The 144,179-nt window shown below is 44.3% G+C and overlaps 1 protein-coding gene across 1 annotated transcript; it reads right to left on the bottom strand.

Moving 5' to 3' along the window:
• Positions 1-27,100: 27,100 nt before the first annotated feature.
• FAM8A1 (family with sequence similarity 8 member A1) lies at positions 27,101-88,799 on the bottom strand. The gene is made up of 5 exons (XM_086965114.1): positions 88,441-88,799; positions 51,383-51,503; positions 34,183-34,306; positions 32,698-32,837; positions 27,101-29,075 (listed from the first exon to the last, which is right to left on the bottom strand). Exons 1-5 carry the CDS (start codon positions 88,730-88,732, stop codon positions 28,931-28,933), a joined length of 822 nt encoding a protein of 273 aa, XP_086821240.1. The 5' UTR covers positions 88,733-88,799; the 3' UTR covers positions 27,101-28,930.
• Positions 88,800-144,179: the final 55,380 nt, after the last annotated feature.

The following is a 144,179-nucleotide window of genomic DNA, read 5'->3' on the forward strand; positions in this document are numbered from 1 at the left end:
GAGTGTAGTGGGGAGTAGGACTTTAAAAAAAAAAAAAACAGGTTGTCACTGATATATGTGCACGCCATTGGACTGGGTCTTTATTTGAATTGTAGCTTCTTAAAGATGGGACAAAATAAATACTCTTTGCAAATTCACCAATTCAGAAACAAAACAGAACGGGCACAGTAAAAACACAGAACATCAAAGTAAAATAACTAAATCCAGCTACATCTGTGACACCTGGTGTAATCTCCATTCTCAAATACTAAAACTTAGCCCAAGGCAGTGTTTATAGGCTATTGCGGGGGTATAGCTACCACGAGGTTCGTTCTTACGGGCAACAAAAACCCCAAAAAAGGGAGCACCATCTGTTTGCAATTATCACCAACGCAATCATTGGAGACAGATAAGGTTGAGGCTTGTGCCCGAGGACCTTAGGCCATACAACAAACAAGGCGGGACAATCACCCACCTTGCACCAATTGCGTGCTGTTTTAAAAAAAACCACATGCATAAGCCAATTGCGGGCTCAGAAAAAAAACACACGCAAGAGCGTCTGTTTAGAGCTCAAAAGCCCTTACGTAATGCCCCACAGAGCAGCGCATGCGTGCTGGCAAGGCCTAAAACACCAAGGTGCGTGCCACATACTAGGTGATCCTTGATTTGATGACTGCCAATTAACTTTATCAAAGGAGTAAGCAGAAAGAGAGAATTCACAAATCTTATGGGCTGATTACGATGGTGGTAAGTCCGCCACCGCTGGGTCGGCGGTGGCGGACTTCCCACCATCACCCTTAGAATTCCCACCGCCAAATTAGGATAGTGGTGGGTAGGGGAAAAGTACCTCGGCGGACGGAAAGACCGTCCGCCATGGTCCCGCTAGGCGGGCCTTTTCCGCCCACCTTGCGGGACCAGGTACAATGGGTCTATGGAGGCGGTGTTTTGCAGGCACCGCCATGGGCATTATGATGCCTGTCTAAAGGCGGGATTCCGGTCACAAAAAGACAGGTGGAAAATGCCTTTGGGGCCTGTTGCATTTGCATGTACAAGGTGGCAGGCATCGCACATTGCCTGCCACGTTGTACATGCAAATGTAACACATGTATTTGTACATTGTGGGGGGTGCTGCCACCCGCCACAATGTAAACATACAGGATGTGCCCGCCAGTGTGGCGGGCCATCCTAATTCATTTTGGGGGACCTCCGCACCTATGGCGAGTGGTCCCTTTTCCAGCAGCGATGTCCGCCTGCCATCGTAATCGGCCCCTAAAATCGTCTACCTGCCGGATATGGCTCTTGAGATGAAAATATAAATGTAAAAATCTGTGATGCTTGTGGGCGTAGGTGTCCATGGAACCATATAAACGTGCGTGAATCGAGGTCACATTGATAAGGAAAGAATCACCAAAAGAGTTTACCTGCAAGTATTAACTTATACACCCCAGTCGATCAAGATTATCTAAATTGATCTATATCGTGAAAGAACTTCTGGGGTTAAAAAATGCATATGAACATATATCCACGTGCAGTAAGAACATGAGCGAACATGGACTAGTACCAATAATTGTACATAAAGTAGGCTATGGGAAGGCATTGGATTGTGCATGAATGTAAAAGATCAGAGGGCCAGAGGGTAGGCATAAAAGTATCCATAAAGAAGATAGAAGGAGAAAAATATACATTATGGCTACACACTGGTGATGGGATGTTTGTACAAAAATGGGAGTTGATCAAAAAGATGAACTTTGTGCATAAAATGTAAACATGGGGGAGCTACAGGAGTGTCTCTGCCAAATATGCATGGTCAATAGATGATGGCCCTGTGGGTCGGGTCATGAGTTCACATTCATTGTAATTTGAAGGTATGAATATTTACATAATTCGTTAAAGACAGGGCCAGGTCTGGTGTGTACACAAGAAGAGGGTGCATCTAAAAAAAAGCCACAGGAACTAATGTAGGTTATGAAAAACATAAAATGAATAGAGTGTAGATGGCAATGATTTTTACATTTTTTTGCTGTGCAGAAAGAGCATCCAGATTCTAGAGTTGGTTTCAGAGAAGTGAGATGCATGGTATGCAGATTTGTAGAGTGCACTATCACCCAGGAGGGTATCCTGGGGCTGAGCAGGTGAGTCTTGCCACAACTAGGGCCTAGTAGGACTACTCGAAAAGCCAGGTCTTCGGCTTCTTGTGGACTTCAAGAAGTGGGGAGGAGGCTCCTATGTGTAGAGGCAGGTCGTTCTACACTTTGAGTGATGAAGGAGAAGGTTTCAGCATCTTGGTTCATGCCATGTTCTACTGTCTGTAGCTCCATAATTCAAAAGATCTCTTGTTTCTGTACCAATAGTTCTCTGTCCTGGCCACATTTATTTTGCTTTATGTGTTACATACCAGGAAAGGTAAATGTGATGTTCTTCTGAAGCTGTTTGTAGTGGTCTGTTAAGCGATGTCCTGAATCCAATTTGTTTAGTGCTCTTTAGTGTTCCTGGATTCTTATCTTCGGATATCTTGTGTTACTTATTACATATGCTTGAGAACATGGACAGTACATGATGTACATTCTAAAAAGGGTTAAGTGCTTAGTCAAACATTTGATGTCATATTTATGTTTTCTGTGATCTTTAAATTGCATTCTATTGTTGAGACTTGATTTATAAATCGAGCATTGTAGGTAAGTATAAAACCCATAGTTGCACTACAATTTTTTGCCATCTGAAGATCTGGCCAGTTGTTTGAGATTTCTTGCTTTCTGTAAGTAATTGACGGTTAATACCCGAGGATTTGATTTAGCATAGGCTCGTATTGCAACAAATGCCAGTGTCTAGTAAGCATCTTGCAGACATCTCCAGGTGACAAATTGTAGGTTGTAATGAACATTATGATTATTTTCTGAGCCACGATTTCTCTTATTTTACTCAAAGAGTTCTTTTATCCATGATTTCAGTTTCTTTTAAGACTTTCTGAAGTGTGGCGGTCGAATACTCTCATGTTTGAAATCTTGAGATATATTCATGTACTTTGAAAATAGAAGCAGTGGCTCATTTGGAAAAACTTAGCCTGATAATTGAAATCATGATACCTACTGTCCTACACAATCAAATGATACTAACCACTTTTAATATGCAACCCTATCTTAAAAATGTTTTAAACACAGGTCACAGGTTTGTGCTCACACGCCTAAGATTGGATAAATTTCACATATTATGCACCTTTCCTGAAATGAATGATTGGTCACGAGACCTGGTAAATTGTCCATGTGATGGCATACTGCGCCAGAACACGATGCATTTGGTTGTATTGTATACATTTTATTCTAAGTATAGGAAGCGGTATTTTCTACCAATTATAAGGCACCTAAATGTTAAGCAATTTCGTCCAGCTTATTTGTACTTACAATCATTGCCAACACTAGAGATTTGCTGCAGTATGTCATCTTTCCTCTGGGCAGTGTTTTATGCTAGAAAGAAGCTGACAATAGGTGCCAGATAGAGTACAATAATGGGAACATATACCTATGAGACATGATCAGTAAGGTAACCGGGATTAATAAAAATGGGAAAGGGGAAATGAAGAACACTGTATAACATGCACTTTAACCATTTTAGGATTTGTAGAATTGAACTCTGTGTAGTGGCGGTTTTATATGTACTCTATTGAATCTAATGAATTGTCTTTTAACATTAGTTTTTATGATGAACTTGTCTTTTAACTTTTTTTAGAAATGTAGTGAAATGAATGTGATGTTTGTTGCTTTTAAGTGTGTCAATGCTTGTATAGATACTCTGTTATGGCTCCGAATAAAACTATATATAACTCTACTTTTTCTTGGAAAGCTGGTTGTTTACAGCAATTTATTTTGATTTGCCAACATTCTCATTTAGGGATATTTCTGATTTAAGGGCCAGGAGGTCCATTGGTGGCCTGTAAAACTGAATTCATAGCAGTTTCTTTTCTGTGTAGTCTTGATTGTAATGTACCATTTTATGACCTACAATTTTATAATTAATGGGTGACAAAATCTTGACTAATTCGACTGACTAGTTTAAGGTTGGAATTGTTTATTAGGTGAATATAGTCAATCAATTTGGATTTCTTGCCCCGGCACATCCTTATTTTATAGAGTTAATGATTACCAGGAGGATTATCTTAGGAAAAGTTAGTTCTTATACTCGCAATATCATAATCATACGTTGTAGCAGCTCCACTTTGCCAAGCTATAACTAGACTTCATTGTGGGCAGAGTTATCACCCTGAGTCCATATCTAGACATATCTATGAGATACAGCGCATTCCTGTCCTTTTCCCCTGTGCCTGCACACAATGGGCTGCTGTGTGCCAATGCAGGGACCTTTGCACCATGGTGCAAGGGTGCCTGCATTGAGGGGATGTTTGCTTATGTGCAGGAAGTAAACCTTCCTGCACAAAAAGTATCACAAGAGCCTTTTTCCTTTTTCTATGTGTGCTGCATTGCTTACGCCTCCCCTGAGGTCACCAGTTATTGTTCCATACTGGGGGTTCCGTACCAAATTCAAGTACCTCAGTTTCATCTGTATTTATTTTTAGGAAGTTTGAACTCCTCCAACTCATAATGTCCTTCATACATACATAGAAGCTTTTGGCCACTACTTCGGCTGGTTGAGAAACCGAGATTGTAAGCTGCGAGTCGTCAGCATACATAATCATGGGAAAGCCATGCTTTATAATTAGTGTAGCCAATGAGGACACGTAAATGTTGAAAAGAGTTGGTGACAAGGCAGATCCTTGAGGCACACCACATGGGAGTTGAAAGGTGTCAGACTGGAGATTCTCCCAGTAAATGCTTTGTTCCCTATTTTCTAGGAAGGAGGAAAGGAGGGCCAGAGCGGTATCCTCCACCCCTACGTCTCTCAGCCACTGTACCAGCATTGTGTGGTTCACGGTATCAAAAGCCGCCGAGCGATCCGATAGGATCAGGATCGCTCTGCCCCTCCATCTACTATCCTCTGAATCCCCTCTGTAGCTAGCACCAGGGCTGTCTCCGTAGAGTGACACGGTCTGAACCCGTGTTGAGTGGGGTCCAGCAGTACATTCGCTTTTAAGTAATGAATCAGCTCTTTGCTCATCGCTTTTTCCAATATTTTAGCTGCCAAGGGTAGCCTTGAAATTGGCCGATAATATTTCGGCTCTAGGGGGTCCAGAGTTGGCTTTTTTAGGATGGGCCTTATACAGGCTGTTTTCCACACACTGGGATATATACTGTGTCTATAACTTGATTCAGGAGAGGAGTAAAATGTGTGATGATGATATTAGCTACTAGCTGGTTTGTACCTGGTGGGCATGGGTCGGATGGCGAGCCTGTTTTTATAAATATCAGGAGGTCATAAACCTCCTCCATTGTCAAAATTTCACTTCAAAAAGTTGGTCTGTATATCCACCATGGCACTGTAGTCATGCACGCTTTGAAATTAAATATTAAACAGTGTGGAGCTCAGAGATGGGCCTTGGGGAATGCCACAGGTTATACTCTAAAATTTTGAGTTGACAAGTGGAGTGATTACTTCTGATTGCCCCCTGTGGGTATGACACAAGCCAGTCATGTGCATTGCCTCTGATACCTGCCTGCAATCAACAGGATGATAGAACTGTGTGCAACACAGTGTCAAATGCAGGTGGCATATCCAAGAAGATGAGGACAGCCACCCCCATCCATCCTGTACCACCCAGAGCTTATTCATTACAGATGCCAGTACTGTTTCTGTACAGTGGAAAGCTCAAAACTCTGCCTGCTCTTTTTCCAGGATGCCATTCACCTAATTGAATAGCTCACAAAAAGTGGCTGCAGTGGGAAACCTGCTGCTGTCCATGCTCTAGGAATAAACGAGTGGCTCAAAACATTATTTTGTATTATTGCCTTCTCCCTTCTTTACAATTACATATTTAAATTGCTCAGACTGTCAACATTATGTACTCTAAGACTGTTTTTACTGCGTTTAAAATGTCTCCTTTTTCTGTCTTATTGACTATATTACTGTAAAGTTGACTACACAAAATTGACAGTATCAGCGGTGGAAAGATTAGAGCTGGTATTGGAGGTAGAAAGATTTTCAGATACACTGAAACCACCATGATCCTCGCAATGAATAGAATGAGGAGTAGGTGAGATCTCAGACAAATTAACAGAGTTCTGTGCCAAATCCTTTTTGCCTCTGTAGATAGCAATTCTTTTAAGATTCCACACCTTACCATCACTTAAAAGAACAGCATTACGCAGAATCTTCTTAATCATCAGGGGTTCAGAAAATTGAGAATCTCCCTTGCGGACTTTCCAAGGTTTTTTCACTTTGACCCACATTCCAACATTTACATTGGCAGTACCAGTGCAACATTTCTTGTCAAAATTCCTCTTATACTCTAGATGTTTATCAATAACATTAGATCTAACTTTGCTCATACAAATATCTAAACAAGATTTTTTATGCAACCATTTGGGATTACACTTGGTTCTTGCAACACGACCTCTCATGATTTCGAAGGGTGACATTTTTAAGGCATCATGAATGTTGGTTCTGTAAGACCAGACTGCTTTGAAAACTGAAGTCTCCCAATCCTCACCATTTTGCATAGCTACTTGTATGGCATTCTTCAGAACTCTATTGAATCTTTCACAAAGTCCATTACCACTGGGGTTATATAGGGAGGTAGTTTTATGGACAATACCAACCCTGTCGAAATAAGACTGAGTTAATTTGGAAGTAAATTGAACACCATTATCACTAATGACCTGGTTGGGAAGACCTTCTTCAATAAAAACTTTATCAATAAAGTTTAAAACAGACAAAGAATCAACTTTGTCAACTATAGTGATACTGGGCCATCTTGAAAACACATCAATCACAGAGATTATAAATTTATGATCTTCCCCAATTGGTCCCATAATGTCGATGGCAACAGTATGCCAAGGACCATCTGGTACTAAAGGTTCACACATGTCAGGTTTGAGGGTGTTGAGTACTTTGTCTGAATTAGAACACGTGACACATTCCCGAACAATTCTCTCTGTAAGAACATCAATTCCTGGCCACCAATACCATTGTTTGACATTTTGCTTGGTTTTCACAATGCCACAATGATCTTTGTGACACAGTTCAATAATGCCATTTCTCAAAAGTGAAGGAGGAACAGCTCTGTCACCTCTAAAAATGGTGTCATCACATGCAGTAAGTTCATTTCTAACCTCCCAATACGGTTTAAAATCAGGTAACAGTTCCTTTTTTCCTGTCCAGCCTTCACGAATGAAAGAAATAACAGAATTTAAAATTTTATCTTTCAAATATTCTTCCTTCCACAACTTTTTCTCAATACAAAAAGGACTACTATCAAGAATATAAGCAACATGAAGGGAATCCCACTCATTCACCTCACATTCTTGTAGGTCAGTAGGCATCCGGGAAAGAAAATCGGCAATAACATTGCTTTTCCCAGGTAAATATTCAACTTTGATAATAAAATCCTGTAAACGCATGGACATTCTAGCTATCCTAGCTGTAGCATTATAAAGGCCTTCAGTAGTAAGAAGTTTGGTGAAGGGTTTGTGGTCAGATCTCACTACACATTCCTTTCCCCAAACAAAACTGCGAAAATGCTCAAGGGCCCAGACCACAGCCAAAGTTTCCTTTTCTATAACTGAGAACTTACTCTCTGGAACAGAAAGTGCTCTCGATGCAAATGCAACAATGCGTTCTTTACCTAAGCCATCAATTTGAGAAAGAACACTTCCCAAGCCTTTGTTGCTAGCATCAACAGTGATCACAGAGTTTAGTTCTAAATCAAAAGGGCATAAAACAGGAGCATTAATAATGTCTAACTTGATACTGTTGAATTCATTCTCGCAGGAGGGAGACCAATCAAATCTGACTTTGCTTTTCAAAAGTTGTCTAATATTGAAAACTTTGCTTGAAAAATTGTTAACAAATTTAGAATAAAATTCCACCATTCCCAGAAATGATCTTACATCATCTTTACAGGTAGGAGGTGGAGCTTCTTTTATGGCATCAACCAATTTAGGTTTGGTTGAAACACCATCACAACATAAAACATGGCCAAGGTAAGTCACAGATTTAACCGCAAAATTGCATTTTGAAAATTCAATGGTTAAACCCTTTTCCTCAAGGATACCTAAAACCTCTTCCAAGATAGCATTATGTTCATCTTTGTCTTTACCATAAACCAGAATATCATCCTGAAAGAACTTAACCTTAGGATATTTTCCAAATAGCTGGTGCATGATGCGCTGGAAGATGGCAGAAGCAGATGCTAAGCCAAATGGCATGCGTTTAAATTGGAAACACCCCATGGGAGTAATAAACGCAGTAAATTGCCTACTTTCAGTGTCAAGAGAAATCTGATGATATGCAGAAGATAAATCTATTGTGGAAAAGAACTTAGCACCATTAACCGAAGACAGCATTTCATTAATTTTAGGTAAGGGAAATTTATCTACGACAATATTTTCATTCAAATGACGAAGGTCAACACAAAGACGGATTTTGCCATTGGCACGCCTTGCGATAACAACTGGCGAAATCCAATTGGAAGATTCAATTGGTTCAATAATGTCTTCTCTGACAAGTTTTTCTAGTTCTTTTTCAACATCGCCTCGAACTAAAATAGGAATATTTCTGGCTTTAAAAGTTTTAGGGTTGGCATTATCTTTCAATACGATGTGGTGGGAAAATCCTTGAAAATTGCCTATTTTACCACTAAACACTTTAGGAAATTTTTTAAGCATAAAATCTCCAATCTCAGTTCCTTCATTGACAACTAAAACAGGATCTGGACTGTTAGGATTTAAAACAATATCTAAATCCCACTGATCTCTCCACCCTAGAACTGAAGGTCCAAGTTTTGCCACATACAATTTGCCCAAAGATTCCCTACCTTTGAACTTAAATTTTAAAGGTTTGTAACCAATCACATCAATCTTCCCGCAGGAAAACCCTTCAGCAGAAATGTCAGGTGAATAGAGATCGTTTCCTAGATAACGTACAAACTTAGAATTCCAAACATTTTCATTGATGATGGTATATGGGGAACCAGAGTCTGCATAAATATCAATAGGGACCCCACCAATAAGCATATTGCATATAGGTTTTTTAAGAACATTCCTTTTACCTGAGTCATTAATATTAAAAATGTAAACTTTCTCAATAGGTTTAGCAATGCAGTTATCATTCATAGAACAAGGTGTAATACTTTTTATACAATCATCATCAACATAACAATGCATAACTTTGTTAGTTAAATCTTCTTCGTCATCAGAAGATGAATCATAAACAACTTTAACTTTTTTACTTTTGAGTCTATTGCAAGCCCTGGAGTAATGCCCAATCAAACAGCAATTCGAGCATTTCTCCTTAATTGCAGGACAAAGCTTATAATTAGCTAAGTGCGAACTGCTGCCAGTATTTCTGACGTATCTGTAAGCGCAAAAGTGACACATTGCTGGAGTGTGTCACAAAAGTGACACAACTCCAGCAATGCATCCTTTCACAAGGGGGCTAGCCCCATGTGAAAGGGCCTGCATCAGTCTTATGCCTGCTGTGAGGCAGGCGCAAGATTTTGACGCAACGGCGTCACTTCTACGACCCTTCCTTGCGTCAATACGCCGACCCTTGCATACATTATACCTGGCGCAGGTATAATGTGACGCAGGGGTGTACAAAGTGACGCATCTATCTAGATGCGTCACTTTGTAAATATGGTGCAACAAGGTGCATTTTTTACGCCACTGGTGCGTCACAAAAAGTGACGCACCGGCGGCGTTAAAGTGATGCACGGTCTCATAAATGAGGCCCCCGTGCTCCAGTAACTCAGTTTACCCAGATGTATTGAATTTCCAGGAAAACTGGGCAGAAGTAAGCTGTTCATAAAAGCTTAAATGAACGCATCATCACAGCTTTGGTGGCCTTCAACTGGTCCTCTTTTCCATCTTTGTTTTGAAGTACACCACTCCACATTACCACTGAGGCCTAACAACCTTACCATTCCAGGTACCAGCCTGTGTTGGATCCTATCTTCCAAAAGACCTTACATAACAACACTTCCTCATTCTTCATCCATCACTATCACCTGGGAGGCTGGCATTCCACAATATTCTGCTACTAAACCTCTCCTGTTCAGCGCCTCCTCCATCATTCGAACCTCATGAGTCTCACTTGCAATCACTATGCAGGTAAAACCAAGTTCATCATAAAACTAGACAACTCCTTAGAATCGGACTGCTGTACTCTAAGCTACTGTTTTCAAGTAGAGAACCATTCATGATTGTGCATCCGCCTCAGGCTTATCATCAAAAACTAAGACCCTCACATGTGCAACCTGGATCAAGAACCAACCCACCATGGTCCCAAGGACTTCTACTGTGACGGACGCCCTTTGACTTAAGTGATTTCAAAGCACGAGCATATCACCCCCTTAAGGGTTTCAAGGCGCTGGGGGGCCGTCGAACAAGTTACTTACCTTCGGTAACGATATATCTGTAAGAAACATTAGTTAGTGTTCGATTCCTTACCTTAGAATATCCCCAGGCGTCAGTCTGGATCCGGAAACTTTTGCGTAGCAGTACCCCTGCGCGTCGGTAGGCGTCGTCTGCAGGCGTCCCCTGCGGCTCCGCGTCCGTCGTCGGCGTCGTGCGCCGTGATGACGTCGCTGGAGTACATAGACGCCGCCTCCGCGCGCTGACGTCAGTTCTTTGCACACAGCTTTTCCGCGCCAGGAGACGCAGAGCCATGAGAGAACCAACACTGGTGCCATGTAAAAACTAGGGCCCTGAAAGGGATGACCTTAACCCTAGGTATCAGTTCGCAGAACGGGGAGGATGGGTGGGTTCGGTAAGGAATCTAACACTAACTAATGTTTCTTACAGATATATCGTTACCGAAGGTAAGTAACTTGTTCATCTGAAAGAAACACGTTAGTGTTAGATTCCTTACCTTAGAATACATACCCCAGCAATACCAACCCCGGTGGTGGGTCTGCGAACCAATACAAAACTACACCAGAAAGTCCTGGAGGACAGAACGGCCAAAGAAGCCATCCCTCCGGACTTGACTGTCCAGGCAGTAGTGCCTCGCAAAGGTGTGCAGCGAGGCCCACGTAGCCGCCTGGCAAATGTCCTGCAAGGGGACTCCCCGGCCCAGGGCAGTAGTAGCCGCCGTGGCCCGAGTGGAATGGGCCCTCAGCCCAACAGGAGGCTCCTTCCGAGCCAAAGAGTAGCACGCTTTGATGCAGAGGACGACCCATCGAGAGATGGTTCGTTTACAAACCGCCCGTCCCTTCTTCGCACCCACGTAGCCAACAAACAGTTGGTCATCCACCCGGAACTGGCGTGTGCGATCCATGTAAAATGAAAGCGCACGTTTTGGGTCCAGACGATGGAGCCGCTCTTCATCCTTCGAAGGATGCGGAGGCGGGAAGAAAGAGGGGAGGGTGATGGACTGCCCGATGTGAAAGGCCGAAACAACCTTGGGCAGGAAAGAAGGTCTAGTCCTCAGAACCACCTTGTCAGGATGAATGGACAGGAAAGGAGGTTGGACAGAAAGAGCCTGGAGCTCACTCACCCTCCTGGCAGAGGTGATGGCAACCAGGAAAGCCGTCTTTAAAGTCAGGAGACGGAGAGGGCAAGAATGAAGGGGCTCAAAGGGAGCACACATCAGGAAAGTTAGAACCAGGTTCAAATCCCACTGAGGCATCACAAACGGAACAGGTGGAAACATGTGAGTGATGCCTTTCAAGAATCGAGTTACAATCGGGGATTTGAACAAAGAAGGCTGATCAGGAAGCCGCAAAAAGGCTGAAAGGGCAGAAAGGTAGCCCTTGATAGTGCCCAGAGCAGAGCCCTGCTGGGCAAGAGAAAGAAGAAACAGAAGAACCTCAGAAAGAGGGGCAGAGAGAGGATCCACAGCCTTTGCTGTGCACCATGCCACAAATCTGTTCCACCGACAGGCGTATACCGACTTAGTGGAGGGACGCCTGGCTGCCAGAATAACATCACAGACTTCAGGAGGCAAGTCAAATGGCCTCAACTGCCGCCGCTCAATCTCCAAGCATGGAGGTGGAGACTGGACAGGTTCGGGTGGAGGACCGTCCCCTGCTGCTGCGACAGAAGGTCCTCCTGAAGGGGCAGGCGGATCGGGGGACCGACTGACATGCTGAGTAGCTCGGGATACCAGTACCTTCGAGCCCAGTCCGGAGCCACAAGGATAACTTGGGCCCGGTCGCGCCTGATCTTCTTCAGCACTCTGGGCAGAAGTGGTATAGGCGGAAAGGCGTATAACAGACCGCAACTCCACTCGCGCCGAAAGGCGTCGCCGTGCGAGTGCCGTCTTGGAAACTCCAACGCGCAGAACTGATGACATTGCGCGTTCTCTTCTGTGGCGAATAGATCTAACCAAGGCTCTCCCCATCGCAGAAAGATGCCTTGCGCCACGTCCGAGTTCAGACGCCATTCGTGATCCATCGAGCACCGACGGCTGAGTTCGTCCGCCCTGGCGTTCAGAGAACCTGCCAGGTGTTGAACCGTCAGAGTCACGCCCTGACGTTCCAGCCATTGCCAGAGGCGCAGAGCCTCCTGGCAAAGGGTCCACGACCCCACTCCGCCCTGTTTGTTGCAGTACCACATGGCGGTGGTGTTGTCGGTGAACACCTGCACTACACTCCCGTTGACAAAGGGGAGGAATGCCTTCAGTGCCAGACGAATCGCCCGCAGCTCCAACAGATTGATATGGAGCCGGGACTCCGCCGGAGACCAGATGCCTCTGATCTCTGCCTCTCCCAAGTGGCCACCCCAGCCCTGGAGGGACGCGTCCGTCACGACAACGTGCTCCGGTTGGGGAAGGGAGAGGGACTTGCCCTTGACCCAATCGCGGTCCGTAAGCCACCACTGCAGTTGTCTCGCAGTGCCCTCCGAGATCAAGACGTGGTCGGACAAGTTGCCCTGATGCTGGGCCCACTGAAACTTCAGGTCCCACTGCAGAGCCCGCATCCGCCACCTGGCGTGATGCACCAGAAGGATGCAGGAAGCCATCAGTCCCAGCAGCCGCAGCGTCAACCTGACCGAGACTCGGGATAGCGGCTGAAAGATGGGAATCAAAGCCTGAATATCCCGAACCCGCCGTTCCGGAGGATAAACCCGAAACTGCGCCGAGTCCAGAACCGCTCCGATGAAAAGGAGCTTTTGAGAGGGACACAGGTGTGATTTCGGCACGTTGATGGAGAACCCCAGGTCGTGCAAGAGGTCTGCCGTCATCTGAAGGTGGTGGACGACTGTTTGGGGCGAGCCCGCCTTCAACAACCAATCGTCTAGGTAGGGGAAGACTGAAACCCCCAACCTGCGCAGATGGGCTGCGACCACCGCCATCACCTTCGTGAACACCCGTGGGGCGCTGGTAAGGCCGAAGGGGAGCACGATAAACTGAAAGTGCTCCAGGCCTACCGTGAACCGCAGGTAACGCCGGTGGGCCGGCAGGACGGGGATGTGAAAATAGGCGTCCTGCAAGTCCAACGCTACCATCCAGTCTTGTGGGTCTAGAGCAGCCAAGACCTGAGCTAACGTCAACATCTTGAACTTCTCCTTCCTGAGGAAGCAGTTGACGTTCCTTAGATCCAAGATAGGACGTAGGCCCCCCTTGTCCTTCTTGGGCACCAGAAAGTAGTGGGAATAGCAACCACGCCCTACTTCTGGCCCAGGAACGCGCTCGATGGCCCCCTTGGCCAAGAGGGCCGTAACTTCCTCCTGCAGAAGTGTCAAGTGGTCCCCCGACACACGGTGGTTCTGCGGTGGCATGGCTGGAGGAGAGGTCTCGAAGGGGAGGGAGTAGCCCCTTCGGACGATTTGCAGCACCCACCTGTCCGAAGTGATCGCGCGCCAGTGAGCGTGGTGATGGCGAACCCTGCCACCCACTGGCGTCACATGGGGCCGAAAGCACGGACTAGGAGGATTTTGAGGCAGATGCTGCGGGGGGAGGTGTGGTCTGACCCCGCCTTTGTCCCCGACCGCCACCACGGCGGTTTCCACGGCCGCCACCGCGTTGGAAGGATTGTTGCGGCGCGTGGCTGGCAGCACGTGTGGGGGCGCCCCTTCCTTGGCCACGAAAGGGACGAAACGAACCCGTTTGCTGACGCTGGGTCGAGAGACCCAAGGACTTGGCCGTGACCCTGGAGTCCTTGAAGCGTTCCAGCGCGTGGTCCGCCTTGTCACCGAACAGGTGACAGCCATCAAACGGCATGTCCATCAATGTATTCTGGACATCAGCCGAAAAATTGGCGGATCTCAGCCAGGCGTGGCGACGAATCGCCACCGTCGTTGACATAGCTCTGCCCAGCGAGTCGGTCGTATCAAGACCACACCGTATTGAATATTTCGCTGCATCCCGGCCCTCAGCCACAGCTTGACCGAGTTTTGCCCGCACCTCCATGGGGCATTCTGGCAGCAGTTCCGCGACCGTATCCCACACAGAGTGGGTGTAGCGGCCCAAGAGGCAAGCGGTGTTGCAAGACCGCAGGCCCAAACTAATGGACGAGAAGACCTTTTTGCCAAACTGGTCATACCTCTTGGATTCCCGGTCGGGCGGGGCCGACGGGAATGCGGACTGGGAGGTCGAGGCCTGGATCACCAGACTCTCAGGAGTGGGGTGGGTAGACAGGTACTTGGGGTCGTCCGGACAAGGACGGTGGCGCCTGGCCACGTTCCGATCAACAGGCGCACCTGAAGCGGGCCTGGACCACGTGCCCAACAGAACGTCTGACAAGGCTTCATTAAACGGCAGCAGTGGCTCCAGTGGGCATGACTGCGGTTTGAAGACCTCGGTGAGGATGTTAGGCCTCACGGCCGCGACGGGGAGCTCAAGGTGTAAGGCCTTGGCAGCCCTCATCAGCACCACAGAATAGGCAGCTCCCTCCACCGATGCCACGGTTGGAGGAGAGATCAAACCAGGGTTAGGGGAGTCGTCCAAACCACTGGCATCCCCCAAGTCACCTGTCCAGTCCGGGTCATACTGGCACTCGCGAGCCAGAGGGTCCTCGGACCCCTCCCAACCTTCACCGTACTCCTCATCCTCTCCGTATTCGGAGTCAACGATGAAGACCGGCTCCTCGGGGTTCATGGGCCCCATCGGCGCCGGGACCGGCGTCGAGCGACGCCCGTCCGGCGCCGCGTCGGAGAAGGTAAGGGGACGGCGTCGCCCGGAGCCGGCGCCGGAACCCCACCGCCGGCCGGAGCCGGCACTGGAGAACCGGCGCCGCGCGGGGGCGGCGTCGGGGGCAACCCCGATGGCAACGGCGCCGGGGAGGCCGGAAGACCAGCCGGCGCCGATCCCGAAGGCCCTTGCGGCGCGGGGGTCGGAGCCGTCGGCGGCGCCGGGGCCGGAGCACCCGACGGCGCCGAGGCAGGGACACCCGAACCGCCAGGGCCCCCAGACGGTAGCACTGGGCCCGAAGGCACCGTAGGCCCCGTCGGAGAAGCGAGCGCCCTCATGGCCATGAGGAACGCCTCTATCTCCTCAGGCGTCGCGCCATGCCCAGGGACCGGAGGGTATGAGGCAGGCCGCGCCGGCGACTCTCGCTGAGCCGCGGGGATGGGGTCACCCGAGCCCCCGGCCGCATCGCGCGAGCGTCGGGGGTACGATGACGACGCCCCGACTTCTTGTGCTTCCTACCTGACGAGCCTGACGAGTGGTGTCGACTTCCGGAACGCTCGGCGCGGCTCCGCGACCGCTCCCTCGAACGCTCTCTCGACCTCCGGCCGGACCGGGACCGCTCCCGGTCCCGACGTGGGGCCGACACCCGGAGCTCCAGTAGCTTGCGGGACCGCTCCCGCCTAGCCTTGTTGGTGAGGGCCCGGCAGTCGACACAGGAGTCCACGTCGTGGTCGGGCCCAGACACCGGAGACAGAGGCGGTGATGATCCGTGACCGACATCGTGCGCTCACAGTCATCGCAATTCTTGAACCCAGGCATCCTATCAGGCACAATAAGAGAAAAAACAATCGAAAACTTGGTCAAAGACCGGAGTACTGCTCTTCAGATCTGCGTCCACTGGCGCGGAAAAAAGAAGAACTGACGTCAGCGCGCGGAGGCGGCGTCTATGTACTCCAGCGACGTCATCACGGCGCACGACGCCGACGACGGACGCGGAGCCGCAGGGGACGCCTGCAGACGACGCCTACCGACGCGCAGGGGTACTGCTACGCAAAAGTTTCCGGATCCAGACTGACGCCTGGGGATATTCTAAGGTAAGGAATCTAACACTAACGTGTTTCTTTCAGATGGGGAGATTAAGTGAGCCATTGCACAAAGGCACATGATGCTGAACTGAGCTGCCGCCGGCTATTGAACTGTGAAAGCCGTGCTCTGGAGTCAGCCTCTCTGACCGCTGCGCCACACTCACCCTCGACGTGAGGACATGGACTCCGACCACTCTCTTGCTCCACAGGTAAGTGACCAAAACTACTACATTAGAATGCACACCCTGCGCCTCATTTCGCCCCACTTTCAATTCCCTCACAGAGTGCGGGCGACTGTGCCTTGTTCATGCAAATGGTTGCACCTTGGGGTTCCCTTCTTCTCTGTTGATTTCATCAGATTAGAAATGCAGTCATCAGGTAACACCTATGACCCAGCCCTTATAGCTCTCTGCTTGCTGCCTGTATCAAGATGTTTTTCACTCTGCATCACTCACTGGCCATCAATATTCATAGCATTGGATCAATGATTGTAGCACTAAAACTTAGGGGCAGATTTACAATTACTGGCGCATCCCTGCATATCAGCAGGGATGCGCCAGTAACTGTGCGCCGCAGCTCTGCCTCCCTGGATGCGCCGCATTTACAATGCGGCGCACCATGGGGCAAAAACGGCACAGATGCGTCACGCATCTGTGCCGTAAAAGCGGCGCATTGCTGGAGTTGCGTCGCAATCGCGACGCAGCTCCAGCAAGGCTTGGGGGGCTCTATCTCCACAATGCTGCGTCAACCCTTACTCCTGCTTGACGCAGCATGGACCCAAAAGTGACTGAGTGAAATCTATTAGATTTCACTCAGCCATTTTTGGGAGGCGTTCCTGCACCGAAGCGCCCCCCCCCCCCCCCCCCCCCCCCCCCCCTGCGATGGAACGCCTCCTTCTGGCGCAGGGCTATACAACGTGAAGCATCTGGGAGATGCGTCACGTTGTAAATACCCCAAAACATGGTGCATCTTTTGCGTCACCGCTGCGCCACAAAAGTGACACAACTGCGGCGTAAAAGAGGCGCAAGGGGCTTGTAAATCTGCCCCTTAGTATCTACTACCAGAGAAGATCCCTCAGATTTATACTGCCCCGCTACCTAACAACCCTTCATTTAGAAAATCTTGCAATAGTGGTACATTATTACAGCTAAGCTTTACATCTTGCCCCCAGGAAGAACAGAGCTTCTCCACAAACACCTCGAGCTCTGAAGAGCTGTAAAGACCTGGCTGTTCCCAAGCAGTGGACCCACTGTTCATATGCCAGACAAGAGGAAGATAATATGTTCCACAAGCATGGCTATCTGCCTCACGCAGTTGCTTAATCTTAGTTACAAGTTCATTGCACCCATTTTACGTTCTGTTTCCAAAGTGCACAACTCAATGAAATAGGGAGCGATCCTTTGTGCTTGCTCCGCTAATGCACACAATTTTAGGCTGGTCAACCTGTGGCCTGGAAGGAAACATCACAGTATTAAATACTGCAGCAAAGGGCAAGGCCACTATAACACCAGGACAAAAATGTACTAATTGCCCCCCTTTGCTGTCAGTTCTGGAAGAAAAGCATCAAGTTTCTCATTTGCATGGTCATATTATGGAATGCCTGTGAACACCAGTGAGCTAGAACTCATAGACCATTATTAGATATTTGTCTCAACGAAACCAACCCCCAGATGCATAAAAAACCTGATTAGATCCTCTTAGAATGTCAAGTGCAACACTTGCTCTGTGACTGGTTTGGTTCCCCAACTGCAACTCTCCAAGTATATGAGCTAGTTCTGTTTGCCAGGGTGTTCAACTTCACTTCCAGCAGAAGTTCTGTACCTAGGGCGGGGAGGGGGGGGAGGGAGAGGAAGACTGGCTGTCTATCTCCACAAATTGGGATCAGGCTCATGAACCTCACAGATAGGTTGTGTGACTACAAATCGGAGGAGTACAGGAGGTCGAATACCCTACATATTAAACACCTGCTTTATCACTTGAAAACACAAAAGCCCAGCGGTTTATGTTCTGCTCTGGGACCACTATCATATACGTTGTGTGTTGCTGAGGCCATCAACCTCTGCAGCTGCCCAGCCTGCCCTCAAAATGACCATTGCTGAAAGCAAAGCTCCTGCCAATGTCTGCCAAGGGTCTAAATTAAAGACAATCTTCTACCAGTCCCCAGAAGTGTGGTGGAAGAGCTTGAGACCCCAGTGGGGCGACTCGCTTTCGCAGCAGACCTTGTCCAAAGTTGCTGTTCCTCCACCGCAGACTGTATGCTGCATGAGTGGAGATCACAACATGAGGACCTCCCAAAAACCCTTGTGTGGTTCCCATAAGACCCATCTGCTGATCACTAAGCTCATGTCTCACCCGTGAGGCGTTCATCTCCCCCGCCCTTTGCGAAATGGTATGGTGCTGTGACACGCCCCTTGCCAGGTAGGGTTGTAACCAAGTCATACAGACTTGCTCAATTCACCACCAGCCAATGTCTTGCTGCACGCCAGCTAGCACCTATGGATTGTGTCTACTTCAAACACACCTGCCAACTACAACACCAAATATACAGAAAAGTGCCCAATAAAGACAGAAGGTTTTGTGGGTGGCCTGAATGAGTCTTACAAACTATGCTCCAGGCCAGAAACTTCACACCTACACACCTAACCTTGCAACCTTAGATTAATATTTATAGCGGTTCCCCTTAATTTCTGAGGGCGATAGACTGTCCACGTTAATGTGTTGAGTGACATGTACTGTGCTACTAAAAGTTTCATGTGAATTACCATCTTATTGTTTTCTAACGTTATGATGTTGCCAGGACGTCTATATTGATTGTGCACCATTATAGTTTTGTTTGTATCTGGGCATTCTAATGATTTTACCCCACACTACCTCAGCAGTAAATCTCAGCTGTTCATCGGTGCCACTCAGTCATAAGGAGCTTATTATCAGCATATTCCGCTATGCAAGACAATAAATGCCCCGCCCCCTCCTGGGCAGGGACATTATAGATAAAGCAACCGGAACACGCCAGCAGATTTAGGTGGCATTTACGCTAAACATACAGCCCACATCCATCTAGAGGCTGCAGGGGCATATTATCAAGACAGGCGATAAAATTATCGCTGTTTTAGCGGCAGAAAACTGCCGCCAAAACGGCGATAATAGACTTGATAATATGCTCTATGGAATTCCAACTGAAGCCCATGTTAAATGTGAAGGACAGGTGTCCCTTCCTGTACATAAACAAAGCTTTTAAAAAATGCTGTTTTGTAACTTACATGTGTGCTGCATGAAGCAGCACACATGTAAGTTAGTAAACAGCATTTTAGGTTTGTTTATGTGCAGGATAGGGACACCTTCCAGTACATAAACAAGCCTCCCTGCTCGCAGACACCCTTGCACTCTGGTGCAAGGGTGCCTGCGTTGGCGTTAAGTCGTGCGACTAAGCACCATCACAGGGGGAAACACAAGGCTGCATCACATCCTTGAGAATAGGGGCAGCCTGGTGTTTCCGAAGTGGCGGTGAGAGGCGTTAAGCCAAGGAGGCTAACGCCTCTCACCGCCACTTCCTCGTGCATATTCCCCTTAGAGTCAAATGCTTAAAAGGAGGTTAGTTGTGAGTCTGCAGTAACATAGGGTTTCTGTTGTTCCATATAGATTTAATAATATTTGTTACAAGGGTTAGTCTGCTGCACACTTGTTCCTTTGCATGCTGTGATGACAGTGAAGGTTACCCTTTTTAAACTTTAACTACTACAACTTATGGTTATTGAAGAGGCGAATTTGCATAATATTTAGGTGCATATTTTCTGATGTTTTCTGTATGGATTAATATTGCTTCTTCTTTAAGGTCATTTGGAACACTTACAGTGTCAACGACATAATCTTCAGCTCTAGGATATTGATACGCATTACAGCTTTATGGGTTGCCCCATCCGCCCCACATTGGCAGACCCCTAACATGTCCCCCTCACCCTGTAAGGGACACATTGGTTGTAATTGTCTCCTGAAATACAAAGATCTTACTTTGAGTACATTTTGTACTGTTCCCTACTAAGGCTCTGATGAAGTTTCTCTGTGACAAACACTAAACCTAATTGGTCTCCAGGGCATTGGTACTATGGAGACTTAATTGCTGTAACACTGTCTATGCTGAGGCAATGAAGAAATATTGCAAAATATAAGATTGCAGAATAAAGCAGCCAGACTCAGGTCTTAGAAAAAAATCAAACAACAATGGGTCTTTCAGAGTTACTCATAGATACATTTAACAACTCTTAATTGGGCCAATAAATATATAGCCATAATATCACATTTATATGAAGTGTAACTAATAATTCTAAACCACAGTTGTAAGAAAGTGAAAACCCCAGTGGAGGAACCCCTCCTGATGCGGACCTCTGCCCCTTGCGAGCAGCATATACCACACTGCCAGTGTCCGTTGATGGGTTTGGAGGGGGGGGGGGGGTGTAGGGGGGTGCCCCAGGCATGCACTGCCTGACCCAGGACCCCCCTGATGCTCAACGTGCGCCAGTTGGCCATGGGTCGCATATGCTTGGGAACCCAGCCTGTGATGCTGCGACAACCGTCTGTTTTGGAGCGTCAATCTGGAGACCTTGTGACAACGGGCCCAACTAAGTCCCTTGCCACTAAACTGGACACTGTGTTACAAGCTGTGAAGAAAATCGGAGAAACCCGAGCAGAATCGCACATCACTTAAAAGCAGAATTGATAAAGTGACGTCGGACTTCACCCTGTCACATGCTGCTCACCGCAAGCTGGTGGACTATGTACAGTGTTGAGCACACGCTGTCTGAACTCCAACCGACAACGTTTGAATCAGCATCTCTAGTGCCGGCCTTGGTGGATCGTGTGCATACACTGGAACAAGGATCAGAAGATGCGGCATGCCGCTCTAGGAGGAATAACATATGTGCTGTGGGTCTTCCAGAAGGAGTGGAGGGCCGCGATGCATTGACCTGCGCGGAGACCTGGATCCGTAGCTTCTCCCTGATGCCACGCTCTCTCCCTTCTTCTCGATTGGACGAGCCCACTGCCCACAACCTGGTGCCAACCCCAGAGCTTTTCGTTTCCATCTGCTTAGGAACACGAACCACAACTCCATCTTGCACGAAGCGAGTAAGCTGCAAGAGATACAAGTGGACAATGCCTCTGTCACGGTCTTTCCTGACTATACCTTGGCAGTACAGGGACAGAGGAGCTCTTTTCTCGCATGACCTTCTAGAATGGATTTGGTGGCACCACCAGATGTGAATCCCCAAACTGCTTAATATCTGATCTAGATCATTGATCACATCACCCGTATAGGCCGATCTGTTTTCCTTTTATCACTCCTGTATTGTATTGTTTATACATCTGCTAACCTCTCTTATATTACAGCTGACTGGTCCTCAGGGGCATGCTGTCTATTCTAGCACACATGACCTCTACATCATTATGCACTGTTTCTCTATATGCACTCATCAATATAGTTGGGATCTCCATATCTTGTTACTTGGTGTGCTGCAAACCTGGTTCTCGCAATGTCCTGTGACGCTTCTTTCAGCCAGCCTGTAAGTCTGGTACTTGCCACTAATAGTTTGGGAGGACACCTGCTGTTCCTCCACTCTAAAAATGTTATATGTTATGGATCCCTTTCTTTCCCCAGCCCCCCCCTTGTCGCACTCTCCCATCAATTATCATTGCACAATACATGGACCTCTGCCCCATGTGGATAAGCTGCAGGAAGGGCTTGGACCCAGTTCTCGCATGACCCACACTAACATTAGTGCCGTTATGCTCTATATTGCTAGGTTACACTCAGGTCTAATCACATTGCGCTACTGCAGCAGAAACACTTGACCCTGGCTAAATCCCGCAAACTTCAAAGGCGGTAGAGCGGACACGTATTTCCTTATGACTACTCCTCCTATGCCAGAAGAGTATTGGTCTGGGTAAAGCCAGGGATCTCCTTTGATGCTCATACACGGTCGACTAGATAGCCGTCGCCTTTTTTTAGGGGTGATATATGACCCCAACACAGATCAGACCTCATTTCTGCACACATTATCTAGCAAACTATCCTGTTGGTGTGGGGTTCCGTGGCTTCGCGGGGGTGGGTGGTGGAACTTTAACTTTGTACTGGACATGGCCCTGGACAGCAGTTTCTCTCCCCTACCACGCACGGTAGCCATATCTGATGCTCAAGCACTAGGCGACTGGCTCCTGCATTGGCAACTTGTAGATATATGGTCCACCAGCAACCCTAACACACGTGTGTAGACCTTTTACTCCTCACCACACACCTTGCATGTTAGACTTGACAGAATCGTGTGGTCTGTCTGCCTCGTTCCAACTGTTCAGCAAACTATTTGGGGCGCACACACTTGGACCAGATCCCTCAATTCCTGCAACTCGCATGGGAAAAAAGCTTACCTGCCATACTCACTTGGCGACTACAACCTACAGCATTAGAAGACTTGCCCTTCCATGCATCTTTAGGTACCGCCACAGCGGACTATTTTGAGTTTAACAACAACTCTGCCACTGATAGGTTGAAAGAATAGGATGGCTTTAAATATTCCAATTCAGCTTGAGGCTGAATTGGAATATTTGCAAACAATTAGATAGTGACATCACGTGCATTAAGTGCGCACTCCTGAGACATCTTCGGTAACTGACCCGGCGTACACCCGCCGACTGGCAGAGGTGCGATTCAAGCATACCTCACTGCTGGAGCGGCTGCGATGTCTGAACTATACTGCACACAACTCGCACCCATGTAATGGCAGATCATGCCGGTCGACTTCAGGCATGGCTGATACGCAAGGATCAGCCTAGGCAGTCTATTTTCTCACTACACTCCCCTGAAAGGCACCTTCTACAAACCCAACACAAAATACATGCGGAACTGACAACAGTACACCGCGCTCTACAAATTGGTCACAGACACCGGTTTGGATCACTAAGAGGTATTCTTCTCCACGCTCCACCTGCCCACCATCACGCCTGAGCAGCGTGCAGAATTAGACAAGCCCAGCACGCTCTTTGAAATTCGTGAGACCATTAGGGCCCTAGCAACAGGCAAGTCCTCAGGGGCAGGTTGGCCTACCGGCTGAATACTACAAAGCCTATACCCGTTTTGGTTCCTCAACTGCTCACCCTCTACGAAGGGTCCCTCTCAGCCTCCTCTCTCCCGGTGTCAGTGCGTGAGGTCCTACCCACCTTCCTACATAAACCTGACAGAGATCCCACTCCCTTGGGTTCCTACTGACCCTTGGCGTTGCTCAGTACAGACTATAAAATCTAGGCCTGAACCCTAGTGGACCACCTGATCAGGACGGCCTGCAACACCTCATTCAACTTGCAACGCTTCTTCCAGGTCTCCAAATATTCCACACAACGATGGCCTCACTCAGTACGTCTGCCACTAGACCGCAAGAAGGCCTTTGATTCACCGGAATAGGGTTTCCTGTTTGACACTCTGCCTCATTACGGTATTGGGGCTCGCATCATTCGCTGGGTTAAACTGCTTTGTAGAGCTTCGTTGGCTACAGTCAAGGCAGGCTTTTATATCACAGACCCTATCCCGACAGGCAGGGACACCCATCAAGGTTACCCACTGTCTCCATTGCTTTTCTCCTTAGCTATTGAACCGCTTGACGTGACTATTCAGGCGCACGGCACAGACTGGGGTAACCTCCTAGGAGACAGAATGCACACAATCTCTTTGTATACCAACGACCTTCTCCTGTATATTCAGGATATGCGAGTGGTGCCTAGCACACTAGCCAGGACTCTCAATTACTTTGCTGTCTTTTCCAGTTTGTGGGTTAACTGGACAAAGTCTTGCTTGTTTCCGTTTACCCCTGATTATCCTGATCCTACCTTTCCCCTTAGTGGTGCTCGAGTGTTATGGCAACTCAACACTTTTTGATATTTAGTGGTCAGAGTGTACCATCAGCCAATGGACTTGTTGGAGGGCAATCTTGTGAGAGCATCAACTGCCAATAGATCCGGATATTGTTCTGGCGCACACTCCAGCTGTCCGTCATGGGCCGCATAGTTCTACTCAAAATGGTGGTCCTACCCCAGCGACTATTTTTTCACTAAACTGCCACTATATATTCCACCTCTCTTCCGCCCATCCTGAGGGGACCATGAGAGAGTTTATTTGGAACAAGTCTTGCTGTAGGGTGGAACTATCTAAATAGTATTTACCTACAGATCAAGGCGGACTTGCTGTACCAAATATGGAACAGTACTAACTTTCCTCACAGCTCCAGTGGGTGGGCAGATGGGTGGCGTGGTCGCAGCTCCAAGACGCTGCCATGCTATTGCCAACCTGGAACCTCTCGGCGATATTCAGATTTTTTCACCCCTGCACTCACAGAAGGCCCCCAGAGCCATTGCTACTAGAGGTTGCACATAAGTGCTATTGTCGTAGCCTATACATCACATGTTCCACTCTTCCATATGCACCACCACTACCCCTGCTGGGTACGCCTAGGGGTGGTAACACGACCTCACCTGAAGAGCTTTCTGCTTGGCTGGAGACAGGCCTGCACACCGTAGGGGACTTCTACAGAGATGGCGAACTGGCACCTTATGACACGTTAGTGGAGGAGGGAATACCATCAGACCAATTCCTTTTACACACTGCATTGTTTGCAGCGTTGGGTAACAAATGGGGCGACATGTCGAGGGAACCTCAAACACATCTTACTGTCGAATATCTGCACATTGTGGGGGTAGGTAGGCACCTCACAAGATATTTTGCAGCCTAGCTGCGCCATCACATGGCAACCCCACTCACATCTTTGAAGCGACATTGAGAAGCCAATTTGCCCCGTCAGAGTATGTACAAAGAGTGGGCTGCCATATTACAGGGTCCAGTCCGTGTCTCTCCGAAAGCTTGCTTTCGCCTCAAACAATACTTTATCATTCGACGGGCTTACCTCATCCCAGCCAACATAAACAGGTACTTTAACCGTGCCGATGCACATTGCCCCAGATGTCACCTCCTGGATGCTGACCGCCTTCTCATGTTCTGAGCCTGTCCATTTCTTACAACTTACTGGCAGCACGTAACGACTACATTGCTTGCATGCACGGAACGCCCAGTATGCCTCACGTAGGAGATATGCAGCTTGGATCTCTTTCACAGGAGTAGGGGGTCAGAGGATCACTTTGTGCTTTCTTGATTTGGGACTGCGGACGGCCAAACATCTAATCACCAGGTGCTGGAGGTCACAGAGAATCGTTCATGGTATGGTCTCCGGCTGAAAGTAATGAATTACAAATGGAAGACACCCTAGGTCTACGTAAGATCCCTATAGCTTTTAACCGGTACACTATACTACATGACTTTCAAAGCAAACCGCACCCAGACCCAGACCACTCAGTTACCGTAGCGGGAACCGGTGTGGCAGATGTTGCACTCTAACCTAACACATCGCAAACACAAAGTGAGGCAATAACACCGGGCTCGCCCTCACAGAGTCCAGGATTAACTGAGTTTGCGATGGGTAGCATGCGCCCTGTTGCTTCCTATGGGGGATTGGGAGAGATGAGGTGGGCCAGGCAGATTTGAGTTGGGCAGAGTTGTCGCTTAGTTTATGTCTTTTCCCCTCTCCCTCCCTTTTCTTCCTTATCTCTACGACAATATTGCGGATTTCTGCCAATGCCACATGTCGTAGGCCCTGCAGCAGGAACTACATGAGCGCCTATAAGCGACTCCCATACATAGTGAAATCTATACCTGCAGCCTTTCAATGTGACATGCATGCTCTTTGCAGCATGTGCCACCCCTACGTAGAACGTACTTTGTACTATTTTGCTGCCTCAACATTTTTTTCCATGTAATGTTGATGAATATTTGGCAATATTACTGGTCCTGGGATGTCGATGCCTTACCATGTGCATGCGCTTTTTAAAAAAACATTAAAACAGGTCAAAAAAATTACAAAATGAGGGATATCATCAAGGAAACAAAATTATGTCTCCCAGTTTGTGGGTCTTTTATGAGCAGACACAGAAAAGTTTAAAAGGCATTTGGTTACCGCCTTATTAACATGTTTGCTCTAAAAAGCACATGTTTCTCAACTAGAGGTAGCCTAATCAGTCAGTACGGAGGGTGATTCAGGACTCATAGGAATAATTTAACTTGCAATAAAGTTTTTTTTAATGCAATGTTACCAAGTTTCGCAATACATTTTCTGAGTGTTGTAGGATTGTTTTCATTACAGAGAGATATGGTGCACCCTTTTCAAACCCTACACATATGGAAACCAACTAGCTTCTGATAAAGTCCTAAGATCTCATGTATAGGATCTGGTCTGAGTCTCATCAACATTCTGCAGAGGTTTGACTCAGTCTTTGTGACTCTGTAGGAACTCACGTGGCAGGTATCACTGAAAAACCAGCCCTGTACTGCTACTGGAAACAACATTACAGTTTTGTGTTTACATACCAAGTCTGGTACCCTAAAAACGTTCATTCAATCCTGTTGCTTAATCTTGAATAGACTAGATACAAAATGGTAGGCCAAAGAAGCTTCTCAAAATGTAGATGGTGCCCTTTCTCACCATATCCATTAGCCTTTTCCAACCAGGGATTTGAGGCAGAATCAACCACCAAACATCATGAATGCAATACAGTACAGCGACTGTAGTGTCGGCCAGAACAAACTTCAAAAACGGTGCGGCATTCAGACTGGTTGGATCAGAGCTTGCTAGAAACATGTTTAGTTCTCTGGCCAACCTATGGTGTTAGAGCTGGAGTGCGGAGTTCCACATTGCTGTTCATCAGGCACTATGTTTAGCATGCCATAAATGTTAATGTGCTGTGTACAATCCATGCAAAAAAACACAACGTTGTAAAATAGCTACAATTATTTTATTGCATGTATATGTGTTTAATAACTTAAGTTTAATCAAACCTCTGTTGATTTCACAGACGTTTACAAAAACATTTACTGATATGCGAACAAGATTGATATAAAAATCTTTAACACTGTTGTGTACTGCGCACAATTTTAATACTACTGTGTACATCATTTGATTAATCAGGAGAAATTATGGGCCAAAAAAATGTACTTCCCTTTTAAAAATATGAAAACATTCTGCTGAAGTGCCATGTGTGGTAATAACGAATGGTCACCGTTTCAAATATAATAAGGACGTTCAAACATGGAGAACATCTTTTTGAGTTTTCTTGGTACTTCTCTACTAGCGCACTTCATCAAACACTCAGAAATCTGTGCCTAAACTTAAGACTCTGTACTTAACATTAAAAGAGCCATCAAAGTTTATAAAATGCTTATGCTACACTGAGACCAAAGAAGATATGGCTGAAAAGAATCACTCTAAGCCTGATGGGCGCAGACCTCACATTCGGAAGACAGCAACTAGCCTAGAACTAAAAAACTCAACAGACCTAACGTTTCCTTTAAACAGGATTACCTACATCAACAACACTTCGTGCTGTAGTTTGCCTTCTTAAAACGTCTTTCAGGAAACTCAACAGAAACTGAATTGTATTCTACAGAGATCTCTTCTTCCCCACTTCAAGCAGAGATCCTCAATGCAATGCTGAGTCCTTTGAATGAGAGGAGAGATGAAGACTTGAATTTGTAGATACAAAGCATAAGAAAGGCTACTGTGGACATTAATAGTCATGACATACAATATGACAGACCAATAGCACTTGTATTAATCACAATTAAATAGTGGTTAGTTGATGGAACAGAAAACTGATCAAATACACCTTTGAAAAGGCTTCAAGTGTTATAAAGGTAAGCGACCAATGACACATTTTGCACTGCTACCTGGAGAAGGCTCTTTCTCCCCTCTGGATTCTATAAGACGTTTCTTTATTTTAAAAACAATTACTAAACGTGTCCAATTTTACTAAGGAATAAAGTAGCTAAGGATTCTTAGTTGCATTGCACCCAGTCAGGGTGCTTTTAAAACAGCCTGGCCAGCCAGTCCTGTGGCTCACTGGTAGGTGATATGCATTTGATGTCTGAACCTCAAATCCATTTGATTGGACACTGGCTAGTGCTTATGAGCACTTGCCAAACAAAGTGCTAGAACTGTGCCATTTAGCAGCTCAAGACTACAGTAAGGACTGCAAGAAAGGATCTTCGACTGAGACTGAAGCCTTACTCTCTCAGCCAGAGGTTCACATTAATGATCATTTGCTACAGGATAAAGCAGAGAGAAAAGGATTGCCAGTCAAAAACTAGTTTAAGAGCAATGGACTCTGAAGGAGAACCCAAAGGATGCTCAAGTGCAGATTCAACGAGAATTGAAGCTGGATTTTGTAAGTTTCGTGCGATGTGGTTTTAGGTATAGGGTCAATCCCCATCGCCAATCCCATTACATAACTCTCTCCTGAAAGGGGAGAGATGAGAATCCTATAACAACATCCAAAACATTATGAGATCATTCATTCTTCTCAAATCCAACAATTAGAAATAATAACAGAGTACTGTAGATCTCCTATGGAAAAAAGTCTTTGGCATGTTCAAGCAGTATCAACATTTGACGCACGATATACACCAATACTGTAAGGGACAGACCCTCTCCTAGTCCCTTTGATGCCAGTAAATTTATCATGCAAAATACTGAATGTCTTGCTTCCAGATTTCATTTGTTGTGGTTTCAATACAAAGCATGAAACGGAGGAAGGGCATCTCCAGGACGTCATCTTGTCCGGTTTCTTTTCACTACGATGGTGCCTGCGACAATGTCATAAGCTGTTCGGTTGTGCTGAAAGAACAGTAACGTGATGAAAGCAGGAAAGAAGAAAGCAATGGAAAAATTCTTGATCAATGCACGAATCGTCGACCTGAAAGAAAAAAAAACATTGCTTTTAAAACACTTGGCATTTACAGTATCATCATACTTTCACTTCATACCAAAGAAATCACCTGGTATCTTCATTTGACATATAAAATTTAACAATTATCTAGCAAATCCCACCTTCATCCCAAGGCACAGAAAAAGAACAAAAAGGGTACTTTAAAACTATAAAACGGTCTCAATCACCATTTCTTTTGACAAATTAGTTTAACAAATTTGTATTAACGGAGATCATTCCAACCCATACCTCTCCAATGCAACCTGTTTTTGAAAATGAAATCTATTGGGTTTGTTCCTTGAACGTTTGAAGTTTCCATTCAGCTGGTCTCTACAGAGAGTCAAAGTAGGCACATGGAGTTCTAAAAAGATGAGCTATTAACGATTGCATTTTATGATAGTTAATTTAGTATTGTCGACTTTTCTGACATCTACGCAGTTCTGCAATACTAGCCAATAATTTTAATTGGGGGCTGCAGTAAAAGAGAAACGATATTTTTCACTCTGGTAAACATTTGCGGTAATTCTTTACTTTAAATCAGATTTGTCACTCCATCAAAAAATTCAAGAAACACCATTGGCTTCTTATAATAAAGTAGCTCAAGTTTGAACATATGTCTACTAAAATAAATGGGAGAGCTTAAACAACCATGAACAGTCTTCATGTTACAAGCTTCGACATGAACGCTGATTTGTAGATACAACACATTATGTCATGTCTTAGGGAGGCAAAGTGCCCTTTGCCTGGTGAATTTAGGTAGACCAGGTCATGTGTTGCTGGCTGTATGCTATCTTTAAAGTAAACTGCTGAATGACGGATGCTGTGTCTGGCGTCCTCTGATGAATGTGTGCTTGGTATAACTTAAAGGACAGTGATTTTGGAGGAAACCTGGTAGCAGACTATATTTTGTTGAGTTGACTAAAGTGGACTTGGGGGGAGAGAGACAGGGGGAGAGAGACAGGGGGAGAGGGAAAGGGGGAGACGGAGAGCGGGAAAGGGGGAGACGGAGAGCGGGAAAGGGGGAGACGGAGAGCGGGAAAGGGGGAGACGGAGAGCGGGAAAGGGGGAGACGGAGAGCGTGAAAGGGGGAGGCAGAGAGAGGGAAAGGGGGAGATGGAGAGAGGGGGAGAGGGAGAGTGAGAGGGAGAGTGAAAAGCAGCAAGTAAATGAAGTCCTTGTGATAATGTCCCTTTGATATTCTAGAATTTCTGAGGGCCTGGATCCTTCCAGATGCTTGTCTCAGAGATATTTGGTGTGTGTTTGTTTTTCATGGGCTGAGAATGAATGAAATCACTCGATGGATGAAACAGCAAGCCTGAAGTGCAATGTTGGAAAGTGTGCATAATCCACGAAAGGGCTCAGCAGCAATGAGGCACATATCTTTGAAACTCCCTGTAGAGCAGGATTACCAAATCGCATTTCACATGCAGAGACTTTGGAGCTTACATTTATTATGGAAAAAAGTCAATCTACACACAAATCGCGGAAGGCAAAGTGTTGCTCCCTAAAAAAGTACAGACTGCTTGAAGGCGTGACTCATGACATGGGGCAGCTTGGCAACAGTGAAGTCACCTGTCCGGTCTGAAAGTCGGTCAAACTTGCAGCTGAAACTATGACGTCAGCCTTACCACTGCCAGGAGTTAGCGACAGTGGATAAAGTGTAAGAATCAGATGACCAAGTACAGAAGAGCTGATCAAAAGTCAGTCATGTTACTTTGTGAAATACTAACAGGGTTTTTTCAGATTCAGTCGCATGTCAGACCACTGACTGATTTCGTTGTAGAATTCCTTCCTGGGCAGTCAATCACATCTGAAAAGCAGACTGTGCAGTGTGATGAATCTGTCCTATGTCAGTACTGCATCTGAAAGGGTGATAGGTTTGGAGCAGAGTCATGCCCTAAGCTTCTGATTGGAGCAGAGTCATGCCCTAAGCTTCTGATTGGAGCAGAGTCATGCCCTAAGCTTCTGATTAACTCCACCCAATCACTACTGTATTTTATTGATTTAAAAGGTTTTATATAGCGCTGGCTGGACCAAAGAGTATCAGAGCGCTTTACAGGAATTAGGTAAAAACAGAGTTTCAATATACATTTTTATATATAGAAGAAAGTGCTGAAACAAGGCACGCAAAGTAACAACATATAGGAGGATGAAGGGGTGGGAGAAAAAAAGCAAAGGATCATTATTGTATAGGGAGAGGGGGAGAAAGTGTAGGGCCACTAAGGAGGGAGAGGGCTAAGGAGGAGAAGGTTATCTGTGCTGTGAGAAGGGGGAAGAGGTGGACTTAGAAGAGCGAGTTTGTGGTTGGAGGGAAAGGGGGGGCGAGACAAAAGAAGAGGGATCAAATTAAGTCAGGGCTAGGGTAGGAGTAAGTATCCAGTGACAATGTAGTTAAGGACCCCAGTATTTTCTGAGAAGGAGCCGTTTGAGGTCTTTTTTGAAGCTGGTGTAGGAGGGGTTACAACGTAGCTCTTTATGGAGAGCATTCCAAGCGGTGGGCGCATTTCCAGAGAAAAAGCGAGACTGTTTTTATCTGTATCACATGATGAAAATTAAGGAAACATAAAAAAACAGGACACGAGCATTTGTGAAGCACATGGTTACCTGAGGGCCGCTTGGTAATATTGGTAGATATTACATTTTTATTGTTACGCAACTCGAAAGACATGTATTTTATCAACCTGAAAAGGACCAAAGGCTATATGGACCTGCTCTGATTTGACTCTGCGACATTAGCTTTAATCACAGATCCCTGCGAGCATTAGTAGTGTGAGCCACCAGCAGCAGTTTGCCAGCTCAACGGATAATTTAATTTTGACAAATTAAAAATTCTGTACCTATAACATATTGTATTCCTACTTTAATTTTCTCCTACTCAAAGATGGCAGTTTTTTCCCCTCCCACATACATTATAATTTATTCTTTCCCCTATCCGTTTCTTTGTACACACGGTGTCTTTTTGGCTCTTTAGCTTTTCTTCCATTTACTGCGACACTATTTTCTATTTAACCTCTTCTCCTTTTTTACATATATGTAAGATACTATAAATTGTAAGAACAAACAAACGGAAGAGTTTTTTGCGTTTTTTTAAATATCGGGTTTGGGATTGAAACCCTGGTCAAGTCTACCTATTCCATGAAAATCCAAAGATTTACGTCAAAGGTATTTTTCAAATTCTGACATTACTCCAATATGGAAATTCTTCAACTTAGCGTTGTCAGGCTGGCATTCTACATAGTGGGTTTCCGTCATAATGGAAAAAATACTACAGGTCATAATCAAGGCAGGGTTACATAGGATATTATTGCTCTAAAGCAGAAAAGGTGCTGAAAAAGAGAACAAACAAAGGTATGTATTTGTAATGTCTTCCATAGTGTCATAGTGCATCCTAGGAGGACAACAACTTCAACCACTGGCTCCACAATAGATTTTAATGCCTAGAACTTCTGCAGCTGTAAAGAAATGTACCTGAAAATGATGTGTGATTCTGCAATAAAGTAGAAGATAATTTAATATGTATATAGTAGTATATTCACAGGCAGAACACATTATGGGTAGAAGAGAGCTGTGCATTTTTACTATACACGTGACACAAAAATTGAGTACATACCCTGTCAGGCTGACATTTGTGGAAGGAATAACCAAGACGCGATTGGGTGCCAAGAGCACCGATGTATCACAGGTCACAACTCGAAGACCAAGCAGAAATTTTCCTGGTGTGGCACCACCTGCTCCCCATATGCAGATAACCTTCAAATTAAAAAAGATCTACAATAGTCATAATGTAGGCCACATGATTAATATTTTTTTTCCTTGGAATATCTAGATTAGCCAATACTGCAGATAAGCATTAATATTGCTGCTTTTTAAGTTACAATGATTGGATCGATGTATGGTTTTATGACACGATTGGGTGAGACAAATGAGAACATGTCGGCAAAGTATATAATTAAACTAGTAGTTGAGAGGAGAAGGCATCAAGGTCATATCAAAAGTCAACAATCATCATTTTAGATCGCTTTCATTAAGCTCTTCAGAACAAAACCAGCGGCAACTCTTCCTGGTGTAGGGCAACACCTAGTCTCTGCACAGTTGGACCACTGACTTTCAAAATTGCCAGCAACACTATGGATGCAATTCACAAACTTCCTTTGTGCCCCCAAGTAGCACTAAGGGCCACATGTATCAAGCCTTTTAGAGGTCACAACCTGTTTGTGAACGCAAAAAGGCATTTCAATATGTATGAAAGGCTTTGTATTCGCAATTTAGGTAACCGCAATTTTTTGCGATTACCTAAATTGCTAATGCAAATAGGTAATCACAATTTGCAAATCCCTAATGCACAGGTGAGAAGTCTTTCCTGAATGGAAACTGTGCATTTAGGAAATGCTAATTACCATAAACTTCAAGTTGAAGGTAACCATGTGCAAATTGTGAAAAATGCAAAACAGCACATTTTTCAAAGTGCCATGTTGCGCACACATGCCCCTAGGGCACCAAGAAGCATACGTGGGATTCTATGATCAGAAAGCGTTTTTATGACAGTGGAAACCACAGGCCTGGTGACTTTCCCACTTATTTTAACTTTACCATAAAACCATATATTTGTTGGTATTCACTTACCTTTAGCTAGTAGTTGCCCACTCTGGCAATGCATGCACATTTATTTCTCTGATAAACAAGATCAAGGGCCTTTTAAGACCGGAAAAGTGAAGAGAACAACCATATATTTAAAGGAGGTTTAGGGAAAGGGCTTCTTCCAAACAGAATAATAGCCTCCCATGGAGAGCAAAAATTGTTAATAGGGCAAATACACAATTCCTCATAAATGTGAGAACTGGAGAACTATTCGAAACCTATAGGTGTCACAAATTTCTTAGACCCCTCCTGGAATTCCTTTTGATCCCATGAAAGACAAATCTTTTCCAAATGTAGCAGTTAAACAACAGAAGTGGATTCACAGTTTTTACTATGAAGGGCTTTGTAAATCAAGATCCACGTTCTTCTTAGTTAGCAACCACTAAGGTGCTTTTGCAAGTTAAAAGTACAACAGTGCCATTTCTCCGCATTTTATTTACGTATTCAAGTAATTTACCTCGTAGAAACAGACCAACAATCTGTAGATGAGGGCAACAACCATCATCTTCTGTAAGTCTTCCATTGATGTGTCTTCGTCTATCTCTTCGATTATATAATGCATTGCAAACTTTGAAATGTCCCTGCAGAGGAAACACACTGAAGACTTTAATATATTCACTCACAAATATGCTGTTTCGAATCATTCTATATTCTAGTACAGTGTTCAGTTGAGGGAAGAAGATTGGCTCAGAATGTGGTTTCATTTATTGGTCACATTTACATTGTACTATGTCTTTACACACAAACTTTAGATTACATTCAGTCCACATTAAACTGTTACTTAACTTGTAAATTCTTAACATAAACTCTAACACCAGGTGGCCATTTTACTTTATATGTTCCACTGTCACAGGACCAATTCCCTTCTATTGCCCACTAAAGTAGAAGCCTGCACATCTTTGAAGCTACCACCACCACTGCATAGTGGCAACATAAATAACAAACCTTCATATTACATACTACAGAATGTGTTTCCAAACATCTCCTGACCTTCTTTAGTATGACATCCTCGTTCCAAGAATACTTAAAGTTCCAAAACAGCATTCTCATGCCCTACCTCATGTTGGGATAGGAAACCAGTTTTATTGTATACCTGAAATTATTGACACCAACATTTAAGTTCTAACTTACAGATGGAGGGTGGCCCTCGACAAAGAAGATTACCTCCGTTTAACAGAGATTCAGGTTCCCCATTTCCATACACCATCAGATGCAAGTCACTGCCTGTCTCAAACTATGACCTGCTTAAGTCTATCCACAGCTTTCCGCAGGTGGATATTTGTTAGAAACAGAAGTAATGCATGTGTACCTTGATTACTAAGGAGTCAAGTGTTATCTCAGAACGGAACATTCAGGTTATTTAAATGCCATTTAGGTCTTCATCCTGCACTTGATTTTCTCTTATAATGAAATAAAAAGAAAAGAATTGGGTCAGCCCAAACATCAGCCAAAACATTGGAGACATCTGTCGATTAGACCAGAGATTAAACTATTTTCCCAATTAGAAACTATCAACAAATCCTGCTTGTGCCTGAGAACAGAAAAGCGTAACACTATCTCAGCATTTGTTAAATCAAACAGGTCCATATATTGGTTCCAAGGATCCCAAATCCCATTTAACTTCTTTGGGCAGCCTCTGGCTTCATACACTACCATTTTCACCGGATGAACCCGTCCATGTTGCTACACCAGACATCAAATTTGTTTGGATCATCGCTTCTCCAAAGCGGTATTGAGTTGTGTCTCCCCACTACAATCCGACTGACCCACAAGAGTTTGAGTATTTAGGCCCGAGTTACCACAGCAACAATTTTCCTTCCATGGTAACAGGCGATCCAGTCACCACTTCTAGGACATTTTGAATTAATATATAAAACATTGTAATCCTGCACATGGGTACATGGTATGGTGCAGGTGGTATGGTATTGCTGCCTCTCAAACATATAACTCCTTGTGCCCACCCTACTTTATACAAGACTGTGTGTTTACAGCAGAACCTTTAAAACTGCTTGCACTGCACCAAGTACAACCCAACTAATATTGATTAGCAAATATAAAACTGGTTCATTCAGGCTTTCTGTGCCCATCCTTAGACACCAAACAATCCCACAAGCTCCCATCTAAAGCCAGAAAATCCAGAATCACATAAGTATAACAGTACATTATAAGCCACAAACTGCCCTTTTGCTTAGGAAAAGTAAGGGCCTCTTCTGCTCTTGCACCAATATATCCCTTTAAATAAGGTGGATTATTCTACACACTACCAATCACTGGCAGTGTAATCAACGAAGTGCTGAACTCTAATAAAACATGTCTTGGTGTTTCCTCTTTTGGTTAACAGCAGCTACCCAAGCAAGACCGGGCAAAGGGAGAGAAGGGTTGCATGGATATTTTCGTCTACTTATTTGGCGAGTCCACAGAAGAATAACACCACAAATAATCTGGCCTCGGTCAGTGAACTAACTACCCATCAACATAAATGTTGGCTCACCAAAGTACTTTTTGATGTTACTTTGTTAACTATATCTTAATTGCATTTTCAACTACAATATTTGCAAAGAATAGAGGAAGAAATGCCTACCATAGAGAAACTATTATAGGCAAGCTAAACCTAAGCAAAACTGTCAGCATTCCGTTATCCACCAATCAGAGCCAGTCTTGGAAGTCCACATTCTTTTGATAGCATTAAACCCCCTCTTCATTGTTTCTGCAAATGGACATATCCTGTGCTGCGCAATGTCCAAGACCTCTTTGCTTTTAACTGCTACAAGAATTCTCTTCCAGGCTCCAGGAGTCAAGAGACGTGCCCTGCAGGTCTCCGTTTCTGCTTCAATACATTGGACTCCTTTTTCACCATCTTTTGTGGTCTTGATCTCTCAGGCAGTTTTGCTTTCTCAGCATTGGTTCTTCTGTTTGACGTTAGCCCTTTATCGCACATCAGAATGGCACTGCTGTGCTTACATTTCACTGAATAATCATATGCGCCAAGCAGGTAATGTGTTTTTGTTGGCCTACTGCTACAAAACTCTGAGTGAATGAATATGGACTATCTTGCCACAATGTAATCCGATTTAATTTGACTACTTATGGAAGGCCTGTCCACAGTTTTTTTCCCTAGCTCCTTTATAGTGTCCGGTTGAATTCCACAAGGGTTACTATAACCCAGATAAAGCAGGATGTTAGTGATTCAGTTTTGAAGCAACGTTTAAGTCAAATCATACCACTTAGGGCCTGGGAGAAGATCTCAACCCAATGGTGGCTATGGCACAGAGCAGACATCTTAACATAGGGCAATAATGTAAAGAATTTATGCAGTACAAAAACAGTAATAAAGTCGTAATGCAAAACAATAAAAATGCCAAATGAATTAGAAATAGAGTTATATTCAATAAAACATAAAAAATAAACAATTAAAAAAAGTCAATAAGGCAAACCAGAGATCTCAACGTTTCAAGTTTTAAGTAGCAAAAGAGCCAAGAAGCACAAAGTGCCAATAATAGTCAATAGTCATGGTAGACCATAACATAGGCGCAATATGAGACTAACCACAATGAAGCACTGGTTGGGTACACTAACCAGGTTTGTCATGGTAAAAGATTTGACATTCTGAAGTTAGTCCTTTAAGTCCCAATCCACCACAGGAATACACTTCTAAATCCTCCCATGACCTCAAGGGAGTCAATTAGCGACTCATAGGTTGTTAGGAAGAGGCCAACAACAGGTTCTGTCCAAGTCCACTGGTCAGCTAGCCAGTAGCTGGAAAGGCCTCTTGTACAATGGTGTACAGCTGTATTGTGAACAGGAGGTCAGCCTTATGACCCTTGAAGCCCAATTGTTTGTCCTGGGTACAAGAGAGAGCAGGTCCAGTAGTTCTCCAGTCGCAGACAGCAGGTTTAGTCCTCTTCAGTTCTTCCTCAGGTGCAGAATTGTTCTGAAGTGGGTGCCTGTGGGTGCCTGGAGATGCCAAATTTACACCTGGCATGATCTAGTGGATGGGGCTCCTAGACCTGCCCTAAACAAAAGTTCCTGGAGCCAACCCTACCCAGTTTTGCGATTTTCAAGATGGCAAAAGTCTTCTGCCACATTCAACTTGGCTTCTGAGGGACGGTGAGGTATGTGGGGAGTGTCCTTTGGTAATCCTCCCACATTTAACACTAAAATCCAGTTTGACAGCCACAGTGCCCTCAATAAACCCAGAGACAGCAGTCTGATAGAACAAGAATTGTTTTTCCAGCAAGCAGACAGTGGATACAGAAGAATTGTTTTGTCATCTTGTTTCCCTTCCTTCCAAGTGCACCCCAAGGGTTATATGTAAAGCCCAGAGACAGAAGTCTGCTGTGAAAGAGCAGGTCCTTCAGCAACCAGACAGTGGATACACAAAAATTATCTTGGCATCCAGTTCTCTGCACACCGAAATCCTATTTGTAAACCTAGTAGACCTGTCAAGCATACTTTGACATTTAAGTAGGATTTTTTAAAACTATTTTTATTGGAATTTTGAATCAAACCACAGATAATTGGTACATCACAGTTCATTTTCCAGCTCACCAAGCCCCCCCCCCCCGTCCCCCCGCCCCCCATCCACTTCACTAGAATTGCATGGATCAATTCAGCACTGTCCGTTCCTGTCGAGCACCATGTCCCCACGTGTCCTCTGCCAAAGGGGGCAACTGTATGTCTAGTTTCTTGAGCCATAGGCCAATAAATGCACCAAGGGAAATGTTCTGGCCGATGTTTCCAGCATCTTCTCAGGAAGTCCCCAGCCCTGCATCAAATCCATGGTACTTCCTCAACTTCCCCAAGACCTTGTGAAACTTTCGGGGGCAGCCCCTAGCTTTATATGTCACTCTCTCTGCCGCCATATACATCTCCATTCCTCTCTACCAATCTCCCACCTTTGGGGGCAATGGGGCTCCCCATTCACGTGCCAAATCTCTCTTTGCCACCACTAGGGCTAGCAGGGCAAAGATCGTGTGCGGGCGAGTCAGATCTATTTCCGTAGGGATTCCCAGTAATACAAACTTAGGGTCCATCGGTAACGTCACCTCAAGGATTTTACTGAGCTCACCCAGTATATGTGTCCAATAAGTGTTTATGGTGGGGCATTCCCACAAGGTATGGAAAAAGGTTCCCTGCGGGCATCCGCATCTCAGGCAGCAAGGATCACTAGCCCTTCCCATGCGGTGCATTCTAACCCGGTCGTAATAGAAACTGTGCAGTATTTTATATTGGATGAGACGTAATCGGGTCTTGATTGCAACCTCCCTGTGGTGCATCAGGGCAGTCTCCCAGTCTATGGTGTCCATATCGCCCACATCCTGCTCCCAGGTTGTCCTTAATTTCCCTAATCCGTCCGGTGCATTATTAATCAACGTTTTATATGTCAAGGATACCAGTTTATTGGGAACCTATTCTTGTAGCAGTCGACCCTCCAGGGGGGCATACTCAGGTAGCTGTGATGCTAACGCCGCCTCGGCCTTCCAGGCATGACGCAATCGCGCATATTTGAAGAACTGTCCTGGGGTTAGCTCATATTCCGCCTTCAGGGACTCATATGTCCTGAGCTCTCCTCCTTTCACTAAGTCTCCAAGCGTTGAAATTCCTATGACGTCCCACCCACCAAAGCCGGCAAGCTTGTACAGTTCTTTCAGCCACGAGCAAGTCCAAATCGGTGTCTGCTTAGTCGGTTTGTGTGTCCACCCCATCATCTTCGTCGCCCTGTCCCAAGTATCTATGGTAAGCTGTGTGGCCGGTAGTAGCCTTCGCCTCCCAGTTCCCCCGTACAAATAGTGCAGACTAGTGCGGTGCGCCAGGGTGGCCCTCTCTAACCTATAGGTCGGGTGATCCGCTGGTGCATGCAGCCATTCATTTATCGGTGCAAGATGCTCAGCCCAGTAATAGGCCTCCTCATCCGGCAGGGAGATCCCCCCCATTGTGATGATTTCGTTGGTGTAGCTAGGGCTACTCTAGGTTGCTTCCCCAGCCAGAGAAGGGCGTGCAGTTCGGCATTAATTGTCTGGAACGTCTGTCAGGGTAGGGGAAAATATTCGTTCTGTAGGGTGTACAGAAATCGTGGCAACGTGATAATTTTGAACATTGCTGCTCGGCCTAGTATCGTCAAAGGCAAGGACTTCCATCGGAGGGCGTCTTCTGCAAAGTTTAGAATTACTATAAGTATATTTTTTTGATAGGAAACTTGTTTGTCAGTTGTCAGGTAGACCCCCAGATATTTAAATCCAGACTGGGTGACCTGTAAGGCTCCCGAAAGTGGGGGCCAATCTTCTTCCAGGCGTGGGCTATATAAGATCGATTTGTGCCAATGTATCTTGTAGCCTGAGAAGGAGCCATACCTATCTAAAAGTTCAAACAGCGCCGGGTTCGTGATCATCGGCTGCGTCACGTATAGAAGGATGTCGTCGGCATACAACAAGATCTTCTCCTCCTGTTGGTCCTCCTGTGTGATGCGGAAGCCGTGTACCCTCTCTGCTTGATGAATATTACACGCCACTTTTTCGACCGTGAGGGCGAACAGTAGCAGGGACAGGGGGCATCCCTGGCGGGTCCACCTCCGGACAGGGCAGTTCTCCGACAATACACCATTTATTTTTACCCGAGCCCTGGGATCCGTATATAGTAGGCTCACCCATCTTCGAAAGTTGGGGCCGGCCCAAAACTTGATCAGTGTCTCCTCCAGAAAGGGCCAATAGACCGCATCGAATGCCTTCTCGGCATCTAATGAAAGGAACATATGTGGGTCTTCCCTCTGCTTCACCTCCATAAGCCAGTTATGGGTCCGTCGGAGGTTTTGCCTTGTCGCCCTAGCCGGTAGGAATCCTGTCTGGTCCTGGTGCACCAATCCGGAAATCACCCGGCGTAATCGAAGAGCCAGAACCGTAGGCAATAATTTGGCCTGCACATTGAGGAGAGAGATCGGTCTATACGACTCGCAGGCGTCTGACGGCCTGCCCTGTTTATAGATCGGCACAATCGTGGCCATTCGGAGGTCCGGCGGGAGCTCTCCATCTTGGGTTGCGTCTCCATACAGTGCCAGAAGGCTGGGAGACCATTTGGGCCTGGTGCCTTCCCCAGCCGAAGCCTAGTTATCGCCTCCCTTATTTCCGAAGCCGTGATATCGGCTTCAGTAGTGTCATTATCGTCCGCATAGAAATCCCGAAAATAGGAGGCAAACGCATGGGCTATCTGGGTGCCCCCCTCCTATGTAATTGTCCCTGCTGATCAGTCACATCATCTATCCACCGTGCGTCTCTCTCCCTGCGACTCAGCTAGGCCAGGAGCTTCCCAGATTTGTCCCAGACATCGTACAGTCTGTGCAGAGTGGCAAGTGCCTGTGCTTTTGCTTCGTTAGTGGCCAGGTCCCTGTACTGTTGCTGGGCGTCAAGCAGGTGCTGAAGCACCTGTGGATCTCGATCTGTTAAGTGTTGTCGTTCTGGCCTGACATTTTAGTTTCCAGTGTGCACAGCTCCTCTTGAACTTGCAGTTTCTCCCATGATACCCTACTCTGCGCCCTATCTCGGAGTACTGTTTTGTAGGCTTCCCATAAGATGACCCCTGACTGCACGGAGCCTGAATTTTCGGCGAAGTAAACCTTGGTGTCGGCCTGGAGGCCCTGAAGTATTGTGTGGTTTTGTAGGTCCCATGGTGTCAGTCTCCAGCCCCCCCCCCCCGTCCGCGATCGCGGCCTACCTCCCAGTCGGGCCAACAGCGGCGAGTGGTCAGAGATACCTTGTGCCAAATAGTCAGCTTCGTCGTCAGTCCCTAGGGCGTGTCGGGGAAGGAAGACATAGTCTAGTCGTGAATATACGTTGTGCGCCCCTGAATAGTAAGAATAACTTTTCGTGCTAGGATGTAGCAATCTCCAGGCATCTGTCAACCCCAACGTTCCTATGGTTCTGGCTAGAGGCGTCGTGTGGGAGACGTCCAGTCGTGTCTCTGACCGGTCCGGGGGGTGGACATGACGTCATTAAAGTCTCCGGCCATGATATGCAGTGAATCTGGCGTGTCCAGCACTATTTCTGCCATCCAGGTCAGAGTCCTGGCCTGTTGTTTTGGGGGGCATAGACCGAGACTATAGTGATCCGCTGTCTCATTCATGTTCCTGTCACCCCTACATAGGTCCCCTGTGGATCTATCCAAATTCGAGTCACAGTAAACTTTTTAATCAAAATAGCAACCCCCCGGGACCCGGATGCGTATCCAGCATGTGCTAAGACTTTATAGGCTCCTCGTGCTAAGAATCCACATTTTGTGCTCTTAAGATGGGTCTCCTTGAGGCAAACTATGTCTGGGTGCAACAGTTTAATATGTGCCATCATCAACCCCCGTTTTATCTTGTCCCCCAAACCGTTTACGTTCCAGGTGAGCAGCCAATAGGGTCCCATCCCCTCTATACTCTCAGAGGCATCGTGGGTATCTGCAGCAGTCACATTGTAGTAGTAGGTTTATGTATGTCATGGGCGGGTATGATTGAGTGTGTGCCCGGATGCGTGGAGCTGTATGCCATATGCCAATCCAACTGAGACCTGAACACAGAACAACTTTCACATAACCCATAACCCCTAGTAATTTCCTCCCTCTCCCAACCCACCCCACCTCCTCCTCCCCGATGACCCCCTCCCGGCAAAAAACACATGGAGGTAGACTCTAGGGCAGGTGGAGGTCTGTCGCCCTCCCTCAGGAATTTTAGTTCACAGGTTCCAACTCCTATGGGTACCCCGGAACCATCAGGGTCAAGCCCCAAAGAAATAATACAAAACTAGAAAGGAAGAATCAAGGCAAACAAAATCAAGTAGTGAAAAAGTGAGAAACAGAACAAACAAGCAAGGGGAGGGGGGGTGGGGGGAGAGAGGAGGTGGGGAGGGGGGTGTCCCACTTGCGTGCTCCAGGCTTGTTCCATCGTCTCTTGGTCGGCCAAACCGGTCCTAGCTTCATGAATTAGAGTCCAGGGGGTCCCCCTGGGAGGCCACATCTTCTGGCATCTGTCCTTTCTCCAGTTCCGTTATTTCCAGCGCCAATGGGTGCAGAGACTGTTCATCCACTTCTTCCCCCTTCGAAGAGGTACACTGCAGATCTTCGTCCCCCTCGGAGCGTGTTTTCCCTGCCAGACACTGGAAGCGAGATCCCGAGGCTCGCTGGGAGCCCAGGGAGGCCGCGCTTCAATGTCTTCGTCTTGTATGGCCATCCGTGTGATACAGGGTTGCAGCCAAGGAACAGGCTCGCCGCCCTCGTCGGGAGCTGTGTGGCTTAGGTACCACTCCAGGGCCCCCAGCGAGCCCGTCCAACTTATCGGCTGTTGAAGCCCCAGGATCCCTCCGGGTAAGCGTTGGGCGCTCCTCGAGCCAATGCCATGCCTCCTCCGGGGTTTGAAAGAAGAGCGGCTTGCCCTTATGAATCCCCTTCAGTTTTGCTGGAAAAAATAGCATGTATTGGATTTGGAGGTCTCTTAGTTTGGATTTTACTGAGACATAGGAGTGTCTCTGCCTCTGCACTTCCTGACTGTAGTCCGGGAAAATCATTATGTAGGCATTGTCAAGACGAATCTCCCCTAGTTTTCTCGCCTCTCGGAGTATCATATCTCTGTCCACAAAGTTTAGGAAACGGGCAATGACCGGCCTAGGTCTCGCTCCCACTGGCGGTTTAACCAATAACGCACGGTGAGCCCTTTCAATGACGAAACAAGTTGAGAATGTCTCCTTGGGGAAGGTGCGCACAGGGATTCCGCCATGTTGGCTCCCTCGATTCCTTTTCTATATCCCACAAGGCGGAGGTTGTTGCGTCTTGCCCTGTTTTCAGCATTGTCCACCTTCCACTGTAGTTGCTTATGGGAGGACTGGAGCTCCGTCATTCCTTTTCTCAGGTCATGTATTGTGTCCTCCGCATCACCTAGTCGCGTTTCTGATTCTGTCACTCTTGCTGCCAGGTTTCGGAGGTCCTGTTGTAGCAGAGTTACTTCTGACCCCACCGCACCAATTTTGTTCTCGAGAGCTTCGCGGGAGGCCTGTATTGCGTTCATCAGCAAGGCTGTGTCCGAGTGGGTGGTCGCAGAGACTTCTTCCTGCGGAGAGCCAGCCTTAGTATAGCGGTCCAATGTCCCCTGTCTGGGAGGTTTGGGGTCTTTATCCCTTGGCTTGCAAAAGTTGCCTCGCTGTGTAGCACTCACCCCCAGGTATCTCTGTAGTGCAGTGTCGTTCGGGCCCGCGCCTCAGCCCCCGCTCCCAGGCCCCTTGATTGGAAGATCTCCCTATATGCTTGATCGGAGCACAAACGCAGAATCCCCCTGAGTGAAGGAGGCGGGGGGTGAGGGGGGCAGAGGGGGCAGCAAATCTGGGTGCACACAGGTATCTCAGCAGTCTCAATTAGCCGGGTCTGAAGCTAAAGCCAAAGGGGGGTCCTGGGCCCGTACCTTCCAGGCAGCCCAGTCTCGCCCAAGCAGGTCATTCACAGCTGCACCCACACCTGCAAATCACTCTGTGTGGCTCGCCAGTCGGCAGTGTTGGGGACCACTGTGTGTTGCTGGGGGGCCTCTGCTGGCCAGGCACTCCTTCGCGCCACCCAGGCCCCAGGGTGTAATCCTACCTCTGTCCGCCGCGTGGCTCGCCCCTGTCCCCCTTGGTCGGGGTGCGCCCCGATTCGCAGCAAGCTCCTCTCTATATTTCTCTATATTTCCGTGGACCTCTCTGCTTGGTCCCTCGTAGTGCCTCTCCCCCTTCCAATCACTGCCACTAGGCCTCAGCCCTCATCAGCCACCTCTCCCAGCGCCTCCAGGCTGGCCTCCTAAGGCGGTGTCAGGGACTTTTTGGCGCGGACTCACCCGCTGCAGCCTCGGGGTAGGATCCCAGCGGGGGCTCCGGTCGCTGCAGACAGGCTCCTCCGTTAGGTGCAGGGCGCGGCGGCCGCTCCGTGGCGCCCCTCAGTGAAGCGCCGTCCCGCTGTTCTTGTCGGGCGCTTTGTCCGTCCCTCCTCCAGGTCGGATGTCCGGAGCAGCGCCACAGCTCCCCAGGCCTTCCGCACTCCCCTGTGATACCTCAGGTGGTGCGGAAATGCGTCTCCAGGCTCATAACAATGCCGATGTTCTCTCTGGTCTCCGGCCGCCTCTCTGTCGTCCTACTGCTCGTCACCAACACAGGCCTCCGCCATCTTGAAGGCCGCTCCGGGGACCACGCACCGACCAGTGCTGCAGCGGATTGTCGGCGATCTGTGCCCTACCCACGCTGCCTGGTGTCGTCGGAGTAGAGGTAGGACCCCAATGATGTATTTACGTCGATTTTAGGGACCGTATGCCGCCAGTATGTTCGTCGGATAATTTCTGCCTGTCGGAGCAGAGTCAAGACACGTCTCACTCGGCCATGTTGCTGGCCACGCCCCCGACATTTAAGTAGGATTTAACTCTAATCTCGAAAAGGATGCTCACAGACCCTACCCTACATACAGTAAAGTTCAGAGGAACTCCTGGGAAAAATTTCAGGACTTTTTCAAACCTATCCAAATGCTTATTACTAGCTGGCAGAATGGAGAGGAAAAAAATGCAAATTTAGCCTCCATTAACTCGAACTTTAGGCAGTGAAAAGGTAACTTTCTAAGATGCATTTTTTCCTTACTATTTATTAAAAGTCAGACTTCTCCGCTAAATTAAATTTTCAATAACTTAAAAATGGTTGTTTAAATATTTTTCTAGCTATTCCCATTCCTGAGATACAATATTAAGGCTTTAATCTGTACTCAGGTTTTCTATATAGGCCAGCTAGGCCTGCCCGAGTAAAACCAGCTTTTGGGTGCTAGTTACTGTAAGGACATGCTAACATTACATTTCTTCATGTCCTGCTTTTAAATGCCATGCACCTGTCTTGTGGACAACTAGGGGTGTCTTATTTATATTTAAAAAGGAGGTTTTGATGTATTTTGACAGGTTGAATTGAAGATTAAACACTAGTACAGTCTGACTACACAGGGTAGGCTCATGCCCTGTTTGTACTGTTGCTGTAGTGGATATCACAATAGGTTCTATAGTCCACTGATGACATCTTCTATCATATACTATGTTCCTATGTTCTTATAGTTATGTTAACTATACCAATTAGGAATATGCAAATTCGACCATGTATAAAGGGGGCATAGGCCCTTTACTTCTGATTCACAGGGGAAAAATGCTCAGATTTATAAAACCAGCAAAAATATGGGGCCCAGCAAGAGGTGAAAAATAAATCTGAGGTAACCATGCAGAAAAGGCAAATGTCCTACAATGGGCACTCCAGGATGAAGGCACCAAGTACTGAATATCCTCCAAGAAGTAGGAAGCTAATTTAGTGATTGTGGTGCACATCACTTCAGTAGGACACTAAACGTGGCAGTTCCCACAACGTACCCAAGTCCATGAGCTTATCTAAAACACTGAAGATTCCAGTATCTTTCAAGTATAACAGCTGCATGCTCACCTGGGCCCAGGGGAGATTCACTTATTTATTCCACTCTTCTTTTTTCTGTCACTTTGTTGTGTTGTAGGACGCGGGTGATAATGAGATAATTAAATACTGGATTCGATTTTGACATAAGTATTGCTCTTTTAAGTGGAAATGTTTCAGTGTGGGCAGTAGGTTGATCAAGAAGAAAAGAGTATCAGGAGTACGAAGCAGAAGCAGCCATTTGGCAGAACTACAAACATCTTAAACCAAACAGAGGGTCTCAATCTAACCCGGAGGGAAATAGAGCTCCAAAATACTGTGTAGTAAAAAAATATTTATTCCCTTCGGGAGGTAAATAAACACAAGTTCAAACACTCACTTCACTCAGTCAGGATCTCACACTCAATGGTATGTATATCATACTGTTTGGGAAATACTCAACAATGGAAAAACCAGTTATCATAAAAATGTACAATTTTATTCAGCATACAATATAAATATAAATCAGTATACATTTACATTAAAACCTAACACAATACATTTATGTTAAAAAAACACCTAATGTGCATAAGGAGAAATATAGACCCAAGCAATAAACTTTGTCTTGGTATTGTTAATTTGGACACTTTGTGGTCAACATTGGGAAGTTTTTCATATCTTATACCCAAAAACTAGCTGACAACTCCAAATTTAACCATTCTTTAGTGTGTCGACGCGTTTCGGAAGCCCTTGATGATTTTGGCCTCCTTCTTCAGGACAATGTTTATAAATTTCTCCACATTCAGTCTTTCACCTAATATATATATAGAATGTCGCTATTAGTAAACATTTTTTAAATAAAACTTATACACTATGTATAAACAATTTTAAACTAAAAACAATCTGCTTTTTATGTATTACAGTATCCAAAAACCTAACAAGGCCATTGCTATATATTCTGAATCGGTACCATCATGGTTATACGAACATTTGTGGTCTTGTTTAGTGGCTCGTTTTTTTATATAGACCTTCCATTAGTATAAAGCCAACCCTACATAGAACCAAAGGCTATGTTTATTTCCATATGTCTCTTAGGGACCGCTGGTCATGGCAGCAATATAATGACATTTGATCTGAATATACCAAGTATTTTTGTACCAAAAACATTTATTAAAAAGACCCTTCATTAAAAGTGTTTTTTCCTTTTAATTCGAGCATTTCCCAACTTAGTAGCAACTATACATTTCATCATACAGTCAACACTCTTACACCATTCAATGCTGAATCATCAAATTTGAATATAACTCACCTATGCTAATGCATCTGGGTGAATAGAAAATATATTCGGATTGTATCTTATTTGGGATCATGTTCTTCGTAACTTTTGATTTCCCAAACTGGTGATGGATATAAATAAATAAATACAACCTATTAATACTCCATACTAGTTGGACCATAAAACGCCTCTTAATTAGCTGCAGTAATCTATTGTTTACCTGAGAAAGGCTGTTATGGGCTTAGAACGCGGTATTTCATAACACTATTATTTGTGTCTGTAATAGGATGCCCTCGTGCTGCTCCCAATTAGGGAAAATAATAATTGTAGTTTGTTAAAACCTATTATCGGTGCGAGCTAACCTGATTTTGTCTCGCCTTACAATACAAGATAATTACCTTGTTGCTCTTTTCTGTCTTGTATGTATTCGGGTCCCTTTTATTTTGTTTACGTTGCAATTTTCACCTTATTGTTCTAAAAGAAAAATAGTAACTATTTAACTCTTATTTGTATTTGTGATGGCGGATGTAATGTTATAAATTCGTACAAGCTCTCACCTGTTGTAGGGGACTCTTATTCCGTGATAAAACTGTTACATCCGGGTATTTAAATGCTCACGGCTGCAGATTCATAAAATACAAAAAACAAATTTTCCTAAATTATTACTGGGTTTCCTACTTAGGTTTAGCGTCATTATTTAAACAAATGTGTACGTTTTCAATAAAATCGTCGGTTTAAATCTCGATTTAATGGGGTTTCTTACATTATCACCAATCAAGTTACTGCCGCGGTAGTCGTTTTACAAAGCGTGCAGTGCTATCCCAAACATTTTTAACTGACTCCGCTAACCGACTTTGTTACAAGGGTTAAATGCAACCACTCGGGTTGCGTGATTAACGACACAAATCTAGTTGCCGGTACATCAGGTTACAAACGTACCTCGTATCGTCGCCTGGCAGGTTTTTAGTATAAAATTGTTTATACATAGTGTATAAGTTTTATTTAAAAAATGTTTACTAATAGCGATATTCTATATATATCAGGTCAAAGACTGAATGTGGAGAAATTTATAAACATTGTCCTGAAGAAGGAGGCCAAAGTCATCAAGGGCTTCCGAAACGCGTCGACACACTAAAGAATGGTTAAATTTGGAGTTGTCAGCTAGTTTTTGGGTATAAGATATGAAAAACTTCCCAATGTTGACGTTGACCACAAAGTGTCCAAATTAACAATACCAAGACAAAGTTTATTGCTTGGGTCTATATTTCTCCTTATGCACATTAGGTGTTTTTTTAACATAAATGTATTGTGTTAAGTTTTAATGTAAATGTATACTGATTTATATTTATATTGTATGCTGAATAAAATTGTACATTTTTATGATAACTGGTTTTTCCATTGTTGAGTATTTCCCAAACAGTATGATATACATACCATTGAGTGTGAGATCCTGACTGAGTGAAGTGAGTGTTTGAACTTGTGTTTATTTACCTCCCGAAGGAAATAAATATTTTTTTACTACACAGAACTACAAACACACACAAACACCCCAGCACCTACAGAGATGCAGCTATAACAACAAAGATAAGATTGACTTTTATTTCCTTTATCCAGCCCCCAATTTTTATTTTATTTTAAATGTTAAAGAATAGAAAAGCAATGCACTTTGTGAAAGAACAGTGCAGCCTACATGTGCAGCTGTTCTCTGGGATGTTGGCAGTACGGTACCATCTCCCAACATCAAACACAACAAAGCTACATAAGCCTTCACCGACCGAGCTATTCCAAATCTGTGGTTAATTTTCTGAACTCCTTAATCAGGTTTGTGTTTCCTTGCAGTCACTGAGTCTGTATGGTGTACGAGTCTGTATGGTGTACTATTCTGGAATACCTCCAGATTTTTGTGGTTTCTGCACACCAAATCTTATTAGATCTGTAAAAATGTCTTCTAAGATGTTAACCACTTCTATTGGGTCTTCACCAGTTACTGTTTCCTTACCCGCAATGCACTTAGAGGAGCTGCAATGCTTACTATAAAACATGTTTAACAAACCTGTGCTTATCTTCTTGCAACAAACGTCATGGCTATTTACATTCTCCTTGGACGACCAATAAGAAAACAGCGAAACATGTCCTACTGGAGAGTGTGCAATGGTGTAACAAGAGTGTATGGTATTCTCTGAGCTATAACAAGCAAGAAAGACAATCAGAATTAGTGTTTCCAACACTCAAATCAAATTAGGTGTTCCTTATACAAGTGTACATGTAATTAAAACAATAATATAATTAGTATGAACCAATAAGACATTGCTTATCCAAGAATAAAATGCTCACTGAAAATGAGAAAAGCAACCTTCAACACATTCTAAGAATTCAATTCAAATTGAAATCTGGTTTGGGGAGAACAACAAGAGAGAGCACCAGCAAATCCTCCAATTTGCCTCCTTATATTCATAGATCCAAACACATTTAAGTACAGTGGTACTAAACCCATATCCCTTTCTACTAAAGGGAGTACATCTTTGGCTTCCAGGGAAGTCAGTTGAACGTTATTATACATAAAATGGGCAGAACACACACGCACTTTATCTGTTAAGTAATTCTTTGCGATTGGCGAATAAAATATCAAAAGTCCTGTGAACCTGTTGTAGTTTTCAAATGAAGCAGCCTGATTAAAGAACAAGACAAGTAGTGTCAACACGTTAATTCCCACACTCTAACTTTTTGAAAGGCCCAAAATCTTGTACTACAGCAAGACGTGCTTAGAGCTCTATAATCAGAACGATGTTTGGAGGTATAATTTGTACTGCTTTTGTTATGGCAACCGAGCAAGGGTCATCCTTCTACTACTAATGATCTGCTAATCCAGTCCCAGTAACCTTGAAAACCCAAAAAGTTACTCATATCAGCCTAATCACCAAGGCATTCCTGAGTATGTAAAGTAGTACGTTTACATGCCTTTGTGAAATGGTCCAAAACATCTTAAATGGAAATATTTAAGTACAAACAGAGAGGACACTCTGTCACTTTACTAATAGGAAGTTTGAACGTTTCGGGGCTGACTGACAAAGGCATACAAGACTATAGAAAGAGTACTTGTGTAGTAATACTGCTGGTATTCACAACGTACTCAAATGATTTTGTGAATTGGTCCCAAATAATAGTAGAAGAATTAAGTCTTAAGAAAGGATGAGTTTTAGGAGAACTTTAATTCTTTAGAGCAGGATTGGATATGTCACAATGTATGTGGAACATGGAGTTTAACCCCTAGACAACTTGTATTATGTCATTCAGATACTAAAAAGTTGAAGACTCTCATACAATGTGTGTTTTTGCGCTACCCATTTTTCTTTTTATAAAACTAGTTTAGAATCCAAACAAAGTAGCCCATCCATCAGGGTTGTATAATGGAATCGGAGATATATTGATTTTTAACTCAGTCAATTCATTTTGGTGAGAAAGCAACCACACTATCTCTTGTTGACGAGTACAATAAAAATGGTTTATTTTGTTCTCACTTTTTGTAAATTTGTTTGCGCCAAAACTTAAAACGTCAAACAGAAATGGGAACAAGACCAGAATATTTCAAATTACTTCACTATTCAATTTTCGCAGGGCTCGTGAACTTTTTACACTTGTTAACCAATCATGCAATGAGTCAGGCATTCCCTCGGTCTCAGCATTTTTACTCTAAGAATCTTCATGTATTCTACAGACACCTTATTGGATGTGGGGCATAACCTAAATATTGCTCTTTTAGGTGAATATCTGTTCTACAATGTACTTTTTGATATTACTAATCTGCTGGGCCTTTGCTTCTTATATTTCGGTCAACTGACTGTTCCCTTTTTGCAGTGGCAAACATGCAACAAACCCCCCCCATGAAGTTCCACTCAGATGTATATTAAGACAATAAAATACAACATCATGCAGTGCTCTACTTCGCAAAGACCATGGACGGCTTCATACAAATTCATTCTACTTACCGTATCCCACTGAAATGCATGATACTTAAAATAACAGCAGCTTTTATGAAGAAGAGGATGAAGAAATCCACCAGTTCTGCAATAAACCTTTGCACCAGGGATGGGATGACATATTCACGACCTGCAACAGAAGAAGATAATCACTGACAGCTTCAGAGAAGTGAACACTGAAAGTCTGGTCAATCACACTCAACATTATTGGCTATAAAAATGTTGCCCAGTAAAGAAAAAACACATTTTCTGTTGCAGACTCTAAGAGATTATATACAAAAACATGCATTTGCAATGCAATAGGTCTCGCATGTTTGCAGTTTAAGATATTGACATTGTAAATGGCAATGCCCTTTATTAATGTTTTGGTTTTCAAAGTATAAATAAAAGGCATTGTCATTTACAATGCCAATTGCTTAACACCTTGGCTGCTAGCAGTTTTCCCGTCCTGTGCTGGATATTCATATCTTACATTATTCATGACGAGCTCAGCTCGTCATCAGCACAGCTCAACCGTGCATCATGACGAGCTGAGCTCGTCATCAGCATCGAAAGGGTTAAACCAGCGTAAATGCGAGACCTATTGCATTGCAAATTTTTTTTTTTTCTTAAGCTCTCCTTGAGACCGCATTTGTTTTTTTGCTGTTTCCCTAGTGTGCTTCTCCTTCCCACTCGGTATTGCTCTCTTCCTCATGAGCTTCACCCACTATCTATTATGCGCTTGCCTCCCTATGCCTTTCAACCCCACTCCAGGTTGTTTCCCTCACTCCAAGCTCCATGTTGCTTATTTGCCTATTTGTCGCTCCCACCCCATCGGACTCCAAGCTGATCTCTTTCTCTCGCCCATTTGCTTTTCTCCATAAAGCCCCCATCCACTTACCCCTCTGCACCCCCACACCTGCCCCCTTCATGTTGCTTCCACTTCCAGGCAGTAATCAGTTTGAAACTGCACATATTTCAGCTTTTTATTCTGGTGAATCTGCACTTCAGTGAATTATTGGAATATCAGTGGTAGTTTGCTTCAGTGAGTCATTCCTTTCTTGAGGGTAGCATTAGAAAAAGGAGAAGAAATCAACGTTCAGGTGGCAGTAAATAAAAATGTGTTTTTGGATGGACAAGTGATTGCTCCTGGCCTGATTCCGCATGAGTGAGTAAAAGGTCCGAGACTTATCGTGACATCTAGTCATGTGGTAATTAGAAACCGGGGTCGAAGTTGAAGGAATCTTTGTAAGGAGGATGTAGCCGTGAGCTGTGGAATATGTGAACCCTCTGCAACAGAGATGCACGTTGGTCCCGCTTGAGTTTGCCAAATGAGTGACATTTCACATACGTCGAAACACTGTGGCATATAGATGAACATTTCTGAAAATGCCAACGGATGTGCCAAGTACATGAAACCCAGTTCTGTAGTAGTTTGCTAACAGTTCTTAAGAAATACCATTGTATTGTTAGATGGAATCGGTGTGCGCTGTGGCTTGTGATTCATTCTCACATTCACAAACGAGCAGGAAGTGACATCTTTGCTTAAATGTTCATTATGGTGAAGGAAACGTAATTCACATGGCCTCTTTTTTTTGAAACCCAATTATTCCTTTTAAGAAAAAGTGCCCGGAGTTCTGCATCATAACTCAGTGCTCTGACCAGATGTGTAGACCGTAATAATGCTGTTAACAGACTGCACCATAACTACGGACTCGGGCAGCTTTGTTTGAAAACACGAACACGCTGAGCTGCAGTATCGGTGACCCAGTATGCGCCGTCTGCTTTGGGGAAAAAACTATTTGCTTCAATTAACAGAAAACAGGCCCATGCATCTCAGCAGCTCAGGCTTTGAAGCATGGAAGAAACAACTGTAGCTCTGTAGGTTAATTTACCGGAAGCCGCAATACGTGTGCAACCTGCAGTCACCGGTTTAAATCCGAGAAGGTAGGACGCAACCTTACATTTTACATTAATATAATTGTTTGAAGTATACAAATCTGTGTTTACGATAAACAGGTATTACCTTCACCGTCCTCCTTCTGTTTATTTGCTCCCTGTGAAATGGATCCAAACAAGAACAAGAAACGTCCCCAGCACAGACTAGTCAAAATAGGTCCCGATACACAGACCTACGCAACCCCGATGGAAACCCCCGTGCAAGAGACTGGACACATTCAAACCTCCACGGTGTTTATCTCCCTATATTTACGCACTAGCCCAGAGTATAACCCACAGCCCCATCCATCCCCAGCAGCCTGTGCCCTCCAATGTCAATACTGCACGTATGGTCTGAAAACAACAGGCTTCTATTGACGGGCTCCAGCCTGCGCCCATGGTTAACTGTTTCTAGGCCGCCCTCTGGTGCACGCGACTCTGCCATGGATATCCCAAGCCCCACTCCCCCCCTCCAGGTCAGAGAAGCAGCCCCTGATGGAGACCAGACGGCTGAGATCACTTACCCTGTGCCGGCGGGACTGTGTCTGTGGCCTCCTCCACCTTGGCGAGCTGGGGCATCATATACTGAATATGTGGGTGCACCCCCAAATCCACCTGCTCGGAGACCGTGGGACAGGCGGACAGGCGGATGCAGTTTAGGCGCTGCGTCATCCTCAAACAAGTCGGCCTGGAGAGGAGAACAGCCTAAGAGACGCGGGAGGGCATGAGCGTGACGCCGTGAGCGTGCACGTTGGCGTTCCCTGCGGCTCCTGCCATTGGCGGCCCTGCAAAGCTAGAAGCGCGTTCACAGACCGGTGTCACAACACAGAAAGTGAGAATTATCACAGCATGAGGCCCCAAAGTAATAATTATCACAGCATGCCGAGAGGCGCCCCATGCTGCTGGAGCACTCAACTGTGCATTAATTATAGTTGAGTGCTCCAGCAGCCTGGGGCCCCTGTTGATATGCTGTGATAAGTGGGGTCTCATGCTGTGATAATTGTTACTTGGGCGCCTGACGTGCTCCGCATTAATTAATGCGCACAAGCCGATCCACTGTGAAGCGTGTTCACAGACCTGAATCGGCTCGGGCCCATACTAGAATCGGCTTGTGCACAGGTCTGTCTCCAGGTCGGTCTCCCTTGGAGGCAAACACGGCAGCTATAAATCTCGTTGGCGGCAGAGCTTCGCGCTGCAACGCCTGCGAGACCTACAAATGGTGGCACTCACGCACTCTGAAAAGACATTCTGCATGCCAAGACCATTGATTTTTGTTGCCTTTTGGAAATAAACACCCACTATGAGGACTGTTTTCTGAAAAGCAAAAATAAATGACGAGGGCAAAAAACTAATTTAATAGTGATGGAAATGCAGCTGCGCAGCAGCGGATACATTTTCATCAGCAGGGCGATCTAAAAGCTCAGGTGGAGATCTCCAACATGGCGACTAATGGAAGCAAAGGCCTCTCTAACCTACTGGGCCGCTAGCCATGGTCTCAATGACCCCCACAGGGATTAGCAAGTATGTTTTAGGATTGAACTGAAGGCACAGTATTCTCTGTTTACTACTAAAAATCCCTATGTGCTATCAAGGAATTATGATTTTGAGGGGTGACCCTCCTCAAAACATTCTTAGAGATTGTGGTCCCATACACCCAGTGAGTGTTAAGTTTTCTAATCCGATTTTTGGAAAGCACTGCACATTTTTTAATGAGTATACTGGAGTGCTATATTTGGAAAAGTCATGTATACAAAGAAGATAGACCATTTTGAACAAGCTAACAACACATTTCATATGCATATTATGCATACTTGAAATTAAATGTGGTTATTAAGATGCAAATAGGAGTAGGGCTAGAATGAAAACTGAAACTGCTCTACGTCTTCCAAAACTATCCATAACATATTTCTCCTTCCTTATTTTCTCAAACTCAATTTACTTTTGTGAAGCGTCTTACAGGGATGTTGGGCTCCAAAAGTCTTGCTGGACAAATGCAATAAGTTTTCGTATGCCGGACACTGTACTCCTATCACTGTGCCTCACACCAATGCATCAGTAATAACAGGCTTTTTGGACTTCAAGGCAACTCTCCCTATTTGATGAGAGGTGGGTAATGAGATAACAGTAACCTTTCCAACTTTTTGGAGGACAACTCTCCTTCTGCTTACCACTCAGTGCCAAAAGATCTTTAGTCTATCTGGTAAATCATTAGAGCAACACAATGTGAGGGGAAGCGGACTAGTGAGACTCCATTTTGTAGGGGAAGCAGATTTTCCTCTAGGGATTCTTGGCTTGGGATTGATTTCCAATCCCATCTTTGATCCTCTCAATTAGAAAATGATCAAATTGATTGTTGCCTACAAATGCGTCATGCCATCACCCAAGAAATGAAGGGGATACTGTAGAATTTAATCCACTCGAAGTCAAGCTCGCGATGAGTGCAATTGGTGAAAGAGGAGTTTTGCAGCCCTATAAAACTATTGTGGATCCTTTTGTCGCCTTAAGGGAGGACTTGACAGAAGATGCGGGAGGTATGCCCAAGGAAGCTTGTTAGGAAACCCTTATAACACCTCACAAAGTGGCCATCTTCTTATATACCACTAACGCTAATTTAAATATCTTCAGAGGGTCTATAATACCCATCCTAAACTGTACAAAAGGGCAGGAACTCCTTTCCAACATGCCCACGATGTATCAATTTATCAGCACATTCTTTCACACAACTTGGAGCTGCCAGTATGTCCAGATTGTCTGCAGGGGAGGACTATGACATCTTATCATGGACTTGCAGCTGGCAGTTCCCAGAAATTCCCCAAGTTAGCATTTCTGCTTGCCATGTAGGATATAAATGCAGCCGGATATGGAAAATCACTACAGCACTTAGGGTTGGCTGTAGACGACGCAACACAACAGTGGAGGGCAGAGTACCTGCGAGGATAAACAGGTGGTTGTTACTTGAAAAACCTATCTATAATGCAAGGGCTCCCCACAGAAGATTCGGAGCTGTGCTGGCAAAACTTGCATATGATATAACTAGGGTGGGTGCAACCATGTGTGGCAAGGTGAAACTCATGGGAGGGCCGTGCTTCTAGCTTACCCTTCTTCAGATGGCATAGCATCTGTTTGAATGTGTAGCTCTATTGTTTTTCTGAGTGTTGGATACATACTACTGATGATTGTTGTGGATTTTAAATCGGCTATTGATTTCCCCGCAATGCTAATAACAATTACCTATAAAAATGTCAATTTTGAAAAGTTTTTCTGGACACAGAGTATTCAGAAGAATATCTACTCCACTCAAGGTTAATTGCTTTGACAAATTTTCTTTAGCTGACAATAATAGTGTATATTCACATTTTCAGGGGACAGCTCCATTAAGCACCTACTCACCTAAAAGTGGAAGCCTTTACTGTTTAACTACAGAACTTGTGATTTAAAAAATACATGAATACACAACTATCAGCAATACTGTAAGAAGGCTAAGGACTACTTCACCTTGGAAAGCAGAGAGTGAGAGGCCCTCTCTTATTCATGCACAGTACAGTGCCATTTATACAAACGACGAGGAGGAAAGGCACACTTTGGAGAACAAAAGGCTGTAGTATGGTGCTTAGGGAACAGTAGAGTTCTGCAAGATCACACAGGTGCTATACAAAGACATACGCATGGCTAACTTCATGCATTGAATTCAATTAGTCCAGTTCAAAGCCTGGCCACAGTTTTCTTTCTATTCTTGGGAACAGCCCTGCTGAAAATTCACCTGGAAACTAACCTCGAATTAAAGGACGTAAGGTTCAGGCAACTCAAACAAATAAAAATCCACATGCTTGACGATTGTGCCTCGTGTCTCTAACATCGACAGAGTCCAATGCGAGGATTGTAGGATCCAAAGATTAGGATTAGTCAGTAGCGACGACCAGATAAGAACATAGTGAAATCTACAGCATGTTGGCAATTATTCCTGGCATATTCAGAGAAGGTGCAGCCTGATAAATGTGCTCCTAAGTAGGCACTGCAACATAGTGTTCAAGAAAAGAAATTAAGCATGTTTTTTCTACAAGTAGAGTCTACCTTCAAGGCAATATGGGGAATTTGCCTGCATTCTAACCTGAAATCCTTTCAAACGGTGAGCTCCACCACACATTTTTCAAAATGCGTTGGTTCTAAAGCAAATAGGTCTTAAGTGAAAATATTCTATTTGTTCTCGAAATGGCCACCCAGTGCAATATTTCAAAGTAGCAGAAAACCATATGTGTATTTAATTTGGTTACATTCCAGACACAAAGCACTTGATGCACAGTAAGAAAATATTTGTGACACGAGAGAAGCCACAATCTTCTCCACCAGGAAAATGGCCATCGAAAATCCAACACCAGTAGAAGTACAACCAATTTTATAAACCACGCCATGACATAAACCAGGCTTTGAAACTGATGGGTTCTGAATGCTAATTTGCTCCTGGTTATGCTAACTTCGCACCTGATAAGCTCTCTAATTGTGAATATCAAGAACTGCCATCAGCCCCTAGTAGTAATTTTCTACTTATTAGGTCAGAGACTAATAGTTGACAGAAGAAACTTTGCTCTTTGGGTCCACTTTACAAAAGTAAAGGTGTAATTCTGTTTGAGTTTGCAACATCTGCGGAACGGTTTGCAGTGGTATTCCTATAAAAAGCAAAACAGAAATATGGGTTCACTATTTAATTGAACATACACTCTGGTTTTAAAGGTTTAACTCTCTCTCATAAATCATCCCTGACATTTTGGTAATATACATGGGCGGCATATTTTTATTCTTACATACGAATCCATAAAACACCATCTATTCTACAACATACCTCTCGTTCACAAACACCGAGAACCTTTAACTACTAACAAACCTCTCCATCAACCTTCCAACTTTTCCAAATTAAAACAATCACAATACCACACAAGCTATCACAAACAATTTAACAATTCATTTTCCACAACCCAAAAAACCTGCAAAGACAAAGTCACATGCCAGAAGGAAACAAAAAAGCAAGGTTTCGGGATCACACTTTCGAACCACAACACCCCACACTTTACATAAATAAATAATCTCAGAAGTAACAACATCATGGCCCATCACAAAAAAGCTCCCCATACACACACACATATCTCGAAGTCCACATTTCTCTAACTACACAACCTCCATTCCGCCTCCAACAACAGCTACAAGCACAATTCACCGCCAGACCAGCAACATCAAAACACCCTATCCCCCTCCACCCTTATTACAGGACATGAAACACAACAACTAAATGCCTAGTGTGCAATACAAGATCCATGAATAAAAATTGCTTTAACATCTTTGACCTACTCTCAGAAACAATAGTCAACCTTACATTCATTAAAGAAACATGGCTCAGCGAAGATTCTCCACCCCTATGCTACAAAGCCATCCCTCCCAATTTTCACATCAATAACAAAAATCGTATTGCCAAAACTGGAAGAGTTCTAGCGGTCATAAAAAAAACACTACAAATAACAATCAATGAAAATCTCACTATGGACAGTTGGACTCCTTGATGACAAGATGTCACCCAACTTCAACTAGTACCTATTCCTTCCTTCTAATATATAAACCACCAGGCAGCAAAGCCAACTTATTACAAGATATCCTACTTGATACAGTAACTAGCACACGTCTGGGCCACCCAAACCTATACATTCGAGGAGACCTCAACATATGGTTTGACAAGAAGAATCTAACAGTAACCACAGATATCACAACAGAACATGAAGCTCTCACTCTACAACAAATTGTTTCTGGATCTCTAATGCACAGGACAGATACCTACAAAACCGCATCCAGAGTTAACCACAAAAAGAACACAACAAGGGTTAATAACATCAAAAGAATGAAAACACAACTCAACATAGTACAACGCAAATGGAGAAAATCAGGAGATGAAACAGAGAAAAGCATGCTCTGGCACTACAACAGAGCCAAGAACCACATAAAGACACAACCACTCCATTGCATAACTGAAGCAGACTGCCCTTCCAAAGAACTCTCTCAAACACAACTCCGCAATCCAGAGTAATTAAACACAAAAAAACATGATCACAAAACTTCTATGACACTATCTAAAATTAATTGATCTAAAAAATTACACAGAATGAAAATTACCTGAAGGAGAACACAGACAACAGCACAACAATGTGTGACCTAACCACCACAGAATGAAACACCAATAACCATACATCAATACATACCTTCAATATCCTGAAACAGAAAGATGTTCTCAAACTTATCATTGCAGACAGACCCTCGGGATCACCATCAGACCCAGTACCACCAAAAATCTTTAACCACATGGCTGCTAGGCGTTTTCCCGTCCTGCGCTGGGAATTGCTGTTTTACTTTATTTCATGACGAGCTGGCCTTGTCATCCGCGCACGGCAGGTAAGCGCCATGACGAGCCCAGCTCGTCATTAGCTTCGAAGGGGTTAAAGCTATCCTTCGCTCAACCTGAATAGGAGAGATAGCCAGATGCCAGCTCAAGTAGTCCTTGGTACAAGGTTCATTCTGAACGGAGCTCATGACCTCCTACATCAAATCTCTTCTCAAAATGAAAAACCTCACCCACTTGGATCCAGCAAACTACATTCCTATATCAAATGGACCATACTTATGAAATTCTTTCGAGAGAGCTTTGTTTACTCAGCTCTCTAATTCTATCAAACATTATGGCTCACTGTCAGACCAACAGTCTGGTTTCAAACTAGGTAGTGGAACAGAGTCAGCTATCATATCCATCTGGAATTATCTAAAACTCACAATGAACTAAAACGGAGTAGCTGACTTACTATTTCTGTATTTATATACTGCATTTGACACTGACCACCACCACAACTACTGAAAAGACTTAACAATAGGGGAATCCATGAAAATGCTCAAAATGGGTGCTTCTCATCTCACAGATAAACATAGTGTAGTTTACCGACCCTCTTTCATATCACCCTCTCACACACAACACTGTGGTATTCCTCAGGGGTCTATAACACCCCCTCTATTATTCAAAATCTACCCAACCCCATCGCAAATCTGATTAAACCATACAACCTCACCTGTTACAACTATGCAGCTGACAATCAAGTCATATTAAAAATGGATAAACCCATAGAACTGTACAATTCGAAACTTGATGACTGCCTTGATGAATTACCATGTAATGCTCATTACCGCAAAGACAGCGATTATAACATGTGGACAATGGCAAAACTACCAGTCTACTTCCACATCCCCTATGGAGTTTGAAGCCCCTCCGATAACCAAGAGAATTTATGAACCTAGGAGTAACCATGGATTCAGACCTATCGTTGATACCTGTTGCTAATACTCTCAAACAGTGCCTTCTACACAATGAAAACACTAAGTTGCATCTTCCCATACCTTGCATGCCAATATAAACTGAAAGCCATACTCACATTCGTAATCACAAAGCTTGGCTATGCCAAAACCCTATACCTTGGCACACCCAAATTCATTATGCGCAAAATACAACTCATCCAAAATGCTTCCCCGAGGCTTCTTCTCCTCCTTGACAGAGGACAATGCATGACCCCAGTCCTGCAATTGCTCCACTGGCTACCTATAGCTAGATGTACAACGTTCATGGCACTCTACATTGTCCACCGAGCATCCAAAGTGAAAGGATTGCTATACCTACAAGTTAGATTCAAACAATACAAACCAAACAGAACACTGCACTACCGGCTTGCACCACTTATCATACCACCATACCATATGAAATCCACAGGAGGCACTGCTTTCTCAGTACAAGCTGCCAGACTCTGGAACTCACTACCAGCCAGCATCAGAAACACCCAAAAGCATATACACTTCCGAAGACTTGCCTATTTCCTAGATAACTGCATCACCTGCATCCAGGCAACAGAGCCTAGAAAACAATCACACTCTCAAGCTCAATTTGCAGCTTACAACCCGCGAACTGCAAACAACTAAACTTGCAAACTGATTTTATTATGAAAGTAAGCAAAACAAGCATTGGCATAGCCAATAGGTCTCACCTTTGGGACCTTATGTGTTTAGCCAGAACTTTTGGCTATGTTGTAGAGCATTGTAGCTGCTGTGCATCATGTTGATATTCCTGTTATAACACCCCATCAATACTCCAACAAGAAGGTATACACAGTACGACGTTTCCCATAATTAAACATCTAAAGAAATAGGACAGAATCACTCACAGTGCAAGAATTCAACTGAATCCCTGTACCTGCAGTAGGATCAACAAAAAGCTGCTGTAATCTCCACAAAACAGTAAACTCCATAACCTTGTGGTATCCAGTAAGCAAGTGAACGGTCATGCAACACGTGAAATAGCATCACATGGCTTGAGACAAAAAAAGTGCAAGGCAGAGCAGATGAGCCATCAGGCTTTCTCCTGTTAAATAATCCAGGTCCGAACTCTGATTCAACCGGCTTTCTTACCAATCCACTTCTAGAAAAGTTGAATACATGTTGCTTTATAGATATTAAAAACTATGAAGCACACAAGAGGTGATGGGAGGCCACTTGCAATAAGTGATCGGCAGTTGAAGGCACTTAAATGCCACCCCCACCAACCACCACACCCTATACCAAGGGCAACAGGTACCAACTAACTAAATAGCAATGGATCACAGGGATGGACCGGTGTATGGAGGCAGAGAGGGTCTATACTGGCAGAAGTTGCCTGAGGAAATTTAATAGGGTTTCGGACAGGCCTACTGAGTATTATGTTCTGGAAGGAAAGGCTCTGGACATATAGACTTAAGCTTAGACCCACTCTGCTAGCTGTAAGACAAGGACCTCACACATTAACACATCCACGCAGGGCACCCTTCGCATAGTACACAGGGGTGGCTGGGATTGAGTATGTTATTGAACCCATGTGCTAATAACAAGGCGGTCTGTACTAATGAACGGGATGGAAAACAGAAAAGGTTAAAAAAAATCAATTTGGATGTTGCCTGTGTATGTTTTGAAAAGCACAATAAAAACAAAAAAACCCGCAATTACAGGAAGAAAAATCTTACAACAGCATAACAAATAAAATATCAGCATTCCACGGATGGAAAGTGTTGTCAGTAGCTAGTAATTCCTTTGCTGTGAATCAAAGATAGAAACCTGGTGTACTGCTCGTCCCAGAATACTAAAGAAATCCAGAGGACGCCAAGTTCAAATAAAGATGCTTAAACGTAAAGAGGTCATCGAGCCAACCAGCCAGGGTCACTGTTTAGGACACCAGCCTTCAACCTACACAACAGACTCAACAGCGGCAGCTCTAGGGACACAGCACAGGAGTCACCATCGGCCAATAAGCACAGTCCGCGCCTAGCACGCGCTAATAAAACGCATACCAGTGGAAGATACAAGTAAGCACAATACCCAAGTTCAAAGGATACACCACCTGATCACAGGGCAGTTGCTGCTGCCGCCATGTGCCTGTTTGCTTGGAGGCGAGCAGCAGCCCCACGGTGAACGCCTACCAAGAGGACTTCCGAGGTGCGCTCGGACGAAATGTGGAATGCGTGGCTTCGGGCACAGCCACAGCCATCACAAGGAGGGTGGAGCAGAGCCAAGCTCCCAAGAACCGGTGGGTAAACAGCAGTAAGGAGAAACCCCTCAGCAGTGGGAGGACTGAGAATGGCACGCCGGCTGGCAGAACAAGTGCTATTAACCACCACATGGGAAAACTAGACCAGGCATAAAGCATACAGTGACATAGTAGTCCCCAACCACTGAAATAATAATTCTTGTGCAGACGTACCCCTGGTTAATGCTCTTACAGTGAAGTTTGCCAATGGCTTAAATGAGCAGACATGGCCAATAATGTATGGTGTAGTGGGCGGAAGAAAAATTTGTACAACATCACTAGAACAATGGATACAAATGCTGGCTTAAAGCCTACATAGGTCAATTATGCATATAAATGTTAGCAAAATCTAAAAGGTCTGATGTAAAGGCAGCCCTGAAGAAAAGTATGAACCCAGTGCAAAAATCACTCAGCCTTAGTCAAGTAAAGACTCGTTTTAAAACACTTCAGTAGGGGGCAATCACTCAACTTGGTTATTTTTCCATACTTTGAGGCTGGAATGGTTCCATGCATTTAGAAGCACAAAATTGTTGCCCCACTGAGTAATCGAGGAATATTTGTATTTTTGTCGAGGCCCTTTGTCGAGGAACTCTGCTTGCATCACTGCAGCACAAAGGGCAAGAGGGGTATGCAAAGGGAGGGGCATGCAAAGGGAGGGGCATGCAGAGGGAGGTGCAGGCTGTGCAGCAGAGCCCCAAACTGCGGCTGAAGTCATGGTTGTGTTTTCTGTCACTTCCAGGTCATACCAGTCCGCCTGCAGAGAGGGCATGTGCCAGGGAAAGCCGCACATCAGCGTTGACGCTTCTGAAGAGCCTGAAGTGCAGAGTATTTTTGCTGCAGCGCTCTTCTGGCGGAGCTATTATTCAAACCGCTGGAAGTTTCTAGTGTGGGAAGCGGTATCACACGAAGTCATGGCTGCCAGCGCCAGGAAAGCTGCGAAGCCGGGTGGCGATGGCGGAAACGCAACATTTGGAGACCTCGTTAGAGAGCAGTAAAGTTTGAGGGCAGAGAGAGCGGAGCACATCCCTCCACCTACGCAGGTGATCCCGATCCCTTCTCCAGTGGGAATATAAACATCACATTTGGGGTACAAAGTATCGACCCCATAGCTCGAAGTGCGAGTCAAAGATGCAAATATCAACACAAACAACTCACCTAATTACCCCTTACATGGACCTGGACTTGACACGTAATTGGACAGAATGAAGAATTACTCAAACCTGTGTCCGTGTATGGAAGGCGGGTTCTTCGTCACTTAAAGCCAGGGATAGCATTCCCATGTCAATTATTTACCTAAAACGTCAGCACAGCTAAAACAAAGCAGCATTCAAAGAAGATTTAGCACAGATAATAATCAGATACAGCACTTAGAAAAGCAGCTAGGAAAACAAACAAGTGAGTGGTGTGCGGTGCACACGCTAATTAAATCAAGCCTGGAAGAGGTATGCGAGTGTGCTTGTGCCCACCGCTGCATGAGAAGACCGCCAACTGTTTCCAATTAACAGGTGCGATAATTGGAAACAGATGGCGCTCATGCTCGCTCCTGAGCAACCTTTGACTTTCTTAGAAAGACAGCACGCAAAGCACAATTACCAAGTGATAAAAAAAAGCATGTGTTTGGAATTTAAAAGCCCTTACTAAATGTGTTGCTGGGTAAAGCATGTGCGCTGGCTCACGCGAGACCTAAAAAGGACTGTCCTATGGTTCGTTGTGAAAGCAAGCTACAGGAGGTTACCCGTAAACCCAGAAGAGACCAGGGTACTTAAGTATAGCATGAACAATGTCTCAAAGGGTATCATTCGCAAGGCAAATAGTTAAAGAGCAGGATAAATTGCTGTGGGAAAGCATAGGAAGACACAAAAAAGTTTAGCGACACTGTTTTGTTAGAGGAAAGGAGAGTCGCTTTCCACATATATTTAAGTAGATCAAATACTCAATGCAGAAACTAATGAATTCACCTATAAATTGCACTGTGTTACATTGAATGCCATGTAACCTGTGAGGAAGTGCAAATATGCTTGTAAAAAGTGAACGGCAAAAGTGATACGGGGGGAATGTACAGCGGGAAGGAAGGCACAAACAGGATCATATATACAGTTAGATAGAATGTGATGCCTGTACAGTTAATACATTTTATTTACAAATTCTTCTGGGCAATCACAATCAAGGCGCCGTAAATTACGCTGTGGAGGTCGACCGGCGTTTCGGCCTTTATGCTAGTTGTGATAGCAGGAGTCCCTCCAAATCAGCAATGATTGCTCTACCACTGGGCACCCCATATCTTCAAAATGGAGATTAAGACCACCTACCACAATGAAATTAGCATCGTACAAGATCAGAGGGGGTAAACCTCTATCAAAGATTAAACATAGCTAGAGGCTAAACCAGGCAGGCTATAAATGAGAATCCCTGATAAGGTGACACTACTAGAAGAAGTCATACAAAAGAGCTACCTAGAAATAGCTCAGTAAATGAGCTTAGAAAAGACAGATTAAAAATAACGTCAAAATAAGCCTGCCCCCACCCCACCTGAGCCTGGTCTATCAAGCAGAGTTATAGCACTACCTAAAGGGAAAGTTAAGAGAATGTCTGGCTCCAAATTCTCCGACAGCCAAGTGTCCATTACAAAGATGGCGGCAGGAGCATAATCCAATATAAAATCATGAGTTTCTATTTTGTGCTTGGCCAAGGAACAACAGTTTAGAGAGCAGAAGGAAGCCGCGAGTGAGTCCGACAGCACACACCTTAAGGGTAGGGGCAGGTTCAGTTGGGGGCACATATCCACAACCATCGCATCTTAATCGAGCGCCACACAGATCCAATTTTTGCTGGCAAACATGGGGAGATCTAATGGGTAGCTACTTAAGTTAGACTGAGGAGTATTGCCTAAGGACTCTAGTGTAGGAACCAGGGGTCCTGGCCCCTTGGAAAAGATGGTTAGGAAATCGATTTTAATCACATTGAACCGTTCTCTAATACACCACAATAATGCTAATTATAATACAGTAGTGCTCATAATATCAGACTTCAGTTAACAATACTTAGTGTACTAAGCAAGCCGATCATATGCACATCTCAAATTGGATAGAATGGCGATCACTGATGCTTAAGCAGATTTCGATTGCTCATAATGCGAGAACCCACAACTCACCCGGTCATACATGCAATCATGCACATGGGAATGGGCGGACTCCTGGTCACCTGGCTTTACAAAGCTATACGGGAGCTCATGAACAAACCACTAGATGCGTTGCTGGCAACGTGGGAGGAGGAGCTGGGGCACCAGCTACATGAAAAAGAATGGGAGACCGCACTCAAATACCCCAAAAAGGTGTCCCGAAAGGCGCGATTTAAAAAACATACACTTTTACATATTACACAGAGCAGAACAAAAGCCAGGGCATCTTCAACGATTTTACCCTGCCACTCAGTTCCTATGTCCCAGATGTCAATCACCGAATGCAGACCTCCAACACATGTTTTGGACATGCCCCGCTATACAAACATATTGGGGCACTAGTCATGAAACGCTAAGGAGTCTGTCTAACATGAACACATGGGAGGCCTGTGCACTCGGAATGTTCCGTAGGTGGAACAAACCCAAAGTACAAATCCGCTTTGCATCGCTAGCAATAATAATAGCAAAAATAGGTATCGCTATGCACTGGCAGGCTCCTGTGGGACCCCCGATAGCAGCTTGGGTGGGAGCAGTGAGCAAATGGCCAGAAGAGGAGGCAATTAGGTATCAGGAAATAAAATGAATACGCAAACACCGCACATCCATGGAGTGGACCTTACTGGTACACCAATTCAAACAACAAACAACGCAAGGTGATACCAGCATATCACCGCAGGCCCCAGCTGGCTCACAGACCCAGGACATAGGCACCTGTACAAGACCTCACACAACTACATGTGCACCACGACGAGTGACAACCCATCCACACACTAACCAGATTAGCTAGAACAGCAGCGAAGGCTGGACAGGTTCCAGTGTGACGAGAACCCCCACACCCACAGACAGGAAACACCGCAACCCCGGCACCCCGCCTGACTCCTTTCTCGGACCTCATGACCACTGCCCCAGTTGAACAACCCAGTTAATAGTTCAGAACCACAACCGGTAGTTGGTACACCGGTAGTCAAAAGGAAGGAGTTGCATATTCATGTGTTCAGCCATGCATACTATTGTGATAAGGTATATTGAAATGATCATGCCGTGTTTGAATTGAGGTCCTCCCAGACAGACATCTGTAATCACAAATGTTTCATGTATTAATAAAAACATTTGACAAAAAAATTAAATAAAAAAACAGAAGCCAGAATTCATTTGAATTGGAATCCAAGAAATTCTAGACCCACATGGAAGTGGCCCAAGTTTTCTGCTGAGCAGCACTTCCCCTCTGGACCTCTGTACTTAAGCAGGTGACAAGATCATCTCCTCCCATTTAGAAAAAAATCTAAAAAGTATACTGTTCATCAAATCCCTCATATGCTAGACTCTACACACCTCCTCTAACAATTATAGTAAGTTATTCTGATCCCTGTAACCCCCTCCCTGCCACACCCTATCCCACAAAGAAAAGGAGATGTAGGTCACCAAATTCTGTTTGAGGTAAATCAGACTAAATAAATAAATGCAAATGTTATAGCATGCTCTCCTACAGGGTGATTATATTTGGTGACAACGTCGATGGGCAGGTAAATGAAGAAAGAAACCATCTCTAAAGAGTCACTACCGGTTATAAACTTTCTTTTTGGGGTATACTTTGATTTCATTTTACTTCATGTATTTATACTTATCTGTGTGGTAAAGGAATATGCGTGGTAAAGGCTTGTGTTGTAAAAAATGTGTGGTAAAGGCATGGTTGGTAATTGCATGCTTTATAATGCTGTACATACCACATGAGGACAGTCAACAAATCAATGGGTATTCAACAACAGCCCTTGGAAGTATGTTCGACGGAAATAACTTACTGGCTTCCTTTTCCATAATTGACATATTTGGAGCTTATTAGGTACAGCTAGTTTAACTCCTCGAGAGTTCTCACCCCCTTTGTAATTCCAGCCTTATCCTTGGATAAGATTAAAAACTGTTTCCCGAAAAACAGACTGAAGCCCTGATCAGTAAAGCTGATCTGTAATTATTCAATTTGTCATGGAAAGTGGCATTATTTCTGACCCGTTCCTGTCGCTACATCGGCAATGAAGTGGGCACATTATAGAAAGGCCCCAAGTTCAGGTTCTGCCTTGAAAACATTAATCATAGACACAATCAGGGTCTGGTGCTTTATTCAATAATCTTTTATCACTTCATACACAGTAAAAGGAGGGGCTGCAAAAGAGCATTATTACCTTGTGGGTCTAGTGCAATTTATTGAAATGAGCATGCTAATTATAAGTACAGACTAGGGAGTTATTGCCTTGAAACATATGCTCTATCCCCCATGCAACTAATTTACTTAACTCCCCAGTGGAGCACATCAGTGCAGTTTTCTTCAAAGCAGTCCACACACTCGTGTTTTTTTAATTTACATTCATTCTTTCATACTAGCTATTAAGGAACGTACCTCAGAGGCACAGAGAATTTACCAGAAAATGTACTTCTTTGCAATCACACGTTTCTCATCCAACCATACAAAACTGGATTTGGGAACTCATTCTATAGCACTTTAGATGAGTGCTATTTCATTACTTCTCCAAGGGCCTCTAACAGAAAAAAACTCTGTCTTGCCAAAAAAAGATCTATAAACACAGTGCTGTGATGGATGACTGTCCTATACTTTATGAATAATAAGCATTGGCAAAGCCAGTAGTCTGGCTTATGAATGTGCTATCGAACCAGACCTAAAAATCCATGCAAGTTAATGACTGCCCTCCTCCCATCTGTACTGCTGTCAGAGAAAAACATCATAAATTAACTAGTTATCAAAGACACTTTAATAGAATTACAATGTTACGCGTTATGTTCACAGCTGTATGGAGGGCAAGCACTTTTTGGGCAGAAGTACACAACTTCTGCCCAATGAGAACATGCACTCCTGATTCCCAACATGTGGGTGAAGCGAGAGCGCCTTTCTTGTGATGCATAATTGTCTGGCGACAGCTCACTGTCAAACCATACCATAAAACAACATTTGCAATGCTATTGGTCTCGTGTTTGGGACGTTATAAGTTTTTAGCTATGCAACAAATTATCCTGGGTGCTGCAATATCTACTGTTGTTTAACATGTACTTTTTTTGTTTTGCAGTTTTATATTGGGCAAATTACTCTAATGTATTGGAGCGCTGAACATGAGCACCAGTTACATTACACAAGGAAACATAGGAATATTATAGAACTGCATTGAGAAGGACTCATTCAGGTGTTATTTTTGTATAACTAGCAATCTGAACTTACATATCTGGAAGTGCCACACTTTACGTGTTGTTGTAATGTGAGCGTCTAGGCTTGCTGAGCTCCCATACTAGATGGGGGCAAGCTGTTTTTGCATGTTTCTCCCGCACCGGTAACGAACAAGTTCTGGCCACTGAGTGTCCATCGCCAACTAAGGCCAGCAGTGGGGGCGGGAGGATTGCAGAGTGTCCCTTAATAGTTTGGTTGGGGCAAAAATGGGGAGCGTTGTGTTCCCCTGCCTTTTTGGACTGGGAAGGAACGAAGCCTGAATAGGGAGATTTTATGAAGGTTGTAGGTGTGGTGACATGCGCGTCACGTGCTAGGCTGCCATGGGGTTGGGCTGTATGACCGAAGTAATAGCCATTTTGAAAGAGCGCTTTATAAACACAGCTCTCAAGGCAGCGATGATTTACATGTTCTACTCTGGACAGCCATGTCTCTGAAGCAGTGTGGGATCATGCTAAACAAAGGTCACCTAGTAGGAAAGTGATTATTTTTTAAGAAAGAAAATGATGATTAGCAGGTTTTCAATACATTGATACAAATCATCGTTAAGAATCCGGTTTTCCCAAAAGTGTATATAAAGTAGTATAAAGCTACAGGGAAAAGGTAGTTAGTGGAATGAGCGAGGAAGCCCCAACCCCCTTACCTTGTGGTAGGGGCCTCTGTTTTTTTTTTACATCATTGGGTGTGGGTGGTGAGATTTATTTATTCCTAAAAGGCTCAGGGATTTGTCCCAAGCGCCTCATACTTTGTGCCGAATTTGCGGCTGCCATGCAGTGTATAAATTAAGAAAAGGCGTAGACTCACAGAGCTTGCTTAAACCTGGAGAGCGGGGTCTGTGAAGTGGCGCTGCCCTATTAAAGTGAAATAGGAACATTTGGTGGAAGAGTGACATCGAAGGAAGCAGACAGTGGTCGCGCTGTACTGACAGCAGCAGAAAAATAAGCCACTTAATTAAACAAAATAAATATAACACCTTCGTGGGCAAGTTGTGGAGGGGGTTGGGGAACAATGGCACATTCGAGTAAGTGGCTGCACGGTTTTCTTTGATCAACACGGCACATGGTGAGGAGAGCGAGTGAAGCCACTAAATGAAAATAAATAATATAATGTGGGCAAGCAACACGAAGGGTACGGAGGTGGGGAAGGGACAATGGCACATGCAAGTAATTCTATGATCAACATGGTGCACGGGGAGAGTGAGCGAGCGCCTGTAAATGATAAAGCATGGCATCATGAAGGGGGCACTGCGCTGGGCCAGGAAACATCATGCAAAAATTGCGCAAACACAAAGAGAACAAGCATTGGCATAGCCAATAGGTCTCGCCTTTGGGAACTTAGAAGTGTTTAGCCACGCAACAGTTAATGTTGTTGCACCAAGGATATCGTGCTGCATAATTAAATACTTACAAGGTCCCAAAAGCGAGACCTATTGGCTATGTCAATGCTCGTTTATTTTGATAGCACAAACGCATTTGCAATAGATCTCATTTTTGCGAGAGTTTAAGCTATTGACATTGTAAATGACGATGCCTTTTATTTATCCCATTTAAAAACACAAATAAAAGGCATTGTCATTTACAATGCCAATAGCGCAAACTTCCGTAAATGCGAGACCTAATGCATTGCAAATGCTTGTTCTATTTGCAGTTTGTTCATTTTCAACCACAGAGTCGTTCACAAGCATAGATGGACGTCCCCTGGGCAGACATCTGTATGGACAGATAAGACCAGCAACATTGTTACATACAGTAAAATTACCAATGGTGTGAAATGCTTGGATTTTAATTTATCGGACTACTTATTAGATAAACAGAACCTCTGGCGCACTGAACGACATCAGTTGCCTGGTATGAGCTTCTGAAGTATTATTTGTTGTTGGGTTCCCTGTCCTTTTGATTTACACGTTCTATGGAAAATGTGAGAATGTGTTTTTTAAATTAGTGCCTTGAGGACTCTTAAATCAGCAGTTGTTCTACTGTATACAAAAAGAACAGGTATAAATGAAGCTGATTAGTTTTCAGAAGTCCGCAAAGACAGATTTTTTTTTAAATGTTCAAATATCTGCAAAGTAGAAAAAAACAAGTGAAGTTTTACAAGCTTGGGGCTTAGCAGAAATACTCTATACACATGCTTGTTTCTCACAAAAACAATTTGTTGCATGTTTCCACCACCTGCCCCTATCTTACATGAATGCCGAAGCTTACTTCGTTGGGAAGACAGGAATCAGGGACCTTTGAGGTAGTGCTGGTTCAGCCTTTAATTTGGGAACTATTAAGGTGTACCTTCGTTTTTCAAATGGGCTGGTATAATTGGCTGATAGATAGACTTATATGCCACATCATAATGGAAATAATGCACACCCAGGCACAAAAGATGGATTGGGAAGAAATGGGGCTACGCAGACCAACTATTTAAAAAGTTGTATAGTAAGGAAACTTGGGTTTTCTAGTGAATTTTGTTAGTGCAGAGTGCATTTGGAAAGACGATCCATAAAATTGTGCTGTGTTAGGAGAAACAACCTGCTCCTCAGAGTAATGAAACTCATGGCACAGTCCGCAGGGAGACTTGGCACCATGATCCATATTATTGTTATATTTCGAGGCACAATGTTGACATTATGGGTTTGTATTAGTCCAGGAAATGTAATCCCAGCAGAGCAGAGATTACTGAGACAGTCTGGTCATTTCACTTAGACAAACTGATGGGAATACCAGTCCCACGCCAAACCATGACCTCACTCAGAGGCCTACAATATTCAGTACTATGCTTGCAAATTTTTTTTGGTATTGTCAGAGGATACACTAATGCACAGCGGGTGTGCAGAGTAATACAATAGCAATACTATGTGGTTGATAAATGACCCAGAGGCAGTATTGCCTCCTCCTTGATCGGCTTCCAAGAGCGCTGGTGTGTTACATTTAACTGGATAATCAGGAGCCACTTTTCCAATTTTCAGATTTTTATTTCAATGTTACTGCTCTCTTCTCACAACGACAGTGGATAGGGGGGCAGCCAAGCTCATATATTGTGTAACCGTACCAACATAGCCAATGAGGTCTGCAACCTTGTAACGACTATGCGCTGATGTTATATGTTTTATGTTGTAAAAACAATAAAAAATAGGGGGGCAGCCAAGCTTATATTTTGTGTAACTGCACCACCATTAATATAGCAAATGTGGGCTGCAACCTTGTAACGACTATGCACTGATGTTTATATGTTTTATGTTATCTGCTGTAAAAACAATAAAAAATATATTGAAATAAAAAAAAAAATGCAGAAGCATCCTCTTGATGTGAGACTGCTGGCCCTGTGCCCGGTAAGACATTTCAAGCAATCGGTTCATGTCTGGAATGCCAATTGAGCAAAGTAGTGGTTTAATCAATTCTTTTCAGATAGGTCAGCACTGTATTAGATCAGAGTGCTTCAAGTGACCTACTTTACCGAGATTACACATTCCTTCTCTTTACCTTGCACCACCTTCCAGTCATTACGGGAAGATGAACGTGTACAGCATAACGGCCATTATCGCTTGAGTAAGAGCTTTAGTAATGATCCGGCCTAATTCCACGTGGAGTAAAAATGAAACATGTATGTTGTCACTATTTTTGGCACTAGGCCAGACTTCTAGTCAATTCTGTGTTTAAGACACAATGAATTTATGCAGGACATTTTATGCGAACTCCTTAATTGCGATGCCTGTGTTCTGGTCTTTTTAACTTTACTAGATGGCCATCAAAAGTGGTTTATTCTCAATTGTGTCTGCAGGCTGGCTGGTGGCTGCACAGAGGACTCACTGCATCCTGTTATGTTCTGCACAGAAAATGTTTGCGGCTACAGCCGCTTTCTTTGTCTGAATTGAGCCTGCCAATGTGGAGGTGTGAAAGGAGGATCCCAACGGATGGGTTCATCGTTCCGTTGTTGTCAGTGACATCATTAAGCAAAAGTTGGGAAATTCATGATTTTTGTCAAAAGGCTTTGGCATTCTTCTGTGATGCATTTTTTGTTTAATTGCATTGTTTGGGAGATTTTGTGATAAACTTGGAGACATGATAAATAATCGTGGTACCAGCGCTTTACTTTTAACAATAAAAGTAAAGCGTGGGCGCCGCAATTATAGCAAAAGTAAAGAAATAGAAAAACAGTTCTATTTCTTTACTTTTGCTATCATCGCGGCACCCGCGCTTCACTTTTAACGTTAAAAATAAAGCACTGGTGCAGCGATTATAGCAACATTAAAGAAATTGAAGTTTTTTTCTATTTCTTTACTTTTGCTATAATCGCGGCACCCGCGCTTTACTTTTGATTTATTTATTTTATTTATTTACATCATTTATAAAGCGCCTGAATCACCCCAAATGTTAATGTTAAAAGTAAAGCGCTGGTGCAGCGATTATATCAAAATAGAAAATAAAACTATTTATTTTATTTTGCTATAATCGTGGCACATGCCTTTAAGGCGCCGCAAAAGTGAAAGGAAGCGTGGCGCGCGTGCTTGTGCAGTGGAGAGTAAGCTGTTGGCCGCTTTGGAAGCACTTCCAAAAGCGGCTTACTAAATGACTCGCTAGACCAGCGCATGCGCTGGGCTCTAGCGAGACCTAAAAACCCTTTTGTGAAAGGATACCGTAATAAGCCAATACACCAGTGGAGGAGCAAGATACAAGAAGGTAGAACATAGAAAACAAATAAACTATTGAGAATCAAGCTTTTGCGAGCGACGCTCTCCTTAACCAATCTTCCAGCCAGCACGCGCGCTGTCTAGGCTCAACCTAAATAGAGGTGTGTGTTTTAGGATGAAGCTAAGGAGCTGTCTTATAATGGATATTTGTTTCCTTTTCTACAAACATACTTAAACTTAGGCCAGGACCTTTCACTGTCAATTGCAAAAAAGTTTTCCTCCAGCCCCTTTTGGTTCTAGAACCAGCAATTGATATACATTTTATTGTCCTGGAAATCCAGGATGCTCTGTGTCCCTTCTTTACAGTAGAACCTTTCAATGTGGAACCACAGTGAACACGTCTGAATTACAGTAAGGGTTTATAGAGCTTATGGAATGTCAAATTGTGTGATATAACAAACACAATATGCAAGAAAATACAAAGAAAACATTTATGATTCAAGTAATAGCCCAATTAAGATAAGTGTGAACGGGCAGGTATTCCGGAGAACAGGGTTACATTTACGATATTCAAAGTCTTCAAGGGTTAATCTTGATCAGCAGTTCTTACTTAACCTTATCACGTCTGTGGACCACCACTTAATCACTACTGAAAGCTGCGGTCTCAGGCCTAAGAAAGGTTTACAATCAGACCCCAAAACAATGTACAATAATACAAAAACAAATATACATCAAACAGATATTTAAATTAGGAAATATTTTATTTAATTCACAAAGGAAAAATACAACAACAAAAAATCGACTTTAGTTTAATGGGAAGGTTGGAGCTATACAAAATTTGGTTGTATTACTAATTGACAACGCGATATGCCAGGGGTACTAAAAGAAATGGGAAATATTCTAATTTGGACCAAACTACTGGAAGGAGGCAATGTTTCTAAAAAGAGAAGAGGCAAATACTGAAAAAGTAACAACATGATTCTAGAAGGGCCAACCCATTTCAGAATAAGAGAGTGCAGTGGACTGGGTCACTCTAGGTTTCAGACTCTGTAGTATTTAAAAGCTAACATTGAAACAGGTCTTTATCTGGCCCTCTAATCATGTCATTAATTTTACAGACCAACACACTAATCGAATTCTGAACAATGAAATAGAAAATACTTTAAGTTAATCCATGTTAGCGATTTTGTTCCTGTTTATATTTCACATTTTACTTCACTTTCCATTCCTTAAAAGGCTTTGCTATTTCTTGGATGTTGTGTTTCTGAAGTATTTTTTGTGAAGCATATAACGCTTGTATGTTGCATGCTTTGAACTGAGTCCATCCATGGGTTTATTAACGGCTATAATTGAGAATTCAGCAACTGAGGCTGAAGGCAGAACGAGTTTCTCAGCATCAGTGATGGCTGCTATTTAACACATCGGGGGAGAGGGAATGAAAATAAATTTTTATTTTCCGGTGTGCCACTGCCGCCTCTCGGTCCTTTTTGCCTGCTTCCGGGACTCCAGGGCTAGAAGCAGGAACAGGAAGCACCAAGGCTTCCATGCTCCCCTAAGCCATTCACTTCTCAGCATTGTGATTGGACCGAGCACCGTGGTTCGGCACTCAGATGGGGACAGGGAGCCTGGGCATGTTCTCTACCGAGGCTGTAATGGAGCCTGGGTGGAGAACATGCAAAGTGCGCATGATAGTTTGGCTGGCCCGAGACGGCTGGCCAAATCTTCTTGCGCACTTAAGAGTGCGAACCACTAATACTTCAGCTCCTCTGTAAGAGCTCAGCCCCACCCCACCCATACTCAGCTGAGCAACAACGAAAAATAAAATGATAATCACAATGAGTTATTGTCATTTTATTTTATCCTTTTTGGCCTACTCAGTGGGGCGACGCTCCTCTGCCTTACTGGAGGAGGTGTTCAGGATATATGGTCATCTAATTCTTTGCCTCTTTGCAGAGCGCACACATCAATGGTCAAGCATTCCAGTTGCAACTGTGTAGTTGTGCAGATGTGTGTGAAGGAGATAAGTAGTGGTCAAAATAAAGGCAAGGCGTAAGTAAAAGAAAATGCACTGCTTATAGGCGAGTGGTGAAGTGAAGGAAATGTGAGAATGTATATGGTGGGGAGAGTGACAACACAGTGCTGAAGAGGAAAGAGGAGAGGTGTGAGACTGAGAAGGCAGTACCTGGCCCTGCTTCGGCCAAGCCCAGCCCCGCTTCCGTTGAACCAAATCTGTGGCCCTGCCCCTCCTTTCGCATTCCTTTTCACCTCTGCCTCTTGGGCTTTGTCTTGCTTTAACCTCTTTCCGCCTTTACCTCTCTGCAGTTTCTGCTTTACCTCCAACCACTTTCCACCTTTTTGCCTACTTTGGCACCTTAAGCCACTGTTTGCCACTTTTTGTTCCTCTTTCCATTCATTTTTGTCACTCTCTTTGTTCTTCACTCGCACTTTGCCTTTTTCCACTTTTTTTTGCCCCACTGTTTCTTGCACTCTTTCATTGGCCTCGTTTGCCACGTTTTTGCATCTGTTTTTGTTTTTTCATTCCAACCCCTTTTTCCACTCTTTCTCTCAGAGACTTGGCCCCTTTCGCTCCTTTTTCGCACCTTTGTAGCCTTTTTCCCACCTTCATGCTGATGCTGCACTCTCATCTGCCCCTCGCTTTGGCCCCATCCCACCTAGCCGCGACCACTGCCACTAGGATCTCCTCACCCTGCAGGACCTTCTTAATGGGGGCTGCAGTGCAGACGAGCACGGTGGGTGATCCAAAGGCAAGCCCATCCGTGCCCCGCATTCCCCCATTACCAGGACCACTGGTCCTCCACCCAAGATGCTATTTTGTTGCAGCTCTCTCCACACCCTGAATCCCAGGTGACTCTCCCTGTGCTGTAGCCTAGCTGCCCGACCTGCAATGAAGGTGCATTCGCCTGTGCTACGTGCCACTTCATCGATTACATACAGTTCCACCACGTACACAACCCACCACAGGCTGACCTGTCCCCTCCTCAACACACACCCACTATCCAAACACAGCATCGAAGTCTGGTAACCCTTGCAAGGCAAGACCTCTCCTCAGACCTACTCTTCCTCACCAAGACCCGGCCCGCACCAGCTTCTACTCTGGACACTGCGACAGCCACTCCATCACGATACAAGACCACAAGACACAACAGAACCAGCAGACCCAGAGGAGAAATCACAATCACTTATAAGTAAAATGTAAAATATTCCCTCACCTCGGCCAACTCCTATGATAAACTCAAACTCCTCGCTTTCAAACTCAGCATCTCGAACAACATCACCCTAGGAGAAGCCCTACTGAACCAGCCGCATGGACCAAGAGACGACTTCGGAAACACCTTCACAGAATCATCACCCCCAACTCCATCTCGTTGATCTACCTTGGTAACCACCACCTGGAGAACCACACAGACCCAAACACAACCTCCTTCCTGAAAACCCTGAACACAAATGGTCTCACCCAAGGAACGAAGGACCTCACCAAGACCCAGCCTGCACCAACTTCTCAGACATCGTGGCGGACAAGGCCACTGCTCTCACCTGTACTGACCATTCCTCACCTATAGCTAACCCCCAATTAAGAACGGTTCCTACAGGATACCCACCGGGGTGATTTGAATGCTCTACATTTAAACATAACATACAAGGATGGAGGATTTCAGAAAAATAGTAAGAGAAAAAATGCACACCTGTATAATCACTGCGCCTTCTACAGACCTCAGTAATGTTTAATTCACAGTCTCAAAATTCGGGACTCAAACCATGTTCAATACCATTTACAACAAAATCACTGTTGTTATATCTTATACAGCTATTATCAACTTACATAGCCAATAGACCTGGCTTGTTTTAGGAGTATGTCAATTATTGTGCTGCAGTCGCCACTGAGCAGTTATAGTTAGGTCAGCTGTTCCATAGGAAAATCACTTTTTTGTGTTGCTAAATACATTTGGCACTGTTTGACGAATCTCCAGAAAACTTTTCAAAACTGTGCTACTTTTTGACTAGTTTGTCCACTGAATGTTTCAGGGTGATCCGTTAGCAGGGGCCAAGAAAAAAAGACTGGTTCCAAAACGCAAAATCCCCAAGTATTTTCCATAGACTTCTTTAAGAAGGGCTACAGCAAAACCTGTTTCACTGAAATACACCAAATTTGGCAGGACGCTAGATCTTGGTAAGCAAATTGTGCTTTTAATGATGATTAGGAGTAAATTTGTTTCAATCGTTTTTGAGATATTGAGGTTAAAAAAAATGAGGATATATCTGAACAGTTAAGTTTGAGGGACTTGCGAGAGCCCCCTTCGAACCTAATATAAAAAATAGAGTGTTCCAATTGGCCCAGGGAGCTTTTTATTTTTTTTTACCTTGCGACAATTCGTTTCCATGGGAGCCAAACTCCTGTGTGAGTGAGCGCTCTAATTGGCGGCCAGCAACATGAGAAACATTTTTCTGGCAGCCATTACAGCACTCAGGGACTTAGTCCCCTATCCCAAACAAACAAACACACACACAATAACTTGACCGCCCTCCCCCCCCCTCCCCCCAAAAGAAATAAGCACAAATTGCCGCAATCCTGAGGACTCCTGTGGGACTGGAAAGACAAAACATACCGGAGGCCAGAGCTGCTTTGTTTTATCAATGGGAGGGGCGCCATATTTCCTCCCCTAGCTTTTACAGGCGTTGGGGAGCGCTCTCCCAGGACTAAGCTTAATGCATACGGGGACCATTACAGGCCTTAGGTACCCCTAGGGCCCCAATTAGTCAACATGGGGAGTGGTGGCGTTTTACCCCCCTCCGTAGGCCATGACAGGGCCAGGGAGCCCACCTACAGAGGCCAAAATTAATCAAAAGGAGAGGGGAGCCACGCAGCCCTCCTTCCCGAGCATCTAAAAGCCCTAGGGGTCCCATCCACAGGACCACAATTACTCAAAATGCGGAGGGGGCCGAGTGTACCCCCTCCACGAGCCTCTAATGGCCCTGGGCACCCCATCCTATGGGGCAGCTTAACTAATTTAATAGGGAGGGGGGCTGCGCTGCTCTCCTCCTTGAGCAATTAATAGCCCCAGGGATTTCGCCCCCAGGGTTGGCTCACTAGCAATGACCCGGGGAGCCCACCCCAGGACATAGCAGTTTTGGTGCCTGCACCATGCATACAGGTAACCCGGAGTGTGCTCTCACCCAGCTGGTGGGAGCATTTTTTAATCCACTGCCAAGCAGGAGCAAACACAAAGTCGGCTCCCAGTGGGCGGGAGCCTTAAAAATTTTCCCGCTGGCTGGGAGCAGATTTTTGATCTGTTTTCCGCCCGAAGGGAACAGCATAAGTAGCTAATCCCTCTGGGCAGTAGCAATGCCAGCTACCGATGCATGCAGGGTGCCGGCTGGAGCACGGGGTCCTTGGGGCTCCACACGTGGCCCCTACAAATGTATGGTGGGCACCAGGGCACCTGCTTTTAATGATCTGGGCCCCTGGAGATGGCTTCCCTGGGACCGAAAAAGGCTCGGAAGGAGTGCGAACTCCTCTCCTTCAATTTTAGTGGTGGGCTCAGGTGGATGGAGTCCCAAAGGCCTACCAAGGCCACGCGTCCACCCCTTTAATTAAAACAATTGACCTGGAGGATGTGGCCCAGGGCATAATAAAGTTTGGGGAGGTGGTCCATGCGGACGCCCCTCACCTTTCATAAAAAAATGGCAGAGGGATTGTATATCCAGGGTCAAATAAGGCTTGGGGAGGTGAAGCCATGCCCCCTCCTTCAAAAATAAATGGCACTTAAGGATGGGATTCCCAAGGTATAATAAGTCTTGTGGAGGGGGGCCATGTAGCCCCGCCCCCTTTAATAAAAAAAAAAGGCCCTGGGAGATGGGGTCCCCAGGTTCTAAAGAGCCTCGGGGAGGGAAGCTGTGTTGCCCCCTCCTCTTTTTTGTAAGTTTTGGCCCAGGATGTAGGCTCCCCGGGACAATAATAGGGTGGGGGCCCTGTGGCTGTCCTTTATAAAAAAAAAAGGGCCTGGGTGCCCCAGGGCCTAATAAGACTCAGGAAGGGGGTTTCAGTTTCCCCCCCTCTTAAATAAACACAGCCCTGGGGCATGGGGTCCCCAAGGCCTCTAAAGGCTCGGATAGAGTAGTTGCACAGACCATCTCTCCTTAAAAAAAAAAAAACATTCCTGGTGGATGGGCTCCCCAAAGCCTAATAAGGCTTGGGATGAAGTCACTTTGTCCGCCCCTTTAAAAAACATAATGCCCTGGGGGATGGGGTCCCCATGGCCTACTGAGGCTCGGGAGGCAGGCCATATGTCTCCCTTCTCCTTTTTTAACAAAAATGGCAAGGATGGATGGGGTCCCCGGGGCCAATAAGGCTTGAGGAGGGGGGCCAAGTAATCATCCTCTGCTCGAAAAAACATAAGGCCCTATGGCTGACACGATGTGAGCAGCGGTAGGCACGTGGCTTTACATCTGGTAATAAAATATTACTTTGTGTCTAAAAAAATCCCCAGAAATTCACTGAAAAAACAAAGGTTAAAGTAACGTTATAGTTAGGTGTGATAAAAAGATCTGCTTTTGTTTAAAAAAACAAAACGTTATAAATTCACAGGAAAAAACTAAGTAATGTTATAGTTAGGTGAGTATGTCAGCTACAATATTAACATTTTGAACACAAATTCACCAGTTATAGGTAGCAGACCTAACTATAGCTAACTATAACATGCACCCCCACCATGCACTACTCATGACATATAATATGACATCACTCATTACATCATTCAAGTTTCTTTTGTACACATTGCTCTAAGGGTATACGAATAGAGCTATGAAAGTAAGGGCACAATAGCTCAGAAGAATATGAAGTGCCTTTACTGTTATCATACATACAACCACCATAGGTAAATCAAGCTTCAGGGAAAATGAAGTTCCTCTAGATTCTGAAGCCCTGTTACATAACTAATGACCTACTACGGATAGTCTTCACCTGTATCAAATCCCTGACAGTCACTGAACCTACATTGAGAAATGAAGTGGATAGATGTAGAAAAGTGGGTACCGTAAACACTGCATACTCTATGGAGAGAGTTTACTCTGTACCACACTGAAGTCATTGAAACTCATGAGCAATACACCACAGAGTATTAAAAAGTGTATACTGAGAACAGTGATTGCTCTATGCAAATCTTGTTCAAAGAGCGACTGTTCACTTATAATCAAGTTCTGAAGGTGCTAAAGATCATACTACATACAGCCTTCATGCTGTGGTGCAAACTTATGGATAGCTCATCTTCGTTAGCAAAACAAGCACATGTACATAGGTTAGTACCTAGTGCGCACAGTCTTCTATGTTAAGCATTAACTATCATGCTAAGACAGTTCTCTCTAATAACTCAAAGCTGCTTGCAATAGTTAGTATGCAGTACATAGACTCTTTGCCCAACTGGAACCTTTTTTCTGTAGTATCAAAAAACCTATGGGGAACATGATGAACACAAGTTGTCAACTGTCACCTGCACACAGTTACTCATAAATACAAAGATTTATAACATGTTTAATACCTCTATTAATCTATCAGGGGTTTATAAAGCGCGCTACCCACCAGTGAGGGTCTCAAGGTGCGGGGGTGCAGCTCTGGATCAGTCGAAGAGCTAGGTCTTGAGTTCCTTTCTGAATGTTTGCAGGGTAGGGACGCATCGGATGTTCACCGGGAGCTTGTTCAGGTCTTGGGTGCGATGTAGGAGAATGCTCCCCCGCCTGCTCTGTTTATGCCAAGGTGAGGGGGTCGGCGGAGCGGAGGTTCCAATTGGGTACTTGGAAGGAAACTCTCTTGTTGAGGTATTTGGGTCCGATGCTGTTGAGGGATTTTTAGGCGTGGGTGAGAAGTTTGAAGGTGACCCTCTTCTTGACGGGGAGCCAGTGGAAGTCTCGTAGGGGTTGGGTCATGTGTTCGTGGTGCAGTGTCCCGAGGACGAGTCTGGCTGCAGAGTTCTGGATGGTTTGGAGCTTGTGTAGAAGAGTTCTGTTGATTCCGGCGTAGAAGGCGTTGCCGTAGTCCAGTCTGCTGGTTATCAGTCCGTGGGTGATGGTCCTTCCGCAATCGGGGGGGGGGGGGGATCCACCTGAAGGTCGTTGCGGAGGATGCGCAGGCAGTTGAAACTGGCGGAAGCGACAACGTTGATCTGTTGGTTCATGGAAAGGGAGAGTCGAGGATGATGCTGAGGTTTCATTTGTGGTCTGTAGGGGTGGGTGGATTCCCGAGAGCCTCCAGGTGTTGTCCCAGGCAGAGATGCAGGGTCCGAGGATGAGGACCTCTGTTTCCTCTGAGTTGAGCTTCAAGCAGCTGTCTTTCATCCAGACTGCAACATCCTTCATTCCTTCCTGGAAGCAGAGTCTGGTACCTTCGGTATTCTTCGTGAGTGAGAGGATGAGCTGGGTGTCGTCGGCGTAAGATACTATGCCGAGTCCATGCTGTCTGACAATGGCGGCGAGGGGGGCCATGCAGATGTTGAAAAGCGTTGGGCTGAGCGATGATCCTTGGGGTACTCCACAGTTGATATCAGTGGGTTCGGAGATGAAGGGAGGGAGTCTGATCCTCTGTGTTCTGCCGGAAAGATTAGATCCAGTAGAGGGTGGCTCCCTGTATCCCTGCGTCGGTAGTCTTGCTGCTAGCGTGCGATGTGAAAAGGCGTCGAAGGCTGCGGAAAGGTCTAGAAGGATGAGGGCCGCAAAGTGTCCCTGGTCTAGTAGCATACGGTCAGTGGCAGCGAGGAGGGCGGTCTCAGTGCTGTGATTGCTGCAGAATCCCGACTGGGAGGCGTCTAGGATGGAGTTCTCTTCGATGAAGGCGGTCAGCTGAGCGTTTACGAGCCTCTCGGTGACTTTGGCCAAAAAGGGAAGTAGAGAGATGGGCCGGTAGATTTTCAGGTCTGTCAGGTCGGCCGTAAGTTTTTTGAGGAGGGATTTAACCTCTGCCCGTTTCCAGTCTGGGAAAATGCCAGATCTCAAGGAGGCGTTGATGGTTTGTCCAAGTTCGGGTGCGATGGCGGCGGCCCTGTAGAATATGTGCGGTGGGCAGGGGTCCGTCGGGGCTCCTGAGTGGGTTTCCTTCATAGTCGCGGTGATGTGTTCGAAGGTGGCGGGGTTCCAGTTCGTGAAGGTAGGCTTGTCGGCGGCAGTAGAGAGGGGGGTGTTGTCCGGCGTCTGTTCGCTGAAGTTGTCACAGAGGACCTTGATCTTCAGATGAAAGTAGGAGCTGAGCTTGTTGCAGTGTTCCTGGGAAGGTGTGACGTTTGTGGCTTCGCTGGGGGGTTCGGTGAAATGCTGTAGGACGTTGAACAATTCTTTGCCGTTGGTCATGTTGGTGTGCGTTAGGAGCATATGCGTTTTGTAAACACACTGATTAGCTGAAAGCAGGGTGTACAAAATTAGCAGGGATGTGGAATTCATACAGCCCGACACCCAGGACATATAGTTTGGGGTCAAGGGCAACAAGTTTTCATGTGTGTTTTGTCAATGTGACAAGTAGGTCCAACCCTCTACAGCAGTGTTTCCCAAACTGTGGTACGCGGACCCCCAGGGGTCCGTGACACATTCCCAAGGGGTCCGCAGGCAGCAGGTTTAAAAAGCACTTGAAAGCATCTTGTGTAATCCTAATCTAGCACAGTAAACCATGAACTGCCATCAGAGAACTGCATGCAAACTACAAGTTAGTGACATGTTTTGTCCCAGTCTTTCATTATCCTGATACTGCTAAAAAGGTTTATTTGGGTGGAAATACATTGTTATTGTTAAAGTCAATGCTAACCACTGTGTTATGTTCGGAATCTTTAGTTTGTGCTTTTCCAGACCAAGCAATCTTTAAAAATGCCTACCAGTATGAATGACGTGAATTCTACACCTTGTAGTCCCTTTTGCATTATGTGACATTTTTTATACACTGATTTATATGTATAATTCACTGTCTCTATATGTGTGCGATGCAAAGTGCTCTCTCATACAATGGTATAAGAGATGCTATAAAAAATGTAATACATGTGACAGAGGGGCTATGGAGAGATGAGAGGTACTGTTGGAGGGTGATAGTGGGGAAATCATTGAAGAACCCCAAAAAAGATTGTCGTATTCTGGTGCATAGTCAGGACTTAATTTACTATTCTTTAAAAGCTAATACAATTCCAATATGTAATGATAACTGTGTTGTAGACTGCACCATTGTTTCCTAAATGTTTTTTGGGGGGGGGGCATCCCAAAGCCACCTTTGTAGTGGTCAGGCTCCCTCCCTGTACTTGGTGTGCACGGTATGGAGACTCGTCTGAAAACATTTGCCTGGGCTGCTTTGGGTTTGCAGTCTGACCCTGGCAGGAGCAGGAGCCTTGTTTTTTTTTTTTTAAGAAAAAGTGTTAAGTGACCATAAATACACAGTTAATATCCTATAGCAAATTGAACCAATAGAGACAGAATATCCTATAATAAATTATACAAATGAGTTCCATCTAGGTAGACTAATATATTACCTTAATCCAGAGTCAGCTAATGAAGCTGGTTGTGGATCAGCTCTAAGCCCTGCTACCCAATTTATAACTGGGGACCACATCTTCTCACCCATCCTTTTCTTCGTGTAGCCTTTACCTTTATATAAGCTGACCTCCATGTTATAGATCGACATGAACCTATTCCTCCACATTACAAATGTTGGAGGATCAGGTTTTAGACAATTACTCTATTTTTAAACTGATTCTGAAATACAGCTCTTATACTCGTGCTCTCCTCCAATTTTGTTAAGAAAGGGTCAATATAAGGTGCAAATAATGAAGGGGAGCAAGGACAGCCCTGTCTAGTTACCCTTGAGATATGTATAGTCTCGGATTCCAGACCTATAGCTTGCACTGTAGCTTTAGGGTATTTATATAAAGTTTTAACTGCCTCTATAAATCCATTCTTGAACCACTTCCATTCCTGAACTGCCCACAGAAACCCCCAGGCAACACGATCAACTGCCTTTTCGGCATATAATAAATTCAATCCAAGGGGTGTTTTGTGGGCTTCAACCAGACCAAATAACGTGATCACCCTCCTGATATGAACTTCTGTGCCCCTCCCTGGAATAACTATTCTTTAAAAGCTAATACAATTCCAATATGTAATGATAACTGTGTTGTAATGATAACTGTGTTGTAGACTGCACCATTGTTTCCTAAATGTTTTGGGGGGGGGCATCCCAAAGCCACCTTTGTAGTGGTCAGGCTCCCTCACTGCACTTGGTGTGCACGGTATGGAGACTCGTCTGAAAACATTTGCCTGGGCTGCTTTGGGTTTGCAGTCTGACCCTGGCAGGAGCCTTGTACTGCAAAATAAAACCAACCATTTAAAAGTTAGTCAGAGAGATGAAGCACCAACCTCCCCATTAATTTTCTTCATTTTTTCCAAATTCTTTCAATATAAAATACAACAGAAGTGGCAGAGAGTGTCATTAGCCTCCTTGGCTTAACGACAAGCTCCACCACTTCAGAAACGCAGTGCTGCACCTATATTTACAAGAGTATGAGGCAGCCCTGTGTTTCCCCTGCGCTCACGCTAAAGTTAAATTTGCACCATAGTGCAAGGGTGTCTGGATGCAGGAGAAGATTCTTTATGTACAGTAAGGTCCCCCTTCTTGCACATAAACAATTTTGTAATGCCGTTTTTGTAACTTCTATATGTGCTGCTTAAATGCAGCACACATGGAAGGTACAAGATTTTAAAAAAAGATGTTTATGTGCAGGACGGGTCACCTTCCTGAACAGAAACAATCGAAGGCCTTTTGTGAAAACAAGGAGAATTAAAGCATTTCTACTTGTTTCGCCTAGTTAAGACCTGGTTTTCCCTGATCTTAATTTTGGTGCTGCCTCCCATTTACGCCACCCTTGTTAATAGGGGGCAATGTCAAAATCAATGGGTGTTGCAGTGGAACGCCCACTGCAACACTCACTGCCCACCCCTTTCACGCTAAGCATAGGGTGAAAGGGGGTGTTATTTACAAGCCAGCGTAAAGCCATGTTAAGTGGCTTAACGTTGCCTTGTAAATAAAGGGAAGTCCCTATCGCCACGGGAACGTCGCAAAAAGTGATGTACTCATAGTGATAGGGGCTTGTAAATATGCCCCTAAAATACTTACTAATTAGAGTATTTGTTTTGTGTGCACAAAATGTGATATTTTTTTCGAATTACTGTTTTAATGTTTGAATTTTAAATCCTACAAATTGCTTGGGGGTCCCCGGCTTCCAGTGGTGACTCAATGGGTGTCTGCAGGAGTCAAATGTTTGGGAACCACTGCTCTACAGCATAAACCCTTTGGCTGCCAGTTTACAGTACCACATTATAGGTCAGGGAAGAGCAATGTCTGCAATTAAGGTAATATTTGTGCCCATGTGTTAATGCTGTTCAAACTTGTATTTATGGTTCATTAATGCAAAGCCTTTATTATTAGGGTGCGCGCTCTTACTCTAAGTAAATGTTGTAAGCTCGGACTGCACTACTGACAGTTGTTCCAGTATAAAAATGTGTACAGATGTTTTCAAAGGCGTTGTATAAAGCTCCCAGAATGAGCTTGGATTAGATGCAAATATTTGCAGAAGCTTGAAAGCAAGATTGATGATTCTTTGCTTTCAAAATAAATGTTCACAAAAAAAATGCAAGTAGGAAAAAAACATTTAGCTAAACTACTGTAAAATGTTAAGTACCATTTATTTGCAGTATCATTTAGTAAAATATGTTGATGTATACTAGTATTTCCCAAAAATATTCATAATGGAAAATCAGTGCAACCAGTTTCAATAAGATTATAGGAAACATACAAATAAACAAGCATTGGCAAAGACAGTAGGTCTGAATTTGGTTGTCAGCCTTTTAGATTTGTCAATGCATGACTTGTTTTGGCATGGTTTTTGTAAAACCCTTTTTGGTGTGGGGGCTGCCAGTCCCTCACAATTATACCAAACATTGGCAAATGCAAAAAACAATTTAGGGTCTCAAAAAGCACACTTTGCTGCAGTATTTCTTGGCACTGTGCAAAACTACTTTGTGTGCGGATATACTCATTGTGATAGAGCAGAATGCTCTCACTCACAGTGAAGCCAGCTGACAGACAGAGAGAGATAGATATAAATAATTGTAATAAACACAAAAGTCATGGCTAATGCAAGACCACATTAGGGGCCCAATTAAAAAAGAAAGCCTCAAAAGTGCACCATGGTATATGTCCTTGCATTAAGTGCAGATATATACAGCTTTTGTGAATTTACAAAAGATGGCCAAGAAATTGTACGCCTAGAAAATATTTTTGAACTGCATTTTAGCATGAACAAATATGCATGTGTAGGTTTGCTCATGCGGAAATCTTAATGTTTGCAAGCTCACTTTCACTCCAACCACTTTTTTCCCCAACCCTGGAAGAAGTTTTACATTTACCATGGTCAGGAGTAAATGTCCAACCTTTCTCAGTATGGGAAAAGATTAGAGAAGAGTTGGTAAAAACCCTTAAAAAACATCCAACCACTACCTTCAGCCCCAGTATGTAGATCTGCGGAAACGTGGCAACATAATGGAATTGCAAGTATTTAAACCTTACTATGGTATGATCCCTGGCATAATCAGAGAAGCTATATCAGAGCTCTTATATAACGAGATTTCTGCCATAATTTGTTGCCGCATTACATGGCACAAAGGAGACGGGTGTATTTTGAAATAGGAGAAATAGATTTATTAAACATCATGCCCCATGGAGAAGTAGATATTTTATTAAATTCCACACCCCTGATTGTGTAGAAAGGTAATATTGTACATAGCAGCCACTAAGTAAACTATAAAACAAACTAACACACTCATTGGATGATGTTGTCAGTGATGTCATTAGTGATAAATGTAATAACAGAACATGTCATGAGTGATATAATATGTGAGGTCATAAGCAGTGCATGGCAGGGCACAAGTTATAGTTACTATAACTAGTGAATTTTTGTACTTTTAAAACGCTAATGTGATCACTGACACATTCCTCTAACTATATCTTTGCTTTTTTCAGTATATTTCAAAGTTGTTGTTTTTTTTTAAACCAAAAACAGATCTTTTTAAAATACCGAACTATAACATAACTTTAACCTTTGTTTTTTCCTGTGACTATATATGCAATATAATTTTAACAAAAGCACAAAGAAGAAACAAAAAGCAAAATACAAGTTGGGCAGCATACTATGGCAACCACAGATTTTTATTTTACCTATACGTCACTCTCTAAATTACAACAGTCAAGCCACTTTTGGAAACCCACCAGTTTTTTTTTTCTATCCCACTTAAGGCCATGATGGAGAGCATTTTCCATAATGCTCTTTTTAAAAGAACGACCGGTTTCTAAAAGGATATGGATAAACTTTAGAAAGGTGAGGAAAGAGTCAAGAGTGGATGGTTTAAATTCCAGAAAGAGAACGGGGCATATTACATATGGGATTGATCAGTTATTGAGAAATGCTCTTACCTGCTGATGTGGGTCGCGCTGGCTCCCTGGCCGGTGGGGTCGATGTTGTTGGGGGAACGGCAGGGATCGGGAGCGGCCATGCAGTTTGTGGGGGCGGTAGTACTAGTGGGGGGTGCAAGCTGTAAAAGGGGTTAAGGTACGAAGCCCCAAAGGCGCCGCTCTGAGGAGGCCACCCCAGGGAACCGCAGTAACACTGCCATAGCCACTCCTGCACCTGCCGTGAGTACTCCCGTGCGGTTACTGGGGGACCCGATCCCGCACCCACATCCCCCATAGCACCAGCTGCTGTCATTGCCAGAAGGCAACAAGACCAAGTACGCGGATCACGCCATAGAAAGGAAAAAGGGACAAAGTGACAGCACAACGCTTGCCATGGACACAATAGAAAGACTGTAGCGACGGAGATATTTGTGGGCGGTTACATTGTCTCATCTTGCTTTAGTAATCAGAAGAATTAGTAGAAAACACATTTATAACTAATAAGTAAGTGCATTCTTAGAAAAACATATATTAGTTTAGAAGAACATTATTGAATGTGATCATGTGTTTAATTCTTGGGTACTAGCTTCAATCGATAAAAATACACTAAAAGCAATTGGAATATATTATAATTATATTCCACATTCTAAATGTCATTAATTAGACTGTCAGTAGTCTATTCAACAATGGCCACAGCATTATCTGACAAGAACAGGCCCGTACTAGCCTCGTCCTTCTTTAGTTTCCAAACCAAAAAATCGTGAGGTTTCTGACGCAGGGGAATAACAGCGAAATGAGCGAATATGTCTACAGTAATAGACGATCCAGTTGTTTGCTTGCTGACCATCTTAACTTTTAGTCAAGTTCTTTTTCGCATTGGTAAAATCTAGCTGATGTGACATGTTTTAATTTTACCAAGAGCCACAGGGGAGGATTTTGCCTTTCTTTATTTACTTAAACTCCACAGCAGCGAGTAACATTGCATCATTACCACAATGTTTTTGATATTAATAAGAAAAACTGCAAAGCAATGTAGCCATTCAGCACAACATCTTATGAAGCCAAATAAATCTGTCACCATCTTGACAGTCTTTTACTTTGCTGCAATGACGGCTCCGGTCAAGGAGCACCAAAGCCAATATTGGGACTACATCGATCCCGCTCCTAGTTTTTACGCGCCCCAGGAGTTGTATTTAAGGTGGTATGTGTAGTGTCGCGCACTAGTTGTTGCACGTCACGCCGTGACGTGACGTGCGGGCGTCCATATTGGCGGCTGCGCGCGCATCTAGGATTAGAGGCGCGAAAGCCGACCCGAGGGACATATCGGCTCGGCGCTCTTTAGGGCATTAGCTAAATAAATAAGAGTTACAACAACACACTGCTGCAATGTCTTTATTGAGCAGAATAATAACGTTACAATGGCGACGAGGACGGGAGCCTGAACCCCTGCACCCTGGAAAACAAATATATCAGGAACAACAGTATACCGGTGAACCCGCATCCAAACCAGGAAACAGGACAGTAAGGCCAAGCAGCCAAGCGAAGCACGCAGTCGAGGAGGGGCAAACAAGCCACCACACGAGGTACCATACCCTAAAGAGCGCGGCAGAGCCCAAACATACGCCGTAGGGAAGACAACCACGCAGGGGGGAGAGAAAGGACCCAGGTGTAGTCAGGAGTGAGCGCGCCGAATCCACACGGCTAACCTAAACAAGGGAAACCGCGCTGGCTACCTTAAAAGAGGGCGAGGGGGCTGACACAGAAAGTCCCCAGTTACAAGCTGGAAAACAGGAGCCAGACAGCACTCCAGGTAGTCCCAGAAGCCAAGGGAGCACAACGCCCACGGTCAAAGGTGAGAAGATGAGCGCGCAAGCGGGATATGCAATGGCGCCAGTTCAATTCCTGCCCAAACCAGGGGAACCACTTATGAAGTGGGAAGATTGGAGGGAGTATATAGACAACTTCATAGAAGTCCTAGAAGACGAAAATGAGGAACAATTTAACCCCAAGAGGAAAAAGCGCATCCTACTACCCAATTTAGGCCCGGAAGGACTCAGAATTTACAAGAGCCTGGTACCAAAACCAAGAGGAAGCACAGACGACGATGTGTATGCCCATGCCATTGATGACTTGAACAAACACTACCGGCCGGCAGTGTGTGTATCAGTCGACAGATTTCATTTCCAACAAAGGAAACAACGTCCAGGAGAGTCGGTAGAGGAGTATGTGGCGGCCCTGAAGAAACTGGCGGCCACATGCAAATATGACGCATGGGAAGATGAGTTCATCAAAGATCAAATAGTGATGCACACTACAAGCACAAATGTACAGAACAAGCTGTGGGCCAGTGGGGAAACCACGCTGAAGGAGGTGATGGTCATTGTCAAAAGGGCAGAATTGGCACGCAGGTGCGCAGACGCTGCAAAGAAGGAAACGACACCCACTCCCATGGTGAACAAAGTGGACGATGAGGAGCCTCGCAGAGACTATAAATACAAAAGTTCCTCCTCAAAAGGACCAAATAAATGGCAAGGCAACCCCGGACCACCAGGAAAACAAGCGGCGAACAACAAGAAAGTGTGCTACAGATGCGGAAGCTGGTCCCACGAAGCACACGACAGGAAATGCCCAGCGTTCGGGGCCAAATGTATGTACTGTGGTATAATAGGTCATTACGAGAAGGTGTGCCGGAGAAAATCTTCCAAGAGCATGGTGAAATACATTGACCAGGATCATGAAGACCAAGAGGGAAGCACAGAGGAAGAAGTAGTCACCGTACTGTGTATATACGACCAGGTGTTGAGTGTGGATGGCAAAAAGACAACCAAACCAGTATTAGAAATGACGATCGGCGGAATACCAATAAGCGTAGTGGCAGACACCGGCTCTCCCTACACCATCGTCCAGAGAGCGGTGTGGAATGAAACTTTCAGGCCACACTCAGGCGCAGAACTGGAGAAATTGGACATCCGACCAGTCACATACAATGGGGACCGCATACCGATGGCTGGATTCCAACCCTTGAAGTTCGAGTTCAGAGGCCGATCCGCATTTTGCAAGCTGTACATATCAGAGAAGGGACCGTCAGTATTGGGATGGCTGGATCAAGGTGACCTGGATATCAAACTGGATTCAGGCAGGAAGGAGCAGATACTTCTCACAGAACCAGAAGCATGGCCAGACCTGGTCAGGTGGAAAGAAGAATACCCCAAAGTATTCGGAGGCACAGTGGGGAGGCTGGAGAAATTCCTACACATAATAGTGCTGAAGGATGGAGCTGTACCAGTTGCCCACAAAGTGAGAAACGTGCCCCTTGCGGTGAGAGATGCAGTTCAAGGCAAACTACAGGACTTAGAAAAAAAAAAGGAATTATCGAACCTATCACGTGTGCAGAGTGGCTCGCGCCATTAGTGGTGGTATTGAAGCCCAGTGGAAAGGTCAGGTTATGTGTTGACCTGAGGGAGTTGAACAAGAATATCGTGGTGGGGAAGTTCCCTTTACCAAGAATCGAAGAAATGTTGGCAAAAACCAGAGGAGTCAAGTGGTACTCCACCATCGATTTGACCTCGGCTTACCATCAAATTGTCTTGCACCCTGACAGCAGGAAATTAACATCATTCATCACCCCATTCGGATGCTATCAGTTCTGCCGCATGCCATTCGGACTGGCCTCAGCGGCTGCAGTGTTTCAGAAACTGATGCACCAGTTGTTTAGGAATATGGACGGCATCCAGTACTTCCAGGACAACATCCTGGTAATGGGGCGAGACAAAATGGATCACGACTCAAAGCTCAACAAGGTGCTGAAGACCCTGGAGGTCAAGGGCCTCACAGCAGAATTGGCCAAGTGCCGATTGGGCATGGAGTCGGTAACCTACCTAGGCCACGAGATAGGGGTGCAAGGGATCACGCCTAAACCAGAAAACGTAAAAGCTATTTATGAGGCACTGCCACCCACCAACAAGGAGGAGATCAGGTCATTTTTGGGCATGGGGGAATATTACAGTAAATTTGTGATGCACTTCGCCTCAGAGACACACCACATGAGGATGCTAACAAGGGAGAGCACTGCGTTCCAGTGGACAGAAGAGGCTCAGAGCAAATTTGAAACCATCAAGAAGGACGTTGCAGGAGCTGTGCCACTCCAGGGATATGACCCTCAGGGCATAACGGTGCTCACAACCGACGCCAGCGACAAGGGGCTAAGTGCAGTACTCATGCAAGATCGAGGACTAGGGGAAATGGAGATAATCAGCTTCACATGCCGCACATTGAGTGACACTGAAAAGAAATACAGTGTTATTGAAAAAGAGATGCTGGCCGTCGTGTGGGCAATGACAAGGTTCAGGCAATTCCTATGGGGCACTCGATTCCAGCTGAAGACAGATCACAAGCCCTTACTGAAGGTGTTAACATCCAGCGGACATGCCAGTGCCACGCCCAGGATCTCGAAGATGACCTTGAAATTGCTTGAATTCAGATACGACATAGAGTACATTCCAGGAAATCGGAACAGAGTAGCCGACTACCTAAGCAGAGCGGCAGCCATGGAGCCAGGAGAAGAACTCCAAGCAGGAAAGGAGGAGATGGTAGCACTCACGGAGGACCAAGAGAGAGTCATCTGCAATCAGGAGTGGAAAGAAGCATACGAAGAAGACCGCACCATACAGGAAGTGAAGTTATACATTGTCAAGGGTTGGCCGGACAAAAGACAAACGAACGAGAACCTTAAACCATACTATGAAGTCAGGGAAGAGTTGTCGTTGGATGACCGAGGAGTATTCGTGTACAGAGGAGATAAAGTCATCCCCCCAGAAGGCATAATTCCCAAGCTATTGGACATACTACATGAGGGCTACTTGGGTATAGGAAAAATGAAATTAAGGACCAAGCAAAATTACTGGTGGCCAGGTATGGACCTACGGGCGGAGAGACATGTCAGAGATTGTCTACAGTGCCAGGGAGCAGACAAGACGCTCAAACCCTTGCGTCCAGCATTAGGAAAATTCGACCCTCCACAGAATCCATGGGAAGAATTGTCGATAGACATTTTGGGCCCGATTCTCGACAGCCAAGGTATCCAAAAGTACGTATGCGTCCTTATAGACAGATACTCAAAATGGCCAGAGGTAAAAGTAGATGAGGCAATGGATGCCGAGAACATTTTAAAGTTTCTGTTGGACACTTTCGTGAGAGAGGGCATCCCCAAGTCCATCCTGAGTGATAATGGCCCCCAATTTACTTCCGATAAATGGAACAACTTCATGCAGAGGAATGGCATCCTTACCAAACGCATGTCGATCTACCATCCGGCCGGTAAGGGTCTGGTGTAACGATTCAATAGAGTGGTGATGGGAGCAGTGCAGGCAGCAATCTCCAGCAACAAGGACTGGGAAAAAGAAATATGGTACATGGTGTGGGCGTACAGAATTACCCCCACTGGGACTGGAAACAGCCCCTTCCAGATACTGAGAGGTCGTGAACCACTCACTCATGACAACCGCGTATGGAAGGAAAAAACCATAACGAGTGAGTGGTCCCCTGCAGTGGTACAAGCCAACTTGGAAAGGGCACAGACCATATATGCCAACCACTACAACAAACGCAGGAATGTGAAAAGTACAGAACTGGAAAAGGGCGAGTGGGTGCCAGTAAAGTTGGCAACGTTGCCGAGGAAGGGGGACAGCAAGTACAGTAAACTGATGCAGGTTAAGGAGGTGTATGACCGAGCGGCCTTGCTGAGTGATGGGAATGTGTGGTCCCAAGACCGCATGGCCAGATGCAACAAAGTCTTACGATGGCATCAAGGTGGAGCAGAATTGGAAGACATGGAGGAACCCAATGAGGAGCAGGAACAACCCTGCGTAGAGTTGCAGGAGAGGAGAGGCGAGCAGCAAGAGGAGAGAAACCCTGACAGCAACCAAGAAACTGCAATGGAATTGCAAGTGAGGAGAACTGATGGAAGCGCGGCGGCGCTGAGAGAGGGAAGGATAGGCACAGAGACCCAGGATAGGGGGACGCCGTCCACCCCAGCAAGGGTAACCAGAGGAAGAACCGAGGTGAGACCTGCAAGGTTTCGAGACTTTGATATGGACAGCGGACTGTAAGTTACATGTTCTTTGTTTGGAAAAAAGGGAGATATTTAGTGTCGCGCACTAGTTGTTGCACGTCACGCCGTGACGTGACGTGACGAACGGGCGGCCATACTGGCGGCTGCGTGCGCATCTAGGATTAGAGGCGCGAAAGCCGACCCAAGGGACATATCGGCTCGGCGCTCTTTAGGGCAATAGCTAAATAAATAAGAGTTACAACAACACACGCTGCAGAGTCTTTATTGAGCAGAATAATAACGTTACAGTATGTTCCGCTTTGACATTAGCCAGCCAGGTCTTTATCCACAAAGTTATCCTAATCCTTAGTCCCAATGGGTCCCGGGGGGGACTTGGCTCGAGCCGGTGTCCCACTGGGATAATTCGCGCGGTGGAACGGTCCACGCGACGCGATTGGGGTAGCTTGGGGAGAGGGAGGGGCTTGGTTGGCTCGGGGTGGGAGCGGGAGAGCTGACGTCACTCGGAGGAGTGAAGGAGCTGTGGCGTCTTCGTTTTTGTCCAACCCACCCATCCCATTTTAGGCTTGGTGGGGTTTTTTGTGTAAACTATTCTTCTGTCCTTTAAAAAAAAAAAAGATGTCACTCTAGGGCAGTCTTGACAGTTCTCCAATTGTGTTCTATTTTCTTTTAGGCGTGTTTTTGGGTATAGGATAGTCTAGTGCGGACGTATCCTTTCCCTCTGGCAGTGGGGGGGTAGGTGGAAAAGGGAAAGGGAAGTTTGAAGGAAAACATTGGTTTGGAATTAAACAGTTTTGGAGTTTTGGAAAATGATGAAATCGTTGGGGAATTTGTGATGCAAAAACCAGTAGGAAAAAAGGTTGTGGAAAATATCCAAAGGTGTGTTTATTTAATAAAATGCAAGAGTTGGAGTCTGTCTTTGACTGTCCTAAAATAAAGTGACCTTTTATGCTACTTGAGAGAGATGTGTGGAGTGTTCTTATTGCACGATATCGGCACACTCCCCATCCCTCCCACAGCAATACTTCAGAGAAATAATCAGACACAACAAATTTTTAGTGGAGAAAATTGCTGCAGGTTTATTTGCATAACAAATATGCCAACATGGTGGGTTATCTTATGGGCGATCCCGTCATCGAGATAGGCTTTGCCTTCACACTGTGTTAAGTTAGCATGAGCTTATTAGAAGTTTAAACGCAATCTTTCCTTTTTGCTGCTTCTGCACACGGCACATATTGTTATTAGTGCTTTGAGCCTAGTAGACTATTTTGCTTCACACTAGAATAATATGTTTTCCTATAGTATCAGCTTTGCTTGGTAAGCTATGTCTGTACAGTGAGTGCCGAGGCCTTCAAGGTTATTTCAACACAGTGGTTGTTGTTCGGTCTGATTAGCGCACGTCCTAGACATAGCACATATACAGCTGTGGCCAACTCTGGCTTTTGGCGCGTTTAATAATGCAATGCGCAGAGCATGCACACACACTTGATGAATATTCGCATGCAGAGAGTTGGTGTAGAAGATGATGTGATTCCTTTCTACTAAAACCAGAGATATAGGCCGCCTTGCTAAAACCCAAAGAGACCTTCTTAAGATATAATATAATATACTAGCAAGGGAGGGTAAGACTTAGGTGTAATTTAGCCTTCTTCCCTTTAGCATTTTACCATGCTTTCTCCCTTTGTATTTTATGGAATAGTAACTATGCTGATAACCTTGTTGCTTATTATATGTTTGCTTGTATTAGCTAAAATACTGCGCCTGAGAACACGGCATTAGAAATAAATATTTCAAACTTGCACGTGTCCTCATTTACTCCTCGTTCTGGACTGGTATGTTAGTATAACGAAAGAGTGTTCATGTGTTCCACGTGACCTGAGGTGTTCTAAGTTCATGTTCTGGGTTGTCTAATAATTGGGGGTTTGTAAGAACCAATGAGACACTGATTGCTAGTCTGGTAGGGGATTTTGGATACTAAAGTGAGTTTTGGCACACCCTAATTCACTGAGGTTCCAAGCCTCTATGCACAGTTCTGTGTAGGAGCAGAATCCCTGCGACATGGCGCCCAATCATTGGTGGTCTTATTACATGACACTTGAGTAGTACATCATTCAGTCCTTAACCCCCTTCGCTATTGTTTCCGGAAGACAGTGGTGTCGGACAAACCTACCTATAATTACATAGGTCCTTTCAAGCTTGAGTCTATTCAAACGGTTTCCTTTTGAATTACTACCCAGTTGTGCTACGTAGGTTCTTATTGTACCGCTTTCTTTCTGTGTCCTTATGGCTGGCATTGACGTACCACAGCATAGATGCATTGCGGTGCGCAATCATTTGCAGACTTATAACATCCCCGTGGATGGCATGGCAGTAATTTTGATGGTGAGTGCGGAAGTAGCTTACCCTTTTGAGATTTTCTACTCATGGGTGACCTTCCCAGCAGTGAACGCAAATACTAATGTGTTGGACGCGTACACTCCCACTGCCGTGCCACAGGAATATGTTCCGTATAGGACACAGGAAGTTCCGATTAATGCTTGGCAGCACTGAGTTTGGTTTAATGGCGCCCTACCCCACACTTTATTGACTCCGAGACTAGGTCCTTTGTCCATTCCAGGCGCTACTTGGCCTGTTTTGGCTGGATTTACACCGCATCATCAAGCAGGAGCGTGCCCCCTTGCAGATATAAGCCAACTACATACAGTCGCAGTTAGCGTTATTAGGTTGTTAGTACAGTCCATTACCCGCAATCTCCCGGGCGGGGCCCCAGGTGTTGCGGCGCTTCCAGCCGGACAGGGTGGAATGAAGCTTAGCCCTCTGATGGTAAACGCAGTGATGGGCAAGCGCCCCCAGAATAAGAATGACTTTCCTTTCTGGCTTGCCGAGAAGTTTGACCAGCTGGAAGCAGTATTTCCTAACACGACTCCTGGTGAAAAACACAGGATTCTGACAATTAGTATGCCTAAAGATTTGATCCCAGAAGCTGGTGACTATGAGTCTTGGGGTAAGATTTTTTCAGCAGTGTATACGGGGGGCTTCGGCACCCCTTCATTGACTGTCCTTCCCTCGGTCATTAAGCGTGTTCAAGATGAGCATGGACCTGAGGCAGCGGTTGAATTGGGTATGCACCTATGCAGCAATTTTGACGTAGTTTCTGATCTAGTACTTGCTAATGTTAAGGGAGATGCAGTAAGCTTTAAGGTGTCTAATGCTTTGCTGGCGGTTCCCGATGCCGATAAACCCCGACAGTTACAGAGAATTATTGTGGCCGCTTATAAAACCGTGGGCAGCAATAGTTTAGGTGTCAAGCCTTTCTCTGTTAAAGAGAAAAAGCAACCCCAAGGGCCAAAGTCAGAAACAGATGAACAGCTCAAGGCTAAAAAACTAAATTGGCCCAAAAATAAAAAACAGGGTAAACAACAACAGCAGAAACAGGAGTCACGTCCTGCTTCTCCAGTGCCTGCGTCTACAGAACGTGTTTATGACTTGCGCGATCGTGCAACGATAAAATCACCTGCTCGTTTTTAGGTTTCTGAACAACGCTCTCCTCGTTCTTTTCAGGACTCAACTGCCTCATCGACCGGTGGTGGAGGAGGCGGCAGAGGTCGGGGTGGCCAGCAAGGACGCGACCAACCCCGCTCCAAAGACAGTAAAGGCAAGTAGGACGATTCGACACCGAAAAGACCCCAGTTACAGAAAAAGAAAGTTGCCGCTTTAACAGCGAGATATGCCGCAGAGTACACATTGTTGTTCCTGGGCTATGAGCTCAACAATGAAGGTCGAGGATTGGCCCTTCACTTCTTGGAGAAGTGCGCACAACTGCACGCTCCAACAACTCTGAAAAAATTACAGCCATTGCTGAGACTTTTGAATTTCGGGCGTACTTATATTCCCGAATATGCCCAGCGTATCAAGCCTTTGTATGCTTTGATACAACCAACTTTTACGATGTGTGTATATATAGGAGGTATCCCCGACTAAAGTTCCTAAACACAACCAACTTTTACCAAATCTTGCTGGCTGCCAGAACATTCAGCTGTTGTGGAGAAGTGTGGCTCAGGGGTTAGAGGCGGCAGACCCGGAAGCTGAGATTGGCCCTGGACCAGGGTTCAATTCCCTGCCTCGGCGGGTCTTGGGCTAAAAATTCCACGGACTCGATAATTCTCGCTCCGTGCCTTCTCGACTCACGGGTTCACACTCTGCGACTCTGGGCAATAGCTTGCTTAATCTCCACAACGGCCCCTCGCGGCGGGATGCCTGGCTTTCACCTTGTGGATACCCTGCCGGGGTTATCTCACAGGGGAATACCAGGACGGGTTCCCTAAGCAAGCGACGGGAAACCCACTGCGGGTAGCTGTGCGCTATATAAGCTCAAATACATTTACATTTACATTGCAATCTTTGCAGGCTGATCTTCTAGAATCTAAATTCTTATAGACTCGTGACAACCACACCAACCTAGTGATAAGAATCATCCCTGGGGCGGTGGTTTTCACGTACCTTACTTTTAACGAAGGAGACACTGTACCTATTGCTTACAAGTCACACTTGTACACTTCGGCGAAATGTGGGTTTCCTCTGTGGAAAAAGTTTTGACAGCAGTGCAAATGGCGATTCTTAAGGAACGTGCGCTGTCGCAGGGAAAACGCATATTGGTTGTTACCCCGTATCCTGCACTAGAAGCAGTGACAAAGGCCAGTGTACTGAATTCTAAAGCTTCGCACCTACAGTGGATACAATGGGCAGCATCATTGACATCTCCGGATGTCACGTTTATTTTTGATGCCTCCTTACAGTCGCAGGAGTTTTTGCAATATGAATTTGTTCATCCTGCTCCTTTAGCTATGCGGCTTTGGAGGATTTCCATTGCATCATATACACTGATGTTTCAGGGCAAGTTGCTCATGGGTCTAAGCACGCACACGTTTCCGCTTGCACCATTGTGGTAGGTGTCATGGTGAATGATGAGTTCAAATCCAGAGTTGTGCACACGCAAACTTTAGGGGACTGCACCGCACAATTGTCAGAGCTTTGTGCTCTGATGTTTGCATTAGAGTACGCTGATCCTAGTGTGACAACTCTTATTGTGAGTGATTCCTATTATTGTGTCCAGTCTTACAATGAAAACTTGTTCTTTTGGATTCAGAATGATTTTCGTGATTCCAAGGGTAGCACAATAAAACATAAAATGAGCTGGGTCCGAGTGGCTGAATTTAAAGAACAGTTGCCACTTGTGTTTTTAATTCACACTCTCGGTTATCAGCGCGTGGGAGTCCACGCTGTTGGCAATTCGTTGGCTGATGAGACCACGAAATCATCAGTATCAACATATTTGGTTGCAGAAGTTACACGTTCCAAAAGTAAGATCAATGACGATATCTTGGCAGCTGTTGCTGCAACTGAGAGGGGAAGTAAATATCCTAAAGGATTCCCTTCGAAGTATTCATACCACTTAAGTCCAGATAAAGTTCCTTATGTGAAAATTCCTGAGGTTGGTGAAAGGTTAATTCCCAACGCGGACCGCAGGCCCAAACTGCTTACTGCAGCCCATGAAGGTGTTGCGTCTGCGCATGCGGGTGTTTCGGCTACTGTAGCTCAGTTACAACAAAGTTTCTGGTGGCGGGGACTGTACAAACAGATGTGTGATTATGTCCTTCAATGTGACATTTGCCAGCAGATTAAGCCTTCAACTGCTACGCGTCTACCCCAGACACAGTTGTACATTTCTAATAAACCACTTGGATGTGCTTACTTAGATCACTGCGGTCCTTTTTCTTCTGATACTGCGTATAAGTACATCTTAGTAGCAGTTGATTCATGCACACGCTTTGTGTGGGTGTGGCCACACCACAGCGCTGATTCACAAACTGTCATAAGAGACTTGCGTGTCTTTGTAGGGATTTTTGCCTGTGGTACCTTCCATTCGGATCAGGGTCCGGCTTTCGCCTCTAAGGCATATAAGGATGCCATGACTTCGTTGGGGGTCCAAGTCAAGTTTCCTCTCCATACAGACCTGAGGGTAATAGTGTTGTGGAACAAATGAACCAAGATTTAAAGCAGTCTTTGACAGCTAGAGTTATAGGCACTGGCAGGAACTGGTTGGCCCACCTCAATGGCGTGCAGCGTGCTCTTAATAATCTCACTAGAAGGTCTCTGGGTGGGCGGACCCCATACGAAATGCTCTTTGGTATCAAGATGTTTGTAACGGACCTTGATGGTCTAGACCAGGTGGCTGTTGCTGCCTCCTTTGACGTAGATGAACATTGCAATGTTTTACAGAATCTGCAAGAGACAAGAGACAGTCTTGCAAAGGAACATTTGCCCCCCACCTCGGATGATGCGTTGCAGATCCCGGTAGTTGGCTGGCTACCCCAAGTTGGAGAACTGGTTCGAGAGAAGATTGAAAACAAGAAAGAATTTGGTCCCTCTTATCAAGCTCCGGTTCCAGTGCTTGGTGTGAAGGGCACTAGAACAGTCATTTTACCACCACTTCCAGGTCACAAGGAAAACAGGTACATCTTCATTGACAATGTCAAGATACACAGAGTGGCCGATTCTTCTTAGTATGACACTGGCGGTCTCATGTCCTTCGATTTTGAGAAATTCTGTTTTGGCTCCGGCTTCTAATCTAATGCCTGATGTTGCCATCAAGATTCCTACAATTTCTAGTCCTTTATTGAGTACACTGCCTGGTACTCAACTTAATGAAACAGACTACACTTACCCAACTGACTTATCAATGCCTGATTTGCAAACTCGTTTGGCTACGGAATCCAGATTTTCATTTGACACTGATTCACAAACATTGGGGAAACATTCAAGAATTTCGGTTTTGGCAAGACTGTTTAAAAAACATTTTTGATTCCCTCTTGGACCTACATTTGGCTGCTGCTTTTTCCAATGTACCTTTTTATGTCAATTGGCTTTGTGGTGTATATTTTCCGACTCGTGAATGGACACTATGTCGAGGAGAGAAAATGCATCCGACATATCAATGGAACATTGGCTCCCCATTCCTCATCACACAGATTGAAGAGAGACTTGGCCTTTGTTAACATCACTGCCTGGCCTGTCTTAGATGGCATTGTATGGGATGCTGTTCGATTTCAAATCCATGGGCCCACTGAGGTTATAAATGTCCCTAATGTGCTTAGAGTTTCTATGGGGGATGTAACTAAACAAAATATACGTTCTGATAATTGGGATGTTCAGGCCGTAGAAGCTTTGTTTTCTGATTTGAAATATTATGCTGCCTTTGATGCTGAAGATTTGTATTTAGAATCTGCTAATTACTGTGATTTATATTGTTACCAACATTTTGGCAATCATTACCTCCATAAAGCTAATACTAGGAGGAACACTGTGAATTATACGCAATGGGAATATTGTCCAGCTCCTATACAAGGCAGTTCTGCTTCCTTTTTGAAAAGGTTCACTTACTTTACCGATTTTAATCAGTCAAATCCCAATGTATTTTATTTTAAGATGACTGAAAAGTCCACATCCAAAGTTAGACTTACCGATACTAAATTATTGTATTCAAAGTCCTTTCTAGACCAGTTGGCTGTTGGGGGCTAGGAGTTGTGGAAGGATACCATTGACCTTAAATCAGTTTGGGTTTCTAAAAGCTGGCAAGTGCAAGGCACTGAGGCTTTGCACCGTGCATGCCTCATCCCGAAACATATGTTGTTTTTGAATTCTTCGATTTCACAGACAACTTACTTTGGATTGGCTACTATTAAAAAATTGAATGCTTCTTCTTTTCCTGAATTAGAAGAATATTCCGGTTGGAATAATGCCACAAAATTTTCAATGAGAGAGTTACAAACTCTGTTGTTGAATTCTTCCTTTAACATTTCCAGTTTGCATCCCAAAGGCTGGTTGCTCTGGCACTCTTGCCAGCATCGTTTTCTGGGTTTAGCAGAAGGCTTTACACAGGTCAGGGTGGATCCCCGTTTTGAAAGTGGCCATTCTGTGACTAACTGTTCTGTAGGCAAATTGTGTCAGAATTGGCTAAAACATTCTACCTTGGCGTCAGTTAAACTACATTTGTCTAAACTGACTGACGATGTTGATCTGAATGATTTTATTGAGGGCCCAGCTAACGGTAGATCTAAAAGATGGATATATGCTATTTACAACAAAGTCTGGAAAACATCCCAGATTGAGGCCGCTACCCGCATTAGGGCTATAGATCAAGCCAATTTAAAAAAGTGCTAGCAGTTGTAGATAATAGCATAAACACGCTCTCTTCCCGCATTGCCCCATTAGACAATATTGTATCATCTGTTGTTGATATTGTGCAAGATGAAGTGTCTGTTCTGTACCATGGCCAAAATCAATTGCGTTCTATTATGCAGTTTGCATGGACACTGCAGACCTTAAAGGCAGGAAAAGTGCCCTGACATTGCATGAATACATCTTCCTTGTTTGCCCCGTTTAATTTAACTGACAAGCAACGTTTACTGTCGATGAAAGATGCATCTTTTTCTATATTACACATTGAAAGGTTGGAACCTTTACCATTTTCTGTGGCAGAAGCCAATACTGCAACATGGCTTATACACAGTTTAATAACTCTCCCGTTTCCTTTGTTCAAGTACGAGGGATGTATGAAGTACTTTGCCATTGGTAGATATGAGCCTCTTGGCAGTGCTTATCTCCATGAAGCTTGGTTGCTTCCTTTTACCTATAGATGCCTTAGGGAGGGAAAGGAAATTTATTTGAATGGTGAAGATTGCACTGAAACACGGATCACTGGTTGATGTGTAGACATATCCAATTACGCGGCTCCTGTAATCAGAATGAGACAAATTTGGCTTGTATTTTGAAAGGTACACCTGTGCCTGCTATCGTACCCACATTCACATTACTGGCAAACGGGAGTTATTTACTTTTAAATAATGGAGATTGTTGTGGGTTAGTAGCGGGAATTGCATATGTTGTTACCGTCAGTGAAAGGGTGGTTTGCTGTAAAAATGTAATGTATCCTCCTCTGCATGATAGACTTGATGTTTCCATCTGGCCCAAGATTCCGACCTTGAAAGCAGAGTTCAACAAGATGAGTCGCATAAGAGCTCTATTGTCTCAAAAAGAAGTTGCCCCCACATCTGCTCGTGAAACATTTGTCCTTCACGTGGCTAACACCCGCACAGAAGTGCATGCTTTATTGAATACTGATTTGCCATTGCATTTCGGTGAGTTAATTCATACTATCTTCAATGTATCCTCCACAACTGGGCTGGCTCACTTTTTTAAAGTTGTAAGCAGACTATATTTGGTGTCTTTCCAGCATTTGTTCAATCTATTTTTTCCAGCCTGTTTGGTGGATTTCCTTACTGCTGGCGTGCTTTTACTGTATTGCTTGTTTCAAAATGGATGCTCATCCTGTGTTACAAGGAGAGCTGTCTTGGCTGGGGCTGCTTCGCGCCTGAATGCTTGAGTACTATGGAGCGCTGCCTCTTGCTACATTGAGTGCAGCCTATGGATTATCATTTCGATTTTCCTACTTTACATGCGTCCAGCCTGTCTTTCATTGCCTGAGTTGCGACTTCGAATGGGCCTTTGATTTGTGTCTCTGCAATATGGTGTCTCCCGATGCGGATTATAATCAACTTATGAGCCCCTTAGTTGGTCATGAATTGCTTTGTTCTGATGGAGGGATCATGGCCTTTGCAGCGATGCATGGAGTACTGGGTATTTGGAATGTATTCGCAGTGGCGCAAGATTTTTTGGCACGCAGCTTCATTGAAAACCCACCGAGTTGTCTTCTGATGGTGCTAGAGGCTCCGGTAATTGAGGAACATGTATGTTCTTTCCCTTTGATAAATTGGATCGCCGAGTTATTTTCGGATGAGAGCAGTGACTTCCTGTTGGAGGCTGTTGCTGCATATTTTGCATATTCATTATTCGGATGAGTTATATCTACTCTCTCTCCTCTATGACTGACGCTACTTATTGGACATCAGATTTTTTTGGGCTTTTTCATCAATATTTTTTTTTTTTGGCCCAGACCTATTGACTTTGCTATGCCCGGACGTTACATTTTAATTTCTTTTTGACACATTGAACTGTTGACGGACTATGAGATTTTGGCTTCAAAATGTATTTTTAATCTCTATCGATCTAGGAACAAATTGGATACTTATGTTCGGACTGTTGCTCTTGAACTCTTCATTCCTAAATATGCCCCTTATCTTATCTTATCTTATCCGTGCTCGGATCAAGGGAGGGTGTCATGGAGATAGGCTTTGCCTTCACACTGTGTTAAGTTAGCATGAGCTTATTAGAAGTTTAAACGCCATCCTTCCTTTTTGCTGCTTCTGTACACAGCACATATTGTTATTAGTGCTTTGAGCCTATTAGACTATTTTGCTTCACACAAGAATAATATGTTTTCCTATAGTATCAGCTTTGCTTGGTAAGCTATGTCTGTACAGTGAGTGCAGAGGCCTTCAAGGTTATTTCAACACAGTGGATGTTGTTCGGTCTGATCAGCGCACGTCCTAGACATAACACATATACAGCTGTGGCCAACTCTGGCTTTTGGCGCGTTTAATAATGCACTGCACAGAGCATGCACACACACTTGATGAATATTCGCATGCAGAGAGATGGTGTAGAAGATGATGTGATCCCTTTCTACTAAAACCAGAGGTATGGCGCCGCCCTGCTAAAACCCAAAGAGACCTTTTTTCGATATAATATAATATACTAGCAAGGGAGGGTAAGACTTAGGTGTAATTTAGCCTTCTTCCCTTTAACATTTTACCATGCTTTCTCCCTTTGTATTTTATGGAATAGTAACTATGCTGATAACCTTGATGCTTACAATATGTTTGCTTGTATTAGCAAGATACTGCGCCTGGGAACACGGCATTAGAAATAAATATTTCAAACTTGCATGTGTCCTCATTTACTCCTCGTTCTGGACTGGTATGTTAGTATAACGAAAGAGTGTTCCACGTGACCTGAGGTGTTCTAAGTTCATGTTCTGGGTTGTCTAATCATTGGGGGTTTGTAAGAATCAATGAGGCACTGATTGCTAGTCTGGTAGGGGATTTTGTTGGATACTAAGGTGAGGTTTGGCACACCCTAATTCACTGAGGTTCCAAGTCTCTATGCACAGTTCTGTGTAGGAGCAGAATCCCTGCGACAATCCCAGGGCAGGCAGCCCCTCGCCACCTGCCCACCTGATGAGCCAATCTGCCCGGTGGCCCTCGCCAACCGGTGTTTGTCGACTTGGGGGAGGGTCTAGCCCCTCCCACCGGCGGACCGCCAGTCCACCCCTTACTAATGCCCCTCCCAGCTCAGGGGGAGCGGAGAGTTGTAGGCAACCCCTGGTTGCTCAGTTCCACACCCGCCCAAAGGACTAACAGGGCGCCGTCGCTCCTCCTGGGTCCAACGTGAGGACCTCTCTGGGGATTTTGGCTTTTGCACCCTTACTGTGCTCCTGCAGAGGGTGGTACCCTTACTGTACCTTACAGCCTCTGGATCGCCCTGTAACTCCGCCACAGCACTAAGTGTGGCCACCGTCACCCCAGGGCCCCCCACCACTATAGACCTAGTTACCTACAGCCTGTTTATTCAAAGGCCTCTCTCAGATCAAGCCAGGAAATGTCCTTTCCTCCTCTGGACAGCTGTGCTGACCAGCAACCAAAAGCCCCTATCAGTTCTGCAGCTCTACAGGCCTGTGAACTTGTATCCCCTGTCTGGCTTCTGGCCTCCTAACCCTTCCTTGGACATACCTGAGCTAAAACCCCACATACAAAAGGCCTGCCAGCCGGCTGACCACCACAATGCCGATCCTAATGTTAGCTGACAATCTCCCAAGGACACTTCACTTAACTGAAGCAACTGGTAACATGCAATCCTTTTAAATCAGGGGACATGAAGTGAACATATGAGTAATGTCCCTGATCCTCTCAACTATGACTGCAAACTGTGCTCTGGAGTTGTCCGTATTAGTGCTCCATCCCCTCCATTTCAGCACTATCAAGGCCAATTGCACCATCCTGGGAATGGCTCACTCACTCCCCCTGCTCACAGAAAGGCCTATTTATGTGTTGCCCATAACCTTGCATTTATTCCCGGCAGTATACCAGGGTTCTGCTGAAACTTAGCTTGCTAGACTGCTGAGTGTTCATTGTACCTTCACAGATATGATTTTTCCTACTCCGTTTCCGGCCGCCAAACTAATGACCTTGCCAGCCCCAACCCTGGGCGAACTAAACAAAGCTATATTGCTACCCATGTGCGCAGCTGCTGTTGCTAATGATGGTCCCATACAGAACCGGTAAACTAGATGCTGTACTATATAATTTACTCATGGTGCAGCACCTCAGGTCTATGCTGCACACGCATTAACATAAGGAGCTCTACCCAATGGAACATTCATCCCAACAGAACTGACCCATCTGTATCCAAGGAGCTCTACCCAACAGAACATTCATCCCAACAGAACTGACCCATCTCTATCCATTCGAAGTGGGTCAAAAGAAGTGGACCAGGCCCCCTTAATGCTAAAAGGATTCCCTGGGCCGAAGGCAATTGTCCACCATGATCTTGACTTACTGAGTGAACAACATTATTAAACCACCTAGTCAAATATATCCCAGGAGAACTTGCTGCTGAAAATGTTTGTGGCGGGCCCTAGCCGCGCTTACGGAAATCCAGACTTGACAATACCGTTGCTCCTGACCACCTGGACAGGTCCGCTCCCCTGCTGTGTGCAAACCCTAGTGTGTCACAAGTACTGCTCTTCAGATAACTTCTGGAAAAGACCCCTGGGCACCCCTCAATGAGTACCATACAAGTCTTCTGCCCATCTACACTTGTGGTTACTCCTCTTGTCACCTATGAGCTGAGGCCAGTAGTTGCAAAAAGTAATTAAGCACAACTGGGGCTGATGTGTAAGGATGTCATGGTAATTGGAACACCGCTGCACTTAACACTGCTTCTACTCCCCCCTACAAGAGGTCTGAACCGGGTTGTCACCTTGCTCCCCAAGAGCACTTAACCAGTGACAGCATTCAGGCTCTGAGCCCGGAGCACGCCCTGGCCATTCCTGATTCCGTTCCCACCTGTCCTTCTCAGAGTGGTGCCTATGTACTTGATCCGATTGTCCTGAAATTAGAAAAAAGGCTACACTCCATTCCTGGACGTGCTGACCCAGAACCCCACACACTGGCCCCAGTACCTGCTCCGAGTCCTGGCAGGCCAGCCTGCTAGGGTTATGGAACGAAACCTGTGCGTTTTTGGAAGAGAGACCAAATTCATGAAAATAGCCCATAACCAGCAATGACAAGTACGCCTATTGCTAACTCGATCGCCAGGATCCATGCCCCTTACTTGAGCACCAGTTGCTGCACCAGAGAACACATTCCATTATTGCACAGGGGATGCATGATATGCCCAGACTCACCAGTTGATTAAGAAAACACATTTCAATTTTGTCACAGGGATGCATGATTTGGCCACACTCTGCCATTACTTACCAAGAGAACACACCAATTATTGCCCAGGAAATAGAGAAATTGCCCAAACTCATCAGTTTTTTTACAAGAGAATACATCCAATTATTGCCCAGGAAGTACCTGCTATGCTCAGACGCACCAGTTGACTACCAATGTATTACTCCCATGGGGTGTAACCTGAGCATACCCCCCAGGCAAGGTGCAAGGAGAACGGAATGTTCGCGCCCCCGTCTATGGCAAGGAATGCTGTACACTGAAGCAACCTGTAACCTACCCCTGGGTCCAGCGGGCAACTGCCTTTCCGATGTGGACCAGACCTTTGCACAACCCAATTAGAATGCTCAACCCTGGTGCACACCAGTCTGTTGTCAACTCAGGTTTGAGGCAAAGTTTGTATAGTGGCCACTATAGCAGTCACTGCCCATATTGGTGGTGACTAACAGCCCCACAGGCTTACCTGTAGTCCTGACCCAGGCAAACCTACCTGCTGACCACTGGCTCTGGGTGCGTAAACCGGTAATAGCCCTAGTCCGCTTTGTTATCCCCGGACATGCTAGCCTTTCCCTGCAAGTAACCTCATAACTAGAAAACGCACATCCCAGCATAAATCATGCATTAAATCCTCCGCTACACTTTTGAGGTATGTAAACCAGCCCCAGACTCTGCTTTTCCTTGCTCCAGGTGTAGCTGTGCCTGCACTGTCGAAGTTAGCCTAGGTGTCCCCCTGAAGTCTAGTATGGGGCCTGCTACATCCTTAAAGAAAGGCCTACTCTCTTGAAGGAGCCATTGGTTCTCCATGTGTTTGTTCCCTGTCCTTACCCCATTGTGAAGGAAGCTTGCCAACTGTTTCCCCAAGCACTATCACTGTGGGCTGTAACTTGTACCTGCCTGCTACCCTTGGTGTCACTGTACTTAACGTCCAGGTAAAGGCCTGGCCACCTATCCCTAACCTGGCACGTGCCACATAGGAACGCAACCCATTAACTGCCCATATAAGAGCAGGCTTAGGCCCCTAGGGGTCACTGTGCTCCGGTTGCTGCTACAATAAACTGAAGATTAAATAAGAATATATTTCACATAAGCATTACTCATAAAAGCCTTCGTAACTGGATGCAAGCTTTCTTCTCCGCCAGTGATAAGTTGATAAATCCAAATGAAATGTGCGCTGCCGTCCTCACCGCCACACCCCGATGAGAACCTCCACAACCCAAGAATATGCAAGATGTGCACATCTGAACCGGAGCTGCAAATCCACCGAGCCACGGCCTGCTAGTGCCGCACCCGTGACTGTCGCAGGAGAGGTGCAGATATCCACATCACTTTGATTGGGCGCCTATGGCATCTGGCCTTGACCTGTGTAACCTGCCCACCATGACCCAGGAATCCGAATACACCACTCTACAGTCTTGGTTGCTCTAACATTGTGTCTAAACATTCACCCTCTTCTGGTGAAGTTACTGAACACACTTTACAACTGCAGCCTGCTGCAGCATAAAGCTCTCCAACATCTCAGAAGCATGGCCAGCCTCATAAAGTGAATCAGAATTGGTGAACAATGAACATCATGAACTCTAATCCCTTGAGGTATGTGGGGCAGTATGTGAGTGAGCCACGTTAATAACTTCTTACTGCTCACAATCAAGCAACATTAGACCTTTTAAAAACATCCCAATAAAGACCACTCGCGAAGCACTACGTGGCCCACCTGGAGATTGAACCGGCAACTTAGTTATTCTCAGTGCCACACTGTAACCGCTTGAGTTATTTGTACATGAAACAAACAAATAACTCGGTTCAAATGGACATCAGCATGTGATAACATGTAAACAAACATTATATATATTTATAACATTTAAAAGAGAGGTGGCAACCAGCCATGTGCACCTCGTCGTTAATGAATTATTTTTTTTTGTTAGCCAGTTACTAAACCAAAATCTCCAGCATCGTATATTGAGACTGCATTGTCAGGCTTCGGCTCATTGTCCTGTGCCACCAGCGGCACCAGATATACTATTAGGCCTACCCAACTCCCCTGACCTCAGGCTCCCAAACCGGGAAACAGAATCAAACCCTTAGGGAGGGGAGCAGGGGAATTGTTAGTGCCCCGCACTCCTAGAACCGCCGCCCTTTGAATAGCCCGAACAAGGGGATCAAATAGTCCCAGACCTAGACAGTGGAGGGTTTGTAATAACTTAATTACATAACCTAATTATATTACATAGCCGCACCTGGGTGCGGACTTCAGGCTCGCGGGTCAACTAAGCGCTGGCTAAGAGGGGGAAAGGGGGCCACCTTGTCCCAACGCCTCCTCCATGTGCCACACTGGTACCTCGGGAACAGCAACCAGCAGCAGCCAGCATGACTCGGGGACAAGGCAAGATAGCGAAGGGGGGGGAGGACCTGGTCAGCCAACATTTTCACGGTATTGCAAATTGTCTAAAACAGGACGAAACCCTAGGTGGTTCTCAAAGTGCATATAACCATTTATTTATGTATTTGTATTTAATTCTATTCTATTCTATTCTATAGTTTTGGTAGAGCGCAAACAGCTGCCCCAGTAATGAGGCGTCCCGGCGCTAAGAACCAAGATCCTGGCCTGAGCGGAAGAGGGATGAAAGGGAATTACGGGATAGGGAATAGATACGTTTTTACTGCTTTCCGGAACGCCGGTAGGCTTTCTATGGAGCGGATGTGTTGCGGCAGATCATTCCAAAGTTTGGCTCCAAGAAACCTGAAGGAGCGGCCGCCCATGCGGCAAAGTCTTATGCGCGGGATGCATAAGAGGTTTTGGTTGGAAGATCGTAGGTTCCGTGGCGGCGCGTAGGGAGTGAGAAGTGGTCGAAGCAGAGGGGGGTATCGAGTTTGAGGATTTTGAAGGTCATGATGAGGGTCTTGAATTTGATTCTGGAGTCAACGGGTAGCCAGTGTAGTTTTTTGATGGTAGCTCTGGCTGAACACCTGCGGGGGAGGCCGACCAGAGTTCTAGCCGCAGAGTTTTGCACGCGTTGGAGTCGTGCTACCTCACTTTTGTTGGCGCCAAGAAGGAGTACATTGGCGTAGTCAAGACGCGAGAGGATGGTGGCTTGAATAATAAGTTGGCGAGTTTTGGCGTCGAAAAAGCCTAGTATGTGGCTGAGGCTCCTCAGCAGGCCAATGCAGGTGCCAGCAACTTTTTTGGTGTGGGCCTGAAAGTTGAGTGAGGCATCCATCCAAACGCCTAGGTTTTTCACTAGGGATTTGGGAGAGGGGATGGTGCCTAGGGAGGATGGCCACCAGTGCTCATTCCAGAGGCTGGTGTTTTTGCCAAGGAGTAGCACCTCTGTTTTACCAGCATTGAGTTGTAGACAGTTTATTGTCATCCATTGGGCAACCGCGGAGAGGCCGTTTTTAAAGCTAGAGGATGAGTTGGAAGGACCTTCTGAGAGAGCGATGGCCAGCTGTGTGTCGTCGGCGTACGACACTAATGTCAGGCCCCACTCTTTGGCCACTGCCGCCAGAGGCTGGACGAGATTAAAAGGGATGGGCTCAACGCAGAGCCCTGTGGAACTCCCTGTGCAATGGGATGGGGTTTGGATAGGAAGGGGGGGGCAGAGACTCGAAAGGATCTGTTTTCGAGGAATGATCGGAACCAATCCAAAGCATGGCCAGATACTCCAAATGTCTCCAAACGATTGAGAAGGATGTCATGGGATACCGTGTCAAAGGCCGCACTGAGGTCCAGAAGAATCAGCGCAGCACTTTGACCGGCGTCTAAAATCGTTCGGAGGTGCTCTGTGGTGACCAGGAGAGCAGACTCAGTACTATGGCCTGGTCTGAACCCGTTTTGAGATGGGTCCAGAATGATGTTTTTGACCATGTGTTGGGATAGAGTACTGTTCACATGCGCTTCAGCGAGTTTCGACAGGCATGGGAGCAGGGAGATTGGTCGAAAATTCTCCGGTTTTGATGGGTCTAGGGTGGGTTTCTTGATGATGGGTGAAACCCACGCTTGCTTCCAGGCAGATGGTACACACGCTGAAGTGAAGGAGAGGTTCAAAATAGAGGTAAGTGCCGGTAGGAAGAAGTTGAGTGACTCTAAGAATTGAGCCAGGCGCATGGGGTCAGCCGGGGAACCAGATTTGACTTTTTTGCATAGATTGATGAGGTTATCGCCAGAGATTTCCGGGATGTAAGACAAGGTAGAGTAGTTGGGGGGGGGGGAGAAGGGCTGCTGGTAGGGCTAGGGGAGTGCTGAGGAAAAGAAGTATAGATTTTCTGTACCTTGTCGACAAAGAACCTAGCAAGATCTTCGTATTGTTGCGCGGAGGAGATACTAGGGAGGGGAGATTTGCTGCTCTGAAGTTCTTGCACAAGTTTAAAGACTTCTTTAGCAGGGGTGGGACTAGATTCGATTTTGTCAGCATAAAAAGCAGTCCGGGCAGCACGGATGGCTTTGTGGTACGCTGTTTGTAGAAGTAAATAGTTTGTTTTTTCTTCCTTGTTATAATCTCTTCGCCAAAGGCGCTCCGCCCTTTTGCAATCTTTGCGTAAGGTTTTGAGGGTACCGTTGTACCAGGGGTTGGATGGAGAGTTACGTCCTTTTGACCATTTTGCTGGAATGAGGATATCTAGCCCTCCTGTGATCCACTCGTGAAACGCACTATAGTTGGCATTGATGTCAGAATTGGTGTCATGGTGGAATTCCCCTAGGGTGGTGTGGAGGTCATTGCGAGACAATTTGTGCCATGGTCTTTTTAGACGACGGGTCGATGCGGTATTGTTCCTGCTTTTATTGACCAGTATGGCCAATTTAATAAGGAAATGATCAGTCCATCCCATCGGGAAGGGTGTCTCTGAAGTAAGTTTCTCCAAGTTAGAGAAAACTGGGTCTAGGATGTGGCCAGCTAGGTGCGTTGGAGAGGAAATAAAAGAGTTAAGTTGTAGTGCGGAGAGATCCGCGAGGAGATTTTTGATCGTAACGTCGTTTAGCAGGTCAAAGTGAAGATTGAGATCTCCTAGAATCGTAAAGTTTGAATTTTTAGTGATTAAAGAGGTTGTAGTCTCAAGGAGAGCCTCAATAAATTTTGATTTTAATAAATAATGCATTTTTATAAAGCGCAGACTTTACCCGAAGGTGACAGAGCACTGTACAATAGAACCAGTTACGTGACATGAGAGAACTGTTGGTTACTTAGAGTTTAAAGAACTTTCTCCATGGCTCCCTCAAGAAAGCCCCGACTCTGCCCGATCCCGTTAGACACGTGGAACCCAGGCAAATAACACGGCCCCTCAAATGGGGTGTGGGTGGCAGACTCGCCGCATTAATCACCGACGCCTCAGACACCACGCAATCTGAGCAGGACAAAACGCATCGGCGAGACCGCAAGGACGACTAAGTCCAGAAAAGCCAGATTACATGTCAGTGTCCCTGTGCTTGTCGACGTGTAGGTGCAACCTGGGTACAGACGGAACCAGAGCCTCCGCGCCTCTGCTGCACGTGCACGAGTAGCTCTTACCAACAGATTATCCACCTTGGACTCCGGGACACGCAGCCTTTACTCTATAATGCCTCAACCAGTGGATTTCCCGTCCCGCACACTAATACAAGCAGCCCGACCCGCGATACACCACAGCTTGCTCATCGCCTAGAGCCTCCTCCGACCCCAGACCTGTCGGCACGAGCGGCGCCATTCCTCACACCCTAGTCTGTGGCAGGCCTAGTCACCCCACATAGGGGGTCGGAGTGAACGAAGACATAAAGCCCAAGGAGCCGCCCCTCCGACAACTGGTCAAGCCCCGGGATTGTCCAAGCCCCCTCCGAACCAGCAATTTTGCACCGTCGACCAGCTCACATTATCCCCGCCTAACCCAGCCTGCAGTGCGCGGGGGGCAACAACCAGCCGAAATGGGGCCAATAATGGCATATCGGAACTGGACCCTACCGTCCTGTCACCAAACGTTCCTGGTGTACACCCACGTCTCGGCCTCACTCCGCGAACCCACAGACACGAATCCCTGGTCAACGAAGCGACGGCGACACTACTGGCCAACGTGTCCAGAGGAGGAACAAAGGGCCAAGAACTGCAGACGGCATGTCTGGCGCGCAGGTGGCCGACCCCACCGCCAAAGTTGCCAGCTACGTCCCCCTGTTCGACCTGAGATACCGGGAGCGCTCCCCTCCCTCTCCCCCTCCATGTGGGCCTCATACCCAAACGGAGGCCGGATGTGGATGCACTCGATAATTAAAGGAGGGGGGTAAACGGGGGTGCTAGAGACTCACCGCGCGAAGAGCTTCCAGACCCGAGCAGGGAGACGGTGGAGGAAGGATGGAAAGATGCACAGGCCGGCAGCTGCATAAGACAGCTGGATTACAACACTAGTATTGAGAAGTCTGAACATATGCATGGAGCGACATCTCGACGTCACATGCGGGCGCGGACAGCATCACTCGAAGTATAAAGGATGCACACACAGGCAGCAGCTGCATAAGGAAGATCGGCCCCTACGATTTCCATGTGGCGCTCATGGAAGTATGATCCACCAGCTGTAGTGTCACCTCTAAAGACTTGCGCTGGCTCTCTTGTCATCAGTGATCCCTATCCCTTAAGGTTTACACAGCGCGTGTCTTTATGGAGTCAGCCGAGCTTGGCTGTCTCTACAGGGCAGTCAAAGTGTCTCCTTTGGACAGATGCACTCCGGAATCAATCAAGAGCCGACTGATTGTTCTCCAGCCATGATAAATAAAGCAAAGCTTGGGCAGAGAATTTTCATTTCCAGAATGGCATTGAAGCACATTCACAAAACACTTTCCAAATGCACCAAAGAGGAAAGCAAATCCCCGCAACACATCACCCGGCAGTTCCGACCCCGGTGGCCTCCCGTGGTGGGCCAGACCAAGACTTGCTCCACAAAACTCTTTCTCTCACTGCCCCCTCCCGAGCCTCGTCAGGACACCGTGCCCAACAGGGCTGCCCACACCGCAAACCCTGCACGCAGACAGGCTCGGGGACAGGAAACACCAACACTCACTGGAATACCTTGGTCACCAAACACGACGCGAGACCAGGATGAGCCAAACAGCGTCCGGGCAGCAGAGAAAAAAAGGGAGCTCAGAGGGCGGGAGAGGTATAAGTACCTCTCCCCCTGCCCTCTCCTGCCCGGAAGTTGCGTTGGCATAGGGGACCCTCGAGGATCCCAAACACTGGGAGGCTGACTCGTCGTGTGCCATCCTGTGGCAATAAGTGTGGCCGCCCTCTTAGAAGGGCCCCCTGCATTCAACTTCCTGTTCAGAACTCTGCCTTTAGTCTTTTGTTCAGATCCTGCAATAAAAGACGTATGGCAGACATTCTCTAGAGAAATCAAACCTCTATTACGTATCAACAAAATGTTTGAGGAAAAATAGTCCTCTTGGAAGAATTTTATAACAATTGCACCAAGAAGCATTGTGATAAATAACACTATTGTAAGTGCAATGCAATGGATCTGTAGTAAGGCTTCATAGTCCTTAGACTTGAAAAGGCTTTGCTGCTTCAGCTAGAGCATTGTTTTACACACTGGTAGATTTGTGGCTCAGTTTATGCTTGTTCAAAGCTTTGCAACCACCACTGATATGACGTTTGAAGTAAAACATTTTAATGGTATGATTGGAAAATCAGTCTGATGTATTTCAGCCTGGTACCTAAAACAAACAATTGTGAAGTCATGGTTTGCAGAAATTGCGCCAAACACATTCAGATTTAAGCCCGCTTCTCTCATTAGCCATCTTACCCACCTGGAAAATGTGGCTGATGAAATTGATTTAAATGGCTTCTGAATGCAATGACAAGTTGACCTTTAGTGCATGATCTGAACTCTCCAGTACAATTCTCATATGCTTTGAGGGAACAAACCCACCCAATTTTGGATAACATGGAAAACTCTGGTATGTGATACATTTAGGATTCGCTTTAGCTCTCTTACAAATATCAAAAGAAACTCTGGCAATAATATACTACCTGCTAAAGCCAATGCTTTTACATCTGTTACTCTTCTGCAAGGTATGAAACACAACAGTTTAGCTGTCAATTTAGTTGAAAGTTGTTTGCAGGACACATCTTAATTTGCCGACCACCTTTCAAGGAAACTCAGGACCACATTGCCACCCTACAGTGCCGCATTTATGGGGTCCAGAGGTTTCGACAGCCTAATTCCCTTAAGCAGCTTACAGAACAGTGGGTATTGTCTAGTCGGCTTATTAACTACTGGTGGTGGCCATGCTAAAATGGCCAATATCAAAGTGTTTAAAGTTAGGTAGGCTAAACCTTCGGCTGCCAATTGAGACAAGAAATGTAAAACCTGGGACATATATTTCCCCCACAGGATCCACACCCTGTTCAAAACACCAAAGAACCCATATGGCCAAGATGAAGAATATTGTTTATGTGTACCACAGGACCAAGCTTATTTCATGTAAAATGCAGCTTCGTCTGAAAGTCCTGACATTTGTTAGTGACCTCAGAAATTCTCTGCTCCATGAGGTGTAGCTGGGCTGCTACACTAGTTAATAGCGCTGGCCGAAGGAATCTGTTAGAATTCTTGGAACAAGAATAATTGAAATTGGGAACTGTATTGCTTTGAGCTTAGTCAGATAATAAAGAATTTTACTCTCCCACACGGAGGCTCAAACACGACGAAGCAATAAACACAACACAACACCACCTGGAAATGAAACACATAAGAGACTGTTCTCAGCATAAGAATTGGGGTTTGAATTATGCAATGCTCTCTCACAGAAAGGCTTTCCCAGATGTCAAATGAACAACATTCAAATATATATACAGATTGAGGCACTCTCGAGTCACTTTTCAATGAAATAAAAAAAAATTCTGCAAATGCGAAACCTGACTGAAGCGTCCGTTTCTCCCTGGAGGTGCTGTGCAGCATTTATTTGGAGCTTTTTTTCGATATATATATATATAAAAATATATATATATATATATATATATATCTCGAAAAAAAGCTTATATCTTATATATATCTTATATATATATATCTATCCGATTCAAGCTCCTGCTACGTCTCGATAGAGGAAAAGCATTCCAAGAAAGAGAAAGCCACAGGTACAGACCACTCCACAGCGCTGCACATGAAATTCAAAGGTTGTTTATTGACTCCTTGTCGCCAGCATGACGCGTTTTGGCTACGTCACGGTAGCCTTGATCACATGCCTGGCAGAACCATTAACAGTGTTTAAATAGGGTGCACAATTAACACGTAAGGGGCGTATCCAACTATGAACATCGAAAACACACATGATTACACAGTATCCTGTTAGAAAACAGATCCAGGTTTAACAAATACGTTAAAAATGACAAATATAATAATTGCTATATAAAATATATAGCTGTCAGAATAACATTTTTCAATAAATTTATAATCTATATTACACGGGATCACAAAGTTGCAAAAATTATTTACGTAATGATTTCCACAATCAAACATGTGCTATAATCTGCGCAAAAATCTTACAGGATAAAAACAAGTTATGTGGTACCGGATGGAATTGATACTGACATACTGCCCCTAGGTATTTTAAAGTGCAAGTGCTAAAATTCATAAAAAAATCGTGCAAACACACGTGCAAAGTGCAAAGTGCAATATCAGCCATGACAAAGAGGTAGATCCCTGCCTCAGTTATAACTCATGGGGCACTGGCTGATTGATCAAAAAGGAAGACAAAGTGATTTTAAACATGTTAAGCCAATTAAGAGGTTTACATGTATATATACATATATATATATATATATATATATATATATATATATATATATATATATATATATATATATATATATATATATATATATATTCCGGAGCTAATCTCCCTCTTACGAAATAGATTAAGGCGACACAGCGGGGTTAAAAGTTCACCATTTATTCCATTTCCATCAGGCATGATGCGTTTCGGAATGTCCTTTATCAAATGCCCTTACGTGTGAAAAGTGCCACTGGTGTTTACAGTTCCTTTGTTAATCCTTTATATTCTCCCAGTTAACTGAAGTAGTTGTGGTTTCCTGGAAAACGTTGCACAGAATCACCTATTGCCTCCTGAGTAGGACTGCAACTCCCAGCATGCAGTGTTTCCATCACACTGGCTGGTGGCTCTGTTAAGTTGGTACTTTGCTTTCTCCCCCCATTGGAGACATGACTTGCAACGTGTCCAGGCAGGAGCTGCTACATATATATATATCATTTGAATAGTTCATCCTTCCCAAAGCACGCTGGGACATGTAGTCCATTTTGCAATTTTCTTACCTCCTGTGGGTTGGGTTCCCAACATATTCTTTAGACACCTTTTTACAGCCCTCCAGTGGGCTCCAGGATGAAAGGCCTCTGATGAAGAAGTAGAAAAGGCTTTGAAACGCGTCAGGCCACGAGACGAAAAGCGGGATGGAAAGCAGCTTGTGTGTCATAAATAAAGTGGATACTTACCTGCAGCGGAGTGCGGCTTCATCTCTGGGCAATCTTGTTTGAAATATACATATATATATCAGGCCCTGGGGAATGGGGCCCCCAGGGCCCAAAACATATTAAAAGAAGGGGCCACACAGCACACCTTCAAAAAATTATTTTTTCAAAAGAAAAGCCCTGCATCACTCTGCAAATGCGCCCCCTGGCGTGTTCTAAGTTGGGACCTCAGGACACAAGTGAACTTCACCCCCGAGCAGCAGTGCACCTGGAGCCACTTTGCAGAGTGGTGTAAAAAGCGGGGTGGCCTTTGAGCACTCTCAGCAAACCAGCTGTATGGGGGTTACTGGAGGTAACAGGAGGGCTAGTTGGCCCCCAGGGACCCTCAAGGGGAAAGGGGGCTTCATCTCCCAACCAGGAGCGCGCCAGGAGTCGCATTTGCAGAGTGGTGGAGAAAAGGGGCGTGGCCTGTGTCCACCTCTCAGCAATCCCACAGTGTGGGGCTTACTGGAAGTAAGACGTAGGCTAGTTGGACCCTAAGGACTCCCAGCAGCGAAGGGGACTTCAATCCCTATCCAAGAGCACGCCAGGGATCACGTTTGCAGAGTGGTGGGCAAAGGGGTCGTGGCCTGCAATGAGAACTTAGCAATCCTGCTGTGTGGGACTTACTGGAGGTAATAGGAGGGGGTAGTTGGCCTCCAAGGATGTCCTTGGCGGCCAACTACACCTCTTGTTACCTCCAGTAAGTCCCACACAGTGGGATTGCTAAGACGTCTTCGGAGGCCACCCTCCCTTTCTCCACCACTCTGCAAATGCGCCTCCTGGCAGACTATGGGAGGGGGGATGAAGTCCAGTTTACTCCTGAGGGACTTTGGGGGCCAAGAAGCCCTCCTGGTACCTTCTGTAAGTCCTACGCAGCGGAATTCCTGAGCGCTGGTTAGAGGCTCAGCACCCTTTCTCCACCACTCTGCAAACGCAACTACTAGTTAAAGAAATATTTAAATGTAATAGGTTTCACATTTGCGAGAATTAGAGCTATCGGCGTTGTAAATGTAACAGTTTTTTACTAATGTTTTTTGGTGTGGAGTGGATGTTCGTTGTGTGTAGTGGAATTATGTGGTATGTTGTGCAGTGAAATTATGTGAATAGAAAGTATGTGGTATTTAGTGTATAGGAATTATGTGGAGTGGGATTATGTGTTTTGGAGAGTAATTTTCACATAATTAAATTTTTTTCGCATTTGCCAAATATTCCATCGTCTGCTGCCTAATCTGCAGATTTGAACAAAAAAAGTCTTATTTTTAGCTCAAACGGCTCAAATGTTCCCAAAAATGCAGCTTCACTTGTTACAACGTGATGGAAAGCCCTTGGCAAAGCTGGAATTGTTGTGTTACTTATTGCTAAATGTGGGTGTTAAATTGGTACTAATGGTGCACAAACCTCTCTTCTTTCTGCATTTCTCTTCGATCTTTCTGCACCTTTCTTCCTCTTTCTGCAACTCACTGTCTTCTTTCTGCACTTCACTTGCCTCTTTCTGCACTTATCTTGACCCTTTCTGCACTTATCTTGACCCTTTCTGCACATCACCTGCCTCTTTCAGCACCTCTGTTGCTTATTTCTGCACTTCTCTTGTCTCTTTCTGCACCATTCTTGTCTCTTACAGCACATCTGTTGCTTCTTTCTATACTTCTCTTCCATCTTTCTGTACCGCTCTTGCCTCTTTCTGTACCCTCTTGCCTCTTTGTGCACATCTCCTACCTCTTTCCGTACCCCTCTTGCCTATTTCTGCACCTCTGTTGATTCTTTCTTCACTGCTCTTGCTTCTTTCTGCACCTCTTTTGCCTCTTTCTGTACCAATCTTCCCTCTTTCTGCAATTCTCTTGCTTCTCTCTGCAGTTCTCTTGCCTCCTTCTGCACCTCACTTGCCTCTTTCTGCACTCCTATTACCTCTTTCTGCACCTCTCTTGCTTCTTTCTGCACACTTCCCTTTTTTGCATCCCTCTTGCCGCTTTCTACTGTTCTCGTGCCATTATCTGCACCTCTCTTGCCCCTTTCTGCACCTCACTTGCCTCTTTCTGCACTTCTCTTGCTTCTTTCCACATTTCTGTTACTTCTTTCAACAATTCTCTTACCGCTTCCTGCACTTCCCATGCTTTCTGTACCTCTCTTGCATATTTCTGCACTTCCGTTGCCTCTTTCTGCACCTCACTTGCTTCTTTCTGTACACCTCTTGCCTCTAATTGCACCCCTCTTTTATATTTCTGCACCTCTCTTGTATCTTTCTGCATCCCTGTTCCCTCTTTCTGTATCTTTCCTGCCTGTTTCTGCACCTCTCTTGCCTCTTTCTGTACCTCTATTGCTTCTTTCTGCACTTCTCTTGCTCTTTCTGCACCCTTCACACCTTTTTCAGCACCTCTGATGCTTTTTCTGTACTTTTCTTCCTTCTTTCTGCACCCCTCCTGCCTCTTTCTGTACTTGTCTTGCCTCCTCTTTGTGCACATCTCCTACCTTTTTCTGCATCTCTCTTGCCTCTTTTTGTACCTCTGTTGGTTCTTTCTGCACTGCTGTTTTTCTCTCTGCCCCTTACTTGCCTCTTTCTGCATTTCTCTTGCTTCTTTCTATACCTCTGTTGCTTCTTTTAGCAATTCTCTTCCCTCTTTTTGTACTTCTCTTGCTTGTTTCTGCAATTCTCTTGCGTCTTTCAGCATCTCTGTTGCCTCTTCCTGTACCTCACTTGCCTCTTTATGCACCCGCTTCCCTATTTCTCCATCTCTCTTGCTTCTTTCTGTACTTCTCTTGCTTCTTTCTGCACTGCTCTTGCTTCTTTCTACACCTCTTGCAAATTTCCGTATCCCTCTTATCTCTTTCTACACCCATGTTTCCTCTTTCTGTACCTTTCTTGCCTGTTTCAGCACCTCTCTTACCTCTTTCAGCACCTCTGTTGCTTCTTCCTGCACTTCTCTTGCCTCTTTCTGTACCCCTCTTGCCTCTTTAAGAACCTTTATTGAATCTTTCTGCACTTCTCCTGTTTCTTTCTGCACCCCTTCTGCCTCTTTCTGTACCCCTTTTGCCTCTTTATGTGCCTCTCCTTCCTCTTTCTGCACCTCTCTTGCAGTTTTCTACAGTCCCCTTGCCTCTTTCTGTAACTCATTTGCTTCTCTCTGTACTTTTCTTGCCTCTTTCTGCACCTCTGTTGGTTCTTTCTGTACCTCTGATTTAAAGGTAGTTTTAATCCCCCTGCCCTATTATGTACTAGGGCCTTACAGAGGAGGTCATGCCAATCATAGGGGTACCCCAACCCATAGTGTACCCTAGTGTATGTAGGTATTTTCACTGTATTCTAAGTGTCTTTCAGCATAGCACTGGCTTCGGGCCTGGTTAGTCAGAGCCAGTTACCAGCAGTACCAGTCAGCAAGAAGTTGGGTGCACAGGATGACTTTGCAAAAAGGCCTCTTTCTGCACCTCCAATGGTTCTTTCTGCATATCTTTTGCTTTTTCCTGCACCTTTCTTCGTCTTTCTGGACTTCTGTTGCCTCTTTTTGCAGTTCTCTTGCTTTTTTGTGCCCCTTTCTGCACATGTCCTACCTCTGTAGGCATAGTTAGAAATTAGCATTTAAAAAAACCTTTGAAATTCACTGAAAAAAAACAAATGTTTCAGGGACAGTATAGTTAGAAATTAGCATTTAAAAAACCTTTGAAATTTATTGAAAAAACACAGAATTCAGGGATGTAATAGTTAGAAATTAGCATTTACAAGAACCTTAGAAATTTCCAGAAAAAAACACAGGTTTCAGGGACGTTATAATTAGTTGGACATTTCACTCGTACAAAACAAGTGAAATTCTGCCGTGATAGTTAGTTGAGGTAACTATAACTCGCGCCCCCACAATGCACTGCTGATGACGTCACATATTACATCACTCATGACATGGTCAGTGACATCACTGATGACATCATCCATGTGAAAATCTAATGCACCTCCTCACACCCTAATATAACCTTTGATACACCCACTCTAAAATACAGACTACCATTTTTGAAACCAAAGACACACCAATACCAGTTACTACATACCCACTCACTGATTCCTAGATCTACACACACATCTACTCATTCGCCCATACAGTCACTCATACATGCAATCACTCATCAATACAGCACTAACATATACACTCATACACCTATACAGACACTCACACACCACCACTCACCCATAGAGTTACTCACACACCTAGTCAGTCATGCAAAGAATCAATCACGCTATCATTTACTCACCTACACAATTATACACACACCACCTCACTTATTCATACAGATACTAACACATACTTACTCTCTTATACAATCACACACTCATCCATACAGGCACTCTCACAATCACTCACCCTCACATAGTGTCATTTATATACTCTAACACTCACATATACTGCTTTTCACATATGTAGTTACTCACACATGTACCACTGACATCGAAACACTCACCAACACACCAATTCACACACTCACCCACCCATACAGTCCTTCACAAATGCACTCTTGAACCCATACATCCAGTAAATAAACCACTCACACACACAGACACTCAGGCATCCATACAGATACTCAGACAACCAATCAATAACCCATATAGACACTCATGTAGCTACTCACCAACCCTTACAGCTGCTTACACACCAACAGACAGACTGATACAGATATTCCCACAGTTTAATCACTAGCCCATGCATTCAATAAGACATGTTTAATCACTCATCTATACAGTCAGTCACGAACCTACTAAATCATTCATCCAGACAGTAGTACACCCATTCATTCTTCAATACACCTTGGCTTATATATGTAAATAAAGCATACTTAAACTCTATAGAAACACACAGTCACTCAATGATGTCATCAGTGATGTCATTTGAGATGTCATAAGTGATGTAATCAGTGATGTCACTGACTGTGTCATGAGTGATGTAATATGTGACATTATCAGCAGCGCATTGCGGGGGCGCAAGTTATAGTTAACTCAACTAACTATAACAGCCAAATTTCTCTGGTTTTGTATGAGTGAAATGTCACACTAACTATAAAGTTCCCCGCCCTCCAGCGATGTGAAAGGAAGGAGCTACAAACAGGGAATTTCAGGTGAGGCTGTTTAGTGGCAACTGGGCAGCGTAGGTATGATGCATTTCGGATTTACTCCTTCTTCAGACACCTCTTGCTGCCGCGCCTCATGTCCGTATTGATAAAATTAGATGTCCTTGACTTTTAAAGCGGTACGCTGCCAAACGCCACTCCAACCATGTGATCATCCGCCATGTTGCAGATAGTGTAGAACTCCAACACCCAGAATGCTGTGTATCTGGAATGGCGTGATGTGGGAAATTAAAGTTATTTCTTATAGTTTGTCCTGGCCCCTCGAGTCCCTGCATACCGTTCTAACCTGCAGGGCGCCGTGTAGCTGGGTCATAGGTCGGCGAGATTGCACCAACACTCCCGTGAAGTCACGGTCTGCGCTTAAGCTGTGTTGCATTCGCCAAGTGTATTATTGTTGTATATATATATATATATATATATATATATATATATATATATATATATATATATATATATATATATATATATATATATATATATATATATATATATATATATATATATATATATATATATATATATATATATATATATATATATATATATATATATATATATATATATATATGTATATAGCGCTGAAGCCAAGGGACACTGCTCAAAAGGCAGCCCGTGACTACACGGGAGAGTTTGGTGCAATCTCGCCAACTCACAACCCAGAGGACCGGCGCTTTGAAGGTTGGAGCGTTTTTGCAGGGACTCGAGGGGTCAGGACATTAAGAAAAGCACTTCATCAAGTGTGCCCGGATTTGTGAATGCCAACAACGAAAAGAAACGGCTTTGGTTACCCACAACACGCACTCCAGACACATAGCCTTCTGGGAGTTGTAGTTTGACATTGCCTGCAACTCAGCGGTTGATCACATGGTTGGGGCGGCGTCTACAAATGGATTTGTTATTCAATCACGAACATTGCAACAGGGCACTACGGACATGAGGAGTGGCAGCGAGGGGTGTCTGAAGAAGGTGTCATCACCGAAATGCATTATGCCCAGCTGCCTGAGTTTCCATTAAAAAGAACCCCACCTGTTAAATCCCTGCGTGTGGCTTCTTCCTTTCATAGCTTTGAAGGGTGGATGTTGATATATATATATATATATATATATATATATATATATATATATATATATATATATATATATATATATTACCTACTGGCGATTGCCAGTAGGTATATATAGTTAGGACCTAGTTACCATAGGAAATGCCGAACATTCTATTGGGAATAACTTTGGCGCAGATTGAGGGATCTGCCTGTAATTTTCCCTAAATTTGTCTCGCTGCGCTCCGCTCCTTCCCTGAAAGTTTCGGGGGATTCGTCAAGAGGGGGCCGAGACCAAAGGCGGGGGTCCCAAAATGTGTTTTCCCCATGTTAATTTCCATAGGGACATTCTGACAAGGCTACAGCTCGAACGGCTGAACGGAATTACACCAGATTTGGCAAAATGGTAGGGACTGGTATGGAGCAGTGCCTTTTGTATGCTTGGTGTAAATCCCTCCAGTAGTTTATGAGAAAATTGAATGTGAAATTGAGTCCAATGCAATTTTCCATAGGACCTTTAGACACAGCTATACCCGAACGGCTGAATAGAATTACTGCAAACTTGGCAAAATGGTAGAGCCTGGTATGCAGAAGTGCCTTTTGTATATTTGGTAAAAATTCCTTCAGTAATTGTTGAGAAAATCGACTTTTAAAAAATTATATATCTATATAGCGCACCGTCCTTGCACAGTCATAGCACGTGCGCGTACCTTAGCGTGCGCGAGCTACATGCTGATTGGCTGCCAATGTCTGTCAACTTTCCAAAACAGAAATTGTTGGCAGCCATCTTGTGCTTCGGTAGACTGAGGCACAGGAAAGCAGAAAAACAAACGTGTAGAACTCAAAAATGGGGCAGGGTAGAACTACCCTGACCCCCTAGGCCTGCTCAGGGGGTCCCACATATATTTTTTTTAAATCGCTGGGTCCGGGGGGGTCCTTGTTGGCCCCCCTGAGCAGGCCTAGGGGGTCAGGGTGCTTCTACCCTGCCCCCTTTGCGTGTTTTGCACCTTTGTTTCACTGCTTTCTTGTGCCTTGGTTCTACCGAGCCAATCAACATGCCTTTCACAGGAAAGCAGCATGCTCATTGGCTGTCAACACTTCTAACCAGGAAGTGTTGGCATTCATCTTGTGCTAGGTAGACCGTGGCACAAAAGAAGCCGAAAAACAAACGTGTAGAAATCAAAAAGGGGGCAGGGTAGAAACACCCTGACCCCCTAGGGCTGCTCAGGTGGTGCCAGAAGGATATTTACATATTTAAACGTTATCCGCTAATAGAATTAGCATTTAGAAAACCTTTGAAATTTATTGAAAAAAACTATAGGTTTGAAGCCTGACATAGTTAGGAATTAGCATTTAAAAAGTGGTCCCAGAAGGATATTAACATATTTAAACATTATCCGCTAATAGAATTAGCATTTAAAAAACCTTGCAAATTCACTTAAAAAACATAGGTTTTAGGTCATATATAGTTATGAATTAGCATTTAAAAAACCTTGCAAATTCACTTAAAAAACCATAGGTTTCAGGTCATATATAGTTAGGAGTTAGCATTTAAAAAACCTTTGAAATTCACTGAAAAAACCATAGGTTTCAGGCCTTATATAGTTAGGAATTAGCATTTAAAAAACCATTGAAATTGCTCCTATATAGTTAGTTGTACTAACTATATTTCGCGCACCCGCAATCCACTGCTGATGATGTCACATATTACATCATTCATGACATGGTCAGTGACATCACTGATGACATCTCAAATGACATCAATGATGACATCACTGATGACATCTCCAAGTGACAATCACATACACCTTTTCATACACTAGTAAAATCTTTCATCACTCTTTGTAAAATACAGAGTATCATATTTGAATCCATTGACACAGCAATACAAGTATCTAAAAACCCACAAATTGATTCCTAGATGTATACACATGCTGTCAATGATCAATAGAACACTTTCCCTGACTTGATCTGCTCTTTTGTGTGTTATGTACGTTGATATAGGGGAGCGAGCAGACAGGTCTTGAAACATTCCCCTTGACCCTCCACATACCGTTTTGTTTCCAATGATCAATAGAACACCATCAAAAATACTTATATACCTATATCGACATTACACACCAAAACACAACCTATTCACATATAAAGTTATCCTACTCACTTATGCAAACAATGGATCATACTTAAATACTTAGCTACACACTTATACAAACACCACCTCATCTATTTATTAAGTCAAATTTAGTGTAGAATAAAATCATTATTACAAGTATACAGTTATCCATACAGTCACACAGACAATCATTGAGTCTTATGTATACTTATTTATATATAACAATTGACACATACACTGCCTTTTATTTTTATAGTTTATCTACTGAATCAACTAGTCACACATCTTTGGGCAGTCACACACCCTCCACTGAACCACACACACATTCACTCTCCCATACAAATACTCAGTTAACTAATCAATAACTAATATAGACTTTCACATAGCTAGTAACCAACTGGAGAACCAGTTTACACAACAACTGACAAAGTAATACAGATGTTCACACAGTTTAGTCACTATCACTATATTTAGTGAGACACTATAAATTGTTAAAGTCCTCCATTCAAATATTTATTTTTATATATACACTCATACTTCAATGCAAATTGCTATATATAATGCATATTAAAAAATAACGAAGCAAACCACATTCACTGGATGAGGTCATCAGTGATGTCATCATTGATGTCATTTGAGATGTCATCAGTGATGTCACTGACCATGTCATGAATGATGTGATATGTGACATCATCAGCAGTGGATTGCGGGTGCACGAAATATAGTTAGTACAACTAACTATATAGGAGTAATTTCAATGTTTTTTGAAATGCTAATTCCTAACTATATAAGGCCTGAAACCTATGGTTTTTTCAGTGAATTTCAAAGGTTTTTTAAATGCTAACTCCTAACTATATATGACCTGAAACCTATGGTTTTTTAAGTGAAAAAAAAATATATATATACAACAATAATACACTTGGCGAATGCAACAGTTAAATGCATGGATAATAATATAATAAAATGAATTCAAGCAGATAATAATGGACATCCTGCAAGAAATCAGAAAGATATATACACTAAATACATCAGATGATTACCTTGAATGTGCACACAGACACTCACACATCACAAAGTCAATACTCAAGGAAAACACCTCAGATGATCATAGCCACTGGAAACTGAAGGTGCACACAGACAGTCACGCATCACAATAGCAACAATCAAAATTAAAATACATCATCTGGTGCAAACTTCATCCTGGTCCACACCAGGCTGGGGGATTCACAGCTGGGTCAGGAGACTCAGCAACCAAATGTATGCACTGACAATGCGTCCACTGTTCAGGCTCATATCAAGAACCCCCTGCTTTATAATCTCAAAACACACTAGAAGGTTCCGAGAGACGTTCGTCTGCACCATGGAAACTTACTGTAATTGGCCACTTTCCATGCAAGCATTCAAAAGGCAAAGGAGTTCTCACGTTTCTTCTGCATTCTCACATGTTCCAGCCTTTATCTTAACAAATCTTACGAAAGTCTCAGGCAATACATTAAAAAATCTCCAAAAAAGAAAGCAACTTTGAACGTGAATAACCTAAACAATTCGAGTAATCTGGGGGCCTGCCTGTGTGTGCAAAAACCTCAAACAAGACAGAGTCAGAATTCAAGATGACACAAGGGCATTTCAAAGCCTTAGGCAGGACGGCACATATGTGGCCACCTTAGGCACCCATTCAGCTGAAGTGCAGTGCACAATGTCTTCTAAATTAAAGTTAGTCTTGCCCAATAGTTGAGTGAGCTGGTCCTGACCTTCTCTACTTTGTTGGTTCCTGTGTTTTGCTCCCTCTGCCAGTGGGTGCCAGAAACTCTACAAGTTCGACAGACCAAATTCATACAAATCTGTGTATGAATCACTTTTACCCCAGTAGTTGCCTTTGGATTGGGTATGTCTCAATTGCTGCCTCAGGGGCTATTTCACCTTACCCAGGGCATATGAGTGGGCCTGACTTTTGGATTTGTGTTTCACCTTTTTTGCTGGCTGCAATGCACCTGCTTGGCTGAGGGTCATCTGGTTACTTTGGGAATCATCACTTCCTCTGGGGTAAGAGTGTTGTTTAGGTGCCCTGGTAGACAGCTTTATGACTGAGGACAATGCCTTGTGAATGGAATGTTGATAAAGTCAGATCGTATTCTTGAAATAAAGGAGTGACCAGTCTGGAATTAAGCATTACGTTTATTTATATCGTTACAGCGAATGTCTCTGTGTCGAGCGACCAGAGAATCTGCATGACAGAAAAAGCAACAATCATAAATATGCGTTTCATGATTGCATGGAATGTGGACAACAATGATCTCAGCAGGAAAACATTAAAGGGTGATGGAGCAGGGTGAAGAGCAAAATTTTGTTCTAACCTGTGAAGTTAATCTCCCATAATATATAACATGACTAATAAGCATGTGGTGGAAAGTATTAATCAACTTAGTTTAAATTTGCAAACATTATACGCGGGATTAACTAATGTGCTTTATGTTGCATACGCAAAGAAGAAAATAATAAACTAACCTTGTCTATTGTGTTTGTCAGTATTAAATGCGGCTGTTTAGCTAATGGCATGTGCTTATTATATGTGCTTATGTTATGTCTTGTGTGACAAAAGCCTTTGGAGTTCATGCAGATCCTGAAGAAAAAAGTAGATATATTGCTGCATACATGTGCTTCGGCTAGGTAACATAATTAACCCGGTTAATTATTAGAAGGGGGGCGGGTAACAGAATGGGTCTCAATTCTTCAATTAATTGATGTCTTGTGTTTGTTTAATAATAGTTTCCAAAGTGAGGCCTGAAAAGTGGCTCGGAAAAATATGGCTGACAGAGATGCAGACGAGTAACCTTGTCCAGAGTGGAGCCTTGCATTTACGCAATGGAGATTTTTGCTGCATAAACATTATTAATAAAAAGAAAAGACTTTGCTTGAATAAAATGTGCTCACGGAAAGAAGGCCCAAGGACAGGATTTGTGAATGTCTGCCAAGGTTAGGAAGTAAAAAGTACAGTACTCGAAGGAAAAAAGTTACACTTTTGAGGAAGCCAAATGTCTTGGAAGAAAAAAACAATAGGGCTTATGTGAAGCCCGGACTTGGTCAAAATTCGATGACCTAATGGTGGACTGACATGGCTCAGCCAATGAAAGACCTGGATTATGTTGAAAGAATGTAGAATGTAGAGAGTTTTAGATAGAGAAAAGGTATAAAACCTGACATCATGAGCAGGGCAAAAGCTCTTGCTTCCCGATTCCTGAATGAGGTGCTGATGGACTTTTGGCGCACGTAAGGATAGCAGACTTTAAATAATATTTTTCTTTTTAGGTGAAGCGAGAAATAGACAGGGAAATAGAATTAGGGTATGGAAACTGTTATTTGCTAATACTTCATGTTTCTGATCTTGCTCTAATAAATGTCAGTTTAATAATTAATTTCCTAATAAAATGTTGCTTTCTTATTTGCTTGAAAAATAAAGATTCTAAAACGTAAATGCTCTTTCTTTATGAAGAATAAAGATAATAAAAATTAGATTCAAAAAGGCAAGCTGGTCTTGTTTATTCATGGTCTAGTTACTATCAGTTGATCCAATCGCCATAAATGGTTTGGTTTAATAAATGACAAATGCTTAAATCCATGGTAAAAGATGATAAACTGCAGTTGTAAATAATATTGTAGATATAATGTGAATAGTTTTTATAAATCAAACCACTAGATTCAGTTGCTCAAAAATTGTCTCATTGGTGTTATGGGCCTGTTTGAGTGTTTCATAATTAATGGTGATTATTGAGGTAATAGGTAGTGTTTGTGAGACACTTTTTCAATAGAAGCGCTGGATCAAGGGTCAAGAGAGTCATGGAGATTACACAGCTGCATTAAGGAGGTTGCCTGACAGATTTCACAGTTGTGGTTGCCAACAATAACAACATTTCTTCAGTTGTCGAGTTTCAAGACATACATTATATAACATCGGATTGTAAACCTTGAGAGAGCAAACGAAGAGCTGGAACAGCGGTAGTTAATCACAGGAAAGGAACTGCACAACTTTGCCCATCTGACAGGCTTCCCTTTGTCTCTGGATAACAGGGTTTTAGAAATATGTGACAGATAAGTACTTCCCTAGAGACTTACGAACCCCAGAAGTAACATTCTGCAGTAAAAGCATTATTTAGGACATGTACTCCAACTGACATTCTCCATGAACCCATGTACAGGCATGAACATGGGCACAAGCAGGCGGATGTAATATCTCTGCTTTACAAAACTCATGATAAGCTAAAATGGCTTCTATATGAAAGAGAATAAAATGGCTTCTTCAGTGTTGTACCATGTTATCTATTGCCTCTGAAAGGCCGTCATCTAAGTAGTGTGATGAGGAAGCTTCCTCAAAGTATTCGTCCTAATCATCATAGTGCAGATACTCGCTATTTGCATGCTGATTTCATTGATTTAGGGGCCGTATGTATCATCAAGCTGATTTGCGATTCTGAAATAGCGATTTTTTAGAAATCGCTATTTCAGAATCGCAAATTGGGATGTATGTACAAATTCGCATTTTTATTTGCGAATTCTTAGTATTCCTTAATTGCGATTAGCAAATTGTGAATCGCAATTTAGGAATACTTTCCCATTCATTTCCATGGGCCAGGAGGCCCATAGGAATGAATGGAAAGTTATTCTCAATTTGCGATTCGCAATTTGAGAATCGCAAATTGAGAATAATTTCAAGGGTGCAGGGGTGTCCAAAGGACACCCTGTTGCACCCCTGAAATAAGCATGGTTGCACATGTGGCACACATACATGCCCTAAGGGCATGTATGTGCGTCACATGGCACTTTGAAAAATGCAAAAATGTGCACTTTTCAAGTAATTCGCAACTTACCACCAACTTGAAGTTCGTGGTAATTTGTGATTCCTTAAGGACAATTTGCATTTTTTTTTTGCTTCATACATTGCATTTAAGGAAACGCAAAATTTGAGATTCCTTAAATGCAATTGCAAAGTAAGGAATCACAAATTTTGCGATTCTTTGTTTTGCACCAGACTTTTCTTCATACATACCATTTAGCAAATTCGCATTCGCAAAGGCCGAAATTCTGTGAATTTTTTGCCTTTGAAAATGCGAATTTGCTTGATACATATGGCCCTTAGTACCTTCCAGTTCAGAAATCACCCCTTAATTATGTGAGGCTGACTCACCCTAGAGTGCGTGTGAGTCCAACTAACTATAACGTGGAAATTTCAATGGTTTTATGTCAGTAAAATTTCCAGCTAACTATAACTGGTGTGAAACCTATGGTTTTTTCAGTGAATATATATATATATATATATATATATATATATATATATATATATATATATATATATATATACAACAATAATACCCTTGGCGAATGCAACAGTTACATGCATGGATAATAATATAATAAAATGAATACAAGCAGATAATAATAATACTAATAATAATAATAATAATAATGATAATAATAATAAGTGTTCACTTCCTCAAAATATTCCTCATAATCATCTGGGTAAAAGGGCCCACCAGATGTCATGCAGAGTTCACTGGTTTAGTATTTCACAATACAGAAATAAGCCCTTAAATATATGTGGGCTTGATGCACCTCACTTTACTTGCCGCTAGGGCTGAGGTCTTCAAACTGTGGGGCGTGCCCCCCTTGGGGGGCGTGGATAGTTTCCCATGGGGGCGCAAATGCCACTGCAAGTACATGTAAATGAAGATCGCCTGGAATTCTGCAATGTTTATCAGCTGCATTTCCAGGCTGCATTAATTTACTCCAAAGCCCTTGAAGTGAGATCAGAGTGCTGTGGGCCCGAGGTTAGTGCGTGTTCTGCTGTGGGCTTGGCTGGGCCATGTCTGAAAGTCTTATCTCCAGCACACCCTGGTTTTTCACATGTCTTTAAAGACCCTTTGCATATTTACATACCTTTGTAAACTGGATACGCAGGCTCAGTTTTTTTTCAGGTTCCAGCACCCCCTGGGCCCCCATTCTGCCTATTCCTTACCTTTGTATTTTACATTTACTAGTATGAGAATGCATTTCCTAGAAAGGAATATAAAGTAGAGCTGCCAAAAACAATATCAGCTATGTGTTGTTTAAAGAGCCTGCAAAGACCTTGTTTTCACACTAAATAGGGTTATAAATAAAAATTCATTCATTTGTAATGTGACTTTTCTGTCTTTGTTCCCTTTAATTATCAGTCATGAATCATTCAGGCTGCCCAAGACCACAACTAAAAGTGCTTTCTATGTATATTTGCTGTTTGAAGTACGCATACAGAGGGCCAGGGTAAAAGTTAAAATGAGCTTCTCTCCAAGAGAAAGTAAATCCATCATTCTTACTTAGGACAATACATTCCAACATCAAAGTCATTGTATTCCTCAAATGGCATATTGTTAGCACCAGTATCTAATGCAGGCTTTGGAGACACTCAAGATATTTCATTAACTATCATGAGGACTATAATGTAAGCCATATTATTTCAACCATGACAAATTATTTTCATATGGAGGACCCAACTATAAGTTCGTGAGGACCTTCAGATGGTGTGAACCTCTTTTAATGCCAAGCAAAATGAATGAATGTTAGTTTAACTTACCATATAATTTAATGAAAGATCGAAGAATGATTGAGGAATTCTTTTTTTTTTTGTCTCAGCAATGCAGAGTAATTCTCCTCAGCAACACTGCCACCGCTGGTCAATGAGTATATTCTGCAGATGGAAAAGTCCACTGTTAGTTCAGGTATCCTTATTTGGACTTAAATAATTTCAAATCAGTGCAATACAAGAAAACAATAATTTTTATAATGCCCTAACAGATCAGTTTTATGACATCTGAAATATTGCACAATGCATAGCTCATTAGAAATTCACATCTCAATTTCTGTTTTCAACACAGCATACTTCTCTCAATGCAACGCCTCATGTGCTACCACTCTCTACACAACTCTAGCCCCTATATGAGGACAGATAAAAAGATCTTATTGCCAGCCAAGTGACAGCATACCATCTCACTGCAATTCTTTTTACGTTATGCTAGACAAATTGCAATTAAGGCAGCTGCTAAGATGCGAGATGACGGTTTAGGCTACAGTAAGTGGAAATATTAAACATTATGTACAAGAGCAAGGGGCAGATGTATCAAGATACCATTTTGCACTTCTCAAATAGCGATTGTTAAGGAATCGCTATTTTAGAAGAGCAAAATGGTATGTATGTAGAATTTCGCTATTTTTCAGCGAATCCTTAGAATTCCTTAATTGCGATTAGCAAATTGCTAATCGCAATTAAGGAATAATTTCCCATTCATTTCTATGGGCCAGGAGGCCCATAGGAATGAATGTAAAATTATACTCAATTTGCGATTAGCAATTAGCTAATCGCAAATTGAGAATAATTTCAAGGGTGCAAGGGTGTCTTAAGGACACCCTGCTGCACCCCTGAATTTGATATGTGCACGCATATGGCGCACATACATGCCCTAAGGGCATGTATGAGCGTCATATGGCACCTTTATAATTTTAAAAAAGTGCTTTTTGAAAAGAATTCGCAAGTTACCACCAACTACAAGTTGATGGTAATTTGCGAATTCTTAGTCAAAAATCGCAACACTGAAATTCTTGATACATTTCAAATGTAAAATCGCAATTTGCTATTTCTTAAAAGCCTCGCAATATTAAGGAATCGCTAAATTAGCGATTCCTTAAAATTGCGAGGCTTTTTGCATGATACATTCCAAATCCCGTTTTTTTTGTCGCAAACGCTGCTATTTTCCGAATCGCAGCGTTTGCGACAAAAAAAACGGATGATACATCTGCCCCCAAGTTTCTAGCATTTATGCAATAGTTAAGTTGAGAATATTTTGATCAACTACACCTTCATACACATTTCTAAGTCTCAAATAATGCCCTCATTTCTTTCATCTCGCCGTCGTACTCTACATGTTGGTGTTTTGTCTACCCTGGAAACCATTTTAATAACAAGATAAATGTATCCTAATGCTTGCTAGGCAACTGATTGGACCTCATGTCAGATGAAACCCTGCTTTAGCAATATGATGTCAGGGCACTTTTTGACTAGTTTTTTCAGGGTGAAGAGTACAAACTGGATGAAAATGTGTTAGCAATCATGCACTAGGCTAATATCTGTAATTATGACAGCAAACTATGTAGGAAGCATTATCGGAAACTACTCTGAACCATTCAAAGCATTGTGGCCTTTCTGAAAGTAGGTTTGAGTTCTAAATCCTGAAGTATCCTGAACAGCAATCCATCTTGAGAATCAGAGTCCCATATATTGAGGGCCAGGGTAAAAGTTCAAATCAGCTTCTCTCCATGAGAAAGTAAATCTCTCATTCTTACGTAGGACAATACATTCCAGCAGCAACGTCATTATATTCCTAAATGGCATATTGCTAGCATCAGTATCTAAAGGAGGCTTTGGAGACACTCAAAGTATTTCATTAACTGTCATGAGGACTATAATGTAAGCCATATTACTTCAACCTTGACAACTTATTTTCATACGGAGGACCCCACTGTAAGTTCGTGAGGACCTTCAGAAGATGTGAACCTCTTTTAATGCCAAGCAAAATGAATGAATGTGAGTTTAACTTACCATATAATTTAATGAAAGATCGAAGAATGCTTGAGGAATTTTATTTTTCATCTCAGCAATGCAGAGAAATTCTCTTGTGCAACACTGCCACCCCTGGTCAATGAGTATATTCTGCAGATGGAAAAGTCCACTGTTAGTTAATGTACCCTTATTTGGACTTTAATATGTTCAAATCAGTGCAATACAAGAAAACAATGATTTTTATAATGCTCTAACAGATCAATTTTATGGCATCTGAAATATTGCAAAAATGCACAGCTCATTAGCAATTCAAATCTCAATTTATGTTTTCGACACAGCATACTTCTCTCAATGCCACGCCTCATGTGCTACCACTCTCTACACAACTCTAGCCCTTATATGAGGACATAGATAAAAAGATCTTATTGCCAGCCAAGTGACAGCATACCTTCTCACTGCAATTCTTTTACGTTATGTTAGACAAATTGCAATTAAGGCAGCTGCTAAGATGCGAGATGAGGGTTTAGTCTACAGTAAGTGGGATTATTAAACCTTATGTACAATAGCAAGTTTCTAACATTTAAGCAATAGTTAAGTTGAGAATAGGTTGATCAACTACACCTACATACAAATTTCTAAGTCTCAAATAATGCCGTCATTTCTTTCATCTCACCATCGTAATCTATATGTGGGTGTCCTGTCTACCCTGGAAACCATTTCAATACCAAGATAAATGTATCCTATTGCTTGCTAGGCAACTGATTGGCCCTCACATCAGATGAAACCCTGCTTTAGCAATATGATTTCAGGGCACTACTTGACTATTTTTTCAGGGTGAAGAGTACAAACTGGAGGAAAATGTTTCAGCAATCATGCACTAGGCTACTATCTGTAATTATGACTGCAAACCAAGTAGGAAGTATCATAGGAAACTACTTTGAACAATTCAAAGCATGGTGGCCTTTCTGAAAGTAGGTTGGAGTTCTAAATCCTGAAGTATCCCGAACAGCCATCCATCTTGAGAATCAGAGTCCCATATACAGAGGGCCAGGGTAAACGTTCAAATCAGCTTCTCTCCATGAGAAAGTAAATCTCTCATTCTTACTTAGGACAATACATTCAGCATCGAAGTCTTTATATTCCTCAAATGGCATATTGCTTGCGCCAGTATCTAAAGTAGCCTACGGAGACACTCAAAGTATTTCATTAACTATCATGAGGACTATAATGTAAGCCATATTACTTCAACCTTGACAAATTATTTTCACACGGAGGACCCAACTATAAGTTTGTGAGGACCTTCAGATGGTGTAAACCTCTTTTAATGCCATGCAAAATTAATGAATGTGAGTTTAACTTACCATATAATTTATTGAAAGATCGAAGAATGCTTGAGGAATTCTTTTTTTTTGTCTCAGCAATGCAGAGAAATTCTCCTGAGCAGCACTGCCACCGCTGGTCAAAGAGTATATTCTGCAGATGGAAAAGTCCACTGTTAGTTCATGTACCCTTATTTGGACTTAAATATTTTAAAATCAGTGCAATACAACAAAACAATGATTTTTATAATGCCCTAACAGATCAGTTTCATGGCATCTGAAATATTGCAAAAATGCACAGCTCATTAGAAATTCAAATCACAATTTCTGTTTTCGACACAGCATACTTCTCTCAATGCCACGCCTCATGTGCTACCACTCTCTACACCACTATAGCCCCTATATGAGGAAATAGACAAAAATATCTTATTTCCAGCTAAGGGACAGCATACCTTCTTACTGCAATTCTTTTATGTTCCGCTAGACAAATTGCAATTAAGGCAGCTGATAAGATGCGAGATCAGGGTTTAGGCTACAGTAAGTGGGATTAATAAACATTATGTACAATAGCACGTTTCTAGCATTTAAGCAAGAGTTAAGTTGAGAATATTTTGATCAACTGCACCTTCATACAAATTTCTAAGTCTCAAATAATGCCCAAATTTCTTTCATCTCGCCATCGTACTCTTCATGTGGGTGTCCTGTATACCCTGGAAATCATTTCAATAACAAGATAAATGTATCCTATTGCTTGCTAGGCAACTGATTGGCCCTCACATCAGATGAAACCCTGCTTTAGCTTTATGATGTCAGGGCACCACTTGACTAATTTTTCAGGGTGAAGAGTACAAACAGGAGGAAAATGTTTCAGCAATTAGGCACTAGGCTAATTTCTGTAATTATGACTGCAAACTAAGTAGGAGGTGTCATAGGACACTACTCTGAACCATTCAAAGCCCTGCGGTCTTTCTGAAAGTAGGATAGAGTTCTAAATCCTGAAGTGTCCTGAACAGCAATCCATCTTGAGAATCAGAGTCCCATACACAGAGGGCCAGGTTAAAAGTTAAAATCAGCTTCTCTCCATAGAAAGTAAATCTCTCATTCTTACTTATGGCAAAACATTCCAGCGTCAAAGTCATTATATTCCTAAAATTGCATATTGCTAGCACCAGTATCTAAAGCAGGCTTTGGAGACACTCAACGTATTTCATTAACTATCATGAGGACTATAATGTAAGCCACATTACTTCAACCTTGACACATTATTTTCATACGGAGGACCCAACTATAAGTTTGTGAGGACCTTCAGAGGGTGTGAACCTCTTTGAATGCCATGCAAAATGAAAAAATTTGAGTTTAAGTTACCATATAATTTAATAAAAGATCGAAGAATGCTTGAGAAATTCTTGTTTTTTGTCTCAGCAATGCAGAGAAATTCTCCTGAGCAACACTGCCACCTCTGGTCAATGAGTATATTCTGCAGATAGAAAAGTCCACTGTTAGTTCATGTACCTTATTTGGACTTAAATATTTTCAAATCAGTGCAATTCAACAAAACAATGCTTTTTGTAATGGCCTAACAAATCTGTTTTATGGCATCTGAAATATTGCAAAAAGCTCATCAGAAATTCAAATCTCGATTTCTTTTTCAACACAGCATACTTCCCTCAATGCCACGTCTCATGTGCTACCACTCTCTACACAACTCTAGCCCCTATATGAGGACATAGGTAAAAAGATCTTTTGCCAGCCTAGTGACAGCATACCTTCTCACTGCCATTGACGTTATGCTAGACAAATTGTAATTAAGGCAACTGATAAGTTGCGAGATCAGGGTTTAGGCTACATTTGTGAAAGGCAGCGAGTCTTCTAAGACCCCCAATCCTACCCGGTGGCAGGGTCCCACCTCTAATTCCCCTTAGGTTCGTTACCAAAATAATGAGGCACGCGCTGGAACTGGAAGACAAGAAAAAGGTTTATTACTCTCAAGAGGAGACCACGTCAACTGCAGACACCGAGATGTCTCAGGGAGGTGTTCTGATGGCAACACCTTTGGCTCTTCCTTTTATACAGGTTTGACACAATGCATTTGTTTTCATCAACATGGTTACACAAGCTTGGATTCCCCGCTCCGGGCAGTTTGTCACACAAGCCCAACATTGTTTCATCAACATGGTTACACAAGCTTGTGTCCCCGCCCGGGCAGGTTGTCACACAAGTCCAACAATGTTTCATCATCCCACCCAGGCCAAACAGACAATTTTATCTTGCAGCTGGACCTTGCTTCAGGGTCTAAAACATGTGAGACCGGCCAGATCTAAGAGTCTGTTCTGTTGATAAAAAACAGGTCATATTGTTGGCAAAAACAAGTCTTGCTGTGTGCAGTGCAATAAACCATGTTTGCAAGAGTTTGTTTGGTAATTGGAACCTGTTTGTTTAAGAGTGTCCATGGGTTTGCCTGTAAACATAGATGAGAGGAAAAACGAGTTTGTGGCAGCAAGCGATGTTGATGTTCGTCGTGGCAATAGAGTTTATAGCCCCCAGCTCACATACCAGGTTGGTTAGAGGGGTGCTAGTAAGGGCAGGGTGAAACAAAGGTGACCAACAGAATACAAAATGGCTGCGGTCGGTCGGTCGGAATGACTGCAGCTTATGTGCACATAGGAACTTCCACCAGACAAGATGGCGCAGGTAATGTTTATGATTGTCATTTTGCTTTTAACATCGTAAGTGGGATTATTAAACATTATGTACAATAGCACATTTCTAGCATTTAAGCAATGTTGAAATTGAGAATAGTTTGATCAACTAAACCTTCATACAAATTTCTAAGTCTCAAATAATGCCCTCATTTCTTTCATCTCGCCATCGTACTCTACGTGTGGGTGTCCTGTCTTCCCTGCAACCCATTTCAATACCAAGATAAATGCATCCTATTGCTTGCTAGGCAACTGACTGTCCCTCACATCAGATGAAATTCTGTTGTAGTTGTATGATGTCAGAGCTCCACTTGACCAATTTGTCAGGGTGAAGAGGACAAACAGGAGGAAAACATATCAGCAACTATGCAAGAGGTTACTATCTGTAATTATGACCGCAAAGCTAGTAGGAGGTGTAATGGGAAACTACTCTAAACCTTTTAAAGCATTGGTGCCTTTTTGAAAGTGAGATGGAGTTCTAAATCCAGAAGTATCCTCAACAAAATCCAGCTAGAGAATCAGAGTCCCATATACAGAGGGCAGGAGAAAAGATAAAATTAGCTTCCCTCCATGAGAAAGTAAATCTATCATTCTAACTTAGGACAATACATCCAGGAAGTTCCGGCTGAGACCTGGTCTGGTATCATCGCCAATTTTTTTACTACCAAAATTAGGCAGATACAGGACTCTTTTCCTCCGAGACCGATAGCTGACCCTATGACCTCGCCAAATGAGATAGCCCACCTGCCTACTTCCGGCCCTGTCCTGCTGGACTTCCCGCCTCTTACGATAACCTCATCTTTAGCATTGATGAGGAATCTTAAACCTGGCTCACCATGCGATCCCTGTCCCGCGAAATTTCTGGCTAGAATGGCAGATGTTGTCAATCCTATAGCCAATCCGATTCTCAATCTTTCCCTGAGTCAGGGAGTCCTGCCACACTCCTGGAAACAGGCCATGGTTATTCCTCTCCTTAAAAAGCCCAACCTTGCCCCAGAAGTCCCTTCTAACTATAGACCGATTTCGCTCCTTCCAGCACTTACTAAAATCTTGGAGAAACATGTCCACAGCGTGCTCTCCAACTTCCTGGAGTCGAATGAGCTTCTTCATGCATCTCAATCGGGCTTTAGATCCAACCTAAGTACCGAAACGGCGCTTTTGGAAGTCTCAGAGATTGTGAAGGAGGTGCTGGACACTGGAGGCAGGGTGATGTTAGTTATGCTAGACTTGTCGGCGGCTTTTGACACCGTTCCCCATGAGGATCTCCTCACAAGACTACATGACATCGGTCTAGGGGGGACGGTGCTCAACTGGTTTTGTTCCTTCTTAGCCAACCGCCGACAAACGGTCTGGGCCTCTCCGGGATCTGCCGAAATGCCGCCATTGGGAGTCGGAGTGCCCCAGGGCTCAGTATTGAGCCCTACTCTTTTTAACATCCTTATGACCCCTCTGGCGACATTGGTGGAGTCCTACGGGGCCCAGATCGTCTCATATGCTGACGACACCCAGCTTCTTTTCACCTGCCGCAAGAGCGAAGATTTCGATGGGGAAAGTATCCGAGAGTGCCTTGGGGCTGTTTTTAACTGGTTCCAACTGAACAGCCTCAAGTGTAACTCGGATAAATCCGAGATACTTTTCTTCGGATGCCCATCGGAACCGGACTGGCGTGGTTGGTGGCCTGCTGACATGTTCCCTCCAGCCCAGTCCTCTAAATGGGCTAAGAACCTGGGAATTAAAATTGACAACGGGCTTATGCTCAAATCCCAGGTGTCCACCCTCACAGGGAAGTGTTTCGGCATCCTCAGGATGCTTCGAAAGTTTGTTCCTTTGCTTTCTGAGGAACATCGGAGAATAACTGTACAGGCCCTCGTCGGATCCAGATTGGATTATGCTAACATTCTGTATCTGGGTCTTCCAGAATATCTCTTACAGCGAATGCAGGTGACCCAGAATGCTGCAGCTCGAGCTATTTTTGGTCTGCATCGCCGAGCCAGTGCTTCAAACCTGCTGCAGTCTCTCCATTGGCTCCCAATACGGAAGAGGATAATGTTTAAGGCTTTGACATTAGCCCACAAAGCCCTCCACGCCACTGGTGCAAAATACCTATAGAAGAGGCTGGATTTTTACAGGCCGACACGATCTCTAAGATCAGAATCATTGGCACTTGCTGTAGTTCCCCTTATCAAGAAGGCCCGTGTAGGCGGTCGGTCATTCAGATTCCTGGCCCCTCAGTTGTGGAATTCTCTACCGCTGTCTTTACGGTCCACATCCAATCTGCTTGCCTTTAGGAAGGGTCTAAAGACTTGGCTATTCTCTGGTTAGTGCGCCTCTTTCCTTATTCTCTGTTTCCTCTGTTATGTTTTTCAGTCTCCTTTCTGGGTCTGGAGCTCAAAGCGCCGGGACACTCCTTTGGAGTAGCCGTTGCGCTATATAAGACCCATAAATAACATAACATAACATAACATAACATTCTAGCCTCAAAGTCATTATATTTTTCTAATGGCATATTGCTAGCACCAGTATCTAAAGAAGGCTTTGTCAGCTTCAGAGGCACTCAAAGTCTTTCATTAGCTATCATGACCACAATAATGGAAGCCATATTACTTCTACCGTGACAAATTATTTTTATACTGAGGACATGACTATAAGGTTGTAAGGACCTTCAGATGGTGTGAACTTCTAATAATGTCAAAAAAATGATTGCGAGTTTAACTTACCATATCATTTAATAAAAGATTGAACGCTTGAAGACTTTTTTTTTTGTCTCTTGAGAAACACTGCCACCACTGGTCCTTGAGTATATTCTGCAGATGGAAAAGTCTACTGTTAGTTCCATCTACCATTATTTGGACGTAAATATTTTCAAACCTAATGCCAAACAACAAAAAATTGATTTTTATAATGCATTAACAGATTAGTACAATGGCCTCTGAGATATTGAAAAAAATGCAAAGCTCATTAGAAATCCAAATCTCAATTTCTGTTTTCAACAACACATACTTCCCTCAACGCCATGCCTCATTTGCTACCGCTCTCTACACAACTCTAGCACCTATCGAGGACATAGATGAGAAGATCTTCTTGCCAGGCAAGTGACAGGGTACCCTTCTTAATTAAATTATTTTAGGTTATGGTAGACAAAATAGCAATTAAGTGAGGTGATAAGATTCGAGATGAGGGTTTAGGTGACAGTTAGTGGGACTAACAAATATTATGAAAAGCAATAGTAAGTTTCCAGCACTTAAACAATAGTGAAGTTGGAAATATTTTCACCAACTACACCTCCATACAAATTTATAAGACTCAAATAATGCCCTAATTTCTTTCACCTCACCATGCTAGTCTTCATTTGGGTGTCCTGTCTGTCCTGCAACCCATTTCAATTCTAATCAATCAGGGAATTTTGAAGCGCGCTACTCACCTGTGAGGGTCTCATGGTGCCAGGGAGGGTGCAGCTCTGAGTCAGCTGAAAAGCTAGGTCTTGGGGCTCTTCTTGGAGGTGTGCAGAGCTGGGGAGAATCTGATGTTGACTGGGAGCTCGTTCCAGGCCTTAGCCACGATGTAGGAGAAAGCTCTTTCACCCGCTCTGCTTCTGCGGCTGCGTTGGGTTTCTGCTAGGGCGAGATCGGCGGAGTGGAGGTTTATTTTGGGTATGCGGGAGGAGATTTTTGTTGAGGTATTTGGTCCGGTGTTGTGGAGGGATTTGTAGGCATGGGGAAGTAGCTTGAAGGTTACTCTCTTCTCTATGGGGAGCCAGTGGAGGTCTCGCTGGTGTTGGGTGATGTGCTCATGTCATGGGATGCCGAGGACGAGTCTAGCCGCTGTGTCCTGGATGGTCTGGAGTTTGCGTAGCAGGGATTTGTGGATTCCAGCATAGAGGTCATTTTTGTAGTCTAGTCTGCTTGTTATCAGTGCGTGGGTGATGGTCTTTCTGTCTTCAGGGGGTTCCGCTTGAAGGTCTTGAGGAGGATGCAGAGGGTGTTGGAGCAGGTGGAGGCAACAGTATTGATCTAGCGGGTCATGGTGAGGGTGGAGTCGAGTATGATGCCAAGATTCAGGGCGTAGTGCGTGGGGGTGGGGTGTTTCCGAGGGCAGTGGGCCACCAGGTCTTGTCCCAAGCTGAGGGAGTGGGTCCAAGGATGAGGGCTTCTGTCTTCTCTGAACTGAGTTTCAGACAGCTGCTGCTCATCCAAGCTGCAACGTCTTACAATCCTTCCTGGAAGACGAGTCTGGTGGTCTAGGGGTCCATCGTGAAGGAGAAGATGAGCTGGGTGTTGTCGGTGTAGGAAACTCTGCTGAGTCAATGCTGTCTGATGATGGTGGCAAGGGGGGCTATGTAGATGTTGAAGAGCATGGGACTGAGCGATGATCCTCGGCAAACTCTGCAGTTGCTCTATGTGGGTTCAGAGAGGAAAGGCAGGAGTATGACCCTTTAAGTTCTGCTGCGGGGAAGGAGCGGCCAGTCAAGGACGGTTCTCTGTATGCTGCGTTGTGGAGTCTGGCTGTGAGAGTAAGTTGGGGGACAGTTTGGAAGGCTGTTGAGAGGTCTAGGAAGATGAGGGCCGCGGTGTGGCCTTGGTCGAGGAGCATGAGGATGTCGTCTGTGGTGGCGAGGTGGGTGGTCTTGTGCTGTGGTTACTGCGGAATCTGGATTGGGAAGAGTCGAGGATGGGTCCTCTTTGATGAAGTTTGCCAGCTGGGCGTTGACAATCTTCTCAGTGATTTGTACTGCGAAGGGAAGGAGAGAAATGGGTCGGTAGTTTTTCAGGTCCATCAGGTCTGCAGAGGGTTTCTTGAGGTGGGGCTTGACTTCTGTGTGTTTCCAGTCGTCGGGGAAAGTGCCGGATTCAAAGGTAGCATTGATGGAGTGTCGTAGCTTGGGCGCTAAGGCGGC

Source organism: Lissotriton vulgaris, chromosome 4_1, assembly GCF_964263255.1.
Source record: "Lissotriton vulgaris chromosome 4_1, aLisVul1.2, whole genome shotgun sequence".
NCBI classification, from domain to species: domain Eukaryota; kingdom Metazoa; phylum Chordata; class Amphibia; order Caudata; family Salamandridae; genus Lissotriton; species Lissotriton vulgaris.

Bases quoted from the DNA above. Each gene is read 5' to 3' on its own strand.
- FAM8A1 (XM_086965114.1), bottom strand. From the start codon at position 88,732: ATGACAGCAGCTGGTGCTATGGGGGATGTGGGTGCGGGATCGGGTCCC. The intron at 51,504-88,440 runs GTAAGAGCATTT...CTTCTGTTGCAG, and splicing joins AGCGCGACCCACATCAGCAG to GTCGTGAATATGTCATCCCA. The intron at 34,307-51,382 runs GTAAGTAGAATG...TTTCCTCTGCAG, and splicing joins ATGCATTTCAGTGGGATACG to GGACATTTCAAAGTTTGCAA.